Source organism: Astyanax mexicanus, chromosome 1 (genome assembly GCF_023375975.1).
Source record: "Astyanax mexicanus isolate ESR-SI-001 chromosome 1, AstMex3_surface, whole genome shotgun sequence".
Taxonomy (NCBI): domain Eukaryota; kingdom Metazoa; phylum Chordata; class Actinopteri; order Characiformes; family Acestrorhamphidae; genus Astyanax; species Astyanax mexicanus.
Genome location: NC_064408.1, coordinates 87,922,147 through 88,066,325, shown reverse-complemented (window position 1 = coordinate 88,066,325; position 144,179 = coordinate 87,922,147).

Sequence of the window (144,179 nt, the reverse complement as noted above, 5' to 3'; positions counted from 1 at the left end):
CAGCTGCTCTTCATCCACCGTTAAAAAGTAGCACTGCACCTTGGTTGGCATTGTCCCAGTAATTTGTATTTGTGAGGGACACAAGGTGTGTCGTGTGAGCGTGTGAACTGCCTAAAATTGCGTGTGTCTCACGTGAGAGCTCTGTTTGCGCATCTCAGAGTACACAGTGTGCACCATGTTTCTAAGCAAATCTCGGGCTGTTTTCTAATAATCCATTAGCATAAGCTATCTTCAAGGGCCGGGTGCTGTTTCAAAGCAAACAGCAGCTTTACGGCCTAAAGGAGCCGAGGCCAATTAGGTGATCACTCTCCCCGCCGCTGCAAATCCGCGACACTAGGCTCGCTGACTTCACCACCGCTGCAAAGCTGCGAGAACACAAAGAGGAAGTGCTTTCATTTGTGTGATGGTCACAAAACCATCGCAGATGAAAGCACAGATCTTTCATCTTCAGCCATCAAAGCGGCTGGCGAGACAGACGCCAACCGAATAGCATTTCTCACAGAGCCGCTGTCACTTCTGCTCAAATCAGCGACTTTCATAAAGAGCACCAGGGGGAGAGAGATACGGGGCCGTATATCTGGCCTTGAAAGATCATGTTAATACATTTCCATGGCTTTACTTTAATACAGACACTGATTATGCAGTTTATGGCACAGAAACACAAGCGTGGACCCAATTACACCATTAAATGATTTATTACATTTTATAAGGAATTATATTTACACATACTGACAAAAAAATAATGCACCAACAATGAGCTGTTTTAATGAAAAGAAATTTGGTAAAACTTTATATTTATGTTATCTCTATTAGACCCACAACACAGGATAATACATATATAAGGCATTAAAATATAAAAATGTAGAACACATTATAGACATGCTTATTAGCCATTATGAATTGTGATTATAATGCATCATAACCCATGCTTTTAATATGTTACATATCTTGGTTAAAATATCATATATCTGTTACTAATAATATATTCTCATGATGTCACTTAGAGTGTACAACGATGTGGTGTAATACATAATGAATTAATATAAGGTATTATTATATGTAACATATATATATATATATATATATATATATATATAATTAACAAATGGTTATTTGCTGTATATGCGTAAGCATTATATCAATCCAGTAAGCATTATATGCTGTAAAAAGCCTGTTGACGCACTCCTATTAGAGGCAATACATGGGTCATAGAATGTTCTTTTTATAACTACTGAGCTGTTAGTGTCCCTCGTGTCACTATTGTGGGTGACTAGTTGTCATATATATATATATATATATATATATATATATATATATATATATATAATAGCTCCCTAGATCATCACAACAGCAGCTGTGGAACTTTGTCATCATTGCTATCTTACACCCTGCAAATATTTTCATGCATTGAACCTGCATCATTTAAATAGTAGCAGTGCGTGTGAATATATGTCGTGTAGGTAAATTTCTGGCATATTGCTATCTTGGCAATTGAAAACACAGGTGCACCATTGACTGAACACAACCTAGACAGACATCAACAGTCAGATGTATATTGATATCTTGGCAGTGACTGTTTACACAGGCATACATACTCTCCTGCTTGTTACGCAGATATAGACAGACAGCAGTGCATAAACCCGTAGCGTGTGACTTTTTATTTTTTACATTAGTAATAAACAGAATGAACGAGTGTGAAAGAGGAGGTTAGTTTTCTCTGCTGAGAAGCATTGGACACGTCCAGGTACAGTAGCTGCGCCCCTGTAATAGCAATCCTCCAAAGTCATCTGGGTTAATTAAGAGAATTAGTACACGCCTTTTGCACATTTTGAGCTGCACAAGGCATACTTTTCCCGTCTTTACGATAGCAAAGACACACAGACACTGGAAGTTGCATGGTTGATGACTTGCCTATAGATCACTAAAATGGGGTCTATTATATCAGGTTGGTGTGTCTATGTGCCGTAGTGAAGTAGAAATATCACGTATCACGTTTCTTTACTTTGTTTATCTTGTTTTCATCACTTCTGACCTTCACTCAGAATGAGTCCTTCATACACACATTTCACACAAACACACACACAATAGATTTACACACCACAAAGCGAAGAGAGAGCCTTCACTGAAGTACGGCTGGGGCTGTTTTTTTTTTCTCTTTTTTTCAAAAAGCCTTCACCTCCACACTCTTATAGTGAACAAAGGGTATTGTGGATTAGTCTGGGTCTCACTTCAGCACTAACACTCTATGAGAGCAGGAAAGCTCTGAATTCCACACTGACATCAACACCAACATGAACCGTGTGCTAATGTGCTAAACCCCAGTGCAGAGTTCAATGAAAAATTAAAGGTTCAATACACCCTTTAGTCAAGATCTACTGAGCACAGAAAAAATAGTTTAGAGTGTACAGACTCACAACTATATATTCTATACTATTTAGAAGAAATGTATGCATTTTGTATTATGAAAAAAAACATCTGCATAATGCTTTCCACCAATAAAATCTATGTACTGGTTGTTATTGTTGTATGTGCAAAAAAAAAAAAAAAAAAAAATTCTTGAACATTTAAAGATATTATGTAAAGAATTACCTTTAACACTCTATAGCAGGGGTGTCCAAACTTTTTTTGTTGGGGCCAGAAGGAGAAATATATTTGAAGTCACGGGCCACACTTTGTAATAAAACAAATAATGAAATATACCACTTTAAATAATACTTTTTTCCTGATTATTTCATTTACACATCAATTTACTTGACTTACTATCTTTATCTTTAACAGTGTTGTGTAAACTAAGATTTTTCAAATTGATGTTTAATTTCACGATGTCTCTTAATATAAAACTCCTTAATTACGGCAACTTTTAGACTCTTTGCCTCGTTTTTCTGCACTAGAAATGCGCACTCTCTCCGCTTTTAGACTCTTTGCCTCGTTTTTCTGCGCTAGAAATGCACACCCTCTCCGCTTTTAGACTCTTTGCCCCGTTTTTCTGCGCTAGAAATGCGCACTCTCTCCACTTTTAAAAATCTTTGGCCTGTTTTTCTGCACTAGAAATGCCCACTCTCTCCGCTATTAGACTCTTTGCCTCGTTTTTCTGCGCTAGAAATGCGCACTCTCTCCGCTTTTAGACTCTTTGCCTCGTTTTTCAAAATATGGGGGGAAATAGCACTTAACTTAGGGAAGGGTGAGCGTTCACACCCTTCCTTCTCCTCACAACGCCTCTTGGAGCAGACAAACGCAGCTGCAATAGAATCTCTCACGTTCTCATACACACCGGCAGGTCCATGTGGCTTCCCAGCGCGCTGCAGCAGACACAGGGCAAACACTAACATGAACAGAAAGCCGCTCCGTTTCCCACAGACAGCAACTTGTTCAGAACTGACTCAGAATATGAACTTAACTTTGTGGAAGGGTGAGTCGAATCCACACCCTTCCCTCAGCCAACACAGCCTCACCGATTCACCTACTCGATCAGTGATTCAACCAGCAGCCACTCGATTCCTTCGAATCCCAGTTCAGTCAGCCCGAGTCATTCCCAGTCAGCGCGAGTCATTCCCAGTCAGCGCTCCGCTCCGCTTCTCCACTGCCGCATGTTTGGTGAGAGCCCCCAACCGCGTCCGCGTTCGGCGTCCCTGGTCCTGCACTTCCGCTCTGTCGATGGGCTAGTGTGAGCCTGTTAAATAGTTCCGCTCAAACAGCGCAAGTTCACAAGCCGCAGCTGAGCCACATTTAAAATCAAATTGTCTTTGCTGCGGCAGCCCAACAAAATAAAAGTCCATAAAATAAAAGTACAATAAATTAAAAGTCACCTAAAAAACATTAATTTGGCACCCGTGACACCCTCCCCCACCAATAGGTTCTAGTCCCGAGAACCACAACTCAAGAAGCCCAGTCTCCAAACCTCACTGGTGGTTGACCACGATTTACCCGCTGGGACTGTCTAGCATCTACTTCTGCATGCTCCTCTAGGCCGTCCTGAAAAACAGGAACCCAACCCCACTGTTCTGTCACCCTCGAATTCTCTTCTATTGGGGGTACCTGAGGGATCTTTGGTGAGTATAAACAAGGGCGTAAAAGGTTACGATGGAGGGTGCGTTCGGGCCCAGACTTCCCCTCTGGTCTCACTACATACACCGGGGCACCCCTAGAAAGCTGCCTTGGCTGCTTTCTATGGCTGAGACTCCCAACGATCACCCCATTTTCCCTTTGCTCTCCGCCTATTGTCCCATACTAAAACCCGTTCACCTGACAATAGTGGCGAGTCTCGAGCTGTCCTATCATACAGGCGTTTGTTTTTAGCTGCTGCCTTTGAGGAGTTCTCAGAAGCTTTACCATAAGCATAAGTTAACCACTCATGATGTGTGCTAACCCACTCCTGTACACTATTCGCCCCATCTTGCCTAGGCACACCCAGGGCCAAGTCAACGGGTAAACGTGCATGTCTGCCAAACATCAAATACATGGGGGCATAACCTGTGGTACTATGCACGGTGTTATTATAGGCATGTACAAGTGAAGGGAGGTGCTCTACCCACCTACTCTGTTGCTCACGCTCCAATGTCCCCAGCAAATCTAACAAGGTCTGATTGAATCTCTCACAAACCCCATTACCTTGAGGATGATACACACTAGTGCGACTTTTCCTACACCCATAAAGTGCACAGAGCTCCTTGACTAAATTAGACTCAAAATTACCCCCTTGATCTGAATGGAATACCTCTGGACAGCCGAAAGGCATACCTCTGGACAGCCGAAAGACTGGATGACACAGTTCCACAAAACTCTAGCTGTGGTTAGCGCAGACTGGTCTACAGTAGGCACTGCCTATGCAAATTTAGTGAACAGATCTGTAATCACAAGTATGTTTTGATAACGATCTGCAGGTCGTCCTAAAGACAGAAAATCCATAGCCACTACATTAAGAGGAGCCTGAGCTGTAAAAGGGACTAAAGGGGCCTTACTTTCTGGTCTAGCCTTACGGAAAGTACAACGGGGACATGCCTGAATAAAATCACGTATGGTACCTTCCATCCCCACCAAATAAAAATGTCTCCTCAACAGTGACAAGGTTCGCTCTACACCTTGATGCCCTGTCTTATCATGGTAATTCTCCAAAAGAACACTAGTATGCTGCTGGGGGACCCAAATTTGTGTGATAGTCTCGTTTGTCTGAGAATCTTGCACAACCCTACAAATCACCCCATCCTGTACAGTTAACCTATTCCACTGGCTTAGCATCTTCCGTACCTGTCTGGACTGTTGCTTACGTTCAGGAGCTGCCGGCACTTTGCTGCTTTCCCAGTAGCCTTGCACGACTTTGAGATCGGGGTCAGCCCTCTGCAGTTCCCGCCAATGAGCTGGATCCCATCCCCACCCAAAACCAGCATCAGTCAGTTCACCTGGAGCCTGGACCATGTCCACCATGCACTCTGTGGCATTCTGAGTAGCCAGAGCTGGGGCTGGACTGTCAACACCTGGTGTAGGAAGCCTTGAAAGAACATCAGCATTTACATGGTTACGGCCAGGTCGATACTTAATCTGATAGTCGTAATTAGCCAATTGTGCTGCCCATCTCTGTTCTACAGCCCCCAATTTAGCTGTTTCCAAATGTACCAGAGGGTTATTATCTGTAATCACTACAATTTTGGCACCCCACAGATAGTCTTTACATTTTTCTGTTACAGCCCACTTTAAAGCAAGAAGCTCCAACTTAAATGAACTGTAGTTTGAATCATTTCTTTCAGCTGGATGCAAACTCCTACTAGCATAAGCTATTACCCGCTCTGTACCATCTTGCTGTTGAGCCAACACTGCCCCAAGCCCCTGATTGCTAGCATCAGTATAGACTAGAAATGGCTGAGTAAAATCTGCATAGGCCAAAATTGGTGGTTGGAGAAGCTTTTGCTTCAACTGGCTAAAAGCTTCCTCACATTCAGGAGTCCATTTTACACTAGGCGAACCACGCCTTTTACAGCGACCTGTACCCCCTAACAAAGCATTTAGAGGTTTAGCTATTTTCGAAAAATCTGTAATAAATCGCCTATAATATCCAACAAATCCCAAAAAGGATCGCACTTGCCTTACAGTTGTTGGTGTGGCCCACTCCTCAACAACAGAAATTTTAGCAGGGTCAGGAGACACTCCTCTCCCCGTACACAGTGCCCCAGATACTTCACCTCCTTCTGGAATAAGTGACACTTTTCAGGCCGAAGTTTCAATCCATACCGCTCCAAGGACTGGAATGCAGCTTCCAAATGTGCCAGATGTGCTGCAAAATCTACAGAGAAGACAATTACATCATCCAGGTAAACAAAAGTTGATTCTGATAGTTGGCCACTTAAACACCTCTGCATGAGCCTTTGGAAAGTTGCAGGTGCATTGCATAATCCGAAAGGCATGCGATCTCATTCGAATAGGCCAAAAGGAGTAGTGAAAGCTGTCTTTTCACGGTCCTGTTCGTCCATCTTTACCTGCCAATACCCACAAGCTAAATCTAGAGTTGAGTACCACTCTACTTGAGTCAAGCTGGTAAGGGAATCTTCTATCCTGGGAAGAGGGAAGGCATCCTTTTTAGTCACACTATTCAATTTACGATAGTCCACACAGAATCGCCAGGCCCCACACTTTTTCTGAACCAAAACTACAGGGGCAGCCCAAGGACTACAACTTTCCCTTATGACATCCCCCTCCAACATACCTTGCAGTAGGCCACAAATCTCCTTATAAAGGGTAGGGGGAACTGCTCTATACCTTTCCCGAATGGGTGGAGCATCTCCAGTTGGAATGCAGTGTTTAACAACATCAGTACACCCATAATCTTCATCATTTGAAGCAAACAAATGTTGCCACTTGCCCAAAAACTGCTGTAACTGGTGCTGTTGGTCTGCATTTAGCCCTTCACCCTGCAAAGTCTCACCCTTGAGCCATTCAGGCAACTCATCCCTTAAGGGGCTTACCTCTGAACCCACCTGAACAATGCCCACTTCCAACACTCCTGGACCCACTTCAGTCAGAACCACATCTCTCTCCTCATGCACCTGCTGTGGATCTATCATAGACACTTTGGCCAGCTTCTGATGTCTATAAATGGACACAGGAAAAGGGTTTAGATTTCAAACTCTCACCGGAACACGGCCACGCTGAACTGTAGTCAAGCTCCTCGCAACTTCTACACTCTGACTCTCCCCACAGGACTCAACAAGAACACAGCTTCCTTGGTACTCTGTCCGTCCAGGTAATCTAGCCCACACCAAAGCTTCGCTCGTGGCAGGAACAGTCACAGCATACCGACAAGCAGCATGGGCAGTGTCACACCTCTGTTGCTGTAAAGAAGCAGCTTTAATTCGATGACAATCAATAAACACATTTTCCCATTCTTTGCCAAGTGAGTTAGTCTGAGACGGCAGAGACAAATCCTTCTTACTGTTTAAAAACAATTCTTCCCAGCAGGCTGAAATCACATTCATCCCCAGTAAAGCCTGATAAGCTCCCAGGCAGCTGTCCTTGACAATGATTACCCCCCGCTCTGGTACCTGTACACCCCCTACTTGAAAATTTGCCACCATATATCCAATATACGGGATATCAAGCCCATTTGCTGCCCTTAGGGTTAGCCACGGTATCTTTTCAGACCCCCCCAGCTCTTTATCCTGAAACAGTTCTTTACAGAGACTCTCTGCAAAAATGGTAACTTGGGAGCCAGTGTCAACTAAACATTTTACATCTCTACCATCCACCTTTACATCCACAAGAGGACATGCACCTGCCATAGCAGTTTGAGAAGTACGAGGGTCTTTAGGGGGCAATCCGGACACTTGACCCACAGTAGCCGGAGAAACTAAAAATCCCCTTGGGGAACACGTGCAGTTGGGCACCTTCTACTAATATGTCCCACCCCATCACAACGGCTACAAATAGGCCTACCCTGGGGATCCCATTTAAATCTGTTGGTGGGCATAGCAGCAGCCCGTGGATTTCTCCACCTACCTTCTGGCTGGGTACTTTCTTGTGGAGGGTGTTGATTACCACGAATCTCATCTACAAGGGTCTTTGAAAGTTGGGACATCTGCTCTTTAACTTCTTTCATAATTTCATTCCGAAACTCCACCTTCCAGTCACTTACTGGTCGTGAGGGATGAGATCCAACATTAGCAGACATACATGCAAAGGGCTCCCAATGCTCCTGGCATTCTTGTTCTAAGGCTAACGCTTCTGCCTTTACTACATCAAAAGTCAAGGTAGGAGTTCGCCGCACTTGTTTTCTAAGCTCCTGACAAATGGGACCATCCCGTAACCCCAAAATAAACTGGTCACGCAATAATATATCCCCTTCTTCGAGGCCTGTTTCATCCCTGCTTTTCAGCCTACAAAACAACTCCCTAATGTGTAGAGCGAATGACCTAAGGGACTGTCTAGGCTCCTGCTTGCAATTAAAAAACTGTGCCCTCAAAGCTGCAATTGGTGTATTATCCCCATATAAGGCAGTCAGTAAATCAAAGATTTTCTTTGTAGTGTCCCTGTCCTCTTCTTCAGAAGCTAAAAATTCACGTCTTGCATCCCCATCTAACGACCCCACTAAAAACTGAACTTGTTGCTGCTCACTCAATCTCTGAACACTAAGCATATATTTTATCTGTGTTTTCCATTCCCCCAACTTTACTGTACCCAGACCATCAAACTTACACATCCAAGGCCCTCCCATAAAAAATGGCATCATCATAAAAGGCCCTGTAGCCTGAGGAACCTCACCAGGCATACTGTTGACTCACTGCTCAACCCAAGGTATAAATCCTGCCGAACTACGCCAAATTTTGTCACGGCCTAGTTTAAAAAGGGGCAAAATATCCCTTAACCCAATTTAAAAACATTTACACCTTGGGGATCAGTAAAGCCAACAGTAATACACTGGAGAGGGTATACGTTTCACAATCATTTATTGAACAATGGAAAAATAAGATCTACTTAAAAGAGATTAAGAAATAAGATTTTGTAGAACTCTAAAAGTCCATGCAGAAGTCCAAAACCTTGGCAGCAGCTCAAGGTAGGGAAGTAAAAACAGTCCACAGTCCACTCAGTCCATTGTTGGCTTCACCACTGATGAGATACCAAAAAAAGAAAGAAAGAAACAAAAGCAGTCACTAAATCTTAATGTAGAATTTAACTAAATCAAATAATCAACCACACACTATACATAAATATAAATCAAAAATAACAAACAAGTATCTTTTACTGGCTTGAACTGGTAAAAACACTAAATATTCACTCTTTCACACCACTGCACACTCGATCACCCCAAAATTCAAATATACAAATTAATATATAAGTCAAAGCCAAAGCAAAACACACACACTCTTCACAAAAATAATAAGTAAATAGCAAATTAAATATAACCAGAAGCCAGAATAGAAAAAAAAACTAAATTCTATTATTAATTTACAGTAAACAAAATCAATAAACCAAAAAAATATATAAAATGTACTTAAACTAATACTAGTGGTGAGCCAAGAGTAGAATTCTCAAAATATGGGGGGAAATAGCACTTAACTTAGGGAAGGGTGAGCATTCTCACCCTTCCTTCTCCTCACAACGCCTCTTGGAGCAGACAAACGCCGCTGCAATAGAATCTCTCACGTTCTCATACACACCGGCAGGTCCACGTGGCTTCCCAGCGCGCTGCAGCAGACACAGGGCAAACACTAACATGAACAGAAAGCCGCTCCGTTTTCCACAGACAGCAACTTGTTCAGAACTGACTCAGAATATGAACTTAACTTTGTGGAAGGGTGAGTCGAATCCACAACATTCCCTCAGCCAACACAGCCTCACCGATTCACCTTCTCGATCAGTGATTCAACCAGCGGCCACTCGATTCCTTCGAATCCCAGTTCAGTCAGCCCGAGTCATTCCCAGTCAGCGCGAATCATTCCCAGTCAGCACTCCGCTCCGCTTCTCCACTGCCGCATGTTTTTCTGCGCTAGAAATGCGCACTCTCTCCGCACTTAGACTCTTTGCCTCGTTGTTCTGCGCTAGAAATGCGCACTCTCTCCGCTTTTAGACTCTTTGCCTCATTTTTCTGCGCTAGAAATGCGCACTCTCTCCGCTTTTAGACTCTTTACCTCGTTTTTCTGCGCTAGAAATGCGCACTCTCTCCGCTTTTAGAATCTTTGGCCTGTTTTTCTGCGCTAGAAATGCGCACTCTCTCCGCACTTAGACTCTTTGCCTCGTTTTTCTGCACTAGAAATGCGCACTCTCTCCACTTTTAGACTCTTTGCCTCGTTTTTCTGCGCTAGAAATGCGCACTCTCTCCGCTTTTAGACTCTTTGCCCCGTTTTTCTGCGCTAGAAATGCGCACTCTCTCCGCTTTTAAAAATCTTTGCCTCATTTTTCTGCGCTAGAAATGCGCACCCTCTCCGCTTTTAGATTCTTTGCCCCGTTTTTCTGCGCTAGAAATGCGCACTCTCTCCGCTTTTAAAAATCTTTGGCCTGTTTTTCTGCACTAGAAATGCGCACTCTCTCCGCTTTTGGACTCTTTGCCTCGTTTTTCTGCGCTAGAAATGCGCACTCTCTCCGCTTTTAGACTCTTTGCCTCATTTTTCTGCGCTAGAAATGCGCACTCTCTCCACTTTTAGACTCTTTGCCCCGTTTTTCTGCGCTAGAAATGCGCACTCTCTCCGCTTTTAGACTCTGTGCCTCGTTTTTCTGCGCTAGAAATTCGCACTCTCTCCGCTTTTAAACTCTTTGCCTCGTTTTTCTGCGCTAGAAATGCACACCCTCTCCACTTTTAGACTCTTTGCCCCGTTTTTCTGCACTAGAAATGCGCACTCTCTCCGCTTTTAGAATCTATGCCTCGTTGTTCTGCGCTAGAAATGCGCACTCTCTCCGCATTTAGACTCTTTGCCTCGTTTTTCTGCGCTAGAAATGCGCACTCTCTCCGCTTTTAGACTCTTTGCCTCATTTTTCTGCGCTAGAAATGCGCACTCTCTCCACTTTTAGACTCTTTGCCCCGTTTTTCTGCGCTAGAAATGCGCACTCTCTCCGCTTTTAGAATCTTTGCCTCGTTGTTCTGCGCTAGAAATGCGCACTCTCTCCGCATTTAGACTCTTTGCCTCGTTTTTCTGCGCTAGAAATGCGCACTCTCTCCGCTTTTAGACTCTTTGCCTCATTTTTCTGCGCTAGAAATGCGCACTCTCTCCACTTTTAGACTCTTTGCCCCGTTTTTCTGCGCTAGAAATGCGCACTCTCTCCGCTTTTAGACTCTGTGCCTCGTTTTTCTGCGCTAGAAATTCGCACTCTCTCCGCTTTTAAACTCTTTGCCTCGTTTTTCTGCGCTAGAAATGCACACCCTCTCCACTTTTAGACTCTTTGCCCCGTTTTTCTGCACTAGAAATGCGCACTCTCTCCGCTTTTAGAATCTTTGCCTCGTTGTTCTGCGCTAGAAATGCGCACTCTCTCCGCATTTAGACTCTTTGCCTCGTTTTTCTGCGCTAGAAATGCGCACTCTCTCCGCTTTTAGACTCTTTGCCTCATTTTTCTGCGCTAGAAATGCGCACTCTCTCCGCTTTTAGACTCTTTACCTCGTTTTTCTGCGCTAGAAATGCGCACTCTCTCCGCTTTTAGAATCTTTGGCCTGTTTTTCTGCGCTAGAAATGCTCACTCTCTCCGCATTTAGACTCTTTGCCTTGTTGTTCGGTGCTAGAAATGCGCACCCTCTCCGCTTTTAGACTCTTTGGCCCGTTTTTCTGTGCTAGAATGCGCACCCTCTCCATTTTTAGACTCTTTGGCCCGTTTTTCTGTGCTAGAAATGCACACCCTCTCCGCTTTTAGACTCTTTTGCCCTGTTTTTTTGCACCAGAAATGCGCACCCTCTCCGCTTTTAGACTCTTTGCCTCGTTTTTCTGCGCTAGAAATGCGCACTCTCTCCGCTTTTAGACTCTTTGGCCCATTTTTCTGCGCTAGAAATGCGCACTCTCTCCGCTTTTAGACTCTTTACCTCGTTTTTCTGCGCTAGAAATGCACACTCTCTCCGCTTTTAGACTCTTTGGCCCGTTTCTGACACCTAGTGTTCAAACTTTGAATCTCATATTATAAAAACCTGCTTAACAGCGGGCCAGCTTTCATTCTATTTCTGAAATACCTCGCCGGCTGCTCCAAAAAAGGAAACGGGCCGCAAATGGCCCGCTGGCCGTAGTTTGGACACCCCTGCTCTATAGCATGGTATTTTCCTAAAGGAAAACAAATATATTATTACACTATAATTTTACATATATGCATGCATTTTAAAATCTAATGTTTTAGCATGTCTCTGCTTAATATAATTAGGCTAGAAGTGAGTTTCACATTTTATCTGGGAGTGCAGCAATCCAAAAAAAATATTCAGTTACTAAAACACAATTGAATGCATTGCAATCAATTAATACAAATGTGTTTTTTTTTTACTTTTCTATCAAAACATCTTCATGACTAAAAATATGTTCATGTGCATTTGCAAGAACGAGTTATATCTGGCTGTTAAAACATATTTGCTCTCATTTACTCACTAAAATAATGTTTTATTTATTATCTTGTTACCTCAGGGCAACATTGTGCCATTTTCTATTTAGGTTCAGGTAATTATTCATTCTGAAGCAATGATTCTCATCTATGGTACTGGAGACCCTCTGCCCTGGATATGCTATGCGTGTACTGCTCCAACACACCTGATTTAAATGATGAGCTTGTTATCTATCATCTGCTAACAGTAGTCTAGATGGAAATATTCAAGAGGTTCAAGAGCACATAGTGTTTTTTTTGTTCCCACCTGTTTTTCTTAATCCTTGGAGCGTCTATTTTAAGAGTCTGACAGGTACCAGGATGAAATAACATCCCAGGGGGTTTATTTTTCAACCTTTATTACACCCATCCCACTTTTCCCACACAAGAATTACTCAAGAAATTCAGTAAAATAGCTATTTTTTAATGTTTTTTTAACTAATTTTGACTTGAGACAAAATTATAAAAAAAAATTAGCTGAAAAAATGAAGATAGCAAAAATCTTTTTTTTTATTTTGAGAATTTAATCAGGTGTGATGGAACACAGATACGTACTGGGGGTGCCTTTAAAAAAAAAAGTAATTTATGCCATAGAGGATTAAAAGTGTTTCCTTCTATACAAAGCATATTAATTTATTCATTTTGATTTATAAATTGATATACTTTGTGGTTACATATGTTCTGCAACCATCTCTCTGCACCAGTTGGTTAGCCACTTGACCAATCTCTGCACAATGATCACTGATCCTGGTGAGGATGATGTCAAATTGTGAACTGAAGTCTGTAAACAACATTCTAACTGTAATGTCTTTACTCTTTCCAGGTGGTTAAGGAGCAGTTGGAGTGTGGTGGTAATGACATCATCTGCTGAATGGTTGGAACAATTCCCAAACTACACTGGGTCTAGTGAAGGGAACAGCTGGTTCTTGAAGTGGCTCATGATGACTATATCTTTATTACTACATCTTTATTCTTTAGTTTCACACTGGAGCTAATAGTAATAGAGTAATGCAGCTAAACAGCAATGGAAGCTTATACCCCAAAAGTTAGCATGGTGAAAAACTGCATGCTTAAATCGTCACACACAGCCACACACACTCCTTAAACCATGTAAAGATCTTTATTAATCTGTAATGCTCTTGGCTATGTGGTTTCAGATAGGGATGACACTGTTATCTGTGAACATGAGCTGCAGTACAAAGCAAACATTATAAAAGGGGGAAGATAAATAACTTGAATTGTTAATTGTGCAGAAAAAAACCCTCTAAGAATTTAAATGAATTATTATTATTTTTTTAATTTAAGCTACAATAAATGTTTTAAATTTGCCCAAATAAATGCATTGTCTGATCAACTACATTCGGGCTAAAGGTTATGAAAACCCATTCCCAAACCCCTAAAATTAACAAACAAAAAAAAAACACAGCACATTTATTTTGAGATACTAAGTCATTATTTTAAGATACTGTCACGTCTGGTGCTGTAGGCGCTTCCTTTCCTCTCACACTTAACTCCAAGGGAGGTTCTCAGCCAGATAACTACAATACCCAGAATGCACCACACGCTGACACTATGCCCACGCACGTGACACCTCACCTGCTTCCTCCAGGAAGCCCGGAGTATTGATTACCCCAGGTTATTTAAGGACGCTTCACAAGTTTTTTGGTGCCGCGTATTGCCTGGTTTCGCCCACATTACAAAGCGTTTATTTCTGTGATTGTTTTCTCGTGTATGACCTTTTGTTTTACGACCTCGATTTTTGCCTTTGCCTTCTCTGTGGATTTTTTGTGTATTACCTGGACTGTGTATCGTTTCTGTTTTTCCGGATCACCACTGATACTGCCTGCCTCGTGTATGACACTCCTGGACTGTATATCGTTTCTGTTATTTTTGGATTTTCTCTGATACTGCCTGCCTCGTGTATGACCATTGGACTGCCTCACTATCCTGTAATGGTCTTTGCCTCCAAGTATCTGTTTACTGGCGTTATGTACTCTGTTCTGTTGACTATTTGTACACCCTGTGGGTTTTTAATAAAATCCTTAACTGGTTCCGTGAGTGTCTGTATTCTGTACCCCACCATGACAGATACTAAGTCATAAGAGATACTGAGATTTCATATTCAGTGTTTCTTTTGGGAAAAAAAAAAAGTTTTTACTATCATATCAAATAATCAACAAATAATACTATTATAAAATGATGAGATAGTATCTTAAAATAACAATAGCAGTTTATGTAATAATAAGAGTTTAAAATGTTTTTTTTTTTTGTTGCGCTGTTGTTTTTTTTTAAGCGGCAGGAATAGGATTCCATAAAAGGGTATAGTGTGTGTGTTCATTTTAATTTTACACCATGCTGTTGCTTTACAGTTCTTTAAAATAGCTTTAATTCACACACACACACACACGCTGATTAAATATTGAATGGCAGGCTCATCAATATCATAATGAACATCATTACTCAACCTTCTTAAACACCAGACGGAACATTTGTCACTGTTTATCACTTGCCTGTCTCCCTAAAGGCCAGTATATGTTAATATTTACATAACTGATTGCAGCGTTCCAGACAACACATGCAGTTAATTGTGCTGTACTGATGAAGTCTGGTCGGGTGGACCCTGATTAGGATGCAATACATAAATAAGTAAATAAATAAATAACTTTTTTCACAGTGCTCAAGGCTCAACACATGAGACTGCAGCTAACTAACTTTTTTTCTTTACTTATATGTGTTTGCTTTGAATTTTGACATTTTAAAGGAGGATTTAACACACTAATTTTTCTATTCCATTTTAGGAATAAAATTATCTCTGTCTTTACACATGCTCCAGGGTGCTGTGGATTGGCTTAGCCCCTCACCTGAGACCCATTAAAAGACATAGGCACTGTTCTCACATGAGGAGTCCTTTACAGCACCTCACTGTGTCTAATATTTTAGCAAAATTATCTGTGTGTTGTTTCCTGTGTTCTGAATTTTGGTATTTCTGCTTTATTTAGTTGGTTTTAACCTGGTGCTTTCTACCCCTTATAATCCTCTTGAGACCCTGCGTCCTTATATGTGGACATCACATTTCTGCTTCTCTGCACCATTATACTTAATAACTTTAACCCTTTGGGCTTATATGGACACACTGCTGCATCATCTAATGGTCACATGGCAACATTCAACACTCAATTGATTGAAATCAGGAGGGTAGGAATCCCAGTCAAAGGTTTCTACAGCCAGTTTAGACAGAATAATGGGCCAGATACAAAAAGCTTATCCAATTTTATATTTGAAACTGTTTTCCTTGTGTTTATTTGCTCACTGTCAAAAGATAAAAGTTTGTTGGGCCAAAGATAGTTCTTAAATGTAAAAATAAACAACAATTTCTAATTGAAGACATCGTTTTTGCTTGTTAGATCCTAAAGTCAGGGTATCAGGAGGTTACACTGGATAACCTGTCTGCCTGTTTTCCTGTCCAGAGTATAAGTAAAAATGTAGTCCTCAGCAAACAACCCCCAAAGCATCATGGGAGCACCCCCATGGCACACACTATGTTTTTTTTGTTTGTTTTTAAAATTATAATAGATACTGTGTACATGCACTACACTACTGCATAAAGTTAGTTACTGTCTATTTTTTCTACAGTGTGTTTTTTTTTTGCTTCTTTATAAGTATCTTTTGCTCTGATTCTGAGAAATGTGGTTCATATCAGCCCCGAATGTGTGCTGTGTTCATAAATATTGATGAGCTCATTAACATGAAGATTTGAACTGGTTCGTATTGAGGCTATGTGTAAAAATATTGCTTTTTTACTGTAACGCTGACTTTATGGGAAGATTTTTTTTATTTATATACAGTGTTGCATATTCCATATGCTTGTAACAACATTTTATACATTTTTGCTTGATTTTTATGGATCCAGTCATTATAAAATACTGAAAATTTAACATTAATGCTGTTTTCTATTAAAACAAATAGAAACAAAAACAGAAATAGAGATTCTATGTTTTGTTTCAACAGCCAAAGAAATAAAAATAAATAAAAATAAGGCTGACCTTTCACACCACATCCTTATTTGCTGTCTCCTGCGTAATGTGTTGGGCTGTTATTAGTAGGGTTGTGTGTGTGTGGGTTGTGTGTGTGATGTTGTAGTCGCTAAGAGGTTGTGAGGATAAAACCAGCTGCGCTGTACCAAGGCCAAACAGAGCCGTAATGCAGCCGTTTTCTCTTTCTTTCTTTCCTTCTTTCTTTTCCCTTCCTCCAAACTCTCCTCTCCTGAGAGCCACTCCAGCCCTTTTCACTGCTCATAACCCTCCACCGCACTGATGGAAAGTTTCTGAGGCGTTCCTGGGAGACAGGGATGGAAATGTGGGTTCAAAGCCAAGTTGGAGGAAACGGGTCTCGACTCAGTTTTAATTAAACTGCAGCAGATGATGCTCCTACATTTACTGTGTTACATGAGCAAAAGCAGCAGCTGCCCTTATACTCATACAGCACTGTGAACTCTATAGCTTAGAGAAGTAAATAAACGTCTGCAGGGTTGCTTAGGGAAATATTGCATTACAGGTTGTTCAGAGGGATGGTAAAAAATGCATAAAATAAATAAATACAAATGTTTTTTTGTTTTTGGTTTTTGGAAAGCTTTTACTTAGAAATATAAACTAGAAGAGGGTTTTTATCATGAAAACAACTTTTATCCAACCCAAATATTTATTTACAGTCACAATTCTTTGTTTCATTTTTACTTAATAAGTACTTTTAAGCAAACCCTCTCTATCTGTTTACATAAGAAACTTCCAACATTTGCAAATAGGATATGTCTGCAAGAAGCAGACACTCCACAGAGCTATACATTTCATCAATTGTTCTTTTTTAAGCATTCAAGACAAAAAACGTTTAGGAATGATTTCAGTGTAAACAAATGACAGTAAATAAAATCATGCCAATATGAGCCAGCAGCTTCACATGTTCACATAAGCCAGTAAACCAGGTTTCTGATTGTTTTTCAACACAGTAGTCTCTAAGTTGTTTTTATAATTGTGCAATAAAGAAAATACTAAAATCACTGAGAAGCAATTTGGGATATGGAAAAGCTTTGTTGATAAGCAAGATCAACGGTGAATTATTTTTTTTTCACTGAAATAGAATAGTACATTTAATTTGGGACGTTGCATTATTTGTAACACTTAATGTTAAAATAAAAATGTTAAATTAATTTGGTTAAATCTAAATACAGGGTGAATCAAAAGTCACAAGACATCCTTTAATTTTTGAAACAAAACATTGTGTCTTTTAACATGGTGTAAGGTCCTGGCCCTGTTCCCTGTCTGTCCTCGTGCCTGTGTTGTCCCACGTGACCCGTGCCCCTGTGTTCTGCCTGTGTTTTTCCACTCACCTGTGTTCTTTGGTACTCCGCCCCTTCGTCCCAGGTGTTTCATGTTTCCTGTGTGTGTGCACCTCTATTTAAGGTCCGTCTTCCATTTCCCCGGTGTCGATCCTTGTACGTTTATCGTCTGTCAGTGTTCCATGTTGTCCCGAGTTTCCTCAGTCTTGTTTTCAGTCAATTCCATGTTTATTTTGTATTTTTGTTAATAAATCCCCTGTTGTTTGCAATTTGCGTCCGCCTCCTCGTCTACCCTGCACCCCAGCCTGACAGAAGGATCGACCTCAAAAATGGACGCAGCAAACCGTTGGACCAGCTCCAGGTTGGCGATTCGCCACGCTCCATGCGGGACCCCGGCGTTGGAATCCCCGAGGCCTAAAGGACGCAGCAGGCCTCGGGGTAGACGTTCTAAGGGGTCCCGCCAGCCGAAGGAGGATCCCTTTTCCGGGGAGGATTTGCTTGGGGGGGGCGCTGCGGGTGTGTGTGGGGAGCCTCGGGACTCGTATCAGGTTGGGTGAAACCTACGAGTACCCGAGGCTCGTGGAGCGTAAGCCGTGGGACTTCCTCGGTTGCGCTCCCAGCAGCTCCGAGGAGGAAGAGGAGTTCTACACCGCACCGGCCAGAACCCCCTTACCGTACCCCACAAGGGCGGTGCTCTACACGGCTCTCGGACGCACAGCTCGAGAGGCCGCCCAGACTCCCGTGTTGCCCGCGGCTGAGGTTCCACGCCATGAGACCCCCGCGACTCATTCGCGCTCCGAGACCCCCGCGACTCATCCGCGCTCCAAGAAGCATGCGGCTGAGGCTCCACGCCCCGTGACTCCCGTGGCTCAGCCGCTCCCCGAGACTTCAGCGGCGGCCGCGCCGCTCCCCGAGACTACAGCGGCAGCGGCAGCGCCGCTCTCTGAAGCTCCAGCTAAGCTAGCTAGCCTGCTGGCTTCACCGCGCTCCGAGAAGCACGCGGCTGAGGTTCCACGCCCCGTGACTCCCGTGGCTCAGCCGCTCCCCGAGACTTCAGCGGTGGCCGCGCCGCTCCCCGAGACAGCGGCAGCGCCGCTCTCTGAAGCTCCAGCTAAGCTAGCTAGCTTGCTAGCTCCACCGCACTCTCCAGCCCGGCCGGCTTCCAGCTCTCCAGCCCGGCCGGCTTCCAGCTCTCCAGCCCGGCCGGCTTCCAGCTCTCCAGCCCGGCCGGCTTCCAGCTCTCCAGCCCGGCCGACTTCCAGCACTCCAGCTCGACCGGCTTCCAGCTCTCCAGCCCGGCCGACTTCCAGCGCTCCAGCGCGGCCGGCTTCCAGCTCTCCAGCCCGGCCGACTTCCAACACTCCAGCTCGGCAGGCTTCCAGCTCACCAGCCCGGCCAGCTTCCAGATCCTCGACTCCGGCTCCGGAAGCAAGCTCCGGTCTGGTGTTTACAACCACGCCCACTGCTGAATCTGCGGCTCCAGTCCGGGTCTTGGCGGCAGCCGCACTCTCAGCTCCCGCTGAAGCGGCTTCTTCGCCAGCGGTGCCAGCCGCCCCCAAGCCCGCGGTGCCAGCCGCCTCCACGTCAGCGGTGCCTGCCGCGCTCACGCCAGCAGGACCCACCGCCTCTGTTTCGGTGCTGCCCGCGGCTCCGGCTGCCTCTGACTCTGTGCCCGCGGCTCCGGCCGCCTCTGACTCTGTACCCGCGGTGCCTGCCGCGCTCACGCCAGCAGGACCCACCGCCTCTGTTTCAGCGCTGCCCGCGGCTGCGGCCGCCACTGTTTCAGCGCTGCCCGCGGCTCCGGCCGCCTCTGACTCTGTGCCCGCGGCTCCGGCCGCCTCTGACTCTGTGCCCGCGGCTCCGGCCGCCTCTGACTCTGTGCCCGCGCCTCCGGCCGTCTCTGACTCTGTGCCCGCGGCTCCGGCCGTCTCTGACTCTGTGCCCGCGGCTCCGGCCGCCTCTGACCCAGTTCCCGTGGCCCCGGCCGCCTCTGACCCAGTTCCCGCGGCCTCGGCCGCCTCTGACCCAGTTCCCGCGGCCCCGGCCGCCTCTGACCCTGTGCCAGCTCCCAGAACATTGTTTGGGCCCAGGCCCCGGGTTTCCAGGCCTGCCCCGAGGCCCCCGGACTTTAATCCCAGTACCATGCCCAGGCTGGCTCCCTGGACTTCCACACAGACTTTAGCCAGTCCTGGGCACCCACCTATGTTTTTTGTTCCCCTGTCTCTCCCTGTCCTGGTCCCTATATCTGTGTTCGTTCCTGTTCCTGTCCCCTGTGGTTTTACTGTTCCTGTCCCAGTCACCGTGTTTGTGTCCGTCCCCGTCAATGTTCTCGTCCCTGTTCCCATGTCCGGTCCCGTCCAGTCTCAGTCTCCTGTCCAGTTCCCCGTCCAGTCTCCGTCTCATGTCCAGTCTCCGTCACCAGTCCAGTTCCCCGTCCAGTCTCCGTCTCATGTCCCGTCTCCGTTTACATCCCCAGTTCAGTCCCAGTTTCAGTCTGTGTCCAGTGTCATGCCCCAGTCTCCTGTCCTGTCCAGTGTCCAGTCCCCAGTACAGCCTTATGTCCAGTCTCTGTCACCTGTCCAGTCTCCGTCTCCCTTTGTGTCCCCTGTCCAGTCCCTGTTCCAGTGTCCATCCCTGTCTCCTGTCCAGTCTGCTGTCCAGTTTCCGTTCCCTGCCCGGCCCCACGTCCAGTGTCCGTTCCCAGTCCTGCCCCCGTTTCATGTCCGGTCTCCTGTCCAGTTCCCTGTCCAGTCTCCGTCCTTGTTCTGTCTTGTCTTGTTCTTTGTTTTCCGCCCTCTCCTGACCTGCTCCTGGGGTTTCGTTTTTCGCGCCCCGGGAGTTGCGCGTTAAGGGGGGGGGGGTTATGTAAGGTCCTGGCCCTGTTCCCTGTCTGTCCTCGTGCCTGTGTTGTCCCACGTGACCCGTGCCCCTGTGTTCTGCCTGTGTTTTTCCACTCACCTGTGTTCTTTGGTACTCCGCCCCTTCGTCCCAGGTGTTTCATGTTTCCTGTGTGTGTGCACCTCTATTTAAGGTCCGTCTTCCATTTCCCCGGTGTCGATCCTTGTACGTTTATCGTCTGTCAGTGTTCCATGTTGTCCTGAGTTTCCTCAGTCTTGTTTTCAGTCAATTCCATGTTTATTTTGTATTTTTGTTAATAAATCCCCTGTTGTTTGCAATTTGCGTCCGCCTCCTCGTCTACCCTGCACCCCAGCCTGACACATGGAGGTTATGCTCCGGACATAATTGCTGGGGTATTTAGATATGTAAGTTTCCCTTTTGTTTGACTCACCCTGCATAAGAATGTGCTCTGTGTTAATCATGACATCTGTAGCAAATGTACTGAATATATTAGTAAAAATGTTACAGATTTCAAGCAGTGCATTTTAATCAAATGTGTACAGTATGTTGTATATATGTGTCACGCTTCCCTCAGGCTCCCAAGCAGATCTGGACTCCATTTCCCATAATGCCGCTGACTCTCACATGACACACATGACTCCTGATCATAATCAAAAGTCAATGCCTCGATCTCAGTCTCCTGATTATTGATTGTTTTAACCTAATTCCCTGCGTATAAATACCCTGTATTTTGTTCAGTTCATTGCAGTTGTTTTGACTAACCCCCTTTAGCATTACTAAGCAGTTCTTGTCAGTTTGGCTTTTCAAGTATGACTTGTGCTTCTCGTTTTGACTCGTTTTTTGATTAGGCCTGATTTGCTCTGTTTGGTATTTATCTCTTTAGAATTTACATCTTGCTTTTAGATTTATATTGTGTTGCTATACATATACAACTACTGCACATTCTCGGAGTGAATTTTAGTTCCGATTTCTTGCATTTTCTTCTCTTTTTGAAGATGCCTTACTGTAAAAACTCCATCACCCAAGGATGACAGTCACCGGTTCCCTTTATCTCAACAAGTCTAGTACAAAACATGATAATATTGTTGCTAAGTAGCAATATTCACCTTGCTCAAAAAACATATTTTATTGATGTGTAACTGGGTGAAGGAGGTCAACATATAAACGCTCAGTCGAGCACCAGAACTTTCAGCCCATTTCAGTCTCTGGTCCTATCATGCTGTGCAAACACAGAATAATCATTGAATTTTGGACAACGATTGTTCATTTACACATTAACTGCACTGCAGGATGTACGCTACAATCTTTCCCACAGTCCACTAGAAACGAGTTTTACTTTTGATTTTTAATAGCTTTGCAGAGGCACAGCTGAACCCCTGACAGTGATAATGATTACATTAAGCACATCATTTCAGTCCAGTTCTGCTCTTTAGAAGTTCTGCCCACTAAATTAAAGGTCATTTAAAAGTCATTTCTGTCAGCCTCCCTACAGTTCCAGCGGTCCTGCAGAATTCTAATCTCCACAGCTCATCTGGAAGATGCCTCTGTGTTTCCTGGATTAGGGGAAAACCACAAAGCTGCAGATTTTCAGGATTGGTTTTAGTAAACCAGGAGTCCAGATTACTTCTAAAATTCTAAGCTGAAATGGAAAAAAATAAATGATGAAAATTGATAAATGAAAGGGGAATTTTCCTGCAAGAACCTTTTATGAACACTGAAATTAAATAATGAATAGATTACGTCTTTATTAATCCTTGTGTGGTGTTCGGGTCTGTGGGACCCATTTTCATTTTTCATCAAATGATACTTAAAAAAAATACAATTTTTTTGTTAAAAACATATATCAAGACACATTTTCGATAAACTACATTTATATTACATACAGTATGTTTGGCCAGGGGCTAATAAACATTGCTTCATTTGTAAATTTGAAACTAAACAAATTTTCTACTCATATCTTGAGTGTAATTCATTTTCTTTTACATTTTATTAAAAAACTAATAAAAAAAAGAGTAGCACTTTTTGAAAGAAATGTAACATAAAAAAGGTAAAGGGCAAATATTAACCATGTAAGCTGATTATATTGCTTGCAATTTAGGTGAAGCAAGCATGTGTAAAGCATTTTAATGTAAAATTGCTTAATTTTAAGTAAACGAGTAACAAAAATATGAACACCACACAAGGGTTAAGAGACATGAGACTTTTGTTTGTTATTCCGGGAAAGTATAACATCATTATACTAACAAGCTTTATTGCATCACGACAAAAAACAGCCCAGTTATATACTAACATTCTGATGTTTAGATATTAATGATTGTTGTTTTTGAATAAAAAAACAGCTTTTGCATTAAAATATATTTAAAAGAGCTAGTCAGACTGCCCATGATAAACCCAGTTCACCATCACCCACAATGGACATGAACTTGTGAACTTGTTCATCATTGTTAATGGTGAAGTTTTATGTCAAATAATTATCCATTTAATAAAGAGTTTGTGTCATAAGTAATGTTGATGTTAATGAATGTACCATGGAAAGCCAGACATGAACATACCTGAAAATAGTGCACCTCTGAGCTATCAATGATGCTGATAATTTTGCTTAATTTATTATGGCTTTTAAATCAAAAGATAACTTCCATGTAAAATTTGGAAATCGCAAAATGAAATGAGCTCAAATAAAATCGAAATTGCATCTACTGTTTGTTGCATTTTTAAGACATTTGGGAGTTAGGTTTATGTCATTTTAGGACAAATTAGGGCCTTTTACTTGGTTAAGGGCATTTAGACATTTAAAGACACTTAAAGAAATCACAGACACCCTGTAGCAAACAGCACGTCAACCAATAGGAGCAGCATAGCATCTCTTAATATCTTAATCGCACCCATCAACCAACACCCAAGCTTCTACCATGTTATTACTTAAGTTTTTTTTTAGAAGATGCACTTTTCCTATAGTATTATTATTTGGGCCTGTAATTAACAGACTTTTACTTTTAAAATATCAACACAGACATGCTGTCATTACTTTATCCACAAACAGAATCATTAACCTTCAGCAACTTCATCTTTCAGAGCTCATCCCATAAGATCAGGCTGAAATACCTTTTCACTCTAAACCAGTTTGATCAAACTTATTGTTTTTCTGCTGAAAGCGCATGGGTACACCTGCAGCACCCTGCGGATAAGGAGGCTCGGGTCCCAGCTGTGCCGCATACAGTCCTCAGCTGGATGTCTCTGGAAACACATCTGCCTGATTTCTTAGTGGCAGGGTTCCGTCCTCTCTATTGCCAAGCAACCGATCAGCCAATCAGATGCCTGTGAGCACACCATCTGCTGGTATCTGGGCTGTCTGAACATGTGCAGTGTGTACACTTCATACACACCAGTGTGGTGTGATGACCCCGGTTCACCATCACCCACAACGGACATGAACAACGGGACTCAAAGTGATGGAATAAGGGCGACTGCTCCTGTTTTCTTTTTCATCACATGCACAACAAGGCCAACATGATCTCATACACACTCGTTTGTCTACATGAGTTTGACTGAATCTGTTAAAAAATAGGATCTGGCCTTTATCTGGTTTTATTTGCCTGTCCACTGTAAGCAACGTTGGGCAAAAGAATCACATAAACAACTTGAATATTATGTACTTGAAGAAGAATTGAAAAAGGAAACAGACCTGTGAGAAAATGTTATGTATTCTCAATTTCACTATGGTTACGGTTAGGTTTAGAATAAGAGTTAATAATAGGCTTAGATGTAGATTAAGATTTATGTCAATGTTATGATCATTTTTGTTATTATTTATTATTTAATTGATGCATGCACTTTTGCATGCATAATTTCTTCTACGCTAAAGTTCGCATTTACTCTGAATATAACAGCAAGTTTTTACAAGATAAGAACAAACACCCTATGTGGATTGGGCATGTGTGTGTGTCATTTTCCTGTGTTAAATTACCTCAGGTTTTGGTCGCTGCTGCCTGGCTGGACATTTTAAAAGGATGCTGTTACTAGATTCTAATAAATAATATCGTTGCTGTCCAATGAAAAACAAGTATCTCCAAAATGGCAACTTTAAAGGAGATAGATAAAAACCTACTTAACTTTTAATGGAGGTCAATGTAAAAAAAAAAAGTTGTTATTTCAAGTCATTTTGGAGAATTTCTATTAGTCCATTCATCAAGAAAGAAATCAAGAAAGAAATTTTGACACAGTATAAGGGACAGTTTGTCTATTCAAATTATGTAGTAAACTAAACAGTCACAAAAATGGAGATACTTGTTTTTCATTGGAGAGTGACGATATGCCTTAGCTAAGTGAAGCCATCTTACAAAGATGGAGAGTGTTGCAGGAGTACTATTTAAATTATATAAATTATATCCACATATTGTTGTCAGGAGCGAAGCGAGGGAGATGTGGAGAGCGGAAACAAATGCGAGTAAATGTATAAAAAAAACTCTGGGAATACATAGAAAACCACATGCAACCTGAACTGACATGACAATGTACAAGAATCGACAAACTTAAATACACATGGAGGGAACAGGAAACACCTAGGGACAGGTAATGAGGGAGCAGAGCTACAAATGAATTGTGTGAGGAGCACAGGACTGGGGCGGAGACACAGAGGTACACACAGAACAACATGGGGAAACGTAAACACACAGAGAAAAATGGGCACGGAAGGGAAACAACAGGGAACAGGGCAGGGATATGACAATTGTGTATTGCACCTACTGTTTTAAGTAATTTTATCCGCTAAATGTGTTCTATTCCAATGGCAGACACATTTTAAACATTATATCTTAAAGTAAGATACTCCTTTGTACAACAACATAATAGAATAATACATGTTAGGTATCACTTTACTTGGATGGTAAATTATAGATGTCTCATAGATGCTCAACAAACACTTAAGCCTAACCTTTACATTAACCAAAAAAATAAATAAATAAATAACCCTAAACATAACTCCTAAAGGTTATGGTTAGGGTGTAGGGTTAGGGTAAGGTGTTGGGTTACATTCAACAGAAAAAAAAATTACATAAAAACTTAGACACATTCACTTCAGTGAGAAATAAACATTTAGTAGAAAGTTTGCTTTCAATGCATCTACGAAGCATCTACCATAGACCATCCGAGTAAAGTGTTACCAAGTGTTGACAGTGTACAATACTCTTAAGTATTTCAAATATTGACACTCGCATTAAGATGATTTTTCAAGCTACGATTTAATCATTTGGAGTGTAGATGTGTAAGCAGCTCACACACACACAGTCCGCTGAGAGCGAGTGCTGATGTATGACAGGGGAGCAGAACTGAACAAATAACAAAACGCACTGCCAATAAATCCATAAATCACCCATAAAACCCATTTGTGCTTCTGCGCATTAAAAGAGCTTTTTTAACACCTCTCACCCTGAGGCTTTATGGTCATACTGGTCATCAGAGGTGTATTTATTTGCAGGAAATGCTGACAGGTCATCAGAGCAGACTGCAGATCGCTCAGGCCACTGCTTAATAAAATGCCCTGTGGACCTTTCATTTACAGAAATACATTTACTGTGCATGAAGGCCAAACATTACACAGACCTCTGACCTCTCCACAGAACAGCACAGCAGCCTCGGACGTCTACATCTGCCCGTCTGCTGCTGTCACAGCTTGATAGGTACCGTTGTTATTTTGCTGTGCCTTTAAATGTAATTATGTTTAAAAATAATTAGTATTTAGTGTACATTCTGCATGGGTATGTTTAAGGAGGAGTAGGTGGGGCAGACAACTCTATCCAGTGTTTTAAAAATTGTATTGTTTTAGTCTTTTTACACGCTCGCTCTCATTTTCTACTAATTACTTCTTTAAACAACTAAAATGTGCCACACAATGGCATGTAAAACAAAACAACAACAACAAATGATTTATTCTTCTGCATTTCATTGGCCCTGTACCTGTTCTTTGCGCAATTACAACAAAGTTGAATCTAATCTAATATAATCTATTTGTTTGAAGGATTTATTTTTTTTTTGTTTTAGGATTTTTGTTTCTAATTAAAGTTTCAAGTAAATTTATATCAAATTCAAGTAAAAAGATGCTTCAACTATTTGGATGCAGTGCAACTGAAAATCCAAAAAAAAAAAAAAAAAAAACTTTTCATCTAAAAGGGTGCATCACTATATATGTAGCAAATATAGATTTCTTTATTTAAATAAAAGCATGATCGTTTAGCCAATGCCTCAAGGTCTTATATATTTTTGCTACAGATTGAGAGACGCAACATTTTTAGAAGAAATATTTAGACATTTACATTGAACTCACAGTTTAGTACAGCAATTTTAATGCAATAAATAAATGTGAATCAAAAAGTATTTAAATGTTTCAGAAACAAAAAGGCCTTTTTAGAATATCCAGAAGGCCCTGAGGGTTCATCGCCTTGGAACAGAGATTCCAGACCTTTCCAGAATTTTTCAAAATTATTTCTAAACCCAACCTTTTCTAGAATCTTTGTCCTACCATCCATGAGCATCCCTAATTTTCTGACACAATGTAGTGCCTATGATAAGTTAACACTAATGTGATTGTTTTTTTTTTTTTTTTTTAGTTTAGCGCTCATATTAATCACATTCCTGTTATGTTCATTAGTCTGTCCAATAATAGTAAATTGTGCTAACTATCAAACATTACTATGATTATATTATGATTATGCAACTTTGCTTATAATTACAATTAACAGCTGTAGGAGATTAAGTTAGCACTAATGCTTGGTAATTTAGCTTGTTATTTTAATATCAGATATATCTGAGACTGTTTACTGGGTAAGGGAAGTTGTAGGATTATGTATGTAACTGATCCTGCCATACAGTCTGATTACACTGATTATATGGACTGACTTTTTCTTTTCTTTGAGAATCATTTTACACTTCATCCAGATGTGTAGGGAGTACATAACCAGCATGATTACTCGCAGAATTGTTGACTTTGATCTGATTGTCTGCACTGTTAAACAATACTAGCAGGTTTAACTTTGAAACTTAATCCACTTGCTGCCATAAAGTTTTATGTTTAATCAAATTAAACTTTAACTTATGATTTTATGGGTGGTTTTGCCTTCACTTCCTGTTTGTCTACACAATACATGTAGTTTTAATTTAGCAATCCAAGTTTACAGTACAGGTCACTTTTTTACATGGCTTGTGGACCGTGGGCGGATCCTGCACTGTCTTGTGGTTTTCCTGATTAAGCACACAATACACGATTATGGTGAATGACAAAGGGGAAAGACACACCCAGTATGCCAAAAATGATGGCAGCTGTTTAGTGTGTGTCTAGTGTTTGGTTCTTTGTTATTTTTGTTATAAGTGATTTTTTTTTTCTTTTCTTGTTTTTATGTTTTATGTAGGGAAGTATGTGTTTTTGCTGCTGAATTGCAGATAGCATATTGTCAGCTCCTTCAATACCAAATGTATGTTTGTGATCCCTCCTGGGATCTTGATTCAGCTCTGCTGGTGTGCTAGGCCGGGGCCTGGATTGCATTTGTGATCTACAAGTCACCAGCCTGCTAGGCTGTTGCATTATCTACATCTGGGATCTACAAGCCACCTGGTGATATTTTATGTAGGGAACTTGCTGGGGTGCTAGGCCTTGGCCTGGATTGCGTTTGTGATCTACAATCACCAACTTGCTAGTTTGGTGTATGCACTACACCTGGGACCTACAAGCTATCTGCTAGCCTGCTGCATGAAGCATACCTGGGATTTATAAGCTATCTGCTACCCTGCTGCATGAAACACACTTGGGATCTACAAGCTACCTGCTAGCCTGCTGTATAAAGCACACTTGGGATCTACAAGCTACCTGCTAGCCTGCTGCATGAAGTACACCTGGGATCTACAGGCTATCTGCTAGCCTGCTGCATGAAGCATACCTGGGATCTACAGGCTATCTGCTAGCCTGCTGCATGAAGCACACCTGGGATCTACAGGCTATCTGCTAGACTGCTGCATGAAGCACACCTGGGATCTACAGGCTATCTGCTAGCCTGCTGCATGAAGCACACCTGGGATCTACAGGCCACCTGGTGACGTGAGTTCCTTGGTCTTTGGCACAATGCAAGTCCTGCTGCTGCTATGTGCATTCTTCTGCATTCTGGAGCAGAATTACAACCTTGACACAGCACAGGATAATGGTGGCAATATTGCACATTTCCCATTGCACCTATCAATGAAATGCACTGACATTTTTAATTTAATTCAAGCTGAACAATGCACAATTTTCATGGAATTCAGGACTCATTTACCTTTTATTTTTCTATTAATTATTCAAGATCATTTTGTCATATTGGATTGGTCGCATCTGACTCTGACTTACACTGGAAACAAACAACAAGTTATATCTGTGAAAAGTTTTAGGCAGCGAGGATTAATTCTACTGCTGCTATTGATGGCTGGAAATGTTGACCCAAACCCTGGCCCAGAGTTAAACTGCTTATTAACTCCTTTAGACTTTTCTAATAGATCTGGTCTTGGCTTTTTACATTTGAATGTTCGTAGTTTGGTACCAAAAATAGATTATGTCAGAATTTGGGCTAAGACAACTAAGGTAGACATCTTGGTGTTGTCAGAGACCTGGCTCAAAAAGTCTATATCCGATGATGTCATCTCAGTTAATGGGTACAATGTTTTTCGTGTAGATCGGAAAAGTAAGGGAGGTGGCATAGCAATTTACATAAAGTCAGAACTTCATGCATCTGTTATAAAATCATTGACAATTCAGAAACAGTTGGAGCTTTTAGCGATAAATATTGAATATGGAAAAGATAGCCATTTGACCCTCGTTGGTTGTTACAGACCACCTTCAGCCAGTAAGGAGGCTTTGTCTTCCCTTTCAGCGGCTCTAGCTGATATATCCTCCAAAGAGCTTATCTTATTGGGTGATTTAAATTGGGATTGGATGTCATCAGGTTCAAATGAATTTAAAACATACTGCGACTCTGTAAACTTAACACAGCTTGTAAATGCCCCTACAAGGCCAAATTTGAAAATTCCAAGTAAATCCACTTTAATTGATCTTATTTTAACAAATGAGCCTCACAGATTTACTCATATAGGAATTTTTCCAAATGATGTTAGTGATCACTGTGTAGTTGCTGCTGTCAGAAACAGTAAAATGCCTAAATCTATACCCCGGGTTATTAGGAAGAGAAGTCTTAAAAATTTTGATAGACAAGGGTTTTTGCATGACGTGTTTTTATGTGATTTTGAAAAAGTGTTCTTAATTCCTGATGTTGAAACAGCATGGGCTTATTTCCAAACTCTCTTTATGGAAATTGTTAATAAGCATGCCCCTTTAAGGAGTTTCAGAGTGAAGGGCCGGGACAATCCTTGGTTTTCAGATGAATTGTCAGAGCTTATCCATAAAAGAAATTTAGCTTGGGCTAAAGCAAGGAAATCTCATCTGGATGTAGATTGGTTGGATTTTCGGTCTTTGAGAAATAGATGTACGACTTCTGTTCGAAAAGCTAAATCACAATTTTATCTAGATGAAACATCAAGAAGTTTAAATAATCCAACAAAATTCTGGAAAACTATAAAGTCATTGTCTCCTACCCCATCATGCTGTAAACTTCCTAATCAATTAGTTGTAAACAATCAACAAGTTACGGATAAAATGGAAATGGTGAATTGCTTTAACAAGCATTTCATTTCCTCTGGATCTATATTTAACTCTTGGCCAAAGCAGAACATATTGGATCATAAATGTGCAGAAGTAAAAGATAACCCTCAGTTTAATTTTAGACCAGTAATGAGAAATGAGCTCTTATCAATTCTTAAAAAGTTGGATACTAGAAAACCTGCAGGGTCTGATGAGATTGAACCATTTTTCTTGAAACTTGCAGCTGATATTATTGTTGAACCACTTACTTACATTTTAAATTTATCATTGGAGCAGAATTGTGTGCCAGAGGTTTGGAAATCTGCTATAGTTCAGCCCTTGTTCAAGGGAGGTGATCATTTTAAATTAGACAATTATCGGTCAATTTCAAAATTGTCAGTATTAGCTAAAATTCTCGAATCCTTAGTTTCAGATCAAGTAAAGCAGTTTCTATCTACTTATAATATTTTGTCTGTTTCTCAATCTGGTTTTCGGAAAAAACATAGTACCATTACAGCTACCACCAAAGTACTTAATGATGTAATTCGTGCTCTTGATTGTAGGGAATCTTGTGCTGCCCTATTCGTAGATCTATCAAAAGCATTTGATACAGTGAATCATGATGTACTATTGTTACGTCTATCTAGTATTGGAATGGCCGATAGTGTGGTTGGTTGGTTTAATAATTACTTAAGTAATAGATGTCAGCAGGTACTCTTTGAGGGGATTCTTTCAGATAGGATGAATATCAGTGCTGGAGTGCCACAGGGTTCTATTTTAGGCCCCTTGTTGTTTACTATATATATAAATAATCTAATATTTCTAATGCCAATATGCACTTTTATGCAGATGATACTATTATTTATAGCTGTGCTTCATCACCAGTACAAGCACTTTCAAAGTTACAGGAAGCATTTGTGACATTTCAGAATAATCTTAATGATCTACGATTAATCCTTAATGATCAGAAAACAAAATATATGCTGTTTTCCAAAAATCTGATACATGACCTACATGTCCCTCAAATATGTACACTGTCTGGTAAGTCAATAGAGTTAGTTTCATCTTATAAATACTTAGGCATTATGCTAGATGATAAGCTCTCTTTTAAATCACATATTGAGTATATCACTAAAAAGCTAAAGCTGAAACTTGGATTTTATTTTAGGAACCGTTCTTGCTTCACTCAACAGGCTAAGAAAAAATTAGTTGAAGCAACCTTTTTACCTGTTTTAGATTATGGGGATATAATATACAGATTTGCCCCAAAGACGACACTGCAATTGCTGGACTCTGTTTATCATTCTGCATTGAGATTTATAACAAGTGCCAATTTCTTAACGCATCACTGTAAACTGTATGAAATGACAGGTTGGGCTCCACTATCAGTAACACGCCAAATACACTGGGCAGTTTTTGTGTATAAAGGAATTATTGGTCAGCTTCCCTCATATTTGTCTGAAATTTTGATAAGAAACGGTTCCTTGTATAATTTACGCTCTAGTAATTATATAACACTGGATATTCCTGCTGTTCGGTCTGAATTTGGAAAGAAGTCTTTCAGTTATGATGCACCTTCAACCTGGAATGATCTTCAGAAACATTTTAGATTAGATCAGTTTATTTCACTGAAGGAATTTAAATCATCTGTCTCAAATCTTTATACATATGCTTGTTCTTGTTAAAGTATTTGTTTGTATGTGTGTATTTACTTCTCTATGCTATAAGGGTGTAGATTAGTTGATTTGTGTTTTTTGTGCTGCTGTCTTGGTCAGGGCTCACTTGTAAAAGAGATTTTTTAATCTCAATGTGACTACCCTGGTTAAATAAAGGTAAATAATAAATAAAAAAAAAAAATAAATAAATAAATAAATAAATAAACTGATCGTGTATCATTGAACCAGCTCAGCTGACTCAGGCATTTAATGAGAAATGGAAGAACAAATATTAAATCAAAACTTCAGACTTAAAAACTTGAGTTGAAAGGCTGACAACTCATGAACTCATAGTTGAAATCATAAAACCTAATTTGATTAGTTAATAGAAATAAAAAAAAGTGAGTTATCATAACTTATTCCTCAAATATGTTTTTACAAATGTTGCTGGTGTACAATTTTGTATTAATGCATCTAACAAAGAAAGCTGACTTCTTCTCAACCACAGCCATGATGTTAACCATGATATTTTATTCAACCAGATCAGAATGTCTTACATAACGACTGACGTGTATGACCAAACGTGTTGAAACACTAACAGTAATGTACATGGGGGAAAAAGAGCAGTAGTGCTGCTCTGGTAAGAATTACCTCTGGTAGTTCTTGTTTATAAATGAGTGTGTGCTAACAGGATGCTATTTCCACTTAACATCACAATAAATCAGCCAGTGTTCTTTATAATTGTGGCTCAGTTTGATTTAATAGGGCTGCTAATAACAGTGAAAAAATTCAGAACAAAGATATTAGTTCAAAAACAACATAATCAAATTCTGATACGTTATTAAAAGGAATAATTAATGCATTCTTTTTGCAAACAAAGCCAAAATCTCTTTTACTGATGCTTATGTAGCGATGTAAGATACCAGTGTGTCAATTTTAATTGCATTAATCTAAAATAAAACTAATACTGACGGGTTGAATGTGACTGGAAATGGATGCATTCATCTATCCCAGCATGCAGCCTGTTTAAATCCTCTGGGAACTAACAAGAATGCAATAATTCTCCAATATCTTCACCATATCTAATGCTTATTCTCTCATTATCCCCATTATCACCCATTTTCCACAGCCCCTAATAGCTATAAGCATAGGCCACATGTGTTAAAATATTACTCCCTCCATTCCGTTCCTCTGCTTGATTTCCCATTTGCCCTTTTCCGTGGTTTATTACACGGATCAATCATGCAGCGCTCATCACGGCGAAACATTCAGGCTCCAGCAAGCAGAGAGCATGAATTCTTTATAAAAGCAATAAAACAGCTCAATTAAGGCCCATTACACACCGTACTGTCCCTCAGCTGCAGCAGTGTGTGTGTTTTATTACAGATGAGTATCGGGGCTTGTGTCTTTATTGGATTTTTCCCTGTTGCAGCGTTTTATGGGCTGATTGGAGTACAGTGAAACAGATGCACAGAGACACGAGCTCCAGTCCGGATTCAACAGCTGATCTCCAACAGCAGATGGAAGATGTGTTCAGGCAGCTGGACCTGCCCTGCAAATATAACACTCTACTACTGTGCAGATGCGTAGCGTCAACGAGGTCATCAGACAGCGGTGCAAATGACCCTTTATACTCACCGAATTTAAATTCCCGGCCTTCTCCTATCAGAAACGTGATATATGTAAATACATAAGCTTGTCATATATGTAATATGTCTGAATATAAAGTAAAACATACAGTATGTCTGCTCCATTAATATATTTTTTGCTACTTATACAATTATTTAACCATCTCACAAATAAATGGCATGTATATACAGTACCAGTCAAATGTTTAGAAACACCTCCTCATACAATGTACCCACATAACAATACATTGTAAATTAAGAAATCAATTAGACTATGAAGGAACACATATTATAGTTATAGTTAATAGTTCTTGCCATAATATAGATTAGAACATTACTCAGATATATCTATTCACTGTATACCAACTCTACCTCTTCACAACTTCACAACTGATGCTCTCAAACACATTAAGAAGACAAAAAAATTAAGTAACATCTTTATCAGTACTGAGATATTACAGTCACTGGAAGACAGTTGTCTCAGGTTTCAGTTAGTATATTTGTATCCATTTGGTTTAGTAACTATAAGGTGTCTAGTTGCATTCACTTCCATTTAGAAAAAAAAAATCTCCTTCTAGATCAGACATTGGATTATATACCCACTGATATTCATTGTTACATTACATTACATTTGGCAGATGCTTTTGTCCAAAGCGACTTACATTGTGCATTATCCTTAGTGGGATTTCTTTAAGAAATAAAGTGAGCAATAACAGACAGTTCTGTGTGTCATTATGATTCTTTTTTTCTGACGCCCTCATTGCCAGGTAGGGCAAGCGGTGTGTTAGAATCCCTGCTGCTTTTACCTGTAATAAAAGAGTTTTGACAGTAAAGTCGATGTTTAACAAAAAGGCTTTCTCTCTTGATGCAGAGCTTCAACACATTTCACCCCAACACGACTTACCTGTAACTTACACTGAATTAATTCAGGAAAGTTAGAGACAGAAGCTCTGAATCTGTTGCTGCAGAATTTGTGTTGGCCATCCTTTGCTCTTTCATGAGTGCCCACAGGATACCACCCACAGGTTGCTGTCACTCAGTGACACTAAGGCGTTTAAAAACACCAGAAGCACTGCTGTGACTGATCCTCTCTACACTGTAAAATGATTCCTGTCTTACATTTGCTATGTAAAATTATTGTAAAATTGTAAAATTACAGTAATTCAATGTGGAGAAAAAAAATCCAGCATACTACTTTATAATAAGAATAGCAATTTACTGTAAATGAACTACAGAGTATTACAACTTTTTGACATTGTTATTATTCTTTATAACAACTACATTCACTTTAAATTTACTGGGGGTACACATCCAGGCCGTACATGGTGCACTTATGGGAATGGACTCTGATGATTGACAGTTGTCATGGTTTTAACCAGTCAGTGACGCACCTGTATTTTTGGCCACCAAGATAGAAATATGCCAGAAATTTACCTGAACATGTCACTTTTTGCAGTCTATAATTGGTTAAAATGTATTACATTTTGATTTGATTTTTTGTTTAGTCTTACAAAAAAACAGTAAATTCCTGGGAAACGTCTTCAATTTTTTCCTCAAATGTTACTGTGAAATATGGCAGCTGTTTTCATAGGGTTTAATAACAGATGCTTTCTGTTCTACAGTTTTACAACAAAACATCATTAAACAGTTATTTACTGCATTATTTTACTGTAAAAACATACATTAATTGTTTACAGTGCAGCTAAACCAACACACACTAGCACAACACCGCCATGCCAGTGTCACTGCAGTGCTGAGAACAATCCACAACTCAAATAAAAGGTAAATAATAAAATATGGAGAGCAAAAAACGAATTACGGTCTGTAAATATAGAACTACTTAGTAATCTTACATACTCAGTGGAGCTAAAAAAATATACTGTATAACGGATGGAAAAACAAGGAGGTGGTGAAAATGTTTTGTTTTTAATGGCGTGTTAACAGGCATTCGCAAACTTCTAGAACTACATAACATTTAGCGCTTCAAAACTTCGTAAACTTCAAGATCGCCCAACAAACCATGGCATCATTCCAAATAATCCTTTTGGCAGTTCCATTATTAAGACTTTATCAAAAGTGAAGCATTGAGAACTCATTCTGAAGGAAACCCACAGTGGAGTTAAACATTCTGAGCTTTATAAATCAATCACCTTGATTTACAGAGAATTAAGAGGGAATGTGGCATTTGCCCTTAGCGTGGTTTTGTAGGAGACTTTATTGACCGGACTCAGAGCTCCTGTCAAAATGCCTTCCCCTCTGTTTACACTTCATTTACTCTCACTTTCAGACTGCTCTGTTTCAGACATGACTGTTCCACTCTGGCCGGAGCTGACCCTGACGAGAATTTCATTATAGAACACAAATAAACACAGCTCATTTCCCCTCCTCTCGGCCACCTTCACCACCGGGACAACAGCGAGCTACATGCTAGAGAAAGAGATTAATCCCCTGGCTAAATATGCACTTAATGATGCTGTTATTCAGACTGTTAAACACTTCAACGGCTGTAATGACATTAGGAGGAATGATCCTGTAGTGCAGAATCTGAACAGCAAGTTCAACAACACCGGGGCTAACCACAATAAACACCTGAATTATGGATCATAGTGTGGATAGATGATGCAACACATTAAACTGGACAGGTGTACAAGTATACAGTCATGTGACAAAATTAGGACATGATTTTTTTTCTTAATATTTATTCACATGGGCACTTGCAGAGCTTAATTTCTGCAATTGTGCTAGATGGAGCTTAAATAACTTAAATAATAAAAAATATAATGAACAAAAATGTGCGTTTCTTGAGAAAAAAAGATTAGGACATTCTGTTCAGCAATAACTGGTATTTCCTCCTTCTCTGAAATACTGTAACCTCTATTAGACATTTCCTATTAGCACCTACCAGTCTCTGACATTGACTGGGTGAAACTTTTCCCACTTCTCCATGCAGGATTCTTTCAGCTTTGTGATGTTGTAGGAATTGGTTACATGCACAGCCCATTTCAAACATCCCCACAGAATCTCAATAGAATAAAATATAATCTAGGCTTTGACTTGGCCACTTTAGTACCAGGGTTGATTTATTTTGAGACGTGTCTTAATGGATTTACAGAAATGTTTTGTGTCATTGTCATGTTGCTTCTAGTTTTTGGACAGATGGTCTTACATTGTTCTCAATCACCTCCTAATACAGTGTAGAATTACACTACAAAGTGGATTTGTGAAAGAGAGCTTGCCAGACCCTGCTGAAGCAAAGCAGCTCCAAACCATGATTTTAACCACCATTTTTCACAGTAGGTGTGGGTCTGTGTGCTTAAATGATGTGTTTGGTTTGCACCTGTGTCTTTTGTTACAGTTACAGCCTAAAAAAATCAACTTTGGACTCATTTGTCCAAAACACATTATTTAAGAAGTGTTTTGGTCTAGGTGTTCTCTGCCAAACTTTAGTCTGGTCCTCTTCAAGCACGGTCTGAACAAATGCAGCTAATATGCTTCACCTTACTCTATTTTTTAGATATTTTAAGTAGTAATAATTAGGGTGTCCTAACTATTTTCCTAACTATATTATTTATAGTTATGTTTTAAAGGGGAAAAAATATTCTTTTTCTGTGAATCAGTTAAAAGAGGTTGGTGTCAGAAATCATTTGATTCTATGGAGCCCATTTGCATAGCTCTCCTATTGTGATGTCACAATAAGGAAACATGCATAGAACCATCCTTGTACCATCCCTAACTCTTTAACCCCCTCCAGAGCCCTATCCAATAGGTCAGGTGAAGAAACACCATTTGGGTCTGCTGGTTGATTTGGGATTAGCCAGCAGACTTTGTCTGAAGGAGGGATCTGTGGCAAGTCAGGGAAAGTCCATGGTGACTCAGCAGATAAGAAAGATGAAAGTACTTTCAAATTTCAGTTTTGTGCTTTTGTTCATTAATATTAATGTGTGGTAAACACTTATCATACACATAGCATGGCCAGCAACAGCTGATTTGCATAAAAGTGACAGGGCTCCTAAACGCCTCATTCTGAAAGGTTGGAGCAACCCAGTCTCATTTCCCATGCGTATGAAATGGTATGCAAAACTAAACACTGGCATGCGTACTCATATACACGCATAGTGCTGCGTACACATGCTACGCTGCTATTAAGTATATGTAAAGAGCGAGAGAGAGTATAGAGCCTCTCTCGTCCTCTGTCTCGTTCTCTCTCTCTCTCTCTCTCGCTATGTTTTAGTCTCTCTATACTCTCTCTCGCTCTTTACATATACTTAATAGCAGCGTAGCATGTGTACGCAGCACTATGCATGCATATGAGTACGCAGCACTATGCGTGTATATGAGTACGCATGCCAGTGTTTAGTTTTGCGTACCATTTCATACGCATGGGAAATGAGACTGGGTTGGAAAGAGACTAAAACTTGTAAGAATAAAGCTGGTGAGATTGTTTTATGTGAGTGTTTTTATGCAAAGAATTCATGAACATGTTTTGTTTCATAGCCCATATACCTATTCTGACATATGCAATAAGAGGTAGAGTATGTCCTCTTTAAAGTCATTTCATGGAGTTCACATGACTGTATGTGCTGACACTACTGTCTGAACACAAATTTGAAACATTTCCAAATAATGTTTCAATTTAAAATTTCAATTTCAGTTGAACCTCTTTGTTCTGCTCTTCTGATTCTTACATATTACAATGTTTTCAGCTCAGATTGGCTTCTCCCACTATTGCTTTAGTAACAACCAAGAAAACTTCACCAACTAAGAACATCTTGCTAATATAATAAACTATGCTTTAAACTATCTTTTTTTCATAGTCTTTTGTCTGTCTAGCTAGTTATCTGTCTCTCAGTCTGTCTGTCTGTCTGTCTGTCTGTCGGCCGGTCTAACGTTCCCAGATTAGGACAGCTGTTCGCTGTGCCTCCCTCTGCTGAGCTTCTTCTCACTAAAATATAAACAAGCCAATCAGTGAAGGCTTTGTCCACCAGCCTTACCCTGACTCAAACACAGTTGGTGTTTGGAGCAGATGTGGGGGATTACAGGCTGGAGCTGCAGCTCTTTGCTTTCAGATCACACACTGTAATCTCTATTCACATTCTCCTTACAGCCTGAGCTCAGTGGTCCAGCCTCAGCCTTGAAGGACAGCAGAGGGACTGAACAATAAACTGGAACAAAATAGTTTCAAGTCATACCATACATCACATGAATATACTGTATGAGTGGATCTTAGTGATAGTTTGGTGTACTTTTTTCCCTCAGTTCTACTTAATGTGCTTTAATCTTTTTTTGTTTTTGTGGTGTTATTTCTCCTGCAAAGAAAACATAGTGTGTGCAGTGAATGAGGAAAGAGTGCTTGGTGTTGGTGTAGTTATTTAAAAATATAATACATGACACATAACTATTTTTTCCCCTAAAAAATATGCTAAATGTGTACCATTTCTACTGATTGACAGAGGTATGTTTTCTTTTCAGTAGTATGCCTTTCAGATTTCATCGTTTTTGGAAGTCCAGTATCTAATTGTCTAATGCCATTCCAAAGAAATATAAAAGTCGCCAGGAACAATACATAAATATGCATTTCAACTGGTATGGGCAATTCTTATAAAAAAAAAAAAGAAAAGAAAAATTACACACTGAAAAACAGAGGTAAGATATAAGTACTTTCTTGTACTCCAAGATACACTTTTCATAATTGTACTCTCAAAGGTAATATTGGTCTTTACAGTGTCAGATGTATTCCATCCAGCCAAAAGATACATTCAGTATTCTGTATCACTGTACAAATAAACAATGTATATCTTATTTATATTTTTTTATTTGAAAAATTTTTGATCTCCAAGTTTCTGATACATATTCATTTGATGATAATGTTTATAGTGTTTCTAATCTTTATTGGGTACCACTTTAAAATAAGACTACCTTTATAAAGGGTTTATAAATGGTTTACAGTTAGTTTATTAATGGTTACTAGTTAGTAGTAGTTTTAAATGCCTTAAAATCATTAATAATCAGTTATAACACATACATAGAAAGACAACAGTGACCTGTTGTTTGCCAAATAGTGAAACCACAGCCATCTACATTGTTGCCTTTTCTATGTATGTGTTATAACTGATTATTAGGTATTTAGGTATTTATAAGGAATTTACAACCTAATTACTAACCATTAATAAACTAATTGCAAACCATTTATAAACCCTTTATAAAGGTAGTCTTATTTTAAAGTGGTACCCTTTACTGGAAAAAAAAAAACATGGGTACAAAAAAAGGACTTTCACTGAAAGGTACTCTATTGTACCTCAGTATAAGGTACAGCCCCAGCGACAAGCTTTACACTCTTTTAAGTACAAATCTGTACTTACTTTTCTTACTTTATTTCAGTAATTCAGTTCAAAATGTGAAATCACATACAGAGTGATCTATTTTAAGTGTTTTTTTTTTAATCTTTTTTTATTGTTGACGATTATGGCTTACAGCCAACGAAAACCCAAAAATCAGTATCTTATAAAAATTTGAAAATTATATAAGACCTATTAGTACCTGGCACAATGCGCATCTCCATAAAAGTTGTCATTAGCAGATGGAAGCATGAAGTGCTGTAAGATTTTGTGAAAAACACTGCACTGATTTTAGACTTGATAATAAAACACAGTGGATCAACACCAGCAGATGACATGTCTCTCCAAACCATCACTGATTATCAGTAAATTTCACATTTCATTTGGAAATCAATGGACCAGAGTCTGGAGGAAGAGTGGAGAGCATGGCCTAGCACCTGTGTCTTCAATGCAAGCTCTTGAGATGGTAGCAGAATGTGGACGACCTTTTTCTTGTTGAAATAGTGGGTGAAGTTCAACACCTTTGCTCTATAGCAAAATGATGAGCAGAAGGAAAAGAAGAAGAGATGTGTAATGCATGATGTGTCTTTAGAAATGTTAGGGCCCCTGGTTGCAGGACCACATTAAAGTAAAAAATGTTGGGCTGTAAAAGTACCTGTAACGAAGAGCATTGCAAAAATTGGCAACCTACACCATGATAAACATGAACATTTTAATAGGTTGGAGGCAGAATGCAAATGCATGTTTATTTTGCTCTCCATTACAAAAAAAAAAAAAAAACAACAACAAAGAACAGAAACCGAAGCAGTAAAATAAACACTAAGACTGAATAAACAAAGAATATAAAACAAAGGACTAACAAGAACACCAATCACTAATCAAATAAGCACAAATAAGCAAAGCAAAGAAACAAACAAACTAAAGAGAACTAACCAAAAACTTTTGTAGACAAAACGCAGAAGGACTGAGGATTCAACAAACAGTAATAATACATAAAAGCAGGGTTTAACACAAGCAAAAAACAAAACAGAGAACAAAGGAATACATAGTATACTTTATATACCCACAGGGAAACAGGAAACACCTAAGGGAAGGAAACAAGGGGGCGGGTAACAAACAAGACAGGTGAAAACACTAAAGACTAGGTGAGGACATAGGAAGAAAACAAGACATTAACACAACAGGGTCATGTGTTAGTGGAGCACATGGGGAGGAAAAGAAGACAGAAGAGCAGAGGACAGGAGCAGGAAGGACCCAAAAAAGGAAAACACAAGACGGACATGAGCTAAGGTATGAAAACAATCAACAAACTGTTGATCCTAATGATGACCACAGTTCCTCCACATGTGGATTCGTTGCTCATCTCAACCACGACTATCCACCAAGTTTAATCCCAGTTGATTCCTTTTCGATGCAGCAGTTTTTTTTATAGATAATGAGTGTAAATTAAACTTAACAAAATGACAAAAAAGAAAGTTATTCTTGAATTCTTCTCTGAAACACCATGACCAGTAAAACTTATATATGAAAGTGTATTATCATCACAAAAATTAAATATATAATATGTTACACTACTGTAACAATACCTATAATAGTAGTTACATTATTATATCATGTTAAACCCAATACAGATTTTGGTTAAAGGGCTGTTCTGGACATGTTTAGCTGCTGTGAGATAATATTTGAAAAAGTCTCTTTAAATTATCGAGTATTTACAGCTATTTTTGATCATTGCTGCCTGATGAATCAACAGCTGCACAGATGCCAGCAGTACTGTTGCTATGCACAGCAGCCTGGATTTAGACAGCCCTGCGTCTGTGTGAAGCAGAAGAATGCCCAGGTGCCTGGACAATAGAGCCCAAAGATAAAGGCAGTGTTTAGTTTATTATAAAAAGGTGCTGATAATTAGCCATTCAGCACATCTGTTCAACAGACACAAAGGACTCGGGACCCTTTTATCTGATGGTAAGCTTTAGAAATCTATAATTGCTATTAATTATGGCTATACACAGAATTACAAAAATATGACTTAATTGTTTACATAGTAAAACAATATTTTGACATTCTGTATTCAGTTTCTGTTTGTGTTAATGTCAAAATGATTAACTGAAATGAAATGTAAAATGCAAGACTGAATATGTCACTATGGTTTTGTAATGTAATACAGTGCTGTGATGAGCTAAACAGTTACTGTATTTACCTATTGTATATCTATAATATATCCTCCTATATATCTCAGAATCACCACTGCTTCCTTGCTCATTTTTCCATAAATACGTTTTTTTTATCTCACAAACGTCATCTTTGTTTGAATTTTAACAGAGAATGTTACAGCAATGTTAAGCAACATTTTGAAAAGGTTCCATCATGTATAGCCTGTTATGTTATAGAAGAAATGTTCCAAGAAACAAAATGTGACAAAATAATGGTTTGCATCACAACATTTGACTACATTGATCAGGATCAATTCCTGTATTCCAGTTATTCCACAAAATGATGAAAAAAAAAACACTTTTATTTAGGACTATATACAAAAATGTAAACTTTATCGTCTAAATAAATAAAAAAAAAAAATAGTGCAAAATAAGAACTAAGAAATAAGAAAAAAGCGGGTAAGACAAGATTTATTAAATAACAAATAAACAAACAAATAAGAAATAAATGAGGAAATATGAAAACATAAACAAACAGGGAAACAAACAAGAGCTACACTAAACCGAAAATGACTAAACAGGGCTAGGGAATATTTACAAGGATAAATATGTAAATATGTACAAAACAAGGAATAAACAAGGGAATAAACGTGATAAACAAGGAACTAGAAATAAACAAGAGATGCACTGAGATTGACGAAAAACCGTGAACAAACTATAGAAACGTGGCAAGACAAACGACAGTGGAAGGTTCAAAGACCGACCGCAAACAAAGACTAACAGGTACTATATATAGTAACATTAAACACTGAACACCTAGGGAAGGGGCGGAGCTGCAAATAACACACACGTGATGAAAAACTACTGGAGAAACACACTAGGAAATGGGGAAAACACAGGGAAACATAGCGAGGGCGTGACACAAGTAAAATAAAGACTATATAAAGTAGTGCCATGCCTTGCTTTAGTTTGAGCACTATTGAGTCATTTACTGATATTATTTGGTTTGAAATCTCATATAAATATGTTTGAAGCACTAGAAGTAAGTAATATTGGTTGGGGGAAAGCAAATTGTGTGGTTTTTTTTTTGTGGGGAAAGTCCTTTTTTTCAACACTTTGAGGAATCAGTGGCAAAGATGAAGCCTGACGTGAAATACTCAGAGACCCGAGAGTCAATGTAAATACAACTGAATATGTTTTTAGATCAAATAAATAGAGTTATAATAAAAGAATAAAACAACCAACTTTAAATGAGATCTAAGGGTTCTAAGGGTTTAGGCAGATGTGTTTCATGACCACTTACTTTTCCAGCCTTTTGTTCCCATTTTTTTTTAGTTGGGATTATGCATATATGTATATATAAGTACGAGATAGGAAACATCATCATAGCGCTTGCTTCTGTTTTCTTTTTTGAAACACATCACATTCTCAAATCCAGATAAAGCAGGTTACAAACAGAGGCTAATGCTCTTTTAGCAGCACGGTGCAGCAGGTGAGCTTAGAGGAGGTCAGTTCACAAGACTTTAAAGCCAGAAGCATTAATAGAGCAGATAAATAACACCTCAGAATCTTTTTATCGACTGCTCCAGGCGTAAGCTTCACCACTCACACACACACACAAAAAGCAGGATGCCTGGGAATCACCGTTAGCATTAAAATGACTGCCCAGTGAACAGGCCAGTCTCTCTGATCAGTGAAGCGTGAGTTAGCTGGGCTGGATCAGGTGTTGCTGTAGAAGCTGGATCACAGGGCATTCAGTTACAGCATATAAATATAAATATAAGTCTGCATCAATGAAACTTGGCAATATGCATATAACTCCTTGAGACCCTGCATTCTCATATGGGAACATTACTGCTTCTCTGCATCATGATACTTAATCAGTTAAAATGTTGACACTTCCAGTACCATCTAGTAGTCAAACGACAACATTACACTCAATTAAAATATTAAAATAAACTAACTGTCCCCAATGTAAGGGCATATTGAGGATGTTTTTGCAGAAACCACCTCCTGTACAAAATATAATTAAATAAACTTTTATAAAAATATATTTTTATAAATAAATGAATGAAATAATTCTGTACTTAGAACTTTTCTCTGTGGATCTATTGAGCAATTCCATTCATCTCTTTTTTTCTGAGTGAATAATTGCTGATTGCTGTTGTTTTTCTGTAATCAGGTTTTTACACATCCAACCCACCAATACCTTACCCACAACCATCCCTCCCCACCTGTTTGCTGTAGTTTTCTATTTTACTAGGTTAAAAACACTCATACAGTGAGGAACAGCAGCAGTAGCTCCTCAGATAAAGTGCTGTTCCTGTACCTTTAACTTCTGGGTCTTAGGATATTAAATATTAAAACAGTCTCCAAGAACCAGGCACCATAGACCGGGCATAGGACTGTAAATCTTCTGTTTTAACATAATTAGAAAATTATTATAAAACTACAACATCAACAGTACAACTAAGAGTGAGAACACAGCTTAAGCAAATCACCAGCATTACAAGGCTTCAGGTGGCTGCACTGTTAAACAATTTTCTGTAAATTTACGGCAAGTTAACAGCAAAAAATTACTAATATAGGATTGTAAAATGATAGTAATTCACTGTGGAGAAAGATTGCAGCATATTACTGAATAATTAGAATAGCAATTAACTGTAAATGAATAACAGAGTATTACAGCTTTCTTAGAGTAAGTTTTTACTGTAATTATTATTAACTATAGCCATACGTACTTTGAATGTTTGGGGTCTTCAGTCAGTGGCGCACCTGTGTTTTCTGTTTCCAAGATAGCAATACACATACACAAAAGACATTTACCTGAACACACCACACTTCCAGACCACCACATCCATCAGTGTAGATATGTTCGTAAACTGCGTTGCTATTTAAACGATGCAGACACAAGGCGTGAAAATTGACTGTTGATGGGATGAAAAATAGCAATGGGCATTGTGGTGCACTGTGCACAGGGCATAAGGTAGGGTCCTGTGTGTGTGTGTGTGTGTGTGTGTGTGTGTGTGTGTGATTGTGTGCTTGTCTGTATGCCCAGACATGAATTGGCACTATATAGGTCAATTCCCATAGGGTTTGATGGAGTCCTCCAGAGTATTTATGGTTTAGAAAATGCTTTACACGATTGGCTGTCACTTCTCATCAGAGAGTACTGGTTGAGTGCTGATTGTAAAGCATCTTTGAAGTTCTGAAAAAAAAAAAATTATTATGATTATCGTTTTAGTAGAAATTAAAAGAGGCTAATGAATGTTCAGAAAGGCTAGCATCATGCTAAGTGTTGAGGACAGGAAGGATCTTTCAACCCACCCAAAGGCCATGAAGTCAGCTCTGCTTTCTGGGACTGCCAGCCAATGAAATTCCGGCTATTTTCTTAGATGCTCTGAATGTTGTGCACCTGCAGGTGTCGGCTTAGTGTTATAAGATGTGAAGCTGACAGTAGCCTATGGGTATTAATGATTTCAGCTTCAGCAGCTGATGTTACTGTCTTTTTGTCCTTGTGCAAGAAAAGAACCCACCACTGGGATCAGACACACATAAGAGTGCATCTAATTAGAATAAATAGCTTTAGGCACTACTTTTGTTATAATAGTAACATTTCCAGCCTTTGTGCAATACTTAAAATATACAGATACTGAGTGTCTTTAAATTAATAATCTTTTAAACAAAAAAATGAATAAACATACAGCCATTTGATAATATTAGAAAACCCTATGAAAACCTTAGAACACTTTTTATCATATGGACATTTTAGCTTCATCTGAACAGTATTGAGAGATTGAGAGGCTCTTACTATATAAATAAACACGTATATAGCTTAACAGCATAACTAAAACATTTTGCAGCATACGTTGTAATTGTAATAAATTGTAATGAACATTAATATAAATTCCTTATAAGACATTTCCTATAACCTATATCTACCAGTCTCTGACATCGACTGGAAGAAAGTATTTCCCACTCCTTCATGCAGAATTCTTTCAGTTTGTGTGTTTGTGTTTAAGAGCATCTTAATAGGGTTAAGTTCACATGTTGATGTCCAATTTAAAAAAAAAAAAAACATCTCCAAAACAGCAACTTTAAAGTAAAGAGAGAAAATCTTCTCAACCTTCATTGGATGTCGATATAAAAAGTGTTTATCAGGTAACTGGATTTCTATTGGTCCATTCATCATGAATGAAATGTTGTCTCAGTGAAAGGGGCAGTTTGTGTGATCAAATTACGTAGTAAATAAAATACCATCATAAATGGAGGTACTGTTTTTTTTTTTATTGGACAGCAACGATATACTGTTCTCTCTTTGTACATAGTACATAGTATCCATTTTTACTATGTTATTTTTACTGATACAAATATGTAACATTCCAATTTATAATACAGCTATTTTACTAACAAAGTTAAAGAGGATGAGAAAATACGATCTGTTTGGTTATAAAAACTCTGTGAGTTAAAATAGTTTCATTGCTGCTCTGTTTGTAGCTGTGCTGTTTGGCTTGTAAGCGCTGCTTCATTGCTAGGTTACCTGTATGTGGTGGAGTAATACATGAAGAGCTTTGGTTACAGTGCATTACAGGCTGATAACGGCACTCACAAAATGCCTCTTAGCCAAATTACATTGCAGGGTCGGAACTAACTGTGGTATAATAACTTTAACATTTACATTTAAAATACAGCTATCGTACTAACATAAATAATTGCAAAGACCTTTATTTGATACAATTTGAGGAATAATTATGAGGATGATCATGTGATGGGAAGAATTACCAAATACTAGGAATTATCTGAACAATATAGGTGTCACAAATGAGGAGGGTGGACGTAAATGCAGATAATTTACAAATTTATTAAATAAACAAGATGAAAGAAAACAAAACAGAAAACAAACACGGGTAACGAAAAAACTACGAAAATAACACTTGGAAGTAGATAAACAAAGACTAGAACTAAACTAAGTTAACTAAACAAACAAGAAACTGGTACACTTACTGAGTTAACAAAACAATGCCATGTGCTCAAAAAAGCACATGGCTGGGAACACAAGACAGGAAACGAGGGCAGGAGCACAGAAAACCAAAAAAGAGAAAAATACAGGACAGACATGGGCTAAAGTGTGACAATAGGCATTGTTGTCAAATCTAATTAATCCTTCTGACAGTCTGATTACCTTTGTTTCTGAGTTCAAGGGGCTGAACTTTCACCAATACATGCCACTGGTTCTTCTCAAAATCCTTATGGAAGTTTTTAATATATTTTAGACGTCAAATACCTGCTCAATTTGTGCAGAATGTTTCAGGTTTATTTACTTCTGCACACAAACATACATGATGATAGATGAAATCTATTTACTTATTTAAGTATTTAAATAATAAAACACTTCAAAAAGCTCATTTTTTCATGAGGTATGATGCAATATTGTGCATTGTTTTAAGGCCCAGTTTGCATTCTATTAAAGCATTAAAACTCACTACTTGTGTTCTTCCTCCTCTCTAGCAGTAAAACATGGAAGCCTGTGTGGGTTTAACTATTTAATATGAATAAAAGTGAAATTAATATGAAACAATATGTTGAAAAAGTGCTCTCTTCTGAATCAGGGGAATTATAGTCATAAGATGTTTCTTTAGTTGGTGTTTGAATAAAACTGTAAGAATTGAATGACCTCTGAAAGGCCACTGGCCTCAGTCATGGCTTAATCCAATTAAATAATACATAAATAATAATACAACTAAAAGGAGAAAGTCTATGAAATTAGTGTCACTGAATGCTTATATTGTTTGACATGTTTATTTATTTATTTATTTTTACATATTGTTGCTGTCCAATGAAAAACAAGTATGTCCAAAACGATAACTTTACAGGAGAGAGATTTTAATCTAAACTTTTAATTAGAGTCAAGGTAAAAAAGAGAATTGGAGAATTTCTATTGGTCCATTAATCAAGAGATTTGGACACAGTGTAAGGGACAGTTTGTATGCAGTGAACTAAAAAGCAACAACAATGGAGATACTTGTTTTTTATTGGACAGCGACAATATTTCTTATTCATTTAACAAAATAAAAAAAAATGTTATGCTATTGATATGTACTGAAATTGTTACATTATGCTAGATAAGCGTATTAAACAAAGTTCTTAGGTAGTATCAAGTTGCTGCTACAAGCTGCTACAAGGGTCACGTGCCATTTTATTTGTCAGCTTATTGAAGGTGATTGATGCAAAAAATGCCATAATTAGCTTTTTTTTATGACAGATACTGTTTAAAGCAAAGTGCACTGCAGCTGGGATATCTGAGCTGTCTTGTTGAGTGAGTGAAGTGAGTGTAATTTGCAGCCATGCTGCCACACAAAGCCAGTGACAGGAGATAAGCATGAATATAATGGAAGTGAAACTGCTGCAGGGTCACTTTGACAGGCTCTGTGCAGCTTTATACAGACGTCACTTTTTGGTTTTGTAGGCCTTATGCAGTTTAGAGAAAGAAAATTCAGAATTCAATTCCGAAAAAGTTGAGATCTTTTGTAAAATGTTAATAAAAGTCAACAAAATGCAAGATTTCCAACTCTCATACACCCGTATTCTATCCACAATAAAACATTGAACACATACTAGATGTTTAAAGTGAGACATTTTGATCATTTGACGAAAAATATTAACTAATATAGAACTTTGTGGCAGTACCATATCTTAAAAAGGATGGAAAAGTAAGTTGTAATATCAAAACAAAAACTGCAATAAGAACAATGTGTAACTAAGTCACATGAATGAGTATTAAAAGAAAGAGCGTAGAGAGTCTAGCAGAAGAGTTTCACCAATAAGCGAAATACGTCTAAAGATTGTGAAAGAATTTTAAAAACTGTTTCTCAACATAACATTGAAAAACTTTGGATATCCCACCATCTACAGTACATAATATTGGCATGTGAGAGGAAGGGTCTACACTAAGCAGCATGGTTATTTTTAACCATAGAACACTAACGTTAAAATTAGTAACACCATCAGTAACGTTGGGTTTTACACTGTTCGACAAGTTTTGGAACCCTTCTTTAATTTTACAACATACAGCATCACATAAAATAAAAAAGAAAACAGTTACTATGGATGACTTAGAAAAGGAGAAAATAAATATTAGAAAACCAGGTCATTCTTAACAGGAAATGTCCTAATAAAACAATTAATGCTGCTAGAAACTAGGTCTTTGGTCCACCCATTCCTGAGACATGTGAGCGCCTGATTTAAACACACAAACACTTATATAAGATAAATTACACCCATAAAAAATCTTACTCTCCATCACTAATGTTGATGACAAATCACTCAAAAGCATGCCTCTTAAAAAAACATAGATGGGAGGAGGGAATCAACCCCTTAATTGTTGTTAATTATTTAATTATTTAATGACCATTAGCAACATCTACTGCACTGCTCTGTTTACAGATATATATACACTACCGTTCAAAAGTTTGGGGTCACATTGAAACGTCCTTATTTTTGAAGGAAAAGCACTGTACTTTTCAATGAAGATAACTTTAAACTAGTCCTAACTTTAAACAAATACACTCTGTACATTGCTAATGTGCTAAATGACTATTCTAGCTGCAAATGTCTGGTTTTGGTGCAATATCTACATAGGTGTATAGAGGCCCATTTCCAGCAACTATCACTCCAGTGTTCTAATGGTACAATGTGTTTGCTCATTGGCTCAGAAGGCTAATTGATGATTAGAAAACCCTTGTGCAATCATGTTCACACACCTGAAAACAGTCTAGCTCATTACAGAAGCTACAAAACTGACCTTCCTTTGAGCAGATTGAGTTTCTGGAGCATCACATTTGTGGGGTCAATTAAACGCTCAAAATGGCCAGAAAAAGAGAACTTTCATCTGAAACTCGACAGTCTATTCTTGTTCTTAGAAATGAAGGCTATTCCATGCGAGAAATTGCTAAGAAATTGAAGATTTCCTACAACGGTGTGTACTACTCCCTTCAGAGGACAGCACAAACAGGCTCTAACCAGAGTAGAAAAAGAAGTGGGAGGCCGCGTTGCACAACTAAGCAAGAAGATGAGTACATTAGAGTCTCTAGTTTGAGAAACAGACGCCTCACAGGTCCCCAACTGGCATCTTCATTAAATAGTACCCGCAAAACACCAGTGTCAACATCTACAGTGAAGAGGCGGCTGCTGGATTTTGGGCTTCAGGGCAGAGTGGCAAAGAAAAAGCCATATCTGAGACTGGCTAATAAAAGAAAAAGATTAAGATGGGCAAAAGAACACAGACATTGGACAGAGGAAGACTGGAAAAAAGTGTTGTGGACGGATGAATCCAAGTTTGAGGTGTTTGGATCACAAAGAAGAACGTTTGTGAGACGCAGAACAAATGAAAAGATGCTGAAAGAATGCCTGACACCATCTGTTAAGCATGGTGGAGGTAATATGATGGTCTGGGGTTGCTTTGGTGCTGGTAAGGTGGGAGATTTGTACAGGGTAAAAGGGATTCTGAATAAGGAAGGCTATCACTCCATTTTGCAACGCCATGCCATACCCAGTGGACAGCGCCTGATCGGAGCCAATTTCATCCTACAACAGGACAATGACCCTAAACACACCTCCAAATTGTGCAAGAACTATTTACAGCAGAAGCAGGCAGCTGGTATTCTATTGGTAATGGAGTGGCCAGCGCAGTCACCAGATCTGAACCCCATTGAGCTGTTGTGGGAGCAGCTTGACCGTATGGTACGCCAGAAGTGCCCATCCAACCAATCCAACTTGTGGGAGCTGCTTCTAGAAGCGTGGGGTGCAATTTCTCCAGCTTACCTCAACAAATTAACAGCTAGAATGCCAAAGGTGTGCAATGCTGTAATTGTTGCAAATGGAGGATTCTTTGATGAAAGCAAAGTTTGATGTAAAAACAATGTTATTTCAAATACAAATCATTATTTCTAACCTTGTCAATGCCTTGACTCTATTTTCTATTCATTTCACAACGTATGGTGGTGAATAAGTGTGACTTTCATGGAAAACACAAAATTGTTTGAGTGACCCCAAACTTTTGAACGGTAGTGTATATATATATATATATATATATATATATATATATATATATATATATATATATTTCCCTTTTATAGTAAGTTTTTTTTATAGCCTTATACATTTTTGTCTATTATTCTTTGTTTTTATTTATGTTTGAAAATGTTTCTAATTGTATTGTGTTGTTGCTGCTGGATGCCTAAATTGCTTAAAACTAGTGCTTCATGAGTAAAATCAACTAAACCATTGGCGTGTAAATCCTTGGGAGGTAACCGACTGAACCAGCTACCAACCCGGTTCACAGTAGTTTAAGACTCATAGACTATTCACAAACCAAACAAACCTGGCATAACAGCAACTATATGTAATAACACTCAGTATATAAACACTACCCCTGCTTTAGAAACTGTAATTAACTGTACTTAACAACACTCAAACACAGGCTGCATTTTCTCACAGTTTCTGGAAGTTCAAAGCAACTGTCACCACAATATCATCAAAAGATTCAGAATCTGGAGAAATCCTTGTTTGACAGGGCAAGGCCAGTACTGGATGCAGGGATCTTTGAGCCCTCAGGTGGCGCTACATAAAAAAATAAAAAAAAAACAGATGTGGTTCTGCATTGGAAACCACTGCATGGACTCAGGAACATATCCAGTAATAACTGTCTGTGGAAGCAGTTTGGCATGCAATCCACAAATCCAAGTTAAAGCTGTATAATATGAAGGATATGCTATATGATCTGATGTAGAAACGGTGCCATATTTTTTTGGGCCAAAACGAATGTTAAATTAGCGCTTGTTTTGACAATTCACTGCCAATATAGCAATGAACGTTTGACTGTTGACATCTGTCTTGGTTGTATTCAGTCAGTGGCGCATCTGTGTTTTCCATTGGCAAATAGCAATATGCCAGAAATGTACCAGAACACACCTCATTTTGGGTTCACAACCCACATCAATATAGATTACTTCAGGAGCACCATTGCTATTTAAATGATGCAGGTGCAAGGCATGAAAAAAACTGTTGAGAAGATGTAATACTGCAAAGAGGATTGCCATACAAAGCCAGTATAGTCGACATGTTTGGAAATAAACTTACATACGCAAATAGAAGATCTATCCTCAGGCTTGTCTGCCTGAAGGAAGGAGCAGTAGGTATTGATGCTATCAGCTTTAAAGATCCTCTTGACTCAAGAGGGTCCATCGAGTATACTCAAGTAAAGAAAGAAGTGGAAAACATCCTCAACACTCTTCTTTCTCTTCAAGCTGCTGGATTATTCAGACTGTGAGCCATCCTAAAAGAAGCTAGACCTCAGCCAGTTCACTACAATGGGCAGCCATTACTCTTCATCCCACATTACAGTAAGGAAACAGTCAAAAGAATAGAGCTTTCTATTATTCATAAAAGGATGGCCTCTCTTGGGCTCCAGCTATTTCCGATTTAACCAGTCCAACTCCAAGTCACATTCTGAGAGGGTACTTTCATTTTGGGAACATTGACTGAGGCTGGAGAGACTCTTCAAAAAACTTTCAATCTTTATGTACCCATGAAAACCAGGGGCTACTTGGCAAATCTAGGTCCTCGAGTGGTTTGAGTTTTGGTTAATATTCTGCCCTCGGCAAGAGTACCCCTCCTTAAGTAGAAGTTAGGCAGATAGAAAACTCTTTTCCACCAGTTGGATTTATTGTTATGCTTTAATTCAGTGTGTGAACTGGACAGGAAACAGAGTAAAACTAAAATAAACTCACAAATAAACAGTTCTTAGTCTGCCATGCTGAAAGTGGATGGATCTGGGGCAACTTCACTGCACAACAAAGTGCCTGGCAACAAAATATGTATTCAAAAATAGAATAAATATATATGTTTTTGTATTTCAAATAAATCACAAACTCTCCAGTCAACAAGTGCTGCTGTTTTTTTTTTCTTTGTATTGGAGAATTTTCCATTTATTCAAAAGACAAAAAATAAACCAGCTAGCTGTCATTACTATGTGCTAGACTAACAACTGAGGCTGATTATAGCTACAGTGCTTAAACATCTTGACACCTTTATAATTTTGTAACTATGTACGAAAACGTAGGGCCCTATTTTAGCAATCTATAAGGTAAACAGTCAACCCCGCCCCACGCAGCTTGATTTAGGTGTGCCTTGGCTTTCATAAGGATGTCTAACATATCTCCTTGAAAACCACTTACTAATTATGTCTACTTCATTGTAAGGATTCATTTACTGCTCAGCTGAAAACTCTTACATGCCAGATTTTATCAGTGCTAATAAAAGTCACTCTTAAAGGAAGCTGGAAAACCCTATGCTGTGAGTAGCAGCACTAAACCCTAAACCATTTTTTTATTTTCATTAGTAGCAGAAATGTGTTCCTTTGAAGTTGTGAAACATAACAATCCTGTTATATATATATATATATATATATATATATATATATATATATATATATATAAACCAGAGACTGTAAAAAAGATGGACGCGGACCGTTCTTCGTTTTTGTTGCATTTTTTTTAAACTGAGGGTGGAGTCTGCTAAAATCAGTACTGCAGTACTGCTGTAATCTGCTTAACCCCCATTTTTAGAATAGAAAACAAAACATTTCCATCATAGTTTGATACTGTTGTTCATTCTACAACAGCGCTTTACTGAAGCGAAACTGTGTTTTTCTTCGGGATTATAAAAACACAGTAAGAGAAACACATTGTAACCCATTACTAATGACTAAGGAGTTACTTATTATGTGTTTCACTTAATTCATTATCTCCCAAAAAAGAACACAGTTACACCCTGTTTATGATTAACTAAATTATGTATTAATTTGGATACGTTCTCAAAGAATAAGGAGGTATGTGAAGGAGATGTGTAAATCTCAGTAATTAATGTGGAGGTAATGGTGAACTACTAAAATCATTAGTTCAGTACTATCTACTGAGTAATACTCAGTACTCCCTGGTAGTTACTAGGATGGATTCAGGTGTTAATTGAGTATTATTCATTAGTTTCTGCATAGTTGCCTATTAACTATATGGAACAATATTATAAAGTGTTACACTATTCTCATGTAGTTTCTGACACTTCATGACTCACTGTTATTAATACACATGTGTTAAATTAGAAACAGAATTCAGGTTATGTGTCATATTTTGTATTAATTTATTTTTTAGTGCAGATTTGGGCAAACAACTAATTTAAAACTGCAGGAGAATATGAGTAGTTGCATGTTTAATAACACACATAAAGTGCTGTAGATTATACTGTTCACATGAATAACAATATATTTATTTTCAGATGGAAGATACAGTCACTGTCTGTGTACTGTATGTGATGAATAGAGTCGCTGTCCATCCCCACAGTGCTGTTTTGTCCTTTCTCGATTATTACTGTGGTTTCTGGCGAGAACTTTAGGCTTGTTTCCCAGCTCATTTTCAGTTGATCTCAATAGATCTACATTTTAGACAATAATGTGTTGCTGAAATGGAGCTCATCCTCATTTGGATCAGAGTGCTGTCACTGTCCCTGATTACACACTGGGCTACTCTCGCCCACTCTACATCAACATTCTGCCAATAAGGGCATCTGCTGGAGCACGTGGACACAATTAGCCTTTCTTTTCCAAATACACCGAGCTGCTTATTATATTTACGAATCTAACACTTCACACAGTTTCCACACACACCTTGTCCAATGTCCAAAGCGACTTACAATATTGAAGTGCAAATAATAGAAGAGGTTAAGTGCAAAAATAATAGAAGTTAAAAATAAAACATCTATAGATAGGGCCTTAAGGAGGTCAGAGGGAAATAATGGGATAGAGGAGTAGAGAAGAGGAAGAAGGAGATGAGGTTAGGAGTAGTTAGTTAGTTAGAGGTGTTAGGAGAGTAAGAGCTCTTTGAAGAGCTCTGTCTTCAGGAGTCTCTTAAAGATAGCGAGAGATTCTCCTGATCTGGTAGTGGAAGGTAGTTTGTTCCACCATTGGGGAACTCTGTATGAGAACAGTCTGGATTGCTTTGTGTGAGTGTTTGGCAAAGCGAGGCGACGTTCATTGGAGGAGCGCAGCGGCCGGGAGGTAGCGTAACCCAGATTGATGCCTTACTGACTTCTTCTCATGAAAACTGACCCATACTTGATACCTGCCTGCCCTGCTGATGCCTACAGAACTCAATCAAGTCCAGCTGATACCTACTGACCTCTGCTGAAGTCTACTATGTCTTGCTGCTTCTAATGCCCACTGAATCCTACTGATGTCTACACAGAGCTAGTCGTCCTTACTGAGACCTAATAACCTGAATTAATGCCTACAGACTCCTAATGAAGCTCATAGACCTGAGTGACAACCTCCTTCCCTCCACCAGGATGATAATGAAACAAAACATACAGCCAAAGCAACAAAGGAGTAGGTGAAATAGAAGCAGATTAAGATTATGTAGTAGCCTGCCCAGTCTTAACCTTAACCTTAATCCCATAGAAAAGCCAAGTGGCAGCCTCAAAATATTAATGATTTAGAAATGATCTGCAAAGCAGAGTGGACTCTATTAACTACTTAAGTGGCTTCTGAAGAGAAAATACTTATTATATGTGTATATTTACTCCTTAAACTTTTTCACATTTTTTTCCACAAAATTAAATGTACTGTACTGAGACTTTAAGTGATAGACCAACAAAAAGTAGCAAACAATTGTGAAGTGGAATGAAAATGATACATGGTTTTCAAAATGTTTATCCAATTAAAATCTGAAAAATGTGACATGCAAAAATAATTCATTCCCCTTTAATCTGAAACCCTTAAATAAAATCCAGTGCAATCAATTTTCTCTTCAGAAGCCACTTAAGTAGTTAATAGAGTCCACTCTGCTTTGCAGATCGTTTCTAAATCATTAATATTTTGAGGCTGCCACTTGGCTTTTCTATGGGATTAAGGTTAAGGTTTAAAGTGGTACCTTTGTTTTAGTGGTGTCAAATGTTTTAAAAAAATATCTAATAAACAACAATTATTATAATTACAAATTACAATTACAATTACAAATAATCACATTTCTCATTTCACTTATTTTCTTAGGACTTAGCTTTTAACTAAATTATAACATCTTAGGTTAGATTTACTCTGCTATAATATATCATGGTAAATTTACTGTATTATAATATCTCAGGTTAGTTTTGAACATTGTAATGTGCGTTACTAAGTTTAACTTTGAGTTTTAATAGAGAAAATAAATGCTAGTGTAGCTCCATATTCCACACTCAACAGCTTGAAAAAAAAATTAAAATCTATCTAATCTAATCTATCTGCTGAACTAAACAGTAAGCTTTGCTGTATCATATTGCTAAATAAAACTGCCAATGTGACACCAGGCTCTGTCAATTTTGTCACATGATGGGCAGGGGAGTGAAAAAATGAAAAGGTCACCTACAGCAGGACATAGGGACTGTACATTCTAGAGGAGTGTGGCTAAAACTAAAAAAAAAACATACATGGATTAAAAATAGATGTTTAGAAGTTTACAATAGAAATGGTTGCCATCATTGACAGCAATTTATTTTGTTGTATACCATCAAATACAGTGTATCCCATTGGGATTAGCACCTCTAGGGAAACACATCACATTAAACCCACTGGTGGGACACCTCTCCATTAGAAGAGCTCTCAAATGAGCACAACATCCGATTTTTGAACATGTAGGAGAACCCTCTTCAGCACCAAACCCATTTTCTCTACTAGAAAGGACATCCTTTAGGACACTGTTTAGTAGGGGTGGCATAGAAGGCACTTTATATTGACACCTTTTTCTACTGGAAGAGCAGAGATCTACCCATTGATGGTCACTTATTTAGACACATTGTCAACATTTCTTGATTGACAGGGGTTGGACAATGTAACTGAAACCTGTCATTTTAGTGTGGGAGGTTTCATGGCTAAAATGGACCAGCCTGGTGGCCAATCTTCATTATTTGCACATTGTACCAGTAAGAGCAGTAAGAGTGTGACGGTTTATTTAGCAGGGTAAGAGCACAGTTTTTCTCAAAATATTGTAATGCACACAACATTATGGGTGACATACCAGAGTTCAAAAGAGGACAAATTGTTGGTTCACGTCTTGGTGACCAAGACAGCAAGTCTTTGTGATGTATCAAGAGCCACGGTATCCAGGGTAATGTCAGCACACCACCAAGAAGTACCAACCACATCCAACAGGATTAACTGTGGATGCTGTAAGAGGAAGCTGTCTGAAAGAGATGTTCGGGTGCTAACCCGGATTGTATACAAAAAATAAATAAAACCACTGCTGCTCAAATCACGGCAGAATTCAATGTGCACCTCAACTCTCCTGTTTCCACCAGAACTGGTCTAAAACCAGGTGTTTCAGTTTCATTGTCCAACCACTGTAGATGACACATCATTATTTATTGCAAAAAGCAGAACCTTATTGGAAATCCAATCACTTTTTCCCATGAGAAGGGCAGCCAACATGGCAAAATGTCTCTTTTTTTCAACTCTTGCCACGCTTGGGCAATTTAGTGACACTTCAACCATTGGGCACTGGAGATAATAGTCCTGAGTCCCCTCTTGAGTCCACCAATAGTTTACAGTCTTTAGACTTGGTCCTGTCACATGTTTACTCAAGCATATAGTAATTTAAATAGTAGAATGTTTTAATAGTAGATGTTATGTTGTCTTCTTAGCCTTGTCTAGTTCAATCTCCATATGTCTTATTTTAAAACATTTTTACAATTTTTATCCAGTTTTCTCCCCAGTTTACTAGGCCAATTCCCCAACCCACTCATTAGATCTCCTCCATCACTAGTGATGCTCCAACACCAGGAGGGTGAAGACTAACACATGCCTCCTCTGACACATGTGAAGTCAGCCACCACCTCTTTTAGAACTGCTGCAGCATTGCTGAGTAGGTTCTGATACGTCAGCTCACAGATGCTTTGTGCTGATCAACATCACCCTTTAGAGTGATGTGGGGAAAGAACACTATCTACCCACCCAGAGAGAGAGAGAGAGCAAGGCCAATTGTGCTCTCTCAGGGCTCCGGTAGCAAATGGCAAGCTGCATGAACAGGAATCAAACCGTCGATCTCCTGATCATAGTGGCAGCACTTTAGACAACATTTTTTATAGATCTTAGAATTTTCCTGTATACTCTTCATGGGTTCATAATCCTATTTCGACCCCCAATATTTATGCTGTTATTCAGAGTGTTTCAATCCAGATTTCTGTCTCAATGAGGCAGTTCAGGAATACAGGGCAGCCAATCAAAAGACAGACCGTTAACATATATGGGTCCTTAACCTTTGTATGGTGTTCATATTGTTGTTACTCAGACACTGTTCATGGATCTGGTGGACCCGCTGCATTTTAATGTTTTAAATTCTGCTAAATTATGTGATTCTACATTAAAATACTTAAAAGCTGCTTGCTTCACCTAAATTACAAGCAATATAAACAGCTTACATGGTTAATATTTGCCCTTTACCTTTCTTATGTTACACTTGTTTTAAACAGTGCTACTTGTTTTTTTTTATGAAATGGAAAAGAAAATGGATTCAAATAAAGGTATGCGTGGAAAAATTGTTCATTTTTAAATTTACAAATGAAATTTGTAATTTTTTGTTCAAATTTAATTTATTTGAACTTTTACACTAGAACTTTTACACAAGCTGAATATAAAGTAACCATGTCAGTCTACACAACACACCACACCCACTGAATACATTGCCTTTACATACAAGACTACACAACACATGAGGGGCAGAATTTTACTCTGAGTGTGTTGCATTTGTCCTTCTTGTACTTGATGTAAATATATAGTGTTTTCTTTGGTTATTTTGTCCACCCTTCCTTTTTTCAGGAGCTCCTGTCTCAGCCTGTGCGATGTACAAAAAGTTTCGCATGTGAGTCATGTCCAGGACAACTCTCATTCCTTGATTTTTCTCAGGGACTCCATCTGGCTAAAATGTACACCTGTAAATGCAATAGGTCCATCTTCGTTCCATTTTTCTCTAAAAACAGGCCTTCCCTCTAAATAAGTGCCATTTAGAATAATGTTTTGAATGGAATCTGGGATAAAAAGCTGAAAAGACTTGATGTCCTGTACCGGAGAAACTGCCATCCGCCAACCCTAGTCGCATTCTTATCACACTGGGCAGCTATGCATGGTGGCTCATTTTTTGGGCAAAAGAGCATTCAATTTCTGACAGGTATCCATTGAATTCTACAACAATATTACAACCTTGTACAGTAACAACAGGGGCAGAAACAAAACACACACAAACTACACACCCAGACAGGAGGAGAACAGAGGGAAGGTACCTTTATTAGCCCCGGGTCCAGTAGACCCGAACATCCTGTATGTAATATAAATGTGTAGGGGGGTGTACAGTGTGTGTTCATCAAAAATGTGTTCTGATATATGTTCTTCACAGAAAATGACCCAAAGCCAATAAGTTTGAGTTAGAAAAAATATTTAAGTGTATAATTTTTCCTTTGATAAAAAATGTAAACGGGTCCCACAGACCCGAACAACACACAAGGGTTAAAGCACAGTAAGAAAAAGAGTCTGTTGAAATCTAAGAGAAAATAAGACATTGGAAAATTGTCATCTAAGAAAATGAATTGCGACTGTTTTTAGTTCAGAAACCACCACACCAGCATTATTAAGTGGGGGAAACTAAAATACCAGGAAAATGTAGGATATGAGCTCTGAAAGGCTGAGTTTCCATCAATAGTTTGCACTGCCTATCACAGCAGAGCTGTTCTTTAGCTTCATCTGAAGCTGTAAGCTGCTGTGTGTAACTGCCTGAAGTTTCTGGTTCCGTCATTTTGAAACCTTCTTTTCCCCAAGGGCTGCGTTCCCTTTGTTTATAAAAAATGGAAAGAAGGACATATCGAGTTGCTTATTTTTAGAGCTTAGATTGTTCCAAATACTCAGACCCCATGCAGAGTGTTCCAGCAGAACTGCCTCTGACCCTGTTTCAGGTTTGAAGAGCCAGTTATCTTAATGAACACTCAACACGTCCATCAAAACACAACGTGTGTTCAGAGATTCCACTCGCAGGCTGCATTTGCAAGCTGTACACTACAGTGCAGCGTTGCCAGATCTGTCCAGACTGACCATGTAATGGACTTACAGTGACACCTACAGGGGACAAAAGATTTAATGACACACCTCATGACTCACAGTTGATCAAGGCTTGGGGAACAGCAGAAGAAGAAGTGTATCATGAGGACATACTGACGCAAAAGTGTCGCTACTTTCTACTTTCAATACAAAGACTCAAGTAGAAGAAAAGAAGCTTCAGTTGTTAAAAACGAAAAGTATTGCCCACAATAATACATACAATGTCTCTGTCTTGTCTAATTTTAGGGATTCAAAAGACAATTTACACTAATATCATTCTTTGATATGGTCCAGGTCTTCTCAGATCACTTCCTTCTGTGCTCCATTCTATAGCTACTGTTTGAGACACTTGTTGTTGCCTCCACTGTGGATGAGAACGAATTAGACTACCTCAGGTCAACAGTTAGCTTGTTTTTTAAATTAATTTTTTCTCCATTCATTTAATCTTATTTTCTGATCGACTGTTTAGTAGTTGATTAGTTGCCTTCATAATTTATCTTCACCTTCAAAATTATCCAAACACCCTTCTAAATATTAGCCTGGGCACATTTGTTCTGTATTTTTCACACTATAAGGCGCAATTAAAATTCTTTAATTTTATAAAAAAAAAAAAAAAAAAAACGTCAGTGTGCCTTATAATCAGGTGCACCTTATTATTGATTTTTACCAGTCAGGTTGTAAAAAGCAGTAAAGCCACTCTACTAAAGTGCAGATCTATAGTTAAGTTCTATAGTTTAGTTCTCCAGCACAAAGACTTGAGACTGGAACAGTATTAGCATTAGCTGCTAACCACACTAAGTGATAGCTCTTTTGCTGTTGAGAAGTGAGTATTATCGTCCTGTAGCCTACTGATAACCTCGGCTAGCACTGCTGAAGCAGCATTAGCATGCTAAGCACTAGTTAGCTCTTTTGCAGTTTAGAGGAGAGTATATCTGACTGTAGCCTGCCTGTTTACTATGTTAAAACAAGCTATGTGGGATGAAACGCAAGCTAAAATTGCCTTGGCTTACCGGAACACTCAGGGTTCTTCAGTATAGGGAAATTCTAAGAACTAAGCTTAATGTAGAAATAGAGAAGTGCTTTTCCCACCCAAATACACAGTTTTCAGGGGAGAAATCTGTGTAGATTAAGATCCAGCGCTTGATTAACTTCAATAATAATGTGCCTTATAATCCGGTGCGCCTTTTGTATGAAAATAGACCAGAAAATAAATGTTTATTGATAGTGGCCCTTATAATGCATCTATTTATTCATTTAACTAAGCAAAGTTTAAATTGTATAATTTTAGGCAAAATATTTTCATTATAATGAGCTGTGATTACTGGCCTCAAAAATCACAAAAAGTAGTGATCTGGCTCTGATACATCAGCTAACACACATCTATGCTGAACAACACCACATTAGGAGTGATGTAGAGAGACAGTGTCATATAGTCACCCATAGAAAGCAAGGCTAATTGTGCTCTCTCGGACTCTGGCTGCTGATGGTGAGCAGCATGACCCAGAATTCAGAACTCCTAGATCTGCTGGACCTCTTGGAGCCCTGAATTGGGCCAATGTTTAACCTCATCCCATTCCCAGCAGTTAAACTGGTGAGGAATCACTGATATTCAATTGTGTGGCCAACATGGTACCCATGGACAAAACCTTTAGGTTTCCAGTTGGATTAGCCACACAGGCATATTGTTTAACAGGGTGAGTGATGAGGTCTTGTGAATATTTATTGGCTGGGAGGAGTGTTTTGCAGGCTGTCTGCTTAGTTACATTCCAGATTCCATAATTCAGGAATGGTACATTATTTATGGAAGTGGCTTACTGGAACCAATAAAATCAAATACATTACACTATAGTGGTCACTGAAGTGTGCCAAAGCACCAGCTACTAAAACATGTATGAAAAATGAATATAAACACTCAGGAAATCACATATCCATCAACTCTTTACTTGAGCACATGAGACTTAAAATAAAAATAAAAATCACATTAAAATAAAGGTTACAAAATATATTATTTCCAAATGGATGAAATATCATCTTTTTCTAGAGTGAAAATTAGTGAACATATTTTTCTCATATGGAAATGAAAGACTTATTTGAATTAACTTTACAGATTGACCTTTTTTAGTGTATTCATTTCTGGTGAACACACACAGTAATGAAACTGTCTGTTGAATGCACCACTGTAACCTAGACAACAGGACATCCAGTAGCTTATTTTAACATTCTGGGGGTTTGCTATATTATCCCTATATAACATGAGTCACATCCTGGTTTAAATTACTGTACTGTGTGCCACCAAATGTCAACACAATTTCCATACTTTTCCTCACAAAGTATCCTAACCGAGAGAGAGCCCAACACATAATGTGTAATAAATGTACATTCTGCAATGAAAACAGTGCAAATATAGAATGTTGGTGTACAGTAAGATAAATCTCACACATTTAATGGCTCAAAGTGGTATACCTTATTTAAATAAAGATACAAATCTTAATTGCCCACAATTCAACCAAATTAGAGATCAATATAATTTTACATAAAAAGATTAGTAGTAGTAGTCTGATGGCAGAGCATTTATAGCATATGCATAAATGGCTTCACTGGTAGAAGTAACAACAATCAGCATGTAGAATCAGAGATGACTAGTTGAATCAATACATAAGTAATCTATTTTCATTCAATCTTTTTTTCTTGTTGGATGCGCTTTGTTTTTTTCCCCCCAAGTTGGAATGAGTATGATCTCATTAAGAGCACAGTTCGGCTAAGTGCTAGTAAGTATTACTTTTTATTCATTCAAAAATATGATAAAACACATATATGGATTTTTTTATTTATATAAATTCTGAAATTGTTTTTGTTCTAAATGAGAGGATGCAAGGGAAAGAAAAAGAAAGGTGTTATCAATTGGCTAGATACTAGAGTTTCTGCAAAAGAGATTTTAGGTTTAGGAAAAATACAAATAATCTAAAGGTTCTATTATAACCATATTTTTTAAACCAAGAACCAATAAGGAAGCATCATTTCCTCAAATTGTAGTTTGTGCACTGGTTTCTTAAAGCACAGATTTTTCAAAACATAAAACAAGATGCTATGATATTACAAATAAAATCAATTAAATCGTAAATGTGCAGCTATAGAGAAGCAATCAAAAGTTTGGACACACCTTAAATCCAGTACTATTCTGAATACGTCCAAACTATGAAGAAAAAAAATTTGAATTAAATAGTAAACAAAATATTTTTTATATCTTAGATTCTTTAAAAGCACCTCTTGCTTAAATGACAGCTTTTCTTGCTTAAATGGCTGGATTTTCTCAATCAGCTTTATAAGGGTAGATTCACCTTGGCTTTCAGTTAACAGCTGTGCTGAACTTGTCAAGAGTTTATTACATAAATGCCTTGCCCTTATAATGTGTTTGAGATGTTGAGGTGTGTTTTTCTAATACATATTATACAACAGTTAGTTCCGACCTCACAATCTGAACTTGTATCACTTCGCAGACACGTTGCCGAGTAACGGCGTATATAAACAGGACAGTTTAGAATCATCACCTCCACCAGCACCTGCAGCAGCGTTAGCTTAGCACAGGCTAGCGCTTAGGCACGGCACGCTTGCCTGCAGTGCTGGCTCGCTAACCTAACCACAGTCCAGCCGGCATGCTAACCAACATCACCCAGCAAAACAAGCAGAAATGTTAAAAAAATGCGCAACGTTCACCTGAATATGACTCCACAGAGCAGGAGAGGAGAGTATTAGTGTTATTTCACGCTCCTAACGTTACCATCTTTGCTTATTCCCAATTTTGATTTCAAGCTAACTTTTGTGGTGTTAGTCTGCCTGAACCGTACACCGTTAGAAGTTTCAGTTCTGTTACAGTTGTTGTGGAACTACTTTTTGGCGGAAGGCATAGTCCATAATAAAGCATATTCATATGAAGTTCTTTGATTTATTTTCTTTAAAAATGTTGTAAAAAAAATTTATCACACATTCGGCCAAATCACAGCTGTGATGTTTTTCGGGATAACACACTCCCTCTCGTATTCTATTTCTTAATTATAGCAAGGTCAATCAATCCAAAACATTTCAAGAATTTTTAATATTTCCTCAAGTCCAGTTGCAAAGACCATCAAAAACGTTATGATGAAACTGGCTCTCATCAGGACCACCCCAGGAAAGGAGATACTTTTTTTTTTGTTTTAGGATACATGAAAAGAAAAGAAAAGACATTCAGTGTTCTTCTTGCTGTCAGTCATAAAAAATAGTCTGAGGAAATGGTTAAGGCTTTGTCTGATGGACCTCAGAAGCAAATGGATCAAAAGCAAATGGATTAAAAAGAGAAGCACCTGTGATGAATGATACGATCAGATAAAAGCAATGCATGCACAGCTTCTTGTAATGTAATATGGGAATGTAATATAGGTAAGTGACTTTGTAAAGTAATACAGCACTGTGTCGCACTGCCACATAATAATTACTGTAGGTACAGCTTTGTAATGAATGCACTTCATCTTGCTCTGCTGTGAAACTCACATCCAACCTATTCAATTATAAAATGTATAAAATGTCTTCAGTTCTTTCATTATATTTCCCTGTTCTTTCACTCTCTTTGTTCACATTTTGTATTAAAGGAACTGTATAGAAAACTCTATATACTTTGATATTGTCGAGTTCAGTACATGAAACTGATATACTATCCCTGTTTAAGCAAGTCAAACTGGTTAAGCTGGTCGACCAGCTAAGAATTTGACCAGTATATGGTGTGATTTTGCTTAAATTTGTTGGATTAGGTCTACAAGAGTATGATTAACCTCACCAAACGAGGAAACCAGTATCACCAAGCTGATCAACCAGCACTGCAAACTTGATCAAATAAAGCATGCACTATGGTCCATAGCTGGTCAAAAAGCTGCCTGACTAGTGTTTTTTTGCCTAGGTTACCAGCTTTCTAACCACCTTGATGATTAAAAAAACACCTTTAGCCCTATCTGGAAGGGATAAGTTTCTCAAGGGGAAGGCTGTGAAAAATATTTTACATTTCTACTCAGTAATAAAACTCTTGCATCTGGACTGCAATTGAAAAGGACTAGTTTTTTTGGCTTTCTCTGTCATGTGACATCACGTTCAGTAGCTCCTCCATTTCCACTCGATGTTGTGTTTATGTGAGTCTCCATGGAAACGCACTCCCGAAGTGTAACTGCAGTGCGAGGCAGTGGAAAAATAGCGAGGTGACGAAAAACACATACATGGTAATTTCATACAGGAATAAAATCACAGAGAACCCCCATAAAAGAGAAAATTACCCCCCGAGAGAAGGACCACCTGAGAAACTAGTCCCATCCAGATAGGGCTTAGTAAAAAAGTAAATCTTAGTAGAAAAAACCCACATGAGTAATACCAAGACCCATTCCAAAACTCCTAACTTTTTAATTGAACTCTTGAATTGAATTTACACCCCAAATATTTACCTATATCCAGCCCATCATCTAAAGACTAGATGAGGCTAGATATGGAAACTGTGGAAGGCTAAAAGCTAACAAAATAAAGCCAACCAAGTAAAGTAGTGCAAGTCTGTACATGAGAGAGCACAATTGGCCTTTGCTATCTCTGGGAAAAGTAGATAAACTCTCTCCCCACATCACTTCCAAGGTGGAACATAGAAAAACGTAATGAAGGAAAAATATAATGAATGTAAAACATATTTAGTTGAATGTAAAATGTGAAACTGTGTATCTACAAAGTTTCTAAAATGTTCTATTCACATATGTCGTGCATCTTTCAACACATATACTGTATTCATTTATGTACTGATATGATGATACAATCAATCATAAAACCACAGTTACCAAAGCAAAGATCATTAAGCCTTATGAAATGTGAATTCTAGAGCTTCCCAACAAACTTTTATTAGACAAGCCTCACTTATTCAACCCACAACTCAAATAAATTCTCCCTGCACTTAAAGCCTGCCACACCCCACCAACATTTGCAGCAAGGGATGTCACTCCCAAGGCCATCTCATTCCAACCAGTCACAAGAGACTCTCACAAGTGCACTCACAAAGACCATTAAATGCAATGATGAAACTGGCTCTCATCAGGACCGGCCCTAGAAAGGGAAGACAGATTTACCTCTGTTGCACAGGACAAGTTCATCAGAGTTACCAAATACCAAAATGTTAAAAAAACAAAAACACAGAATGCAGTTTCTGTAATGGCAAATTATTTACATTATTTACAACCACTATTAAACGTTTTTTGTTTTGTTTTGTTTGTTCCAACAGACAGAGACAATCCGTTTCTGTATTTAATTGTATTTATGCTGACAAGAATGGCAACAGTACATAATCCTCTTGCACCCTCTGACGACTCTCTCTGATTATTCCACAAAATGAACATAAACTTGCATCAGATTTATCCACTCTGAAGTGTAGCTGTGCAAAGATAGATGTTTTAACAGGACTCTTACACCTGCTTGATGCAATTACACATTCTCACCAAAGAGGTCTCTAAATCCCCGAATGCTCCAAACTGCCTCTTTAAAGACTAGTGCTTTAAACTTCAGAACGCATCACCCAACTGATTACTTCACATCAAACCCAGCGTTGCGTACTATCAGCCAGAGCAGACAGCAGCTCATTTTTATTCATCATATCAGTGGCAGCCAGTCTCAAGCTTTTAGCTTAGATAACAAACGATGAAGGAATGACATCCTGAGGAAAAAAAGCAAATAAAAAAGTTAAGTGTCTGTAGTCTGATAGTTTTGCGTTTTTATATTCATAACAAGCTGCTGGCGTTCAGTTTAAGTGGACAAATTTGCACATGCATAATATTAAAGTGTCCGGATACATAAATATTGATGTGTTGTTTTTAAGTCTGGTCAATTTGTGGATCACAGCACACAGTACATGCAGGGAGTGAACAAACAGATGTAATTGCATGTGTGTATGCGTGTGTGTCTTTCATATATTTTGAGCACAAACACACAGTGGAAAACTTGGTACCACTTTAAAGTAAGACTACCCTTATAAAGGGTTTATAAATGGTATATAAATGAGTTTGATTAGGTTGTAAATGCTTTAAAAAATATTGTTTAAAAGTAACAACACATCCATTGAAAAGGCAACAGTGATCTGTTGTTTGCTTAGTCATTTAATTCAACGTAGTCATTTAATTTATATAAATAGTTGAACATACTTATAAATATATTAATATGACAGGTTTAGTAAGATCAGTATTTAGGAAGATCTGAGGTTTGACAGTTTAAATGAGTGTGGAATCAAATTTGCTAATTTTCAGCTAACTGTTGACATTTTTATTCATGTGTTGTTATATATTTATTTACTGCTTATTAATGTATTTTAGGTATTTGCAACCCAATTAATAACCATTAATAAACTCATTAATAATCCATTCATAAACCCTTAATAAAGGTAGTCTTATTTTAAAGTGGTGAATATTTTAAGTGAATTTTGTGGTAGGGGCAAATTAAAGGTTTTCCTCCGATAATTGTTTTATGAAGGTCCTACTGTATATGTGCAGGTTTTGCTGCCTAGTAGAATAGTGCACCACCCCTTCAGAGTCGGCTAAATCTTTCTGCAGTTCTTTTTTTTTAACTTTTCAAAAAGTCTTTTCCACCATCCTTATTAATTGCTATTTCTTAATTACAGTGTGAACTACAAACAACTTTTTTGTGAGCATCAGTTATTTTAATGTTTAAAGAGTGCTAGATAGCTGCTAAGAGGAGCCCATTGCTGGCGATTGTTTGTCAGGAGAGTAAGAGTTTAGTATTGAGTATTTATAAAGCTTTGAAATTTTGAAGACCAAAACTCTTGCATTGATACATCTTGTATTTATTTTTTGCTCCAAATAATAATGCACTAAATTACTTAAATTATTAAAAAAGGTTAAAGGTTAGGTTATGTTTTATTCAGCTGTAAATGTGTGTTTGTATGTGAGATAACTCTTTTGATGAAAGCAGTTATTTCCAGTCCTGTTTCAAAATGAGTTAATTCTTGTATACAGCACAGTTTAACTGTATATCAATAAATGCCACCGTGATTTTTATCCACATATTCATTTTTGATTTATATATTGTCATATATGAAGTGTCTCTAATGACTGTGCAGCTACACATTAACAGTCCATGAAATAAATGTGTAACTACTGGTGAAGTATGCATTGTGATGTAATTGCACATGTATCAGCATCATATTTTTACTTGTGTTTAATAGGTAATAGTGTGGTGTGTGTGTGGAATTTCACATGTAAAAGTGTGTGCAAAAAGAGTGTATAAATGTTTTTTTTTTTTCATTCGTACAATATCTGCTCTGTTATGTTGTGTAAATATGCCTATAAAAGTTTTTTGATGCCTAAAAGTCATTATTCAGTGTATAATTGACCTTTATACACATGTGCAATTACATAATCTGTACATAATCTGTCATTAATCTAAAACAATGCATACTTCTTCAGTAGTTAAATTGTTAATACATTGATTGTTAACATGTAACTACAGTTATATAGGAGGACCAATTTTTTTCTCTTTAAAATAAAAATTAAAAGCATGTTTTCTCTAAATCTTAAAAAAAATCTTCAAAATTCTCCATTTCTGACAGAATGCAGTCCATTAGGGATGCTTCTCTTCTCTGCTGAAGTGCAGCTCTTGTCTTCTCCTCCTGTCCCTCCTCGTGTTTGAGCATGTTCTCACTAATAAATCTGCTCGTTGTTGTTCCCTCCTGCTTCAATAAACAAGACGCTTCCGAGTGCCAAGTGGAACTTTTACGAGGTCTTTGAAAGCAGGACTGAAATGAGAGTTGTCACACGTTTGGAATTATCAGCCTGATATCCATGTTTAAAAAAAAAGACCTCAATCAGATAATGTGGTTTATAGTACTGTGCTGTAAAAAAAAAAGATATAATTTAACATATACAACTCTGGAAAAAATAAAGAGACCACTTCAGTTTCTCTGATTTTGCTATTTATAGGAATATGTTTGAGTAAAATGAACATTGTTGTTTTATTCTATAAACTACGAACAATATATCTCCCAAATTCCAAATACAAATATTGTTATTTAGAGCATTTATTTGCAGAAAATGAGAAATGGCTGAAATAACAAAAAAGACACAGAGCTTTCAGATCTCAGATAAGGCAAAGAAAACAAGTTCATATTTCTAAAGTTTTAGTAGTTCAGAAATCAATATTTGGTGCAATAACCCTGTTTTAAAATCACAGTTTTCATGCATCTTGGCATGTTCTCCTCCACCAGTCTTACACACTGCTTTTGGATAACTTTAGGCCACTCCTGGTGCAAAAATTCAGGCAGTTCAGTTTGGTTTGATGGCTTGTGATCATCCATCTTCCTCTTGATTATATTCCAGAGGTTTTTAATTTGGTGAAACCAACGAAAAACATCATCATTAAGTGGTCTCATTGCATTAATAAGGTCCTTCAGCCAGTTGCCCATTGGTGCTCTGTTCCAATAGGACAGTGTTCGTCCGCATACTGCATCCTGCTGCCATCTCAAGAGCTTCCCCCATAAAGACATAGATACTGTGCTATGCATTCACCACAGCACCAGATCTCTCCCTGATTAAAGATTTAAAGATGTATGGGAGACTATTAAACATGGTATTAACTCTCCACCTCTATCACAAAACCTGCAGGAAGTGAATGAGAACATTCACGCTGTATGGGATGGATTATTGCAGGACACCATTAGGAACCTCTACAACTTCATGTTGAGACATCTTATATGTTGTGATACACATGTATTGGACATGCATTACACACTACTGCTGTTTGTATAGCTAAAAAAAGTGTTCTTGGTAACCTTTATCGTTCATTTGAATATGAGTGCAACTATTTTATTTTTTTTAGAAAACGGAGTGGATAGAAGGAAGTGAGCCCCATTCTGAAACAGCATTGTTTGGGCAGGTAAAACTAAGATAAACCGTATGGAGGACGGCTTGAAACAACTCAACACAAAGCTCTGTACACATCCTCTGTAAAACATGGTGGTGGCAGTGTGATGGCATGGGTCACTAGAGTTTATTGATGATGTGACAGTAGACAGAAGCAGAAGGATGAATTCTGAAGTACACCAGGATTTACTTTCTGCTCAGTATCCAACAAAGTAAATCCTTATTGGTCCTTTAAGATAGAACTAAAGGTAGAAAGACCCAGTAACCAGCAACACCTGAGGACAGCTGCAGTAAAGGGCTGGATAAAGGTGGAAAGGTGGAAACCCAGTGTTTGGTGATGTCAGCGGGTTCCAGCATTAACCTTTTGAACCCTAGTCTGTTTTGGTGTGTTTTTTCTATGTTTTTGTCAGTTCCTCTTTCAGGTCTTATAACACAGTAATTATATCAGACAGTCACATGCCCCTGAGCTCTTTTACTACAGAAGCCATAGGCTGCTAAAATATAAAAGGAAGCAGAATTGTTATATTTTCATGGAACTGCGCCTGTTTTTTTTTTTTTTTTACTTATTTTTGAATGTATAGACTTTAATATATTTACACCTAAGATATCTTTTTAAAATGGTTAGACTAGGTTAGACACTCAGAGCAGCCTATGCCTTTCAGTATTTTGATCAGGACACACAAAGAAACCAACTATATACAAAAATGTAAACTTTTTAGTGTAAATAAAAAAAAATGTTTAGTGCAAAATAATTACTTATTAAAAAAAGTGCAAGTAAAATAAAAACTATAAAAGGTAGTGCGCAGCATACCTAGCTTTAGTTTGAGTTCAGGTAGTTTCACCCTTTTTCTGTGGACAGTTTTGAGTCATTTACTGATATTATTTGTTTTAAAACATCATAAAAATATGTTTGAAGCACTAAAGGTAGATCTCACTTTGTTAAGAGTTTTCTCAATGGGTTTCTCATAGATATTTTACCGCACTGGGATGTCATCAATATTTTTACAAAGAGTAAGTTCCCCCCTTTCTACCAATATATGGATTTTGTTGATGTGTGAAGGGATTCCTGAGTAATTTAGCTGAGAAAACAAGGTGCGATTTCTAAGGGTTAAAGGAGTCATTGACTGCAAAGGATTCTCAACAATGTATTAAAAACAAACATTTTGTTTACGGTAAAGTAATTTTCTTTTAATTACTTTGAGCCCCTGAAGTAAGCAGACCTTTTAAAATCGATTATTTTAATTCCTAAATGATTAATGTCATAATTGTGTTTAACTCTTTGAATTAAACCTTTAATTTTACACTTTAGTGACATCACAGTTGTGTAATTCCAAATCCATTGTGGTGGCATGCAGAGCCCAAATCATAAAGATTATTTAACTGTCCAAATATGTCAAAAAATGTACTTTATTTTCACTGGACAGCAACGATATAAATATTTTATTCCCATTACCCACAACATCAAACAGATGCAATTACTATTTAAATACCTACAGCCATAAAGCATTAAATATTAAATGCATATTTTGTTCGTTTCTAATGTTAGTCTATGTTAGCCATGTGGGAAGCATAGAACTTTAACTGTGAGCATTATATTTCCACTAAATTAGTCACTCTTCACCCAGCCTGTGCTGTATGTAATGTAACAATGTGCTGTAGCGCGCTTTGTGGTGTAAATTCAGTTCAAAGCCACCCAATGACACTGAACTCTTCTCCCCTGGGAAGTAATTAGTGAACTCAAATGTTTAAGTTTGCCATTTATCTTTAGACAGCTCTGTACAGTCCCAGTTAGTGCAATAGTATTCTGCAGGCCCCATACAGGCTGATTGTGTTGTAGGCTGGGGGGTGGGGGTGCATAGTGGTCGGGAAGGGGCTGAGGGGGGGGGGGGGGGGTGCAGACGCCTCTCTGCAGGTGCTGCCGTCTCCCTCAAGATTTTCAGCAGACTGCAAATGAGTCCTGAGCGCCTCCTGAGGATTCTCCCCTGGATCAAACACCTACAGCAAGAAGAGGCGCCATAAATCTGCACGCCACACGCCGGGCCCACAACACGGGCTAAAGTGGCTAAAGCGTCCCCCACATGCAGCATGCTGACATCTAAAGTGTCCTCTGTGTAGGCAGGCAGTAATAGCTTTAGTGTGAGGTTAGGACAGTCAGGTGTGGGAAAGGAAAGAACTAGTATCTTTTAATCTGGTGCAGTCAAAATTACAAAGAAAAAAAAAGTGTGCTGTATTTTTCCTGATTATATCTGAGTATTACGGTACATATTTACAGTAATACAGTGCTTTGAACCAAGTAGACAAGGTGGCAAAAATAATTGGCAGAAGGAGCACAACTGTTTTTGCCCGGCGAACGAGACAAAAATAAAAACAGGCAATGCTCCTGAAACAAAACAGCAGATAATGGATAATAATCCACTCATAACTTTGTAAACTGTGAAAAACAAAAGTTAAAATTGTTCTAATTAATGTGTTTTTTTTTTGTCAGCTCAACAAAAAGTATTGGATTGCACCGTAAACTATAGAAAACTAATTACCTCAACTTTGCTAATTGTCAAAATTTGGTCTAACAGGTGCCGAGTGGTCCAGTGTTCTAAAGCGCTGCGACTATGAGCAGGAGGTAGCAGGTTCGAACCCCGGCTCATGCAGCTTTGCCATCAAGCTGCCGGCGCTCAGAGGTAGCACAATTGGCCCTGCTCCCTCCGGGTAAATAAATGGCGCTCTTTCCCCACATCACTCCTTGGGTGATGTCGATCAGCACATGGCGTCTGTGAGCTAATGTATTGGAACCGAGCGGCTGCGCTTTCCTCCGAGCGTGCTGTGATGCTACTCAGCAATGCTGCATCAGCAGCAGCTCGAAAAGAAGCAGTGGCTGGCTTTATATGTATTGGAGGAGGCATGTGCTAGTCTTCATCCTCCTGGTGGGTTGGGGCATTACTAGTGATAGGGGGAGTCCTAGTGAGTGCGTTGGGTAAATGGGGTCTCCTGTGCAATTCTGCAGGTTTTTTTTTACCTGACGCTGGTCATGCTGTTTACAAATTGTTTGTGTCCTCCCACCTCTCACTCACCATCATTAATCATTAATTATTAATCATTAGAAATCATTCTCCACAGGCTGCTGCTTCTTATAGTGTTGTGCCCACTAGATTAATTAATTTGATTAATGTAGAACGTGTCATTGATACAACTTTTTTTGTAATTGATCCTGATGATAGTCAGCAGAACTTATAATACACATCTCTTTGAACTTAAATTAGGCCTACTAATAGCATAAAGAGAAGTTTTAAATTTTAGTGGGACTTAAATTTTAAGTTTTTTGTACACATGCAAAACTAATTATCTGATTTAAAGATTTCTGGTGTTGGGTTTTCAGAACTTAAACGTTTGAGTTAGCCTCAAAAAAAAATATATATATATATATAGCGCAGTAAGTTGCCTTTAAAAGTTTCTTGAAAAATTTGTATTTTTACAGTGGAGGAGGTGGGAGACCAGTGTGTTTTTTTATGTCTGTTAATATTGAACCCAGAAAATTTAGCCTACAAACTTTGCACTAACTCTGCATCAAACATTGCACTAATACTTATTAGTGCTTTGTGAACAACAAACCCTAATGCAACCCCATTTTGAAAAGATGTGCTTTGCAGAACCTGTTCATTGCAGCTGGTAATGCAGAGCTCCCACACAGTGACTGCCTCGTGTCACAGATGCTGTGGAGGTACAGGATGCTGATGCTTTATTAAACAAAAGTAAACAAAAGCAAAACAGAAAGCAAACACTGGTCAAGAAAAAAAATAACAAGTCTTATGCCAAGTTCACAGATCATGACCATGATGCTCACCGTACCTTATCCCCAAAAAGTTGCAGATTCTCTGCAAATATTTGGCATGCTAAATATCTGATCCAGTCAGCGACTAGGAGTCAAGATCAGCAGCTAACTACAGCCAATGGGATCACGATGAAGGAGAGAACCACGGGATCAAAACCACCTTCAGCATTGATAATGATAAATATTAGTGAAGAAAACATACTCATTATTTATTTAATCGAAAATAACACAATATACTATGAGACAAACTCATAAATATTATTTTTTAAAACTGTGTAATCTAAAAAGGCAAAAGTTTAAGAAAAAGCTTGCAGATGCTTTAATTCAAAATAACTAAAATCAAAATATCAGTTGAAATTCCACCTTCAGACTGAAGCATCAGTGTCATTTGCAGCCCTGTGTACCAAACGTTAACCAAACCAAATTAATATTCAATTTTTAGTTCTCAAATAATTACAATGTCACCCCAAGTCATCTGCAGCTTCACAGCAGACTTCATATTTGTACGATAAATATGTATTTCATGCGTTTTTAGAAGCACAGTTCCCCTGGTTGTGTTCTTAATAGAAGGTTGAGGAGACACATGATTGCACTGCACTCAGGAGAGAAGCGTAATGTGACTGTAGAGAAAAGCTTAATTCTGCGTGTGTAATTGTGTCTCTGATGACGAGCAGGCGTCACTAAGTCTTATCTCCTGGAGGGTTCCTGGATTATCGTTTATTTTTCAACTCTACATGCTGTGATACGATGGTTATGAAAGGTGTTGTTTCATGTACAGCCATTTCCATGAAAATTGCTTCACACCTACATATGAGCAAAGAACAGTGTGGTTAAAGCTGTAGCCCTGCCATTGCTGTTTACATACTGTAGCTTCTCTATAGAGAAGAGAGTATTTCTTATCAGAGATTGTGGCTGTTATATGAACATGTGGTAGAATATACTTTAAAAAGTATTGTTTCAACATCTTTACAAATTCAGCTGCATGTTTGCTAATATCTGTCTGATTCATCCATACTCACTACCTAAACAACACAGTTCAATCTCAAATGAATACAAAAACAGAGTGAAAAAAAAAACATTATTCTTATTATCATTATTATTATATTACTCTAGCTTGTTTTTAATCTTGTTTTTAACCTAAACCACTTTGATTATGCTAAAACTACGTTATTCAAGCAACATCCCTGCTGAAAAATCCAGCAAAAAAAATCAAGGTCAATTGTTGTGGCTTTGATGGTTTCAGATGATTTAATCTGTTTTTAATGTTCAAGATGTTTGTAAAAAGGTGTGTTGCATTTTGTGCATGCTTGTTAATGATGCTTTATTTGTTTGGTCAGGTTAATCATGTTTGTAGAAAAGCTAAATTCAAAGAAAAACATTGACCATCTTACGCTGAACATGTCTTTTTTCTTTTTCAGTTAGAATGTCTAAATAAACCAAACAAGAAACAAATGTTACAAAACGAACCAAAGAAAAAGAATATGAAAAAGATAGCCAACTTAAAAAACGTAAAAACCTACCCTAACCTCCTGATGTCAATTCTGACATTGTCTGCCAGTCTACCACGGACTCTAGGTCACGCACTAAAGACTCCACTTCCCAGGATGCAACTGCACCAAACCTCCCGGGCATGCCGTATCACCCTCCGACTCACCTTGCTTCTGAGATTGCTCTCACCTGGACTGCCTTGTGTATATACCCCTCTGTTTCCTTTGTTCCCTCGCCTAGTATTGAACCTAGTTATCTAGGTTTCTTTTATTTTTGCATTTTTGTCATCAACCAATTTTCTTATAGTTTATTTTCTCATTATCCATCCTATACACACATAAAAAAAAAAATATATATATATATATATATATATTATATATATATATATGTATTACTACCCTTTGCCTTTCCCTTCTTCTATTTTTGGATATCCTGTGTATGACCTCTTTGTCTGCCTACTCTGGTATGTTGCTTATCTTTGCTGCCCTTTTGTTTCTGACCCTGCGTGTCCCTGATCATTTCTATAGGTTGATCTCTTTTTTGAATAAATTATGTGTTTGGTATCTGTGTGTGTCTGACATGTGATTGGCCACCGTGACACCTGAGACTAAAACTTTACCATGATGTGCCTTTGTAATTTTCCCCTACTATATGGGATTAAGTCTTTATAACTTTTGTTCTAGGAATCTTTTTAAAATAAAAAAAAAACAATGTCAAAAATCTAACAACATGGAAACAGTAGTTCATTTTAACATTTAAAATTGATTCTTGCTATTTGGTATCAAAAGGACTATCTGGACTGGCTGTAGAAACTTTTGACTGGGATTCCCGCCACCTTGTTTTCAATCAATTGAGAGTAGTGTTGTCATGTGACAACTAAACTGTACGGGCAGTATCTCCATATGGATGTTAATGTCATTTATCATGTCAGCTTTGCGGCACTACTGAGCATCAGCAGAGTTTTTTTTTATAACCATTGGTAGCTAATTGTTTATGAGTATGTACCTTATTCTATATGTGTGCCTGGTACACATTACAAGATAATGGTCAATATCCAACATTATGTCTTTTGTCACAGTGTTCACATCATGTCTTTAAATTAATTAATTAATAAAAACTGAGCTGGATAAAATTAATTTGATGAAAATAAATCTATCACTATTTGGAAAAAGCACACTTGCTTTCCCATTTACATTATAGCAGAATGTGTTTTTACTGGTGTATTTCCTCCAGGCACTCTTTAGTAAATAACTCTGGTGCAACAGATTTGCAGGATTGCTGTATCAGGCTGTGGGAAATATATGCAAATAAAATAAACCCAAATCACTCAAAAATAACCTAATTTCATCACCTTATGTAAACTTCATTCCAGTTTACATACAGTTTTAAAGTGCACAAGCACACATAAACAAGGCTAACCAGTTAGTAATATTAAATAATACACACAGCACTATGCAATATGTATCATGCATAATTCATGGAAGGTTTGCCTCTGATGTTCTCAACATGCCAGAGCATGCGTGCGCACATAAATGTGAGCTCTGCTCTGCAAATAAACAGTCTGTTTGATGATGTGAATCTAAATGCTCCTGATGATATTCAGGATACCTAGCTCTAATTTGAATTCCTTTAGATGTATGATGGAGGAAATACAGCATATTTGTGTACAGTATTTATGGGATCTGGTGATGATTATTAAATGCTGCAATGCACTAACTGTGCTGCTGAACTTCAATTTAAATGATTTTAAGTTGTTTTAGTGAATAGATGACGTTTTTGTTTGTTTTTCATGAAATACCTTTTGGAAGCAATTTATATATTTGATCAAAACCTTTTGATGGAATCTAATGCTTTACATGCCTGTATGAAAGCAGTAAACATAAACCAGTAATATTAATATCAAAAGTAAGAGCATTGTACATTTTTGAAATGTATCCAGTGCAGATATGCAGCTCAATAAATAGCATTTCAGACCTCCCATCTTGCAAACACCAATCCCCACCCACCCAAACATCCTCACACACAACCATGTATCTACATATATATTTAGCAGCTTTTATTCTGCTGACCTACAGTGCAATTATGTAAGATAACCATTACACATTACTAACATAGAGCATTGTGCTTATACATACCTGTTTCAGTGTAGCACTGCTCATACTTACCTGCAGGATCCTAAAAGAGTATCAGTGGGTAAACTCTAAACTATATTTAGCTGGGTGAGTTTATCCTTTGTAGAAGAGGACGGGAGAGAAAGGACCTGTAAAAACTATAATATTAATGAGTGTTGGCAATTATATATATTTTGAGGATGTATTATGTCTCATTATTTGCCATACTTTATAATTAATAATAATTTTTGATATATTTACCTATTTTTATATTTTAGATTTTTTACTTGTAATTAGGTTTGGTATATTTGAGGGGAGGGGCTAACTGTTTATATACTGCCTAAACATGGAGGTAGGGGGGGGGGGGGGGGGTTTCTTATTTGATGGTAGCAGACGCTGTGTTTCACATGTATTAAAAAAAAATAAATGTGTGTTTTATGCTTGGACTAACATGCCTTTGCAGTCATAGTCTGAAACATCTGATAAGAGGCTGTTTACTGTTTGTTGTTTTCTTTTTTTTTTCTTTTTTAAATTTTTTTTAAATACTTGTTTTTTATCTGGTGCTCCAGACTATTTGCCCGACACTACCCATATAGAGTGTCCTTTACTGCTATTTTTTGTAGTTTAGGTACATGTTTTATTACTTTATACAGTAATATTGTATGTTTCCATCACTAAAAAAAGTAAAAGCATTTTATATTGGTTTTATATCCAAAAGTATTGGAACAGTGAAGCCGATTCCTTTATTTCTGCTGTTGATTGAAAATTTGAGTTTGTCGTTAAAAGATTAATATCAGACAAGTGCAACATTTCAGTTTTTTTTCCAGATATTAACATCTGGGTCTGATACACAGCTTAGAAGATACCACCTTCTGTCTCAACTCACCATTTTTGGTTTGTCACCTGTTTTTTAGTACAGCAGTGACGACTTTCTTCTTCAGGACATTCCAAACTTTTGTTCTGGCAATAAAACTGGCTATAAAGCTGAGTGTATACATTCAGTGCTGTTGTTTAAATAATTGATGTATCAGGACAGACCTGGGCAACAAAACACCTGACCGTTAAATGTTCCAATAAAACATGGGTGGGTTCAGACAGAAAGTGCTTTCTTCTGAACGGTGTATCAGATCCAGCTGTAAATACCTGTAAATCAATTAAATGATTATTTTTTTTATATTTGTGGTTTAGTAACAAACCCAAATGTCTTCAGTCTACAGCAGAAATAAATAGATTGACCTCATAGTTACAATACTTTTGGAGGGATTATATTATATGATAGTATATTATTTTATCATTATTTTATCAATTTAGGTCATATTAGTATTAGTATTTAAGTATGTCCATGGGGAGTTTGGTCTCACTTATCCTAAAGGACATGAATAGAGCAGCAAAGAAAGCAGCTATTTTTTTTTACCACTGACAAAATCACACCTGTGAAGTGAACTGTAGAACTCAATATGTCTTACAGTCATTTTCCTACCATGGGAATACAGCCAGAGCTTAGGGCTTTTATATTCCCTGTTTTTGAACTTTCTAGTATGTAGATGCAGTGCCAAAACTGTACACTATGTCTAGAGATGTTGGGTGTAATTCCCACAAAGCCACAAAGCTCACTGATAGGTCACACACTCACTGCATCTCACTTGATCGTTTCCAAAAAAGTGTGTGAGTGATTTCCTGGATATTGTAAATGATTCGGGGATGTCAGAGAGCTGCTCTCAGTACAGTATGTGTAAGAATCTCAGTAGTGCAGAAAGAGGTGGGATGTCTTTTGGATGCATTTTTTTTCTATTATCTGTCACTAAGTCTCTCTATAACTCTAATTTACTGTGTTGCTTTAAATAATTTAGTAAAATACCACAGAAACAACCCAACACAATTACATCACCCAAAAATAAAACAATTCAGGACCAACAGACTCTCAGTGCAAGATATAACACAGTTACTGCAAAGCTTTATCAGTCTTGTTCAGATTCATGCCATAACAGTCATCATATCACTTCTAATCTCCATTATTTCCTCCAGCAGGGTCTGCCTGTGAATTTCACCACGGGTTCACTGAGCTGTTGGATTAAATATATACACCTGAAAACCTGACGGTACTGAGGCTAACTCTGAGAAGAACTCGAAAGTTGTCAAATGCCAAACAAACACACTTCAGTTGTAATGAACTCCCTGGTAATCCTGAAATAATGAGGCTCCTGCAGAAGCATGGGCTCCTCAGTGTTAGCAGAACACAACATTTTCTCTTCTCCCTGTGTGTGGTGTACAGATTACTCAGAAACTCACCACGCTCAAACAACCCGTCGATAAATGCCAGAAAGGATTTCAAGTTTTATCTGATTGTTATCCAAAAAAAATAATACAAATGTATATTTTATATTTGTTTGGTTAAAAAATATATTGTCCAACTTTACACAAAATGCTTGGAAAAGCAGACTTACTGTTCTTCGTAACCTTCTCATTATGTTTTTTAACCCCAAATATCATGCTTAAGTGCTTTGTTAACACCTGCTTTTTGGAAGAAAAAAAAACATGCTAACCATGCTAAGTATTCATTTTGGTCATAAATGTAAAAAAAAAAAACAGCCACCATCTGCAGCTGAATGGTAAAATTACTTGAAAAAAATGTGACATGTGTATAGTGTTTGATACCCCCTTAAAATAAGACTACCCATATAAAGTGCTTATTAATGGTTTATTAATGTTATTTATTAAGTTTTAAATGCTTAAAAACATGATCTTGCAATTATGACATATTTATAGAAAGGGCAAAACTATATCTAATTAATAACTAAAACCAAAATGAATAAAATCTAAATTACCACATGAATCATACCGAAACTAGGATCAAAATGATTAAGAGTACTAAATTTGGTCAATAATGGAAACAAACAGCCAATATCTGCAGCTGAAGTGCTTGTGAAAAAGTGTGACACATCTGGTGAACAGTGTTTGATACCACTTTAAAAGAAGACTATTCTTATAAAGATCTTATAGATGGTTTATACACGAGTTTATTAATTATGTTTTAAATGCTTGAAAACATAATTTAGCAGTTATGACACTTTTAAAAAAAGGGCAACAGAAGACAGTGGTTTGCTAAATGGTTGAATTATTACCACTAATATTTTTTTATAAAACATATATAAACCCTGTATAAGGGTAGATTTTTTTATATTGGAACCTACTGTTTGATATGGATATTTGCATTTTTATTCAGTGCATAACGGCAATAGTCAAGCAAAAAAACAAACAAAGAAACAAAAATAACTATTTTGGTTCACTGCAACTGGCATGTAACGCATGTTGCACTTGAATCTAACTGTCTAAAAATCTGTAGACTGGAACTTATTGAGACAGATGCTGTCAGACTGAGAATTGGGGCTCACATTAGAGTAAAACATGCTGTTCAATTCTAAGAATTACTGCTTTCAGATTTTAGTTAGTTTGTTAAAGAAGGTTTATTTCTGGTCTTGGTAGCCATCTCTTGATCTCAGTCCTCTGGGCTTAAAGTCCCTAATTATTTCATCAGTTTTTTTTTTCTTGTTTGTTTTTTACAGAGATACAGAAGAGCATACAGAGTGTATGGATGTATAGGAAAGACTAAATACATTCCTTACACTTAGCTCATTGTCTTAATTTACAGTCCTGAAATCACCAGGGAGATGTTGTATAAAATGTATTCTCTATAACTGTCTGCTGTTGCAATGTGATTCATGATGTCTGTTGTTGAGAAGATAAATTAGACTCCTGTGGTTTGACCACCCTTATTAGATTGCACACAGTTAAGTGATGTAGTAGATTCATAAAGACTAATTAGGCTGGGAATGAAGTGTGTTATTGGAGTTGCAGGAGAGAACACCTCAACCGTTTAGATGAAGATGAACCTGAGGTATATCTACCGGGCTCCTAATTGGGTGGTCATGATGGTTCAATAATTAATAGAGCGCTGTGGATAATTAGAACAGATGAAATCAGCCCAAACATTAACACTAATCAGTGAGAACAAACCGGGTAGGATCGGGTGGTGGCTTTAGAAATTTGAGCTGTTAACAATCTGGACAGTCCTTTTCAAATAAAATTGGTAACACTTTATATATATTTATATATATATAAGATATTGAGATCTTTTCCAGCTTATTTTACCCCCGGATCAGAGGAGGACTCTTTGTGGGTTGCTAACCAGCTTTAGGATGTGTGTTAGCTAGCTAAGTTAGCTAAGTTGTGTGTGTAAGCGTTAGCCAGTTAAGTTAGCTAGGTTATGTGTGTGTTAGTTAGCTAGTTTAAATGTGTGTTAGTTAGCAAGCTAAGTTAGCTAGGGGAAATGTGTGTGTGTGTTAGCTAGGTTAATTGTGTTAGCTAGTTTAAATGTGTGTGTTAGTTAACTAGGTTAAATGTGTGTGTGTTAGTTAGCTAGGTTAAATGTGTGTTATTATTATTATTATTATTATTATTATTATTATTATTATTATTATTATTATTAATGTATATTTCCCTTTATAATACTGTGACATGATCTGCAGTAACTCCTAAAGAAGAACACAGTAACTCCTCAGTAATTAGTAATTAGTTACCATGTTTCTCACTTTATAATACTGTAGTATGATTTGCAGTAACTCCTAAAGAAGAACTCAGTAACTCCTCAGTAATTAGTAATTAGTTAACATGTTTCTCACTTTATAATACTGTGGTATGATCTGCAGTAACTCCTAAAGAAGAACACAGTAACTCCTCAGTCATTAGTAACGGGTTACCATGTGCTGCTGTTAACTCCCGAAAAAAGAAGACAGGGACCCCTTATTAATTGAACACAGGGATGCCTAGTTCGTTATCTAACACAAATATTTATTCATTTAAACATGATTTCCCCCAGAATAAGGATGTAGGACACAGCCTAGAGTAAAGCTGTATGTGAGCCATCACTTCTACTGAGCACATCTCCAGGAGGACTGAAGAAGAAGGTTTAGAATAAACACCTGTAACACACTGACAGAACATTACAAAAAATGGGGGTTAAGCAGACTACTGCACATTTCAGTGTGTCTAACATTTGGAAGATATTGAGCATACTAAGGTAAGTAAGGTTAATATATGATAAGTGGTGTCACTGACTTTAATATCACCACTGATAGAATAACCTGCAGCAGCAGATAAACACACTGATAGAGGCTAGGGTCCGGCGCTGTGGAATTACCGTAATTACCCTTATAATGGGCACGAAAGTCTGTGAGACTGCAAGGCTAAAGATGAACGTTTATAAGGTTGGTGCTGAAAATTAAAGCAGTGACCATTAAAACAAAATTGAGTACAGTCAGTCTTAGAGTCTTCTGGAGAACATAAATAATGTCTACTATGTAATAATATTACGTTATTAAGTTTTTGTTTTCTTTCAAAAATGGGGTTTAAGCAGATTACGACACACTGTAGTATTTTACTATATGTTGCTATTATTTGGAAGATAATGATGATAATAAGGTAATTAAGGTTACTACTACTACAAATGGTGTCACTCAAATATGCCTTTAATATCACCACTGATATGAATTGTTTGTGTAGACTGATTTAGATCTATAGTTCCCCAGGTGGCATGTAAGGGTTTTCAGTAATTAATGTTGATTTGAGCAGTAATTAATGAATAGTTATTATAAAGAAGACATCATTAGTAAGTAGTTCTCTGGGAGATATGTAAGTCTCAGTAATTATTGTGGAGTTAATAGTGAACTACTATAATCATTAGTTCAGTACTATCTACTGAGTAATTATTCAGTACTCCCTGGTAGTTAATAGAAAATATTTAGGTGTTAATGCAGCACTATTAATTAGTTACTGCTTAGTTCCTGCTTAGTTACCTATTAACTATGGAACAGTATTATAAAGTGTTACCATAAAATTAAATCAAATAAAATCCTCTTTGGCCAGGAATTTTGCAAAGAACGATAAAGTTTATCTGTCTACATTAAATATCTTGTCTTTGTAGTGTTTTTAATTGAATTCAGGTTAAACAAACAATTCGCTAATCGAGTAAGAGGAAAGATGGAAAACAAGATGGAAAACAGGAATTAACAGCCAGATAACTTGATAAACAAAATTTTCACCAAATAAAGAAATCGTAGTACTGAAAACAGTCCAGGATCCAAAACCAGAAAGACAGTCCAACGTTACAACAAATCCGATAAGGGCAGCGACGAAAGGCAAAAACCGTAATAGAGGAAAACATGTCATTACAAAAGGCAGATAGAAAAATACAGGGAAAAAACGCTCAGTATGCAACGAAAAGTCGACAATACCTCGCAAAGTATAAACACAAACTGAAACTTTTTAAACCGGAACTTCCTAGAATACAGGTGACTCTGAACAGGGGAGCGTAACACGATTGGGTGAAGGTGAGCGGCTGACGGTGACGTCATCGCCAATAGGTTTTTGGGAAATGGAGTTCGGGAGTGTGGAAGGAGAGAACTGCGGTGTGACATCATCGTATTCTGTTTTTTTTTTTGTTGTTGTTTTTTTTTACACAGCATCCCAACTTTATTGGAAGTGGTATTGTAAGCAATTATTATATTAGAATGATTTTAGAGTGAGTTTATTGGGAAAAACTGTACAAGTAACAGGAAGCTCTAGTATCCTGTTGGGCTGCCTCTGGTTATAAGATGAAATTTGTTTGGGCATGGTTACTTAAGCAGCCTGCAGCATATTTTTCTAAATGCGTTGCAGCTGCACAGGTCAAGAAAGTATTGCAATTTATTAGAGACATTCCTTGGAAACCCTTGCTTTGTGTAGGCGAGCATTACCTGCTGAAAAACACCAACCACCTCATGTATCACTGAGCTGTTAGTGTCCCTTGTATCACTACTAGGGGTGATCAACTCTTATATGCGATGGCTTCTCGAAAAAGAAAAAAGGTCTCCTGACCCAAACTGCACGATATATCGTTTAAGCATTGTCATTGCAGGACGTGGGATGTCACTTAAGGCAATTAAATCAAACACATAATGTTGCAATGTTTTGACTTTTGACACAAGAAGTAGATACACAGTGTTGTCTCTGTGTCAGTGTGAGTGACAGGCCGCTGCTGACTAAGAAGCATGAGGGCGGGGGGTGTTTGAAGTTAATACGAGGTAACCACATTTCATCCATCCACATGGGTGGGAACGTGCTTGTAAATGCACGTGTAGAAAGCTGTGCACCACAGTGCAGCCCAGTTTTGCAGCGCAGATATTTCCAGTTACAGCTGAATTCACACTTTTGATCCCAGACAAAGCTTTTATTTACCTTTTAAAAAGCCATGAAAATGCCTGAATAAGGGGTCGATTACTGTTGTTTTGCTGTTTTCTTCGGGTTTTGAGTGCTCGGCGCTGACTAAGCTTCCGAACGCGAGACAGCGCAAGGGTGGGGGCTTGTAACGTCATGGGCCCTGCATTATTTAACATTGCGATATATATCGTCGAAAAAAGAACATTTGCAATGGAAATATTTTCTAATATCGTAAAGCCCTACCCTAAACCCATCTGAGAGTGATTTGAGGTGATTTGGGATGAGCTGGAGCTTCACAGCGTGAAGAAAAAGCAGTAACTATTGTTCAGAAACTACAGGAACTCCTTCAAGACGCTGAGAAAACTATTCCAGGTGACTCTCCCTCATGAAGACACTGAGAATAAGGTGTGCAGATCTGTCCTCAAAGATAAATCTGGATACTCTGAAAAATCTTAAAATAATCTAAAGTATGAATCCTTCTCATATTCTGGTTTATTTAACACTCTTTGTGAATGAACGGTGTGTAGCAGGGCAATGCTGCTGCTATTAGATGAAATGCAGGTGTTTACTGATTTGATTCAGGGCTCATGATGTACATTGTCACAAGAGCACTGTATTTTTCCTAGTTAAAAACCCTAGGATTCTACAAGTAACAGAAATAGACCATATTGTTGTGCTTCACGTGCTGATTCAGTGTAAAATATCACACTTGTTAATAAGGGAGTGTATTGCTCATCTGTTGTTGAATGTGCTTTTGCAGGGCTAAACCCATCGGATTATTTATAGCTGTCTATCTGGGCAGTATGATTTTATTTGCAACATTAGAGTAAATACAAACACATAAACAGTCCACTGCATTGGTTATAGGCTCCAAAACACAAGCCAACAACAATGATTCAACTGACTCATTCTCCCATTACCTTTTGCAGCAATGACAAAACAGTTCCTGTAGAATGTTTTTTTTCTGATTATATTTATGTACTCTTACAACAGCACAATAAGCATTCTTACCCTAAAATAGAAGCGTTATAGCAAGAATAGCACCACTTCCATCGCTACTGCGGGTTCAGCCCAGCAGAAACTGCAGTATGGAAACCTGGCAAAGCAGTCAGGATAGTACGCAACAAAATGTAATACTTGAAAGTATGGAGGTGCTGAACAATAGTTCACTCTGTGAAGCTCCAGCTTATTCCAAAACACCATCTTAGTTGGGTTTAGGTCAGGGGATTGTGGAGGACTAAGACTTTTTTGTTTACTATGTCCATTTTTGTCCCTAATTGTTTTAAAATTAATATACAGTAAAACATTAAATGAGAAGGTGTGTCCTTTTTTTTACTTGTACTGTATATCTGCATTATAGTCCATTTTATTTAGTACAAACTCTGCAGTATTACAGCTCTAACTTCCATTAAATTCCATTTTTAAGTTCTAGTGGCAAGTCTCAGTGGTATCTAGGTAGATAAAGCTAAATTAACTCTTATTGGTCGTGACTTTGCAAGCCAAATTGAAGGCCTGACATAATTATCAACAAACCCAATTAGTAATCAACCAATCATGTTTTCATTTAGGAGGTTTTAGCTGTGTGTGTGTGTGTGTTTTTTACAGGGTTCTTTTTCTAGTTTGTCTCATTGCAAGAGACACATTTAATGACAAGTTTTGATCTGTTACAAACTTCAAATTAATATGGAACCACTTTTACAAGCATCAGTTATCAGAGTTTTATCTAGAATGGACCCAGGCCTGTTGCAACGAGGCAAGCAACCCAATCAATTGTCTAGGGCCCCAATCTGACCTGGAGCCCCCAGATGACAAACTGTCCAACAAGCCAGAATAAACTGTGTCAGCCTCACTTTAAATTCTGTGATGGTCAGTGTAGGAAAGTAAAATGACACTTTTATCAGGATTCCCTTAAAAGGAGCTCCTCCCAATAGTTACTGACAATAGCCAGACATCCAGGTCCGTGATTTCTGCAGCTGGCAAAATATAAAACTTCAGTAATAACGAATCAGAGTTATCCATCTATTTTGCTTGGGGCTTCAAAATAGCTCTGAATGGACCGTAGCATTTCTATTAGATCAGGGCTAACATAGTACTAGAATACCACAGAAAGACTCTTAGATATTGCTATCATTATATAAGTGTTGTGCATATAGCTTCCATTAAGTGTGATAAATACATCTCATACAGAGTAGTCAGGAACCCAATCAAACTCTATCTAACTTAAACCATTTAGTAAAGCTTTGAAGCTAGCATAGCTTTTCATGAAGTTACTGACCCTTGTAAAAAAGTATTCTTAAATTATGCTGAAATAGGTCTGTAGCTTTGCTATGTTATTTTGGAACCACTAATTTGTACTTAATTACTACTTTTTTGTAGTTAAAATATATACGTTTACACTAATCGTACTAGCCATATGCTTTTTTTTGCCACTAATTAATACAATTTAAGTATATTTGTGTAAACTGTCTAACTGAACATCAAAAACACATTAAAAGTGTGTTTAAAATACGGATTTGAGGAGTGTACATAAATTGATAATAACAAAAGAACGATATCTTATTGCTGCAAGGATTAGCTTAAAATTAAAGTTATTTGACCTAAACTTAACTAATGGAAGTTAATTTTTAAAGTAAACTTTTACACATAAAATTGCAAAAATATAGGCTCCTAGGATACTCTTAGTAAAAGTAAAGTTTTATCATAAAACGCACAGTTTTAAATATTTTATTTAAATAAGTACATCACCAGCACAAAATTAGCACAGAAAAAATTAGGTATACTTTTTCAGAGTATAATGAAATACAGATTAAGTGGCTAAAAATGTAAGTATAAATAGAAAAAGTATACTTTATACTTTCATTATTCCACATACAGTTCACCCTATTTTTATATTTAAATATAAAACTTTTCCACAAGGTGAGATAAAGTTCAAACTTATGATTGGAATAAACTTGGACATCTAACTTATAAATGCTCAGCCCTATTAGGCCTCAGCTTTACAAAACGTCAACATCGATTTTTAAGACTATTCTTACCACAGGTTTGAGTAGACTGTCTCTCCTGCTCCACTTTCCACTTTTCTCTTTTCGTTTGATGTTTTTCATGTTTAAGCTCTCCGACTTCTGCCTTAAAAGCTGAACTCTTTCTCTAAAGTGCTGCTCTCTGTATGGAGAGGATTTCTTCAGTTCCCTTTTTCAAAAGCTCCTATTTGACATGCTGGTTATGTGGTAAGTGATTTGTGGACAATATTTCCACAGTAAACATCCTACACCACTTTATTTAGCTATATAATTGTGGAGATGAAAACCATGTCATCTAGTGTTCCTGTACTGTTGTGTTTTAGCATCATATTGTAAAAACAAAAAGAGTATAACTTTATCTAACAAAACTTTTACAAACTGGACTGATTTGCTGTACTCTACAGGATTCCAGAAGCCTTACACACAGAAAATATACACCTGAAAACATTTATCTTATTAATCATTAATCAGAGTGCCACAAGCGACGTGTCGTCCACAGAGACATCAAATATGAGAACGTGTTGATCAACACGGAGACTAAAGAGGTCAAACTGATCGATTTTGGCTGTGGCGACTTGATCAAAAGACAAGGATATGATTATTATGAAGGTGAGATGGAGTCTTGGCAACACAACAACTTACAAATTTAAATATTACTTCAAAAATACAGTACTGAGAATAGTCTATATATATATATATATATATATATATATATATATATATATATATATATATATATATATATATATATATATATATGTTCTCAGCTTAATTACTCAGGAATACCTTCACACATCAACATAATCCATATATGGTTAGAAAGGGCTGAACATACTCTTTCTGAAAATAGTGATGACATCCTATTGCGGTAAAGCATCTACAAGAAACCATTGAGAAATAACCTTAAAAAAGTGAGATCTCCTTCCCCAACCAATATTATTTAACTTTAGTGCTTCAAACTAATTCATATGATGTTTCAAACCAAATAATATTAGTAAATAACTAGAAAGTGTCCACAGAAAAAGTGTGAAACTACCTGCACTCAAACTAAAGCTAGGTATGGAACTTGCACATTTTTACTAAGTAGTTATTTTGCACTAAACATTTTTATTTATTTAGATTAAAAAGTTTACATTTTTGTATTTATAGTTTTCTTTGTGTGTCTTGATCAAAATACTGAAAGGCATAGGCTGCTCTGAGTGTCAGGTGTTTAGTAATCTACATGTATCCTAGAGGTGTGATTATCAAGAAAAATAACTCCGCCTGATGCTCTCCATGTATTTTGTCAAAGTAATAAGAAATGTAATGAACTATCATCAATATTCTTATATTTTCAACTCATATACACTCCAGTCTAACTATTTTTTAAAATATATCTCAGGTGTGAATAAATTTAAAGTCTATACATTCAAAAATAAGTAAAAAAAAACAGGCGCTTGGTAAAACTTTGACCAAAACATGACCAGTTCCAGGAAAATATAACAATTCTGCTTCCTTTTACATTTTAAATGATTATATTTTTGAGCAGCAGTGTGGCTTCTGGAGTAAAAGAGCTCAGGGCATGAGGCTGTCTGATATAATTACTGTGTAATAAGACCTGAAAGAGAAACTGACAAAAACAGAGAAAAAACACACCAAAACAGGCTAGGGTTCAAAGGGTTAATAAGAATATCAAATATCAAGACTTTACAGCTCTCCTCAAGTGTAAAAGTTATAATAATATATATTTGATGGTAGTCTTTTTAAAATAGAATTTAGAAATCATGAGCATAAAAAATAACATATAAATGTCAAACATCTTTCTCCCATCCAATCCTACCACTCTACTCAGAGTTCCATGATCTGGTGAGATGGTGTCTGCAGCCCAAACCGAGGTCAAGGCCAAATTTGCAGCAGGTCTTGAAGCACAAGTGGTTCAAGTTCAGCCCATAATCAGGTGAGCAAGGGAAGAGAGGAAACGATTGCTTAGTAGTAAAGTAGTAAAAGCTAAAAAATCTAGTTTGCATACAGAAGATCAAAGAAATAATACTATGATGATACTATACATGTGTTTATAAATTTTCTAGGAATGAAGAAAAATAAAGAAGAGCTTCTAACTTTAAACTCTTGTGTTGTTTTTCAGGTCGCTGAGAAAGATTGGATCTCGGGGTCCTCAGCATCAATGGCACAGATAGGCACAGTGTATGGAGAGAACTTTTAAAATTCAAAAGCAATTACTAGAGTGGAAAAAATGTGAAAGACAATGCACAATTGAGATTCATTTTCCATGGGAACATGCACAAGATATGAGTCAAAATAAAAGGCAAAACCAGAAATCTGACACACTGCAGGTCAAGAGGTCAATTGGTGTAAACCCAATATAACAGTGGTTTTGTTTTTTTGTTTTTTTTTATTTTGGCCCATATTCTGCATGATAGTGGTTGAGGTATCCGGTGTCGACCAGAGGAGGATGGTTCTTCTTTTGAGTCCTGGTTCCTCTCAAGGTTTATTCCTGTTGATATGAGGGAGTTTTTCCTTGCCGCTGTCGCCTTTGACTTGCTCAAAAGAGGCTCGGGCACGGATATCTGAATTGGAATGATACTATGGGAAAGATATACCATTTGTGCATTGCTGTAGTAAGGGGGGTTAGATGCAGTACCCTATGATTCTGCAGGAGAGGGCAGGTTAAACAGAGAGGAGGAAAATAGTCCAGCCATAATAACAGACAGCAGGCAGAGATAGATAAACCTGTTGAGTAGTACAGATCACTGAGAAAGCAGTGGAAATAAAGGAGTGATGAGGAAAAAAAGAGCATTAAGATGTTACAGGAAGAGATTAAGAGGAGCAGAAGTTAAGAAAAAGTTGAGGGAGAGGAAGCAGTATTTTAGCAGTATTTGCACAGATCCACAGATATTCATTAAGAACCTGTAGAATAAGAAATCTGGAAGACTTTCTTCAGAAAAGATGATTTCCTACAGATTTTCTGCAGAAATCATAGTTTTACCATCTTATTTTGTATTATTTCATGTTTTTCCACTCACTCTTCTCCTTGTCCATTTGACAGTGATGTTTTAATATCTATTATCTTCACCCACCCTCTTCACACACTGACTGGGCTGGGTAGCCAGTCTTTTTTTTTTTGTACTTTATTTTTTACAATAAAATGTGTGTAATATAATAAAAGTGTTTAGGGTTTTAATTTTTGTCAGGTAGTCTATGTTTTAACTGATCACTTGTCCTTGTTTATACACAATAGACTTAGACGAATGTTCAGTGGCTAGTGTGCATTCTAGTTGTTTATATATTTACATGAACAATACATAATACATCACAATATATCCCAGCAAGGTTAAACAAAGAATGCTTTTTTTTTTATGTAAAATGACGCATTTGAGCAGAGCAGTGATATCATGTCTAAACGAGTGTAGTGTTGAGTGCTGGAAAAGCTGAGAATGTGAAGAAAGCAGAATAAATGTCGCTGTTGTATGAGAGCTTTTTAAGCTGTCAGCGAGCAGACAGGTTAGATGCAACAGGAATGACCAGCATGATAATAGGGTAAGTAGGAAGACATGGACTGGAATACATATGATAGGCCAGGAAAGAGCATTTGTCATGAGCAGAAAGCAAACCCAAATCAAGCACTCATTTGCTTTAATCCCATGCGTGTGCATGACTCTAAATCTGTTTGTGAACACATGAAGCTTTGCTCGTATTCTGAAGCAGTATGCATTTATGTCTGACTCCTACTTGAATATGAAGTGCCCTCAGGCTTCAGGAAGATGTCTGCGGGCCAAGCAGCTGAAGATGCTCAAAGATAAAGACGAGCTCATGAACAGTCAGTCTAAAACAAGCTGCACTTTACTATGAACTACATGAAACTGCACTTTGCAATGGTGGGGAAAGGTTAGATAAGGTGAAGTCCTACTTATCCACAGAAACACTGGATACCACAGAAGCACTGGATACCACAGAAGCACTGAATACCACAGAAGCACTGAATACCATAGAAACAGTAAATACCACAGAAACACTGGATACCATAGAAACACTGAATACCACAGAAACACTGGATACCACAGAAACACTGGATACCACAGAAACACTGGATACCATAGAAACACTGGATACCACAGAAACACTGGATACCATAGAAACACTGGATACCACAGAAACACTGGATACCACAGAAACACTGAATACCACAGAAACACTGGATACCACAGAAACACTGAATACCATAGCAACACTGAATACCACAGTAACACTGAATACCACAGTAACGCTGGATTCAGTAGAAACACTGTATACTGTAGAAACACTGGATACCATAGCAACACTGAATACCACAGTAACACTGAATACCACAGTAACACTGGATTCAGTAGAAACACTGGATACTGTAGAAACACTGTATACTGTAGAAACACTGGATACCACAGTGATGCTGAATACCACAGTGACACTGGATTCTGTAGAAACACTGAATACCACAGTAACACTGAATACCATAAAAATACTGGATACCACAGTAACACTGAATACCACAGAAACACTGGATTCTGTGGAAACTCTGGATACTGTAGAAACCCTGGATACCATAGAAACAGTGGATACCATATAAAACCCTGGATACTGCAGAAACACTGTATACCATGGAAACACTGGATTCTATAGAAACACTGGATACTGCAGAAACACTGTATACCATGGAAACACTGGATTCCATAGAAACACTGAATATCGATGAAATCAGAGGAAAAAAAACAGAAGAAATCATATTTACTATTCTGTCGATACATTTTTCATAAACATCCCATAAAACCAAAAGTTCTCTTCATTTAACTGGACCTTCCCAAGAGTATCCTAAAATAACCCTCTGGTTTGTAATATAAAATAACTTTTTGTGAAAAAATATAAATGAAGATAAGATCCACTTTTCCCCCCCAAGTCATATTTCTGTCTATATCTCACCCTGCCTCGTGTTCTGCATGTCAATGAATTGGTTTCTCAGAAGTGAGCTGATATACTGACAGATCCAATTCAGTTCAGTATCAGAGCTGAGCAGGGGGGCTGTGGAATAAGATTAGCCTCCAATCTCATATCTCTCTGAACTGTTTCTGACATTCAGTACTTGGTCTTTTCAGTAGTGTGTGGTTGGAGCTGATGTCCATGGCTAACATTGTGTTTCCCTTTTTCCTGTTCCTCTTTTAAGTGTATTTATAGCCCATTTGTTTCAGTGTTCTCTTGTCGGTTCTTGTACGTATTTCTGTTCTTAAAATTTACTCGCATTTACATCCGCTGTCCACATCCTCCCTGCTGCATACCTGAAATTAAGACATTATAAATCATAACAAAGATGTCAATAAATATCATTAAAGTTGATTAATGTTTAAGTGTCATAACTAGTGTCAGTTAATAATTAGTTGATATATTAATTAACCATTTCTCATTTTTTTATTACTGTCTTAAGTGCTGTTATTTGTAACCCTTATTGTACAAGTTTAAAATTTTATTTCCAAGGATAATTTCATTTGTATATCTTGTATTTTTTAGCACATCAGTTGGTAATGGAGTAACTATTAGAAGTATGGAGATGCTATTTACAATTGCTAAGATGATTAAGTTAATGTGTGCAATCACATGATTACATAAATAATCACATTTCATTTGTATTCTATTGAGTTACATTTGATTTGCATTGTCTTTTTGGAACTTCATTTATTTTTACTCAAATCCTACAGCTTATACAATTAGTTTCCACAAGCGTAAAAAAAAACGAAATAAGCAAATGAATTAATAGCAATTTTCACTTGAACCGTCAATATTCAACCTTCAATATTTCTCTTCAACCTTCTATTTCACTTTATGAATGTTTGACTCGAAAATATATTTCATGAAGATCATTGGAGGCTCTGTCTTCTCTACATCTTGGATATTCAAACACACACTGTATCCTCAAAGCCAGCAGCACTGTGGAAGACAGCACCCATCAATCACACAGACTCTTTTAACTGCTGCCGTCTGGCTGAACGTACTGGAGCATCTGGGCCATCATTGTCAGTCTCTGTAACAGCTTCTTCCCCTGACATTAGACTCGTCAACAACCAGAGAAGAACTGACTCCTCCACACACTCACACATTCATACATTTGATGCGATGTACTCTGTATGCTTGCTTTCTTTCTTAGGTGGTGTTTGCTGCTCAGTACTGTATTTTTATAATTCTGTATTCTTCTGAGTAGCTGCTGTGTTTACATACGTTATAATCTGACTTTGATATAATCTATATTCAGAAGTGTTTTACATGCAGGGATTGGTCAATGAAACTGAAACACCTGTCATTTTAGTGTGGCAGGTTTCATGGTTAAATTGGAGCAGCCGGGTGGCCAATCTTCATTAGTTGCACATTGCACCAGTAAGAACAGAGTGTGAAGGTTCAATTAGCAGGGCAAGAGCACAGTCTTGCTGATGCATCTGTGAACAAGACAGCAAGTCTTTGTGATGTATCAGGAGCCACGGTATGCAGGGTAATGTCAACATACCACCAAAAAGGACGAACCACATCCAACAGGATTAACTGTGGACGCAAGAGGAAGCTTTCTGAAAGGGATGTTCGGGTGCTAACCTGGATTGTATTCACAAAACATTAAACCACGGCTTCTCAAATCACGGCAGAATTCAATGTGCACCTCAACTCTCCTGTTTCCACCAGAACTGTCCGTCTGGAAAATAAATTATTGTGGTCTAAAACCAGGTGTTTCAGTTTTATTGTCCAACCCCTGTATGTCTTTATGTTGGTGCTAACCACATATACTCAGTACTGAGTGCTGCTAGTGTCTTTAGTAACTATCATATTATTGTATTGGTCTTTGCTCTATATATATGTTCTATATATATGCTCTATACATATATATATATATATATATATATGTATAAGCCTTCTGTCAAGGCTTAGCCAACAGAAGGTCTCGAAGTCTGCAGAGATGGTCATAATGGTCTATTGTGATTTGTATTGAACCTGGATAAAATTGTATTGTGCTCTTCTATATTGTTAAAAAGTAAAAAGGAAAAAAAAGAAAGAAGAGAAGAACATTGTTTATTTTGTGGTATGTGTCCCTTATATAAAGGGTCACTTTCATTTGCACTCAATGGAAACTGCAACAGAATTTCCACAAAAATAAGACAACAAGAAAAATAATAATTATACTAAAAAGAAATATAAATGATGAATTAATAATGCTGAGATTCTCTCCAGCAGTCCACTATTCATCACGATGCTTTATATTAGTCCTGAACCAGAAAAACAAAAGCAGTGAGTAATTAAGGAAAACAGGCAAATAAAATTCAATCCACAGCAAAGTATATCTAATCAGCTCATAGTCATAGCAGAGCCTCATTTAAAGCATTCCAATATGCTGATGCAATCTCACACGGCTTTAAAATCAAAGGTTTTAAAGTGCAACTCTGATGTGGTGTTTTTGTTGACTTGTTTGTTCAGAACAAGTAGATATATGAATGAAACTTGAACACTTTGATGCGGTTTGTACTCTTGGTGCAGTTCATTTCAGTAGGTGTGAATAATCACACTCAGGTTCAGAACTATTTTGTGATGGGAATTTGATTCAGTCTCGATTCAACCCAACTATCAAATATACTGTACTCCTCAAGTTTGAGCTAAACGGCTGTTCAGGTGCAGTTTAACCTGATGAATTACCCAGATAATTACCACAGTTATGAACAAACACTGTTCCTGCTGCTGGTCCATGCTAATCTGTTTTCAATTTTTTAATCTTAAATGCCATATATACAGCATTCACTGCTCAAACCTAACACATAGACACTTAATAAGAACATAAAATTTGGAAAAAAAAAAAAAAAAAACACCAGGAAAGATTTTAAAGTTCTTGTCTCATTTTAACCTCAAGCACCTAATTTAATACATATGTGTCAGGTATGCCAGGCAGGAAAACGGGGATGCGGACGCAAATGCAGGTAAGGCAGATTTATTAAAAAAATAACAAATAAACAAAGAAACAAGGAAACAAACCAAAACAAACGAGAGGTAAACAAAACATAAACAAACAGGGAGGCTAACAAACAAGCAACTAAAACAAGACAGGATAAACTAAACAGGGCAAGGGAGTAAACTAGGAAATAAACAGGGAACTAGAAATAAACAGAGAAAAACACTGAGCAAGAAAAACTAGAAGCTATAGGATAAACGTGGAACGAGAAAAAAACATGGGAAGGTGCAAAGACCGACAGCAAACACTGACACAGGAGGACTATATAACACACACGAGAATGGAAACACCTGGGGCTAGGGGGCGGAGCTACAAATTAACACAGGTGGAAAAGTACTGAGACAGAACATAGAAGCACAGGTCACGTGGGGAACACACAGGCACAAGGACAGACAGGAAACAGGGCCAGGACGTGACAATATGTAGCAAAATATATTTCTCTGATCATGCTAGAACCTTTAAACAACTTTACTCTGTCTGGATATATAGAACCGAGTGGACGCCAAGAATAGCCAAATACGTACCAACCAACCGCCAATGCCCACATTTACTGCACAGACGTCCCATTGAAAATATCGTGTTTGAAAGCGCAGCAGCAATTCATTCTCAGCACCCATTAACTAATATCAACTTATCTTCAGCACATTTTAATTGCATTTATTTAGATTATTTAGTCCCAGCATACTTTGACTGCAGCCTAGATTTCAGAATGCAGTGACAGTTGATTTAACAGTGACTAATTGGTTGTGTAGGAGTACGAGAGTGTGTGTTGATGTTTTACAGCAGAGATCAGCCCGCAAACATAAAACATGTTCTGCAATTGGGTTCAACAACCCTCTGGGCTGGAGAGCTATTAGTCTGTAGCACTCCATCCCATTGCACTTCATTTTACAAAACAGATTTTTTTTTTTAGTCTGCCATGTAATGGCTTGGAAAATATCTGGCCCTTGGCCAAACCTAATTGCGACCCCTGTTTTACAGTAAAGACCTGAACATAAAACCTGGGTCTGTAAATATTACTGGAGGAGCCTGCTAGAATGTTATCTAATGCTATCTGGTGATCATGTTAACATGCACTATTGTCCTTTTCCGTTCATCTAGTGCCGAGGTCTCCAATCGTATCCACAAACTGCTGGGGTGACTGCAGTTTATCATTCTAAACAACCAGCTGCAAACCTGATTCCAATAATAGGTCAATGGGTCTTCAAACAACTGATCGCATCAGCTTCTGCTTGGCTGGAATGATAAACCCGCAGCCACAACGGCTGTTTATGGATTTGATTGGACAGCCCTGCTGTAGAGGATAGAAAATATTCAGCTCTGGTGTGAAACGGCACAGCGTTCTGTTTTTCGTTCATGCTATAGTAACCGGGTTAGCCTGCACATTCAGATTTGAGCTATAAGTGTGTCTGATTAGATTTGCCACACATTAGTCACCTTGCTGATGCATGCCTTGTTACTATGGCAACCAAATTAGAACATGTGAAGGATTGGGACTTAAAATGTAAACAAGTCTAAAAAATCAGATTAAAGAAGCCAATCTGATCTGCCCTGCAGCTCCAACACAGTCTTTCTGAAGCTTCAGACCGGAGTCGTTCTGTTCTTGATTTAGGAATTTTCTCCCACTCTGCCTTGCAGACCTCTTCTAGTTCTGTGATGTTCATGTGGTGTCGTGCTGTGCAGTGTGGTAAAGTCCTACCTACACATTATTTAGTCACGTTATATCTTGAAGTAGTTCATAGTGGATACTGAAGTCTGTTTTGGATTATTCTGCTGTAAAAGCCATGTTTTATTCAGCTTCAACTCCTTGACTGATAGTATCAGATTCCCTTTAAATATATGATGAAAATTTTATTAATGTGTGATTCTAATGGGCGATGCCATTTTTAGTCCCCCAACCTCACTTTAAATATTTTCAATTACTATATTTTTTGCACTATAAGGTGCACCAGAGTTTGAGGCGCACTATCAATGTTTTCTATTTTCTGGTCTATTTAAATGTGAGTAAGTTTATTTACAAAACGGGAACAAGATAACTAAACAGAAATAAAACAAAATAAGCAAAAATAGGACAATGAATACACAAAGACTGGGAACTAAGGAAAATCGTCAACCAAACAGACGTAAAGACGTACAAGAACCGACAAAAAAGAAAGGAAACACGGACTATAAATAGTGGTGGACACGAACGGGAAACACGAAACACCTGGGACTCGGGGGCGGAGCTAAAAATGAACAGGTGAGCAACAGAGGAGAAGACAGGATACACACAGGGCACATGCATAGGTTAAATAAACACAGAGAAAACAGGGCAAGGGCGTGACAGCAACACCCTTGCAACCAACACTAAACACTTTTAAATCCAGACTAAAAACCTACATATTTGATCAGGCCTTTAGCTCAGCTTAAAACACTGCAGCTCCACACACTTTTATTCTGAAACAGCACTTTTGTATCATGTTTTATTCATGCTTCATTCTTATTTTATTTTTTATTTTGAATTCCTTGTTGTTCTTTTACATGTTTTTAATTTTACTTGTCTTTGTTTTAATCGTGTTTGCATGCTTTATTCTTGTTTTATTTTTTATTTCCATTTTTACTGTTTCTTTTACATGTTTTTTGTTTTGACTTCTCTGTGTATTTTCTAATTTGTAAAGCACTTTGAACGACCGTTGTGTATGAAAGGTGCTATATAAATATAAAAAACTTGCCTTGCCTTGACTTGCCTAAGGGTTTATAATGACAATTTCTTCAGAAACATGGCAATGGCATTCAGGGAGATTTTATTGTCATTCGCATCACATGTGGTACATGAGGTGGAACGAAATTGTGATCTCACGATCCAGTTTTACACCCAAAGAGCTGTTATTAAATAGATATATAGATTAAAAAAAAATAGAATACAATAAAAAAAATAGAATATACAAAATAGATAGATAAATACCCCAAAAGAATAAAAAAAATAAATAGAGAGTAGAAAGGTTTCAGCAACATGAAGTCCAGAGTGCAAGTGTGCTATAGCAGCATGATAAGGAATTAGAGCAGGGGGAAGTGTCTCAGTGCAAGTAAAGTGACCATGTTTGGTCACATTGCTGTCACTTTTTGCATATTCCTAGAAATACAATTTCGCCATATGTAGCAAAGTAACCATACAACTCATACACTTATAAGTTAAAATGTTCTCTCTGCTGAAACTCATACCTCCTGATTGTTGTGTTTTAGTGAAGTAGCTTTATTTTGTATCCCAAGCAGTGCATACAGGAGTGATGTCAGCACGGACAGACTCAGCCCCAGCCGAGAGAAGACTCCAATAAATCTCTCTGATCTGATGTGAGTGGCTCATTATTCCTGGGCTTTTGCAATGTGTTACTCCATTAAAATGTGATAAATGAATTCTGCCCCTGGCATTTAAAGTGTGCTGGTGTCTCCTTGCTTTGAGGGGACAGGTGGTAAATTGGTATTTCAGCAGTGTGTAATTATACACACACACTCACACACACACACACACATAGACAGAGACTGCAGTGCAGAGTATACCATTAATGACATCACACTGACGGTACTATAATTTTAAACATGACAAATACGCTCGCCGCCACGGTGTAATTCTTCTTATTCCATGTCCTTAAGTACACTCTGTACACTCTCACTCTGTTCAGCTGTATTTTAGTGTCTTCTCTGCACCCAGTACACTCCATGATTGAGAAATATTGCTTTAGTGTGTGCAGCCAAGTAAGAATATGTTATTAGGAATGAACAGATCATTCTAAACAAAATATGAATACAGGCGTCAATATGCAGAACAGGATTCACTTCTTTGCTGTGGATTTCCAGCGTCTGTGTCACTCAATATCTATAACTTATAATATTTTCTGTATTTCTATACAAAATCACTCCAATATGCAAAGTAATTCACATATATACCCTAAATTCTGTTGTTTTTTTTTCAATATATTTTCTGCATTGTAGATTAATACTATGTACCAACCAAATTATGAAGAAAAACATATGGAATTATTTAATAAACAAAAAAGTATGAAACAAACCAGAATGCGTTTTATATTTTAGATCCTTCAAAGTAGCATATCTTGTTGCTGCCACCTGCATACTGTCCCTATTTTTTGTGTATTTATCTTGATGTCTAGTTTGTTCTATTTTATTTTATTGTGTTCTTATTTTTATTTTATTTTATCTATATTTATCTATTTTAATTTAATTGCTCCTAGGTGTAAACTGGATCGTGAGATCACAATTTCGTTCCACCTCATGTACCACATGTGATGCGAATGACAATAAAATCTCCTTGAATCCTTGCTTAGATGACAGATTTGCAAATCTTGGCTGGATTTTCTCAGTCAGCTTTATGAGGTAGAGTCACCTGGAATTCAGGCTTTCAGTTAACAGCTGTGCTGAACTTGTCAAGAGTTGATTACTTCAATTTCTTGCCTCTTAATGAACCTGTTGTAAAGTTGTAAAGAGAGTTGGTATGCAGTGAATAGCTCTATTTAAATAATGTTGTAATCCATATTAAGGCAAGAACTTCCCAACTAAGTAAAGAAAAAAATACTTTAAGAAATAAGGATCAGTCAATCTGAAAAAATTCAAGAGCTTTAAAAGAATCCTCAAGTGCAGCCAAAGCAAAGACCATCAAAAACTGTGTGATCAGTTATGGGATACAGTCATGGTATGGTAATCTTTCAGTGAGGTTAAAATCTCAGCTCACTTATGTGGTCAAGACCGCTATGAAGGTTATAGGGAAAAAAGAATATAACCCGCTCCAGGCTACCTATGAACAGTCCGTGCTCAGAGGAGCTCAGAAAATAGTGTCGGATCCATCTCATGTGCTTTACCAGGAATACCAACTCCTCCCCTCCGGTAGAAGGTATAGGATGCCAAGATGCCAGCTCAATAGATATAAGAACTCGTTTGTGCCAGTTTCTATAAAGCTCTTAAATAATAAAGTATAGGGTATATGTAGTATAGCTTATGGTAGTGTTCGAGAGAATGTGCAATATAATCAAGGTCTAGGGTTGTGCAATACAGTCTGTGTTGGGTTAGAGGGAATGTATAAAAAATACAGTGTCCAGGGTATGTGTTTAAATGTATGTTTTTTAATGTGCAGCAGGATGTATCTATGTGAAGTCCAAGAAAAATTTCCCTTCTCGGGACAATAAAGTATATCTTATCTTATCTTATCTTATAAAAACATCATGATGAAACTGGCTCTCATCAGGACTGCCATAGGAAAGGAAAACCAAGAGTTACCTCTGTTGAACAGGATAAGTTCGTCAGAGATACCAGACTCAGAAACCACAAGTTAACAACAACCCAGATAAGAGCACCTAAATGCTTTACAGAGTATTTTGGTTTGTTTAACACTTTTAAGTTACTACATGATTCCTTATGTGTTCCTTCATAGTCTGGATGACTTCAGCATTCCTGTATTATAAAGGAAAAATAAATAAATAAATACATGGATTAAGAAGGTGTGTCCAAACGTTTGTACTTTTGGAACTGAAATCAACCCCTGGTTTCTTCTCATCAGGGGGTGCTCTTATTAGATGAGGGTTCCAGGTGTTAGCTATTATGTTGCTAAGCAATTGATTGATATTGGTAATTTTTAATGCATTTTAACGTGGTTTATGTTCTGTTCTAAGTGGTTTCTAGAATGTCGCTATGTGTTTTCTTTAATATCCCACATCTATTGCGCTTTGTAGAAATCTAAATTATACAATAATACATTCAAGGCCAAGTACTGCTAGTATCCATGGTACTGGATGGTATTAGTTTGTGGAAATGGCTGATTAGTAACTATGCTATTGCTGGATTTAGCAGACAGAGCTCTGTAGAGAGATCTTTAGAGGTTTTGATTTTGTGAGATTTATTGGATTAGAGTGAAGACTGAATGATTAAACACCATTATCATTAATTACACCACAATCTGTTTTATGCAACATTTTAGAGCTTAGAGCTTTGAGCAAGTAGTCCAACTGATCTCATGCTTTTCTTATACAGGTACTTTCTCTGCTTGGCTCCTCGGATACTGGAATATTACAGCTTTTGATTGCAGAAAACAATTATTGGTGTGCTCACTCTCTAATCAAGTTCTACAGAAAGCAATAAATCTATAAAATAGAAAAGATAAAAATGCAAACTGTTCAATTTACATTACTGGTCAAAAGTTTTTTTTTTCCACATCCAATTTTTACATTATTTTCACTTTATTTTTTCTATTTAAGCTCTTCAGGTGCAGGTTCAGTCACTAACAGAAAATTGTACAAAATCCAGTGTAAAAACAATATCAGGTCCTTTAAGGAAAACTAATTGTGAACCTTTGATATTAATTAACATACACATGTTTTACTAGTAAAACTAGGGTTTGGTTTACTCAACAATTGTTAATCTGGTGGAAACAGTTAGTGGAGGTGTCCATTTACCTTGTAATTTACTCACAGTTTGCTCACTAATTGTTTTGCAATGGTTAAAAATGTAGCTACACGAGGGAAAGGGAAGCATAGCAGAAATCATTATACTGTATCAAATTGAGCATATTATAAAAGCAGTGCTGTACTACGTGCCTCCTATCTTTCAGAGCATTATTATGAGCTGTGAGATGTTTGTCTTCCCCCCAGAGCTATATAATAATATATAATATAAGCAATGTTTGATGAGCTGCTTTAAAATTAGGTTTAAAATAAATCTACGATGCCTGTCACAGGGGAAGACAAGCAAAAGCTGTATTTGGGGAATAAAGCTGAAGGACACACATTTTTGTCCTTGTCTTATTATGATGTTAGCACCCATCAGCACTCAAAGCTTTCAGGTGTTAAAAACCACTGATTGAAATGCCTGTAATCTGTGCTTTTAACATTGGCTGGATAAAGAAAACTTTCAGATCATTATTTAAAGAGAAGCTATGATGCCAGCAGTGACAGTTAGCCCATTAAAGGGAAAGCCTGGATTAAAATTCTAACAAACAGATTATAAATCTGAATGTTTCTTGACAGCGTTGAAACCTTGTGGTCCTTAAAAATTAGAGTTTGAGTGAAGACTGATAGTGCGTGTCAGATAGGGTGGTCATTCCATTTCTGAAGTGGAAGTGTTGGGACCATGTTTTAGCGATGTATAGGTGAGACGTCAGACGTCAATTGCACATCACGCACCTTGATTTAGGGTGTGTCCAGTGTCTTTGTTATCATAACGGTGCAAGAAATACGCCTTCCACGACTCAAAACGTACAAAAGTCATGTACTAATTATTTTTATTAATTAAAGGTTTGTTTTGGGCATATCCTGAAAAATACCAAACAACATTTCACTTTCCATTTCTTTTGAGAACCAGGTGTGTTCTGACTTTTTGATGCATTGATATCTTAACAGTGCAGAGCTTTGTGCGTCTCAGCAGATGATTCTGACCTTCTCTGTGAAGGTGCTCCAGCAGGTAATTTAAGGGAACAATATCAATGTTATTTTATTCTTTATCTTGTTTATTGTTGATGTTAAAGCTAGATTTGCACACTGCAGCATGTCTGTGAGTGTTTGTGTGTGTATGTGTGTGTTAGGAGCGGGGGTGCACGTTGCACCTGCGTAACTGAGAGGTATGGACGGGTGCCTGTTAGGGGTGGGCGATATGGCTCTAAAATAATATCACGATATTTCAGGGTATTTGTGTGATAACGATATACTTGGTGATATAGGAAAACTAAAATAATTCATTCATTTCAGGAATATAGTATAATAGTCTAACAGTATAATCATAATGTGGCAAAAAATTATATAGCATAAAATAATATAAAGCAGCAAATAATATTGCAGAATATTTAGTGCATGCATATAAACTGCAAACTAAAACAATTAAACAATAAATATACCTAAAGCTTCACAGTAAATAATAGACTACTTTTAAGACAGAACAGCCCTATTATCATGATATGGATTTTTAATATCATGATATTTCTGTGTCAAAATATATTGTATACAATATAATATTGCCCACCCCTAGTGCCTATTAACTGTTGTCAGGGTTTAAATCAGTCAGTAGTGCACCTGTTTCCTGTTTTCCACCAGCCAGACAGAAACACGCCAAAAATGTACCTAAACACACCTCACTTCCAGACCACCACACCCATCAATGTAGATTTATTCATAAACTCTATTAATATTCATAAAATCTGGAGCTATTTTAACGGCAAGGGTGAAGGCGTGAAAATAGACTGTTGACAGGGTGAAGATAGCAACAGTGTCACATTGGTACTGTTATTAAAGTCATTACCACCCACCGTGGAGAAATGATTATTTCATTAATTACACTAACTATATTTATTGACCACCTATATTTTATGATGAAAACGAGATATGACCATAAACTTTAAATGATGTATAGTGGTAATACACATTATGTGTGTTAAGCCTCTTTACATGTAAGTTATAACATAACCTTAAGCATGAGTGAGTAATGAATAAAGGTTTGTTGAACAGAATATTAATTAAGCTGTCTGGCTACATGCACAGAGATTAGTATCTTTGCAAAGTACACACAAGGCTATTTAACACACCAGATAAACAATAATACTTTACTAAGTGTCAAAAATATAGTTGTTAAGAAATGAGTGTCTAGGCTACTGAAAGAAAGTAATGTTAGTAGAAATCTGTAATGGTTTTGTTTTATCCTGCTATCTTGTAGCCCAATTGCTTTCCTGCTGGCCATCAACGTCAATAGACGTTAATTTCAGGTTGAATGTTGGTTATGATGTCAGATGACAAAAAATTTCGTAAAGATAAAGTCTAATATGTGCCTGCAGGGTTTGAACAATTTTAAAAAGTTAGCAATAAATGATTTCAAAGTAATACCACACATCTAAAATAGTAAAAGCCTAAAAATACATTGCATAAATAAATAAAATATTTTAGAAATTGAACTGACTAAAACTAGAATAAAATATTTTTCCTTTACATCAACTAAAACTAGACTACTAACTAATAATAACTTAATTACTATTATGTGACTATTAGACATTTTGGTCAAAAGCTAAGACTAAAAGTAAAACAAAATCCCTTGTTACATTGAACACTGCAGTGGACAGCACAGTGTGTAGTAATGATTGTGGCCGGCAACATCTGGCTAGAATGAATCCTTGCAAACCGACTGTACACTCTACAAAAAAAAACAAAAAAAAAAACAATATTGGCATTTCAACACTCATGCCTTAAAGTTTTAAAATAAATTAAACTGGATTTAATATTTACTCTGAATTAAAACTGTATCTCTGTTTTGGCTTTAAGCATCTCTCTGCAAGTTGATTTAAGTATATAATACATGATTCAATCCAGTAAATTAAGTTAAAAATACAGATAACTTCTTAATATTATTAAGCTATATTCACTTGTTCCAGTGAGTTTAGTTTTACTTAGTTATTTAAGTTTTTTTTTTTTTTTTTTTTACATAAGTAAAACTCAACTGTTGGCAATGGCAATGGCAAATGGTAACTTGCCTTTATAGCCTTTTACACCGAGTGGGACGCTGGGTTGTCAGCATTTGCATAAAACACCACAGAACAGACAAGGGGAGGTAGCCTGAGGGGCACAACTACACACTGAGGGTGAGTAAATGGGAGAGTGAGAGACACCAAATGTGCAAATAAATGTTGCAGTAGCCAATGGGAAAGCAGCTACTAACAAATTCTATGAACTCTAGTTGAAATCACTAAACATCAAACTTTAATTTGATGAGTTGAGATCAATAAAAAGTGTTTTGTTTGGTGGTGTCTAAAGAAATGTCCAAAAACGTGAACATACACTTTCTTACTAGTTATTTCAACTGTTTTAAGTATTTTTTTTAGTAATTATTGCTGACACGTTCTGTTAGTGCAAACCAAATTTGATTTATTTTGGTCTTATTTATACCTTAATGATTTATAGATAAGAAGAAATATTTAAAGAGAAAATGGTCAGAAGATAAGAAGATGATATGGTTTGACCCTAGTCTGCAGTATAAATGTCATTCGCTTCAGTGTTCTTGAAATAACACTCTGTAGCAGATCCCACATTGCTCCGATTGCTCAAACGGAAAGTAAAAAGTGTATAAAACAGCTCTGTACCCGCAGCTATGCACCAGGAATTACATCAAGTCCCTGCTAAGGGTAACATAACGCATGTTTTAACTTTCATTGACATTTCCCAGGGTTGTCTGGGCTCTTTGAAGGTGCTGCAGTGGTTCAGGAGAAGCTGGCGAGGTTTGAGCGCAGAAGACAGTAATTAAAAGACTAAAGATGTGGGGAAGAGGGCAGATCCGACAGGTATTAATCTTTAAGAGAAATGTCAGCGATACGCAGCTGGCTGAGATGACGGTAATGGTTCTCCTCTGTGAGCTAACATCATCAAACTTTCTCTATGTCAGGCAGATTGTTCTACAGACAGGCTTCTCTTTTACCTTCACTTAAATGTAATGATAGGCTCCTGTTTCACTCTCAGTAACTGTACAAAAAAAAAATGAAAACCCTGCTTTCATGTTACGACATGCCCATGGCGTTGCTCATGAATTAAACTCGTCAAAACAATCAGTGGCGTCTCTCTGAGGATGAGCGTACAGGATGTGCTATTGATCTTTTCCCCAGGAAGTGACATGCTTTCACTTCAAAGCCCGAATCAAGGCTTGTTATCGGGTCGGAGAGGGCCATTCAAACCGCTCCGCTTACAGCGACGCGCTGGAGACGGATTATTAATTCATATCACACAGTCATCCTCTCAAAATAAACAAAGTGCTGCTCATATGATGGGGTTTCTCTGGGAGACAGTGGTCTACATTCTTATCCATATCATATCACCAGCAGAGATTATCATCACGGCGCAGCATTTCTTATCTCTAAACTCCAATCCAAATCCTCAGGTCCTCACAGATTACAGCACTAAAAATAGCTCCTTAACTGATAAGCTCAGTACTTTTTAGGCAATCCCTTCATTTATCCTATAAGTGGAACGCTGTCATTTGTCCTAGATGTTTATTTCAAAGGTCAGGACGGTATTAAGTAATCTTCCAAGCTCAAACAGGAAAACGTGAAGCCCTCCAAAAAGCTATAAATACACTCATCATCTAACACATAGGTACATCAATATGAAATTGTCAGAATGCAGAGCAATTTGGTAGGAAGTAAAGGATACTAGGGACAATACATGATTAAAAACATAGATGGATATGGGTAATATTTATTGAGCTACATATACATCAACTATGTGTAACAAATTGTGTGTAATGCATGTGTTATGCATGTATAATGCATCATGCCAGATGTTGCAGAGGTTCTTAAAGGTTCCCTAGGATAATCCATCCCATCTGGAATAGGTCTGGAGATAGGTATGGCTATGGACTAGAATCTGTGTTTTCAAGGCAAGCTCTTGAGATAGCAGCAGTATGTGGAAGAGCATGTAAAAGACTTAGGGCCACTGGTTGCAGAACCTAATCAAAGTGGCAGAGTGAAGAAGGAATAAAATATTGTGTTTGATTGTACCAGTGTGCTGGAGCGACCATTCCTACTAAGCCTAATATATTAATTCTAAAAACTTGGTTGTTGGGTCCTTCTGACCACGTCACGCGTCTTTATGTACTTACGTCACACGTACAGCCTCTGAAAAAGGATCCGGCACAGATTTACTGAACACGAGTGGCTGGTGGAGCAATGGAGACTTCAGAAGAGGAACCTCTTCTGAAGAAACAAGAAATGAAGGAGTAAAACAAGCTCTGAAACCAAAACAAGGAACAAGATAGAGTCCGCACTAAAACCAGAATAATATCGGATTGGCGTTTGAACGGTGGCAAGAGCTCTGTGAGTCTGATGGAGCACGCTTTCTCTCTCTGACTGAACATAACCTGGAATCGGATTCATCCGCTCTGAAAGGAGACCGCATCACACCCGCCCAGTTTAAAATGATTCTTCCGCACGCTCAGTGCAATTACCCATTCTCACCAGAGAGGGCCCTAAATTCCCCAATTGAGCATATATTGATGTATGTAGACATCCTACAAACCTACTTCTCTATGTGTAGCTCGACAAATATTGCTCATATCGACCTAAATGTTTAATTATTTATTGTTCCTGGTAACCTTTATCTTCCAAATCAAATCAAATATTAATATTAATATTATTTACAGTTTTAATCAAATCAACATGTGGTTTGGTAAATCAGTGCTAATAATATTAAATCAGCAGTCATGTATAAAATACTAGAGACCCAATCAAAATACAGATACTCTTTTAAAAAAGGGACTTGAGTAGAAGTTGAAGGGTTCTTTAAGCTCCACACCTAAGAGGAAGTACTATAGTATTCCATTTTTAAATAACTTTTTAATGTGTTTGAGGGCATTCATATTATGGCAAGAACTACTCAACTAAATAAGGAAAAATGCTTAAAGAAATGAAGATCAGTCAAATCTGAAACATCTCAACAACTTTGAAAGTATCCTCAATTGCACAAAGACCATGATGAAACTGGCTCTCATCAAGAAAACACCCCAGGAAAGCAAGACCAAAAGTTACCACTGTTGCACATGATAAGTTCATCAGAGTTACCAGCCTCAGAAACCACATGTTGTGTATTTATTACAGAAAGCAGTAAAACCTTTGCAGAGCTAAAGGCAGAACGGGAGCAGCGATCGCTCGAGGTCTTTATTTGATTTGCTCAATTATGAGGAGCTTCATCCAACCCGGTGACAGTGCAGATCATTTACCGCTCTGACTTTAGTAATGATGTGGGTTTTGAATGATCCTGACAGTTATCATTTTTATAACTGTAACAAGTAACAATGCAGCACATAAAAATATATATCCGAGTAAAAGTGTTAAATTCATTCCAAATATGTAGTAAGGTAAAAGTGGAAGTAGGAAAAAAAAATAATACTCCAGTAGATACAGATACAGTTTTACTATGTAAAGACAACAGTGACATAGTTCTACTATATATCTCTGTAAATCAGGTGATCTGGTGATTCTGTTTTAAAGTGGTATATTTACAGTAAAAACTGTTTAGGACTATCTTATGCTGTCAGGAGAGAGAACACACAAGAGCTGCTTAGAAATCTTTAAAAGTTCATTCTGCTGAGATGCTGGTACTCCTACAACTTTAACAGCACCAGAAGTTGACAAAACTGTTATATTTTCTCATTAAAAAACTATTGCTTTTGACATTGTCATAAATATTTTCTTGAAAAACGATGTTGAGAAGCACATTGTTCATCTTTATGTTGTGTGTGTGTGTGAGTGTATCACCTTCAATCCGACGTCTCTATTCTGCTTCCGTCTGGTTTGTAATAGAATTGTAGTGTGTGTGTGTGTGTGTGACAGATTCTGAGTGTCCTCATCATTCAGAGGCTGGAGGTTTAAAGCTGACGGATCCTAATACGCTTAAGTATTGATTATCAGCGTGGATGATTTCCCTCAGGATTGCGCTGTTAGATTGTCTCAGTAGCTGTGTTTGCGCCTCGCTTGCAGATGTGCCAAACAGCACAACTGATGTAGAAAACAAGAAATCTGTCTTCACTTTGTGTCGGGGGAATACTGTATCAGAATGTACTGTACAGCACCAGTCAAAAGTTTGGACACATCACAACTATTTTTTTTTTCTGGTATTTTCTGGTTTGTAGTTTAATATTAAAAATATGGGCCCTATCGTACACCCTGCACAAGGCGCGTCATAATTCTCTTTGCTACCTTACACTTTGTCAACAGCAGTGTTGGGCACGTTACTTTGAAAAAGAGTTACTAACTGAGTTACTTCACTATAAAAGTAACTATTTACCAGTAAAAGTAACTAAAGCGTTAATTTTGTGTTACTCGGCCCCGTAACGTTAGTAACGGCGTTTATTTCAACGCCATAATTCCCATCACTGGTGAACAGTCTATTTTCATGCCTTGTGCATGAAATAAGGAATAAATTTACACTGATGGGTGTGGTGGTTTGGAAGTGAGGTGTGTTCAGGTAAATTTCTGGCACATTTCTATTTTGGTGGCGGAAAAGACAGGAGCTCCACTGACTAAAATAAACCTAGACAACAGTCAATCATCAGATTTCATTCCTATAGGTGCGGCACGCACACTGTGCACACATGGTGCATGTACACCCTGCACATTAAACACACACACACACGGACACACTGCAGAGCGCAAACCCGACTTTTAACTCAAATTAAATGATACAAAATAAAGGATAAAATAACATTGCTGTTGCAGGTCAGTTTCCTCTGCTGAGACGCGCAAAAGCGCTGCACTCTTAAGATACAAATCCGCCAAAGTCAGAGCGTACCTGCCTCTTAAAGGGAATTACAAGTGACACACCGATTGGTTTATTTCACGTTATGTCCAAAACACACCCGTAATTAATTAAGAGAATTAGTTCATGCGTTTAGCAGGTTTTGAGTCGTGCAAGGTGTGTAAAGACATACCAACACACCCTAAACCTAATCCAGCTGCATGATTCAAAATTACTGGTGAGCTATAGTTCATTAAATAGGGGCCATGGTTTAAAATTGAGAGGCCACTTTTCAAGTGACATGTTGCTAAAGTAAATACAACTTGAGGACACAAACCTAAATGTCATTTTTAACAGAAATAATTTCTATTTCAATTCGAAAACAATAAAATAAAATCTAACCTGTGTCATACGTTTTCAGCCTCAATCTGTTAAATGCAGTAAATAAACAGCAATTCAGTGGTGTATGAATCAATCAATGGTTCCATAGCTTGTGTACACAACTTGAAATGTTACATTTAGCAGTGAAACAAAAACAGCTTATTTAATGTGGAAATAAAAAAAGTTTACAAAATATATTATAAAAAATAATTATGATGTAATATGTGGACAGGAAAACAATAAAAAACTTAACATGTGACAAACTGTATGATGGTTATTAAGAGTGATGGTGATGGTAAGCTCCCAGTGCTGGTTTATACTTTCAGTGCTGCACTAGGCCAAAAATATCTGATGTTACATCCTCATTTACATATAGAGTGGACAGTTTTCAGGAGATAACTGGACTTTAACACTTAGATGGCTATCCATTTATTGCTTTTTGTGCTTCAGTGGCTTGCTAGGAGGCCACTGAGGTTGTGCAGTGTGGTAAAATGGCAAATGACCAGCACTTATTTCATTTATGCCATGAGAAATAATAAAAAAAACATGTCACTCTTAGTTCTGTGTATGTTTAAATAGTTTACCTCAAAGCAGTAGCTGCTCTGTCGAAAAATGTATAACTACTGTACGTATCCGTGCATATTTAAAATGTATGGGTGTTTTTTTTATACTGTTTTTACCATTTAAACATGGCAGTAATTAATTTGAGTTGGTGTAAAGTGATGACACATGGCATAGAAAAGGTGCCATATTAATATCGCACTAAAATGTAGCCATCTATCAATGTCCAAAACATGTAGGAAAGTGTTGCTTAAAAAAGTGAAATTGTCTGCTCCAGCCAGCAGAGTTGATTTATAGCTGTGGTGTAAATGCTAAACATAATCAGAGTTGTTTGGCAGCAGCTGTAGTGATTTATGGACACTTCACCTGCCTGTAAAACCACCCAAGACAGACTGATAGCGTCATTGGACGAGATAATGCAGCAAACTGGAGACATATGAAAAAAACAGCTTTTAAAAAAAAAGCTCAACAAAACACTCACACATACACACACACACACACACACACACACCGCTCACTATACACAGCAACAAAAATCCTGTCTAAATAAACATTCCAAAACTTCTATTCACAGTTTTAGCAGAGCTTACTTTCACAAATCAATAGCTAAGTCTGTTTATTATATCGCTGCTGTCCTGTGAAAAACACTTATTCCATTTTTGTCGATTTTTAGTTTACTACAGTCATATGAAAAAGTTTGGGAACCCATATTTATCTTAATCCTTTTTAGTTCTAAATATTTGGGTGTTTGCAACAGCCATTTCAGTTTGATATATCTAATAACTGATGGACACAGTAATATTTCAGGATTGAAATGAGGTTTATTGTACTAACAGAACATGTGCTATATGCATTAAACCAAAATGTGACTGGTGCAAAAGTATGGGCACCCTTATCATTTTATTGATTTGAATACTCCTAACTACTTTTTACTCACTTACTGAAGCACAAAATTGGTTTGGTAACCTCATTGAGCTTTGAACTTCATAGCCAGGTGTATCCAATCATGAGAAAAGGTATTTAAGGTGGCCAATTGCAAGTTGTTCTCCTATTTGAATCTCCTCTGAAGAGTGGCATCATGGGCTCATCAAAACAACTCTCAAATGATCTAAAAACAAAGATTGTTCAACATAGTTGTTCAGGGGAAGGATACAAAAAGTTGTCTCAGAGATTTAACCTGTCAGTTTCCACCGTGAGGAACATAGTAAGGAAATGGTAGACCACAGGGACAGTTCTTGTTAAGCCCAGAAGTGGCAGACCAAGAAAAATATCAGAAAGGCAGAGAAGAAGAATGGTGAGAACAGTCAAGGACAATCCACAGACCACCTCCAAAGAGCTGCAGCATCATCTTGCTGCAGATGGTGTCACTGTGCATCGGTCAACAATACAGCGCACTTTGCACAAGGAGAAGCTGTATGGGAGAGGGATGCAAAAGAAGCCATTTCTGCAAGCACGCCACAAACAGAGATGCCTGAGGTATGCAAAAGCACATTTCAATCCTCAAATATTACTGTGGCCATCAGTTATTAGATATATCAAACTGAAATGGCTGTTGCAAACACCCAAATATTTAGAACTAAAAATTATTAAGATTAATAGGGGTGCCCAAACTTTTTCATATGACTGTACATAATTTGAACAGACAAACTGTCCCTTACACTGTGCCAAAATTTCTTGATGAACGGACCAATAGAAACTCTTCAAAATGACCTGAAATAAACTATTTTTACATTGACCTCCATTTAAAATTTTTATTGGACAGCAACGATACACAAGTTTACTATTAGCAAAAAGCATTGTTTATCTGTATCAAAAATTACTTTTATGTTTTTGTAAATAGTAATTTTATTACAATTAAAGCTGTTCATGACATTACATGTAACATCAAGCAGATAATCTGCTGTTGTCATTCAGTGATAAAGTGGAGTGCTGAAAAAGAAGGACAAGGTCATTCTGTCTGTGTGTTTATGCTTTCATAATGACGGGAAAAGTACACCTCGAAACATGGGTGTGTTTTGGGAGCAACATGAAATAAATCAATCAGTGTCTCATTTGCCATTCGCTTTGAGAGACAGGTGTGGTCTCCTAATAAGCCATATGGGGCCTTATTTTAGTGTGAAAATAGACTGTTGATGGGGTGTAAGATAGCAAAGCGCAAAGCAAAGCACCTTTCGCAGGATGTACTAAAGGGCCTATGTTGTCTCCTCTGTCTCTTAATGTGCTGGCCCATGAGATATTCCATTTTACTTTGAATTGAGAATACACAGTAGTGTAAGCATTTTATTTGCAAATGTATTGATTTTTAAAGATGCCATTTCGCTAGAACCATTTAGAATTTGTTCTTCTTTAAAATACAGTAGATCTCTCAGAGATGCATATGCATGTGAAGCTCTTCTTCTACCCCCATTGCCTGCTTTAAAAAATATAAAGAAAAATATACAGAAAAAACAAGTGAATCAAGACCCCCTGGACTGAGGTATACCCCATAAATTAAAATTAGTGGTGTTAACCAATCAGAGGTGAGATGTTTGGATGTCATGAATATTCATGATTAAGAGCTAAGAGTCTGTCATCAAGTTATCTCATTTCTTATTTACATGAATACAAATATTTTTCAGTGTATTAACAACATAATAAGCCGCAGTTAGCATACAGATAAAGAGTGAATAATCTATAAACTAATGACAAGCTACTCTATCTGTTAACAGAGAGCTCAGTTCATGCTTAAAGATGAATTCAACAGTTGATTATTATATAATTAATGATTATTTTTTTTAGCCTTAATGTAAAAAGTGTTATTGAACTAATAAACTAATTATTAATGTTTCTAGTATGAACCAGATATATCAGTCGGGTGAACCTTGAACTACTGTAAACACAACATCAATTTTGCAGCTGCATGTAAATTACTGATTTGTTTTGGAGAAAAGACACAATGCGGCTGTTGTTTCTCAGGGTTTTGTAACAGAATGCGGGTCGTGCAAGTTATTAACCTTCACTGTGAGACTGCAGTGTGTAAGTGAGCTAAGTACCAGGGCAGATTAGCCTTTAGCCTGGAGGGCATTCTCTGAAACTTTACTGACACAGGGAGTGGGTTATAAATCTAGGCTATTGACGGAGGAGTGCTTGAGAGTGTAATTGTGGTGCGCTCTTGCATTTCTCGGACAGTAATAGCTTACACAGAAGAAAAAAGATGTGATTTCCCGTTATTGACTAAAAGACATCCATACATCCAGAGAAATGAATGGGGCGGCGCAGGGGAATCAATAGCATGTGCTGCTCACTTTCCTTTCTTTAAGGCTTTACAACTGAAGAGCTGGAAAATGCTGTGTTGTCCCAGTTCAGAATATGCTATATTATACCACAGTTCTGGTTCTGACCCTGCAATGTGCAAATTTAGATACTGGATTTTAGGCCAGTATCTTTTAGGCCATTAAACTGGATATTTTTTAATCTACTGTAGCTGTTTACTGGATGAGACTGTTGACCAAGAAGATTCCACCAAGTATTAAATACTGTATTTACCATAGTGGTAATTGTTAATTGGACCATCTTACACAGTCAAATTGTCCATCTTATTAGCTCCACTCAGCATACAGAAAAGCGCTTTGTAGTTCTATAATTACAGAATGTAGTCCTTCTGTTTAATAGAGCAGACAGTGAGTGGACACAGTGTCTAAAACCTCCAGCAGCACTGCCGTGTCTAAGAATGATCCACTATCCAAATAATACCTGTGCTGTGCAGGTCTCTCCTGTGGGGTCCTGATCATTGAAGATCAATGTGAAAGGAGGATAATAAAGTATGCAGAGAAACAGAAGAACTACAGTAATTATATAATTATATAGTAATTACAGAACCATAAAGTGTTCTTTTTTGAACAATGGAGCTGTCATAATAGGAGGTAGTCATAATATTATGACTAATATTGTGTGTAACTGTTTATACTGTTCAGCTAAAGACAGTAATACATTCTGAAGGATTGTTGTGAGAATTTGATTGCGTAAAGAAACAGAAGCTACTGAGTTAGTGAGGTCTGGAATACTGCATGTATGATCATGGTCAGTGTAACATTTATCAGTTTAGTTTGAAATTAAATAGACAATTGGGTGTAGAACTTATTTATAATTTATAAATTATTTATTTTCGTCCATTTGGCATCATCAGAAAGAAATTGATTTCATATATTTATCAAATTTTCTTCTTCTTCTTCTTTTTTTTTATTTTTCAGGATCTGAAATTCACGAAAAAAACATTTTTTCATCTTGTAAAAAAGTAAATTGGATTATACCATCAGTTTTTTTATTACAAAATGCAAAAATTGTAAAATCAGAAAATGGAATAGAATTGTTTTTCATGTATATATCTAATCGTGAAGAGCAGTTTATTTTTTGTTTAGTTTATTTTTTATTTTTTTGCAAAACACATACACACCTAAGAAAATGTTAAAAATAGATGATAAAGAAGAGAAAGAAAAGCAAACACATTGTATATGTTGCATTTAAACAATCAATATATACACAAGAAAAAAGCTATAGGCTTTAATAAGCTTGGAAATTGGAAAACCCAGATTTAAAACCCAAATTCTTCTTTTAATACATCAAATGGAAAATATTTAATAATGAATGTTTACACCCAATTTTCTATTTTCAAATTAATATATCATAATATATCATTTCTGATAAATGTTACACTGACTGATCACCATCCTCAACTCCCCAAATCATCCCAAACGTATTGGCTGGAGCACCACCATTCCACAGAACACACTTCTACTGCTCTAAAGCTGTACATGCTCAGGGCTTTATACTCCTTTACCCCTGTCTGGCATGATGCCAATAGGTTCAGGTTTATCTCTCCTATTCTGTTGGTAAGACTTCTTGACAGGGTCTAGACAAGCCATCAGCTACGGGTGCAAAAGGGCTGCCCACAAACATTTGGACATGTATATACTAGTTTTTAGATTCACATTGCTGCTGTGGCATCAGTGTCCAGACTGACCTACTTCCTGTGTTGAACACAGAATGGGTCTGACACCACATCACCTCATCACTGATGACATGTGTCGAAACTCCAGTGAACTGGTCCTCTGAGTGCTTCTGATGAGGTTTAAAAGTGCACTTTGCTCTCTCTCAACCTATCAACCTGCCCAAGTGCATGTCAACATTTACACTCTGCAGACAGCAATTTACTATGATGCTGGAAAAGAAAACTTGCCTGAAAGAGTGCATGAAGTAGAGCTGCACATGTACAGGGGTAAAATCCTGGCCCTACCTCAGTTACATCTGCCCCGGGCATCACTAGCAAAGTCCTCACCCTGTTTCTGTGTCATTGTAAAAATATGTATAATTTGCATAATTATATATATGATGATTTTAGGATTGCAGGCATTCATTTTACACTATTAATAATGCAATGCCTGGCCACAAAAATAATAATGATGTGGGGTTGATGCTGCAGTTGGTAAGGTTTGGGTTCAGCAACAGTTTGTGCTGAACGAATGAGGTCAGCTGACTACCTGAATATACTGAATATAGACCAGGTTATTCCATCAATGGATTTTTTCTTCCCTGATGACACATTCACATTCCAAGATGACAATGTCAGGATTCATGGGGCTGAAATTGTGAAAGAGTGATTCAGGGAGCATGAGATCATTGTTTTTAAACATGAATTGAGAGAGTTTACCAGAGAGTCCAGATCTTAACCTCATTGAGAATCTTTGGGATGTGCTGGAGAAGATTTAGTGCAGAGGTCAGACTCTACCATCATCAATGCTACTGCAAGATCTTGGTGTAAAATTATAGAACAACACTGGATTAAAATAAATCTTGTGACATCGCAGAAGCTTATTGAAACAATGCCACAATGAATGTGTGCTGCAATCAAAGATAAAGGCAGTCCAACAAAATTATTGAGTGTGTTTTTTTTGGTGGTGACTTTTTTGGGCAAGGAAGTGTTTTTTTTATACTGCATATAATGGGATCATTTTATACAAAAAATATTAACTTAAGGACTGTCTCCAAAATGTCTGATTCATACATTCAACTTGAATGTATTTAAGTCTAATTTTCAGAATACATTCTAAAAAAATAAAAATATAATTGTTTGCTCTTGTACTGTTTAATTTTTTAATAGTTTAAATTTATAAATATAAAAATGACAGAGTTGAACTGTACATACTTTAAGTTCCCTATCATACACCTTGCGCAAGGCTCGTCGCGATGTGCATTGCTGTCTTGCATCCCGTCAACAGTCTTTTTTCACTCTTTGCGTCTGTGCCATTAAAATAGGTCAGAGATTAGGAATAAATCTACACCGATGGGTGTGGTGATCTGGAAGTGAGATGTGTTCAGGTAAATTTCTGACGTTTTACACAGGAGCTCCACTGACTGAAATGAAGCTAGACAACAGTCAGTCATCATTCATATCAGTCCATTCTGATATGTACACCCCTGCTCATTAAACACACACATGAACGCACTGCAGAGCGTAAACTCGACTTTTAACTTAACAATAAACAGAATAAAGAATAAAATAACATTGCTGTTCCCTTAAATGAGCTGCTGGCACAATTTCACAGCGTGAATGCACAGGTCAGTTTCCTCTGCCGAGACGCACAAAAGCACCACACTGTTAAGATACGAACGTCCCAAAGTCAGAGCACACGTTCTTCTTAAAGGGAATGACTATAGGCACACTGACTGGTTTATTTCACATTACACCCCAAACACACCCATGATTAATTAAGAGAATTAGTACACACATTTTGTGCATTTTTCTGCGCCATTATGATATCAAACACACACGGCACACCCTAAATCAAGCTGCATGACCTGCAATTGACCACTGTAAAACACAAAATGCATGTGTTCATGACATGGATAGGATAAATACACTCACAATATACAAGAGCTACATGTGGCCTAAAATGCATTGTATGTCACGTAACCAACTACCACAGAGTGAAACAAACTGAAGCTGCATTGTGTGTTTCAGAGACTGGGCACGGAGGACACTGTGACTAGGACTGAAGAACACTGCTGTAAGATTACACTTAAGGTAGAAATGTAATAGATGCATTATTTTTTGTGTGATTATCTGTCCTCACTATTCTAACTCTCCAAGAAGCTTCAAAAAGTGGTTCTTGGCTATGTTCTGTAAAAAGCAGCTGGCTTTTTCAGATGGGATGAAAAAAAAAACAGAACAAATAAAAAGTTATAAGAGTTTTTGATGTCATAGCAACAGCATGTTCCAAACGTCCAAAATGATATTACCCACATAATTTGAAAACTGAATAAAGTAAACTATCTTCTGGATTTCTCATTTAAAGTCACTGATGAAAATTCGTGTTCAGGAGCACAAAGTTTGTCCGCATTAACTGTCACGGCAGTTCAATAAACAAGATGATCAGATACAAGGCGTTGATTTCGTAATGCTCTCATTCTTATTCTGTCCTTCTGCACATGTCCCTCAGTCTGTCAATAAGCCACTAATGCGTCTAATAGGAATGAGCTGCGGTAGTCAGAAAGCATAGACAACAACACGTCGCATTTGCCCTTACAGAACACACACACACACACATACACACACACATGCAGACAGTTCACTCCTGGTCGTCTCTGTTATTCTTATGCACTACAGGGCAAGTAAATGTAACCTTTCAATGACCATCACAGCATACTATCTTCTAGTTTAACCAGTCAGACTAAGTACATCCAATAAATGATCACACATCTAATAAAAATGTGGTATCACTTTATTTGGATGGTCCATTATAGATGCTTCAAAGATGCTCAACTAACATTTAACTGACTTTAAACGGTACCACTTTAAAATAAGACTACCTTTATAAAGGGTTTAAAAATGGTTTACAATTAGTTTATTAATGGTTACTAATTAGGTTGTAATTGCCTTAAAAATCATTAATAATCAGTTATAACACATACGTAGAAAGGGCAACATTATAGATGGCTGTGGGTTCACTGTTTGGCAAACAACAGGTCATTGTTCCCCGTTCTACGTACGTGTTATGACTGATTATTAAGGATTTTTAAGGCATTTACGACCTAATTAGTAACTATTAATAAACTAATTGTAAACCATTTATAAACCCTTTATAAAGGTAGTTTTATTTTAAAGTCTAAAATATCCAATAAATGCAACTAAACTCTTAGCTGAATCTAAATGAGTCTCAATGCTTATGCTAACCTAAAACCAAACTCTAAACACTAAACCCTAACAATAAACCGAAAACTGAAACCGATCTAAATCTAACTTTTAAAGGTTAGGGTTAGGTGTTGAGTCACTTTCAACAGAGAAGCATTTAGTTAATTGACTTAATGGACATTTACTTGAATGCTAGTTGAACATCAGCAATGGACCATCCAAGCAAAGAATTGCCAAAAATGTATATATTCTTTATTTTGAAAATGTTTTAGAATTTTTATCTTATTTTATTTCTAAACAGTTCATATTATTTTTTTTTCTGCAGTTAATACCAATTAAAAAGAATAACTGCACCCATGTCTTTACAAGTTGTGAGGTCTTAGCTTGTGAGGGACTTTGAACAATTGTCAATGTGCTCATGGCAAGGCAATGTGAATTATATTTATGTAAATTTGAGCTAGGTCCAACATTAAGTGTGAGATAGATGGAATACTCTGTTTCCTATGTTGAGTGTGCCGTGAATACATCACAGAAAGCGTTATCACGCACAGTGGACAGTGCAGTGGATGATTAATGATTGTGACTGGCAGCATCTGATTGGATCATCCATGTGAACAGACCCATGACTCCATGTCACATCTATGTTCAATGAAAGAGACTCCACCAGCATATAGCATAGCTTTCTAGTCTCATGTCACATTACATTTCACATCTCAGTGTTTACATACAGTATAGCGTCATTGTCCAATAAAAAAGGGGTATCTTCATTTTTCTTGATTTTTAGATGACTACATAATTTGATCAACCAAACCGTCCCTTACATTTAGCCAAAATTAAAATTATTAATAAGTAGAAGATACTTTTTTTTATTGAATAGCAATAATATAAAATTACACTACAGCTCTGGACATGACTGTAAAAAAAAGGGACCGAGAGAGTTTCTTTGATTTTACCAAATTGAAAATCTCTGGAATATAATCAAGAGGAAGATGGATGAGCACAAGCCATCAAACCAAGTTGAACTGCTTGAAGTTTTGCACCAGGAGTGGCATAAAGTTATCCAAAAGCAGTGTGTAAGACTGGTGGAGGAGAACATGCCAAGATGCATAAAAACTGTGATTAAAATCCATGGTTATTTCACCAAATATTGATTTCTGAACTCGTAAAACTTTATGAATATGAGCTTTATTTGCATTATTTGAGGTCTGAAAACTCTGCATATTGTTTTTTTTTTTCTGCCATTTTTCATCTTCTGCAAATAAATACTCTAAATTATATTTTTTTGGGGGGGATTTGGGAGAAATATTGTCTGTAGTTTATCAAATAAATCAACAATGTTCATTTTACTGAAACATATTGCTATAAATATCAAAAAAGAGAAACTGATTCAGAAACTGATTCAAAAACTGAAGTGGTCTCTTATTTTGTGCAAATGTACAAATGAAAGGAACAATAGTGAATCTGTAAAGATAAGAAACAATCTGCCAATAGAATAAGTCACTTTCTATAGTATAATTACCTAAAACTAATAAAAATGTAAAGGAAATGTACACTAATAAACACTTTTGCATTGTGTATAAACAGCTGAGTTTTTTTTTAAGAAAAGGAAAAATATCAAGTACATTCACAGCCTGGAAAAATCTATAGATGATTATAAATGTGCACATTATAATAACTATCATAACCTCCAACATATTCCACTCTGAAGCAAAGTCTTTTCTTTGCCAATCCCTGCTGTTGCATTTATTGTGTATTCAAGCAGCATAATAACAGCCCATCTTAGCCAGTCCCTGGAGCCCTTAGCATGGCTAAATTGGACAAACATGGCAGAGGTATTGATTGCAGAAGCTGATATCAAAGAATTGTAGCATTTTGGCTTGGAATGGAGATGATTCGACTTGTGCTATGTCCTGATCCCATCCTGATGCTTTTGAAGCGTGGTTATCGATCGCGCTGGTTTGTCGTGTTAAAGCTGGCAGGAGATGGAGAACTGCTCTCTAGAACAAAGTGTGGTTGCTGTGTTTTAAAGCGTGCCAGGCGGATAGGTAGGAACACAGAGAAGAAGAAAGAGGCATGGCCTCAGATTCACACAGCGTGTAGTTCTGCTTCTTTGTGCTCTAACCCAGAACTGCTGTTGTGAATCTCAAGATACAGACTTTGTTTGGGAGGCTACAAGCTGTCTGTTCTACAGACTTAACATAGATGGATTAAGTTGTTCTACTTTTTTTTATCATTATTAATATCATATCCACTATTCTAATTCTCATTTATATATGTATTTAGAAATGTATAAATGTTTTAATGGAATTTCAAGAAATTAAAATATATAGAGAGATAATTTCTATCAGTCTATTTGAAAAACCAATCGAAAATCAAAACTTATTTTTGAAAGTGTGAGGGTCTCAAGTAATCTTGCTTACATTAAGCAATTTTCCCCCATTTATTTATTTTTTTTTTTTTGCCCAAATTCTCAGTCTTATTCAGTCTGTGATAGTTGGCTGTCATCTTGAGACTTTTTTTGTCCGTCTGACCCAGGGCTGTGAACATTTTAGAATTTCGAACTTTAATTTAATTCAATGAATGAATTTCAATTTAAATATTTCCCTACCTACAGGATGTTAAATTACATTTAATTTGGAATTACAGAAAGTTGACTTGAATCAATTGCAATTCAGAGAACTTCATTCGTATCACATATCAGTGCAAATGAATTCATTTAAACACCTATATTAAGGGTACATTTCCTTAATTTTTAATAATTAGCAAAATCTTAATTTTAAAGTAATCAAATTAAACAATTATTACAGTACTAAATGTTTGGAGAAACCTTGTGAAGATTTGGTCAAAGCAAGGTATTTTGGGAAATGAAGTGTTGAAGTGGTTTTGTCCTCAAATGTGTTCAGACTTTTTCAGCTAGCTGAAGGTCGCTCTTTATCATGCAGTTTCTGATTTTACTTTACATTCCTCCTTAAAAGATACAGCAGCAACATCCTGATACTTGTAGCTTCATGTTCGTTACAGCAGGGTTTCTCAACCTGTGGACCTCCACTGACCTCCATGGACTGCTCTGTTTCTCACCTTCAGCTCCTTCTGCAGTCTGTACAGACCCTACTGACCCCATGCTCTCTCCCCTATCCATCATTCTGATTTTTTCTCATTTAGTGCAAACGGTGGTCAAATTGACAGTAGCAGCAAGCTGTTGTGCTTCCATGTTTACAAGGCATGTGGGTGATTAAAGCATTAAAGAGCTTCGATTCCTTTCAGCGCAGCTACAAGCAAAGCAGCTATGGAAATATTTTAACTATAAGCGAATGATTATAACCAAACCGATCACATTTTGTCCTCCTGTTTAACTCAAAATCTTCTAATAAACAGCAGTAATGGAACTGTGGTATAATCGCAATAATACACTCAAGGTTCGTGCTATAACGTGTAATATTGGCACTGCTGTGCTGATCTACAGTACTCTGCCTTCGGCCTCGTGCCTACGACCGCCTCACAGCAGTGCCAATATGACACATTATCTCACTCCCTCTTGTGTATTATTGCTTAGTTATTGATGAATTAAGTGACCATATTGTCATCATTTTCAAACATTTTCGGTTGGTGGTGTGCTGTTGTTTTTTTTGCAATTTGAAAAATTGCACAGTGGCTCAAAAAAGGTTGAAAAACACTGAGTAGTGTATGGATTTTTTTACACATGTAGTTTCTCTGGTCCATTTCAGTTAATGGGTTTGTTTACTTGGAGCGTTTTCCCCGTCAGTTTGATGTGTTTTTTTAAACAGGAAAAAAAATTAAGTGGCCCTAAATGCGCCCCAACAAACCACGTGAGTGAGCTGTCTCTTTTGATTGGGCAGAACTGTCTGGCATGGGAGCAAAAAAGTAAATATATAAAGAAGATTCTGTGTTCCAGACTCGCATGTTGCTGTTACACTTTCAAACACAGTGTTTTTGGATTCGCTGTGCAGATAAACAAAGTCACATGTCTGTGAAGCAGTGAGCGCTACACATGATCATGGTTTTCAGTGTGAAAGCAGTTTAGCATGGAGCAGCAGTAGAGACAGTACTTCAGTTCATATCTGTAGTAATTATCTGGCCCAATGAGGAGTGTGGACTAAAGGGGTATTGAACCCCCAGCTCTGGGCTGTGGAGGAGTGGAACTCTGGAGTTCTCTGGAGTGACAGAGCTTCATCCCATACTTCAGGGATAAGTTGGAGAAGCAGATCAAATCATCCACTTCTCATTGATGCTCTCATACTCAGAGCTGAATCCAATCAAAACGTTCTCATATCTATGTTCCCACAGCTACTGTACATCTCTCACTGCAGCAAAGAGGTACAAACTCTAAATCAATATCCTTGATTACTGAAGCAACGTTGGATAAGCAAGTGTCTACAGATTATGTTGGTTTGCCATAAAGATCTAGAACTGCATAAAGTTTTCTGTGTGCATGTATGCGTGTGTGTGAGTGTGTTTGTATGTGTGTATGTGCATGAGTTGATCAATAGAAAGCCGCTGTGTGTAAATAAAGGAGCTGCTGTCAGTGGATATGGATCTGCCTCCCACTCACATCCTCCACAACACCGCTAACTTCTTCAGGGAACCGAACACAAAAGACTGCGGCCTGACAGAAAGTCAAACTGCATCTTCTGTCTGCTCTCTGCCTGGCCTATAGGCTGTTCCTAGAGAGAACAATGCAAGGTGATTTCTCATTTCTCATTTATATTTTATTTTTGTTATTTATTTATGTGTTTATTTACAATGCACTGAAAAAGTCAGTAAAACAACAAAAAAAGTCAATTTGTCAAAGACCAACACAGAGTATTATCATCTAATTGAACCAGTAAAGAGGTAGCCTGGTGGCACAGTGGGAAGTGCTGTCCAATTCCTGGAAGGGCGAGATCTTTCTGTATAGAGTTTCTGTGTAGAGTTTGCACTTGCTCCATGTGTTTCCTCTGGGTGCTCCGGTTTCCTTGTAGTTCAGGTGAGTTGGAAGTGTTTGAAAGTACCCATAGATGTGAGTGTGTGAGTGATTGTGTCTGTTACCTGTGATGAATTGGTGGTCTGTCCAGGGTATATCCTGCCTTCCACCCAATGGCTGCCAGGATTGACTCTTGATCTCCCACAACTCAAACTGTGTTAAGCGGTTGACAATGAATGAAGGATTGAATGAATGGTTAAAATGTTTAATGATTAATCAATATCACTTTATTTGGATTTGGTTCATTATTCATGCCTCAAAAATGCTCAGCTGGCATTTAACCGAATGTCTATTAAATGCAACTGGTGAAAGTATAAAATAATTCTCAATTGAACGTAAACCTTAACCCACCTCTAACCCAAACTCTATTCTTAACATATTAAGGCTAGATTTAGTGTTAGACTTAAGGTTTAGATCATGGTTTAGTTTAGGGTTAGGCTGTATATAGCGGGGAGATTTTGCCCCACCTAGTGGGGGTAGTAAGCTGTAGCTTGACCTTGGACGACTGGAAAGCGAAAGGATCTAAGTCCCCACCCCCAGCACGAATAGCCTCTGTACCTATGAATATAGATATGTGGTTATCTATCCTGTTATCTAACGATGACTTGGAAAGCACTCGTAGGACTGAATAAATGCACAGATAAGTTAATAACTGGTTCGATGAGGTGGCTTCGGAACGTTTTATCACAGTGGCAACCCGAAGAACTAAAGTTACCTATAGTGTCAGCTCACTAGCTTTGTAACCCATTTCCCCTCCCAGACCAGAACAGGACAGGTGAGGCGCCCCCACTCCAAGGTAAGCAATATATAAAAAAAAAAAAATATATATATATATATATATATATATATATATATATATATATATATATATATAATAACGTGCAAAACAATACAGAATAAATTGTAAAATAAACAGGATAAGTGACTGACTAGAAGATTAAATGAAGATTCAAATTTTCTTATTTATTTTATCACAATTATTTAAATTTGCCCCTTTTACTGAATCAAGTAAATCGAATATTCTTAGAACAAATTGAATGAAACAATAATAACAATATGGACCAGTCACAATGCAAACCTTAGTTTCACAGATTTGGTTTCACAATCTCAACAAAAAAACACACAAAAAATGTCTTTCACAGTTTAACCCTTTTTTTTCAGTCTCTGAACAGTCCAAGGTTTTAACTCAAGTGCTTGGAACTTTCTGTGGCACACAGTTAACTCAGTCTCTGAAGAACAGTCTCTGAATTACGTTGTTATTAAGCAATAAAGAACAGTCTCTGCATTATTTTAACTCTTCAAATATCTTAGCATAAACCAGAGCAATACAGAAAAGTTTACCTCCCTTTAACGAATGAGATGTGAAGCTTGGAGGATGTCGTCTGAATGGCAGGGGCACGTTCGATGAAACAGCGAGGAGCTTTCAGTGTTAGAAACGAAACAGATCCGCTTAATTACATCACTTTCCCCTTCACAGCGATACACAGCTTCACTCATGATACTGCTGCAGCCTCGAACTTTCTCAGTCCATGAAGTTCAGCCGTCCGCCATTTCACGCACTCTGTTTATAGTTGAGCTCTCTCGAGGGGTTGTAGGGTTGATTAATGCTTGAGGTAAGGGTTAGGGTTAGGTGTAGGAAATGAATGCTACTACAGCAGTGATGTGCAGACGCTATGGCCCAATGTGCTTGGGCAACTTCCCTTTTGCCGTCCTTGGCTGATATTGCCCTTCCGAGGGAGGGGAAAAAATTATATAGGCAAATATGATTTCATATTTCAACAAGAATTTCTTTATAATTCGTAATTTTGATTGAAGTTTCGTAAAACAAAGTTTTCAGAGTCAATCATTCAGATTCAGACACCTCGAGAGGTAAAAGGGAGCGGTGCGGGCGTAGCAGGCGACACAGCACGCTTCACTAGAAAAAAAAAAAAAGATGACCGGGCGGCGCTTCAGCCGACTAGCAGAGAGACTGCCCTGATGGTGTGCCCACGGAAAAGAGACGAATACAGGAGAGAGAGAGACCCTTTTTTTTTGGGGGGGGGGGGGCTCAAACTGTAAAACAACTCCTATTTTTATACACTACTTGGGCTCTACAGATAAGCAGGTGGATTAAGCAGATAGCAAATTGCTAATTTATCCTACATAGAGGCAGCAGTTAAAAAGGTATACATTAAATAACCATGGTGACGCAAATTGCATAGAAAGAATTGTGCATTATTTATACAGTCAGATTACTCAACTGACAAAAACAGAGAAAAACAGACCAAAATAGGCTGTGGTTCTAGGATTAATCATGTGGGTAAAAGCATTGACATTAACAGAGAAAAATGAAAAGAACAACATTATGTCAACAGGTGAGAAGCAGCAAGGGATTTTTGAATTTCCAAATGTTTGTGCATCTTTTCCTCTATAAATACTATACAGAAACAGTCAATGATGCTGCTCTATTTACTGCTTATGTGACATAGATAATCAGACAAAACCCTACATAGATGCCATCAAATGACCCAAATTAAATAATGTGATGCATAATTCTGCCCTACAAAGCAAAAAGGCAGTAACTGCATTTTTTGGCGAAAATGAGTTATTGTGTTTTTTGTAACATTCAAAGCATTATTTGTCATGTAGCAAAATATCTCATCTCAAATGTGTGTTGTTTTGGAGAAAATTGGTGGGTGTTTGTACAGTAACTACAAAAACTACTAGTAAAGCAAAGCAAAAAGGCAGTAAACGCCATTACTGTATTCTTGCCTTGTAGCGTGACAGTTACTGTCATTCTTTGTTGTATCACTTCACGTAATAATTACGCTGTTGCCACAGCGATGTTACTGTTGCCATAGAGAACACCACGCGGGACTCTTTTGACGCTGCAATTTTACTCTGTGAAACTGCACTTTCTTGTTACGATGGCCCAATCCAGAGGGAAAAAGATCCTGGAACTGGCATTAAAAAGAAAATATCCGGAGTATGGTAAGTAACAACAGCGAATGATTATGACTGATTAGAAACGTATCACAAAAGTTCCTGTCAGCGCTATCAGCTGTTTTCTGTCCGGAGACGTTCCGTGCCCCCTCCCACTCTCCACCCCGCCCCTACAAACTAGTTTATCCTCCCTAACTTTATATTATATGTTCTGTATCTAAGAAAACGTCTTACTTTACAATACACGCAAATTCACTCTAGGATCAGGTTCACGGCGAGCGCGGAGATCCGGTAAGTCGGTGTTAGTGACAGTGAGGCTCCGTGCTGGACCCGTGCTGAAGCTAGCTGGCTAACAAGCCTTCTGCGCCCGCAGCACGGTGTGCACAGCGGCACTGTCCCTCCGAGTGGCCGGGTCTCTGTGCTGTGCTCGGCTGGGCTCCTCACATATCACGGCTGAACTTTATATTTATATCTGAGTTTTCTCCCTCACCAGAAAGATCTGTGCTGGGAGGGGTTAAGAAGGGGGGGGGGTTCTGTACACAGTTCTGTAACACTGACTGTAACCCCAATCTAACTTCTGCAACTCCAAGTCATGCACATTTTCTTCCATCCCATTTCAGACATGAAAAAAGAAAAAAATAGCCTCTTACCTTAAGTTATAATGGACCAAATCAAAATGATTACTGTATGTATTTCATCGTTTGCCCTTTAGTGTGCTCTTTCGCCCTCTTGTGACATAAAAAACAACATTTTTTAGACATATAATTTACACCTGATCACATATATCAGTCTACATATTCACAATGATTTGTGTATTACTTATATTATGTTTGGTTTCATCTAATTTAAAACGCATGTTTAAAGGATGCAAATGTATTTATTATTTATTACAGGTATTTATTTATTATTGTGTTGGCCTAATGAAAGCAATATTTTAGTCATAGGCCGAATTAATGTAAGGTTCTTTTTAATAAAATGTTGTTCTTTCATTATCCCCTGTTTTTTGACAGTTGTATATGTAACTATTTATTAAATTAATATCAAATAAGCTTATTTACTCGTTTCTATCTATTTTTTTTTTAATTATCCTGAGTATTCACTTCATTAATCACTTTTGTGTATTAGGTTCTCAAGGTCCGGAGTCTGAGGTGACAGGGGGTTCCGTGAAAAAGTATGTTTGTGTAGGCTATGACATTTTAAATCAACTTGAAAAACAACTTTGACGATGAACTTGTATTTCAGTGCATCCAGGTTAAAACTAGTGTATATTATGTATTGCAGATAATTCAGATGTGTTTGAGATTAATGAACATAAATTAACTAAGAATACACACTAAGTACACTCCCATAATAGGGCCATATAAAAATATGAACGCTGCTCATTTGGCCCTTGATGCAGCTTGGAAATATTATATTTTTTTAGATGTGATAAACACCAGAAAAAAATCTGAGTGAACTATTAACACCTTAAATGGTTTAATTACATTAGCTGTGGCAACACTGTCTTGCAGGATACAAATGGTTCCAATCAGTACAACTCAAATACAACAAAACCCTAGCTATGACAAAAAAGGTTTTTGAAGAATATTAAGTTACTGCCTTCTTACTTGGTATGGAACTTTCGAAAGTAGGAGTAATACAAAGCAAAAATACAGTAACTGTAAAAAAGGGGTAAAATAAAAAAAATATTAAAATTACTGATATCTGCAAAGAATAAGGTTATATGGAGTAACAATACTGCCTCATGTCCAATAGTCTACCTACAACTACTTGGGCTGGACAACAAGATAACTTTAAGGTCATTTTTCTCAGTTTGGTGCTCTGTGCAGTTACTGCCTTTTTGCTTTGTAGGGCAGAATTGGTTTCCACTGTTTTTCATTTAATTTTACAAAAAATATTGTACAGGGTGACTCCAGTCTATATACGTTTTTTTAAACAATAAAAGCTCATTAACGGCATAACATGATGAGCTAGTATCTTAACAGTCGTTCAGCCTTAGCGCAGCATTAGTGTTACTAATCAGTGCCATCATATGTGATAAATAACCCACATTAACCATTAATCACCCCAGAACGCTGCTGTGAGGGATGTTCTGTAATCTAACAACCAGACAGGATATACAATCATGCAGCCTACAAAGCATGACTCCATTTAATCTATGGCCCATTTAGATACGTAAAAGCATGACAGTTCCTGCTTCAGTCTGCCACAGAAAGCCCCCCGTGCCCACCCCCATCCCTCGAGGCAGTGCGTACAAGAAGAAGTATTGGACAGGTTCGGAAAACAGAAGTGTCATATAAATTTCTTTACCGAGATAAGGCTTTGAATCCTTCGAGATGTGAAGGAAGATGAATGAGATTTACGCACAGCCTCATTTGGAATCGATCTTCAGAGATGGCCAGAGGCGACATAAATAATAAATGATGAGGTTAAGAACTTGTTAGAATATGGATGGACTGTAATTTTATGTGCTTTTTCATGAAAACACGTCAATCAGAATAATGTAATCCAAACACTCCCCTTTCACAATAAACCGAAATATACCTTCTGGCAGCCAATTTAACAGAATTCAGAAGATAACTCAATGTCCCCGAAGGGATGGCGGGTTCAGACCCTAGGCGTATTATTGGAATGCCTTTGTGTGGAAGGAAAATACAGCTTTTAAATGTCATGTGTGCATATTTTACATAAACAATAAAATAGAGTTGTTTTATTTGGACCATACCACATAAGAAAAAAAAATATTACCTGTCATGTCTGGTGCTGAAAGCATGTCTAAGTCTCCCACATCCAGCTCTATCTGCGATTCCCACAGTAACAACTACAATACCCAGAACGCACCACTCCATGACACAACACACACTCACGATCACATGACACATCACATGACGCCACCAGGAAGCCCCGAGTACTGATTATCCTCAGTATATAAGGACCATGCTCACGCTCACACCTCGCCGAGTATCTGTTTGGTAATACCTGCAATACAAAGCGTTTCTCTTGTATGATCTTGTTTTTGTTTTCTACCGACGTTGATTTTTGCCTGCTCCCTTGTGTTGGATACCCGTGTATGACCTGGACTGTTTATTGTACTTTGGATTTTGCCTACCCTGTTATACTGCCTACCCGTGTATGAACTCTGGACTGTCTTCCGGTTATGGTATGGTTTCTCTACACTGTGTATTATTGGTACTGACCCTGTTTCCGTTGACTACCCCTGTCTGCTCTATAACTTTTAATAAAGTTATTTTATTGTATCTGCACCAGTCTCATTCCTGTCTGGCCCTGACATTACCGAGCTACCAGTTTCTTCACAGACACTCCTCTGAAGTTTTAAAAAGCATTGTGTGTGTCCCAGGTTTCCTTAAAGCTGATTCAATTCAAAGTATAATGAAATTCTTGCACTACAGTTACAGGAAAAAAGGTTAAAGGAAGTACATGGGGCATGTGGGGTGAGAACTGCAGGGAATTAAGGTATTGCATGTTTAAAAAAGATATGGCATATCTGAGGCAGAAAACAGCTAAAGTAAATAACAGAGCAGGTGGCAGGCATCATACAGTGAGGTGTTGAGATTTATTAAACAGATGCACTACACAGAACACAGGTACACTGATTGAGAGGGTACATCCCTGTACAGTGTCTTCAGTGTTTGTGCAAATAAGCTGAGCTTTATAAATCAAAATCAGAATATAAATACAGACCTCATAAACAACTATCAAACTCAGGACTTCATCTCACCTCAGCTAACCAGCCCAACCTACAGTTAACTCTCTGCGAGTAATCCAGCTCAGAAAAAAATAGTTTGCATTGCAGCTAACTTTCTACCCCAGGCTTCTAAAGTCAGGTTTATAAAGGTTGATTTGCAGTTACTTGTCATTAACTGTAGCAAGTAATCCAGCTTGAATAAACAGCAGCCATTTCCACAACAGATTACTCGAAAAATCAGCATATTTAGATTAAATGTTTAAAGATGTCTGCTAAGATCTTTAATAAACAAAGCCTGTGATTGTTTTAACTGAGTTTATCCTTTCTATTATAATTCACAATTTTATTTTTCCTACTTATTATTTGTTATTTTTATTCTTTTTTTTACTTTGATTCTTATGATCATAGTTCATTATTATTCATTTTACCATTTCTTATCATACTTATTGTTTTATCATTTACTTTTATTATTATTATTATTTTTCTTTATTTGGTAATTTGGTAAATGCTTCACTTTTTGTGTTAATGTTTTTAATATTTTTTTACGATAATTTAATTTAGATTATATATTATACATATATTTTAATTGTAAATAGGGTTTTTTCTTGTCACTCTCAATGCACCTTCAGGTTAAAAAAATGTTAATTGGTTGATTGATTAAAATATCAATAAATATTTTAAAATTGTTGTTTTGTTATTGCATTCTCTTTCAAAAGCAAAACAAAACTATATTAGGCTATTAAATTACAGTGGTAAATGGCAGTTCACCAATTTGCAACACTATCCAGTATAAAATGTGGTATTTAAAGCAGTTTTACTCTGTTTAAGAGGTAAATTTGTTTTTTCCTCAATACTACAAATTTGTTTTGGCAAGTTAGCATCCCCAAATTAACAACACAATTAACAACAATGATTGTTTTTTTGTCAAAATAACTAAATCAGGAATGAACGGCTTTTTTATCTTGTCAGTGAGATTTCCAGTACTGAGATTAAATCTCTGTACAATTTCAGTGTTAGAACTTCTGGAACTAACGCGAACCCAAAAGCTCCATTCCCTAGGTAAAAAACAGGCTTCGCTTCACTGATATAGATCTTAAAGGATGGCTAGGCAGTGTGAAGGAAAAGCAGCAACTACTGTTCAGCACATCCAAGTCTTTTCAGAGTCTTTTTGAAGTTGTGTAGTGTGTGGACAGCATTAGGAAAACTATTGTGTTTGTTTGGGGAGAATTTGACAGGTTTCCCTCCAAAATAGCAGGAAGTGACATCACAACACTTCCTGTTTGGTGCAATGTATGACCTGTACAAACCATATGCCTAGACCTTTTTAGGCTAGCATTTGTCTGCTTACTTACAAACAGTATGTATACACTGTAGCTATTTTTGAAAGTGGAAAGTGGAAATTACCTTACACTTTTTGTTATTTTATTTTATTTATTTATTATTTTGCGCTTTGAGAACAGGAATTTAATAAACACCTTAAACACCACATCTCAACAGAAGCATTCATATTTTTTTTTCCGTCTGACCTTCACTACTGGTGTGATTATTAGAAGCAAAAATCAGGAGCAGTGTTTTTGTGATTACCTTTACCAAATTACCTTTAATCTTCACCTGATATTTTGTGAATAAGGTTATTTTAAATTACTTTTTATGCAGCTTGCAATAAAGTTTATCTTCTGGCACACTTTTTGTCAAGATAGCAAAATGAAAGTAAAGCCACTACAGATGTATTTGGTGGACAAGAGGAAACAGGAAAGGCTGCAAAAAGCATTTAATGTTAAACTAGTGTACTGAGGAAAAGTAGCAGATACTGTAAAAGTTTCACCTTGGAAATAAACAAAATCTGCCCAATTTGCATAAATTCTGACTCTTAGTCCCACTTTATTAGCTGCATTGATGAGCAGTATTTTACTTGGTATAATGGTTGTATACGTAGTTTTACTCAGGGGCCTCAGAGAACTTTTCTGTCAAAAACATGACAATTATATATTTTGTTCTCTATGAAGATTACTACTACTACTACTACTACTACTACTACTACTAGTGTGTAAGAAGGTGGAGGAGAACATGCCAAGATACATAAAAACTGTGATTAAAAACAGGGTGATTCCACCAAATATTGATTTCTGAATTCTTTATGAATATGAACTTGTTTTCTTTGCATTATTAGAGGTCTGAAAGCTCTGCATCGTTTTTTATTATTTCAGCCATTTCTCATTTTCGGCAAATAAATGCTCCAAATGACAATATTCTTTTTTGGAATTTGGGAGAAATGTTGTCTTTAGTTTATTGAATAAAACAACAATGTTCATTTTACTCAAACATATACCTATAGATAGCAAAATCAGAAAAACTGATTCAGAAACTGAAATGGTTTCTTATTTGTCTTAGAAAGGCACTCCTAAGCCCCAAACTGTCCGTTTCCAATTCATTTAGTTGTGGGCATGGCTATGCCAGATCAGACTTTGCCTGCTGATATTTTTACACCAACACATTATTGTATACAGATTATATCTACAAGAAATATTTATATATCATGGAAAGCTTGTGTAAATTGGGTTGAAAAAACACCATGCATTCATGTTTAGATGCTAGCCTAATTGATCTGTTTCATACGAGAATATTTTCTTTATGTAAAGCCAACAACAACTCAAAATCTTTTTTTTTTTAGTGGATTCTGAATCACCCTCAAAGCTTTTATTGTGAACGTTGCCTCCAGTACCTTGAAAAAGAGAAGTGGGCGATAAATCATTCAGGATTTACTTCTGATTAACTTACCTTGGGCCTGTAAACTGAAGCATGTCCTTGGAAATCACAAAAGAAATACTCAGTCAACAACGAATAAATGGACTTTGTTCTGGATTAGATTATCCAAGACATTTATGATGGGAAGGTCATGAATGAAAGACAACATTCGAAATGGCAGAATTGGTGAATAAATCTGCCCGACATAGCTGTGTCAGACTTTCTGTCTTTGATACACAATGATGGATACCCCTGGCTTCTACATGAAGAGCTACATTCATTTAATAAGGTTGATCAGTCTGTACTACAATAATTAGCTTCAGTTTAGGTAACATTGACATTTGATTAATGTTTTGAGCTTGATAGGTTGGTCTAAAATCCTTCAAGACATGTAATCCACATAAAACAAGACAAAGCTATGTTTCGAATTTTATGTGCTTGTATTCTCCAATACCAAATGACCACATGTATGAATGAACAAACAAAAATAGCATTAACAAATATTACTGTAATGCTTTAAAATAAAATAAAAGTATAAAAAAATAATAAAACAAATCATACATTATTATACCAGGATGTACAAAAATACATATGGTGTACTTTATTGTGAGTGTTCAGTATTTAGAGAACTGGGAGAAAAACGTACTTTTCATCACTTTTCATTTTCATTTGCACCCAAAGTGTGACAATTTCAGTTTATTAAAATTTTGTGATTTCTTTAATGTGAGAAAATGCCTGTGTTGGACAGAACATGCTAAGAACAGGTCTCTGCATGAGTCTACACACTCAGTTCCCCCAATCTTAGAAGGTTCTCAAAGATAAGCTGACGTTGACGAGCAGTGCGCAAAAAAATTAATGCCCAGACAGATTCTGTATATCGTCAGTTCTGCCAAGAAGTTTTGCAAAGTGAAAATCTTGATTTATATCACTTAAAACAATGTACTTGAAAGTGCAATGGTGAAAATTCTGTGCTTAGCTTAAAAGCAGCCAAAATACTAAAACTATACGTGGAAAAAGTATAAGTAAAGAGTCAAGATCTAATAAAAAGCACAAATATCATAATAAAAGCACAAATGAAATGCAAAAATAAGAACATATGATTGGAAGGCATCATTATTTTACAAAATAAACACCAGCAGTTTGACAAATTCCAGCTTCAAGCACCTTCTGCAAACAGCTTATTAAAATAAAATTAAAATCAATAAACAAACATAAAAAAATATTTTTTTTTCCTTTTCTAGTAAGCGGTTATGCATTCTTGTTATTGTGGCCTCAAAGGTGAAGAAACCCTGATCTATAGTTCAAATTGTGGGTCAAATTAAGTGGCCAAATCAGATAACAAGCAACTCAAGCCCAACTCAATCCTCCAAAACAATAGTGTTTTTCACTCTAAAGAAAAGGCTTCATGGAATAAACTTATTTACAGAAAATAATTTCTGATGTAATGGGTGCTCATACATCTGCACATAAAATGACGGACATTAAAATTAAGCTTTAATTTAAGAACAAAGCTTATAACAGATGCCTTTTTGTATTTTGAACAAAGTCTTGTATATCTGATTAATGCCCAGAGTGTATTTCACATTCATTTGTGTGGTAGTTTGATGTTTTTTTCCCTTTCTAATTAGTTTAGTTGGTTTTTGGTCTAAAAAGCTCTCGTTTTTAGTACACCACAAATACAAGGATATAAGTAATCATTTGGAAACCAAACCATTTGACACAGTCACAACTGTGATGCTGAAATCTAATTAATTGCATCAGAAATAATTTTGTGTAATTATGTCTGCTGTTAAAGCATGTTTTATTACCCTTATGAAGAATTCATGCTTCTGTAGCTGATAGTTAATGCTGTTAATGCTTGGGGCTGATTTGGGGAACATGGCTTATTTGAGTAATAAAACACATAAAAGGGCAAATGGGAAAAGCAGTTGAATGTCTGAAAATGGCTAGTTTATAATTATACATAGCTCCAAGCTGCATTAGCACTGCAGAAAAGAGCCCTGTAACTCAGTGCTGTGTGAAAGATGGGGTGAGTGTAAAATGAGAAGTAACACAATCAGGTTTTTGTGTTAAATATGATCTATCCTTAACCCATGTGTGACTAATAATAATAATAATAATAATAATAATAATACGAAGAAGAAGAAGAAGAAGAAGAAGAAGAAGAAGTAGTGGTCCAAAGTAAAAAAAAATAAAAAAAATAAAAAAGGTTATTGCCCCGCTTTTTTTTGTAATGGTACAATTAAAGCTGGAGAACCTCTGTGAGTTTCATAAAGTCATTTTTTTGTTTGGCTTTAAAACTTGAAACAATCTGATTCCTGAATCTGATTTTACTGATTTGATTTGTAAATCAGTGTGTATCGCAGTGGGTGTAATCACCTTGTCCGGTGGGAACAGGAAAGAGATGAGAAAGAGTACACACACTTGTGAGTATTTGTTCAAATTAATAATAATAAACAGACCATGACACAAAACTGAAACAAAAAGTAGCATGGATAACATACTAACACCTAAACTGACTGATATAAAATGTACAACCACGGACGAGGAACACAAGTACAAGGGGACTATATATACACACAGACAAGGACGTGAAACGGGAAGCACCTGGGACCGGGTAACAAGGGGGCGGAGCTACAAAAAAAAAAGAACAGATGAGCAACAGGGGCGGAGAAACAGGATAAACACAGGGCACGTGCAGAGGAGGGTAAATAAACACAGGGACTGACCAAAGAGAGACGCAAAAACCAGACAGACGAGAACGTGACACTCCTTTACTCTTTTAGACAATTAACAAAATTACATTAGAAATCCATATATAGACATGCTTACTGTAATGCATGTGGAAAAAACATTTAATGATAACTATGCGATTGCATGAGCTGTATTAATATAATGTACTTGTAAGAGTGAATATATTTCAAGCTACACTGTTATTGAACGTGTAATGTATGTGCAACTACACGTTTATTACATAAACACTTTCTTTCTAAACAGTATTAGTGCCATAGACAAACAGAAAAGTGAGGTAAAAGTTTGAACTGCAAAGAAAGACCTCCTGAAAATTCAAGCCAGAGGCACCTGGAGTGTGTCCGCTGCATCTTCAAACACATACAAACTCCAACTCTCTCTCTATGTGTGTGTGTGTGTGCATGTGTGTAAAAATGTGTTTGTGAGCTTTTCTGAAAACTGCATGAAAAAGTGTGGAATGGTTTAGACAGATCAGAAAGGTCATGAGTTTGGAGAGATGCTGCACATGCTTATGAATGCAGTTCTTCCATTGCTTTTTTTTAAAGCTCAAGAAAACAGGAATCTGATTGGATCAGACCTGTCTATTAATGGCTGTGTATTGAATGACATTTAGCAAATACAAGTGTGGAGATGGCCCTGATGAACTGGTAGACAAGACGAGCTTGTCTGAGCTTAGACATCGCTTTGATATCTCAATCTGTGCAAAGATGAAAGCTTTGTAATCTTAGCTTTATTATGTTTACTTAATTATATATGAACACACGTTCATCCCGATTACTGGTAAAAAAAAAAAAAAAGAACACGTCTACTTATTTTTCACGACTTAATTATTGAATAAAGAAGTGCCAGCTCAAAGTGACACAGGGCTCTCTTGATTGAGCTCATTCCTTTGCCTTTCAAAGTTATTATTCTACATTAAAATCTCCCCCGTGTCCCTCTCTGTTACCTAACACCGATAGCTAATCACTCTGCGCTTTTAATTTTCTCTTAAAGCCTCTGGCAGTGACCGAGGGCACCGCATATCCCTCACATCCTTCTCTGAATTCTGGTTTTAATGGCATAGCCACGGCGAGCTTGGCTCTTTTTTTGATGTTAATAACACTAATATACACGGATGGGGGAATAACGTGTCTTTTTTTTTCCTTTCTTTAATGAGTGATTTATTTGTAGTGTGGAATAAATTAAATCAGTTTCACTTCAAGGTTGCAGCTCCTGCCAGCTCTTTACAAACTAATTGACTTTTTTTTTTTCCTTCTGGAAAAGAAAAGGCAGAGAAAAAAAAAATTGCCACTACTTTCTCTTATTTAAGCCATCCATTGCTAACTTTAAATAGGGTTGCAGATATGCATTATATGGACAAAATTTCTTATAGAACACACCACTTGTTTTCCGGCTTCAAGTGTTTGATTCAGTCACATTGGTGCAAAAAAGGTGCATAAAATAAGCACCTAGCCATGCAGTCTGCCTGTAGGAGCATTATTAAATGAGTAAATGAGTTTTCTAAAGAGCCCTCTGACCTTCGTTGTGGTATTGTAAAACTACTTCAAAAAGTCAGTCTGTGATATGTCACCCCTACTACACCTTCTACCATCAATCAGGAGCATGTTAGTATTTTTCTTTTTTTCCTTGTGTGGCCTCTGTGCTGTTTGTGTGTTTAGTTTTTAGTTGTAGGACCGTGACTGGCCACCAGGGGCACTCTCTATAAAAGGACAAGGAAAAAAATCCTGACCTGGAAGAGACGTTCAGGCTCCTCCCCTTTCCTGACCTGCACACTAAGAAAAGGAAGTACAGATTTGTACTTAAAAGAGTATAAAGCTTGTCGCTGGGGCTGTACCTTATACTGAGGTACAAAAAAGTACCTTTCAGTGAAAGTCCTTTTTTGTACCCATATTTTTATGCCAGTAAAGATTATAAAAATTATAAACATTATCGTCAACTAAGTATGGCTCAAAAACTTGATCATCCAAATGTGTAATTAAAATATATATTATTTATTGTACAGTGATACAGAATACAGAATGTACCATTTGTCTAGTGGTACAAATTTGTACTTATTTCTGTTAGAAATTACTTTGTACTTCAGAGGGAATAAATCTGAGCCTGTAAAGACCAATATTGTACCTTTGAAGGTACAATTATGAAGAGTGTACCTTTGAGTACAAAAAAGTACCTCTGTTTTTTAGAGTGTGGAACAACTTCCTGCTCAGACCAACCCGGCATCTCCATGTTGTATTCTGTTGGTTGTTTTAGTTTTTGTTACAGTTTACATTTGTTCTTTGGGTAAAGTAGAGAGTAAGTGGCATTTTGTTTTGCTACCTTTTTCTTCTGTTTTGGTGACAGGAAGTCAGGGTAGTTTGTGTATTTTGTTTTCTTTATTTTTGCAGATTCAGTTAGTTGTCTGTGTTTGTTAGTTGGATTTATTTGTTATTTTGTTCTATGCTCATCCCTGAAGTAATATTCCTTTATTGTTATCAATTAAATCGTCCTGATTTAATTAGTTTTCAGTGTCTGGTGTTTGGTCTGGCACAGGGTCTGGGGAGCGAGAGCTTACTCTCATTTTCTATTTCAGCCTGACCCTAGGCCAGGTCATAACAGGGGCTCTAAAATTTTTACATTTATTATTAGCTAATCTAGCTAGCAGAGCGGCATAGCGTGTCCTGCTTTGCTGGCCGTGATATGATGAATGCTAATTTATGAAGTATAGATGCAAAGGAATTTGGACACATTTACTCTAAATGACTAAATTGTACTGTATTGTAGATTGTGCAGTGTTCTGAAAAAGTATTTACCCCCTACACATTTCTTTAGTTTTTGCTTTTTTTATCATACCTACATTTTTCAGATTAACAAACACATTGTACTATCAGGTGAATATAACCTGAGTAAATAAAAAAAAGCCCTTTGTAAATGATAATTTCATTTTTTAGGGGAAAAAATATATTTAAAACAACCTGGCCCTATGTAAAAAGATAATAACTTAGTCGTTACCCTTAACAATCCTTAGTAGCAAAAGCTATTGGAGAGTTTTTGTGCACAGTATTTCAATCAGACTTCAATTAGGCCACTCCCAAACCTTATTTATTATTTTTTTTTTAAGCCATTGCGAGGTATACTTATTAGTTCCCTTTAAAGTATTGTCCTGCTGCAGAACCCACATACACCTGAGCTTAAAGTCACAAACTGAAGAATGGACAGCCTCTGGATTTTCTGGTAGAGTGCAGAATTCATGGTTTTATCAATTACAGCAAAGCAGCTGCATACCATCACACCACCACCACCATGTTTTACATTCAGTATGATGTTCTTTTTTTTCTGAAATTATGTGTTAGTTTTACACCTGATGTAAAGGGACACACACCTTTCAATCACTTTTTCAGTATCAGTATGATTTATTAAATGATACTGTATCATAACTTTATGATAACTTTTTATAACTTTATCATTTAAAAATTTCACATAGGACCGGGTTTGTTTGGATAGCTTTTTTTCCCTTAATAAATTCAGTAATCATTTAAAAATGGCTTTTGTGTTTACTTAGGTTATCTTTGCCTGATGTTAAAAAATGTTTGATAATCTGAAAACGGGGAAAAATCTTTTTCACAGCACTGTACATTACTGTGCTATACGTACACAGTTTGGTTAGTGTCGTTTATTGCATTTTCCATATCTGTAGTGTAGGCTTTTTGGTTTTATGATAATGAAAATTGTGTATTTTCATTATGTAGAAAATGATAGGTGTTAGATTTATAGCATAATGTGATTCATAACATAACAGTGATGTTGGATGGGGACCCCTGTGAATTCTTACCTAATTGCCACTGTATGTGATTCACTCTCTCCACGTGCAGCAACAAGAGAGAACTTCCCTTATTTACTGTAATAGAATATTCCATACAGTATACTCTCTATGGGGCTGCGGACAACAAACCGTGACATGTGTACTATAGCAGCTCAGTAGTAATACACATTCAATCACACCCTGGTGTCTAACGTATCTGGGGGAAATGTAAACAGTAGTGTTGGTGCATGTTGATTACCAAAAGGATGAAGATATCAGCTTTAAATCAAGGTTAAACCTTTTTGTAATAAATGACTGGTTTTCTGAAGCATCTTCCTCAATCTGTTCAGCTTCCACAGCTTATTTTAATATTTATATAGCTGGAAAAAAATCTAATATTGACACAGGTTTAGCAGATCCAAGTGCTAATAATGGTTCCATATTTTATAAACATTTATCTGAACCTGTAGCTAAAAGTCAAATCTGGTGTCATTTTAAGTGTTTTGGACATCTAAAAAATGTCTAATCTGTCTTTCTGAATAACAAGCCAGGATTTTTGTCAATTGTCTGCCTGGCATTTGTCACGTCTGGTGCTGTAGGCACTGCTGTTTCTCCCACACACAGCTCTAACGGAGGTTTTCAGTCAGAAAACTACACTACCCAGAACGCACCACCCGCTGACATCACACACACACCCACTCACGTGACACCTCACCTGCTTTCTTCAGGAAGCCCTGAATACTGATTACCTGCAGTATAAAAGGACACTCCACGCACACGCCTGTGCCGAGTATTGTTTGGTTTTTCCACTTCCAAAGCGTCACTTTCTCTGATTGTTTTTTTTCTCGTGTATGACCTTGCTTTTGTTTTCTCGATGCCGATTTTTGCCTGTACCTCTGATTGTGGATTTACCGTGTATGATCTAGACTGTTTATTGTTTCTCCTCTTTTGGATTATCTCTACTGCTGGCTTCTCTCGTGTATGAACTCTGGACTGTCTCCCGTTTATGGTACGGTTTTGTCTATGTGGCTACTGTTTTTCGGTGCTCTACTTATTTTTCACACGACTACTCCCTTGTTGTGTACAACTGAACAACCATTTTAGCCGTATCTGCGAGTGTCTGTATTCTGTACCCAACATGACAGCATCACACCACTGAATATTGAGGGTTTCTATTCAAACATTACATGAAAAGCTTTTATGTTTGATAAGGAACATTATTAAAAAGCATACTTGTATTTTTAATGATTTTTTTCCTGCTAATCTGCTAATGTCAAAATATTATGAATAAAATCAAAGAATTGGCTCTTTCCTGAACTTCATTTAAAATCAATATTTTTCCTGAATACAAATAAAACATGTCATGTCCTTCAAACCTTTAGTTTCATTATGGTTGTCTAGATTTTATGTCTATTTTCAAACCTGCAGAATTTGGGTTTGATTCATGTTACTGATCTTATGAAATTATTAAGTGAAGTAGAGAGAAACCTAGCAGCTTCTCCAAGTGTCCTGTAGGAGATTTCAAAGCCCTTCAATTTTAAGAGTGTAAATAAGTTATTTTACTGCAGAACCCACACAGGCATTTTAAGGGGTTAAATTGCTCAATAAATAACATACAGGACAATTAATATAATATAGTAATAAATATACTAAATTACAGTATTCATTCAGCATTATAGAACATAGCAAATGCTCTTAGAGTCAGTGTTGAGGGGGAAAGTGTATTTTTTAGTTCTGCACTTCAGGGACTATGTGTTTTATGTGACACAACAGATCATGGCATTCTAATGAATACCAAACAGTGTGCATTATTTCCTCCTTTCCCAGGAAGCTAGTCATCCCTGTGCTCTTTGCTATTCTAGCTCTTCTGTGTCATGACTCTACAGCAAGTATGCTTGATGAATGCATAGTAGGAGAGCAGGGAGGCGCTGGAGGACAGGACACTCAGCTTTTGCGTTGCACTAAACAAGCCTTTGTTTAAAGCTTAAAATAAAGCAAAACACAGAACACTTTTTTTCTTGGTACATAGCAAATATTTCTGTTTTAAATTTGACACTGCGAGTGTTAAAATGCATTTTTTACTAATATTATTATTATGGTATTATGTGACACTAAAGCTGTTGATTTAGCACTGGCAAATTTACTGGTTTGCACAATACTGTGATCATCAGTTTGAAGGAATCTGTGAAAACTCACTATTAAAGCTCATATTGTAAGTCTGCATGTGTACGTTTACTGTCACTGAGCAGAATGTCTTTTACAGGCATGCTTGAGGTAAGAGTATATTATATACAGTGAGGAACATTTGCTAAGGGCACAGTGCACTACATCAGGGTTGGCCTTAAGCAAGGTTTTCATCATCATTCTCACATTGTTAAATCTGTCTTTTCTCCTCGTCTCCTGTGTTTCTCTAGCTCTTCTATTCCCTCACTTTGATTATACATTGCTGATGACATTACAGACAAACACAACCCATTGGTTTCTAAGCATGGATTGAAGAATAAAATGCAAAATATTGCAAATAAAAAGTACATTCCTGAAGGAAATGCAAAATTGTTAAGCATAAAAAGTAGTCCCTACATTTATAGTGTTGCGTAGTTGTTTCTATAGGAGGTTGTTATCTAATAACCAGTCTAGATATTAACTAATTTACTAATACTAATATTGGCCTGGTACAGAGACTGATAGAATTTGCGCATTATAAATAAATCGATGTTTTATTTGCTCAACTTTTCTGCTGTGTAGCATGTGCTGAGCCAAATTATAGACCAATTCTGATCTGATTCCTGCCTTTCATAGCACAATTAAAAATAAAATACACATAGGCCGTTATTTAAGTGATCTATAGATAAGCCTTCAACCACACACTGTGCAGCATTATTTTGAGTATGTCAGTGTGTTTTTGCTATCGTAACGACGGGAAAAGTACACCTTGCATGGCTCAAAATGCACAAAAGGCATATCAAAAAGCATATAGTTAATAATTCTCCTTATTAATAGTGGGTATGTTTTGGATGTAAAGTGCAATAAAACCAATCAGCAAGCCAGGAATGCTTTGACATTTTGATGGATGCTATTTCAAGGACACAGCACTCAACATAAGAGACTGACCTGCTCGAGGCTCACAAGCGCTGCTGCTAGGGTGATGTCCGCAGCACAAGGCGTCTGTGAGCTGATGTATTGGAACCAAGTCACTGCACTTTCCTCCGAGCACGCTGTGATGCTACTCGGCAATGCTGCATCAGCAGCAGTTTGAAAAGTGGCAAGTGCTGGTCTGCACTCTACTGGTGTTGGTGCATCACTAGTGATAGGGAGAATCCTACTGAGTGGGTTGGGTAATTAGCTGAGTAAATTTGGGAAAAAATGGGAAAAATGCTCATTCACGCTTGCTAAATCTTTTTACTGCAAAAGATTGCATAACTGCTAACAGGCACACGCTATGGATTTGTGCACTGTGTGTATAACAAGCAGGGGTTTGCACATGTTGGGCACATGCCTGTGTTGACAATTCATTGCCAATATTGCAATGAACATCTGATGTTAAAAAACAACCTGCCTAGGTTTTTTTTTTTTTTTCAGTCAGTGGTGCACCTGTGTTTTCCATTGTCAAGATAGCAGTACACCAGATTGTACCTGAACACACCTCACTTCCAGACCACCACACCCATCAGTGTAGATATATTCATAAGCCCTTTTGGTATTTAAACAATGCAGATTTAAGGCATAAAAAATTAGCAGGGTGTAAGACAGTTCACTAGCTTTGTGAAGATATTTTATAGCTCAGGACACCCCTCTGTTATACACGGTTACATTACATTGCTGTGTTTTTTTTTGTTGTTCATCAAATAACTAATTTCACAACATGAGTTGAACTGAAGATCGCAGATGAGTAAAGCCATTAGATAAATGAACACTTCTGTAATTGTTAGGGTGCTGCTGTCATTTCCATTCCAAACCATCTGTGAGCGCTGAGTATGGATAAGGAGTCGTGTTTTTCTTTGTGTCCCACCACAGCACTTGCCAAATTAAA